The 117734-nt window shown below is 34.1% G+C and overlaps 2 protein-coding genes and 1 long non-coding RNA gene across 5 annotated transcripts; 1 reads left to right on the top strand and 2 right to left on the bottom strand.

Annotated features, from left to right (window-relative positions):
• Window positions 1–21155: 21155 nt before the first annotated feature.
• On the bottom strand, window positions 21156–24262 carry LOC136024800 (uncharacterized). The gene is made up of 2 exons (XR_010616922.1): window positions 24146–24262; window positions 21156–21312 (listed from the first exon to the last, which is right to left on the bottom strand). It is a non-coding gene; the product is annotated as an uncharacterized LOC136024800 (long non-coding RNA).
• Window positions 24263–70899: 46637 nt separating this feature from the next.
• Window positions 70900–113973, bottom strand: LOC136024776 (lachesin-like). Its single transcript, XM_065700234.1, has 7 exons — window positions 113887–113973; window positions 104573–104814; window positions 99974–100230; window positions 97361–97624; window positions 89045–89184; window positions 86255–86386; window positions 70900–75113 (listed from the first exon to the last, which is right to left on the bottom strand). Exons 1-6 carry the CDS (start codon window positions 113924–113926, stop codon window positions 86262–86264), a joined length of 1068 nt encoding a protein of 355 aa, XP_065556306.1. The 5' UTR covers window positions 113927–113973; the 3' UTR covers window positions 70900–75113; window positions 86255–86261.
• Window positions 113942–117227, top strand: LOC136024784 (uncharacterized). Of its 3 annotated transcripts, none has more exons than XM_065700245.1 (2): window positions 113942–113971; window positions 116404–117227. In XM_065700245.1, the coding sequence occupies exon 2, from the start codon at window positions 116406–116408 to the stop codon at window positions 117174–117176; it is 771 nt and encodes a 256-aa protein (XP_065556317.1). In that variant the 5' UTR covers window positions 113942–113971; window positions 116404–116405; the 3' UTR covers window positions 117177–117227. The 3 variants fall into 3 exon arrangements, with proteins under 3 accessions (XP_065556317.1, XP_065556326.1, XP_065556334.1); XM_065700254.1 differs by having other exon boundaries at window positions 113950–114010; XM_065700262.1 differs by lacking the exon at window positions 113942–113971 and adding an exon at window positions 114113–114131.
• Window positions 117228–117734: the final 507 nt, after the last annotated feature.

The following is a 117734-nucleotide window of genomic DNA, read 5'->3' as shown; positions in this document are numbered from 1 at the left end:
CTTCCATTTTAACTTAAAAATGCCCTGAAAAATTCCCCATGGCCATTTTACACGTGAATTTTTGTCTTAGCGCACTTTCATTTGAAAAAGACTTTCATTAAAAAAAAATGTTTTAAAATAATGTCGGAAATTTTCACCTCTGTGGAAAAGTTTTCCTGCAAATAACCTACCCCCTAGTAGAAAGTTGCTCCCACAGAAAATCCTCTTTGGAAAATTTATCCAGTGGAAAACTCTCCCATGGCAAATTTCTCCAGTGAAAAATCCTCCCTAATTCCAAAACATACTCTAAAAGCCTCCAACCCGGTAAATTTTTTCCCCGTGACAATTCTTCTTAACATCTTCTAATGTAAAACTGAGTCGGCAAAGCAAAAGTATGATTACAAAAAAGAAAAGGAACTATAAGAAATTTTTTCAAAACCCCCTGGGCAAATTGTTTTCAGTTATAGGACTCACCCAAGGTTTACGCATAGTATTTGTTATTGTTATGTGCATACATCTTTCTTTCTTTCTTTTTTTTTTGGGGGGGGGGGGTTACGGTGAATTTTTTGATGGGGGATTTCCCACATTGAAATTTTTTATGGGGAGGAAAGTTTTCCTGGGGCAGGGGTAGACCCAGGATTTTCTTTAGGGGGAGCGCATAATAGGAAACGCCTCCTAAGAGCCAAGGAATCTCAATAAAAATAACATAATGAGTTTCAGCGTGTTGGAAAACCCTCTTGATAAAGTTTTAAGCTCTCAAACGAAGTTGATGGGAGGGATTGTTGCCAGCCCAAAAGTTTTGACATTTAAAATTGCACAAGAACTTTTAATTAGCTTTCGAGTGAGCCTGGGAGTCCCATCCGAATTATGTACGGCCACGTCTTCCATATGAAGTACCTCTGGGAAAAAATAGATAAACAAATATTATTACATCGGCTCTTTGCTATAGGCATATAGGATGCTATAGGATTTAAGGAGGTGAGTAAAACATTCAATTTCCCTTCTAATGAACATTTCGCATTATCCAAGAAGATTATGTAGGTAGGAATCATCCGAAAGGAATATTCCACAGGAAAGAGGGCATTTTCCATGGGATATGTGGTACTTGCTATTAAAATAGAAAACACCCAAGATGCGGAAGTTAGGTTAATCCTAATGATATAAATGTTATGATACTCATAATACCCAAAATATTATGATAATATGGTACTTTAGAAACAAAAATATGGAAACTAAAATAAAGAAAAATGGAAAACTGACCGCCCAGAAAAAATTATATTAAATACCTAACCTTATTTAACATAACCCCTAACCATCCCTAAATATTAAATATTTAATTAAAATATACTTACATCGTTGTTTTTCACTCTCAAAATAAGCAAATCACCACCAATTCCAAAGAGCCAAACCGGTTTTTTTCAAATAGTTCTTTCAATTCTTTAATGTGCTCTGTTTAACAGAAAAGACCCAAATATATTCCACAGGGGTATTTTCCAAAGGCGAAGGGGGGGGGGGGAGTTAAACGTCGACTCTAGGAAAACTCCCTGTTCAAGAAATTCAGTCAATACAAGCTTATGATAATAACAAAGGTTTATGGAAATTTCTCTAATTGTCTTACTTTTAATTATTTCTTTGCTAAAACTTGTTTATTTAGGTAAAAACTTGATGATAAAATTATGATCTTGATTGTAAAATACACTGCTTTAAAAAAATTGTTATTCCAAATGACATCAGCTGTTATAGTTCATTCAGCAAGTCACTATTTGAATAAATCATACATATAAATACCTCACGACAGTCTAGTGGATGCGTTTCTGGCGTTGTTTCAAAAGCAATCAGGTTCGATCCCTGATGTCGTGAGGAACTCATTAAAGTGTTTGTGTTACCTAATTTTTTGTTTTTATTTTGCAACAAGTTTTCTTAAATTTAGAAAGAGCAATTTAAAGTAATAATTATCAGAAATTGTTCGAAACATACTCGTGCAAGAATTGAGCGATTTGTTATTTGAAAATTTATAAAATTGAAGCCAAATATTTTTTTCCCCATAAGGTAAGAAATAACCGAAAACCTTTTTACTGCTGATGATGAACACTGTATATGTGTTCGATATATCCAGTTAAATAATTTTATATCTATTCACTGTTAATAAAAAGGTATCATCCCTGTTTTGAACTGTTTTACTTTCGTCATGGAAAGGCAGTGTGGTCTTCGAAGTTATCTAAGAAACTAGAACTTTCGATTCCTTATCAAATGAGCCATCTGTCGATCTTCTAGAATCAAAGGCTTGATACGATCACCCCTGAAAAAACAACAACAAATAAACGAAAAAAAAAACAACAAAAAACAAACAAACAAATAGACACGCATTTTTGATCTTGCTTGTGGGAAAACAAAATATGCAAAATTCCACATTTTCGTGTTTAAGAGCTTGAAACCTCTACAATAGAGTTCTCAGATATGCTGAATCTAATGGTGTGATTTTCACTAAGGTCACGTGATATTTTGCGGGTGTTTCCCACATTTTAAGAATTGAGAAAATTTCGCAGGCTTGTAACTTTTGATGGTAACATTAAACTTGAACTTTTTATATTTTGAATAAGCATTAAAATTAGATTATTTGGTTTATCCGTTGTTATCAAGACTCAGTTTCTTGGGGTTTTGGTTATTATTGAGCCGCATCGCTTCTTCACATCGTACATTACAGTTTGTTCCCACGAAATGTTTGATATATATATATATATATACATATATATATATATATATATATATATATATATATATATATATATATATATATATATATATATATATATATATATACTAGCTGTTGGGGTGGCGCTTCGCGCCACCCCAACACCTAGTTGGTGGGGGCGCTTCGCGCCCCCCCAATCCCCCCGCGCGCGTAAGTCGTTACGCGCCATAATAGTTACGCGCCATTGTAGTTGTGTGGGAAAACAAAAATATGCAAAATTCCACATTTTCGTGTTTAAGAGCTTGAAACCTCTACAATAGAGCTCTCAGATATGCTGAATCTAATGGTGTGATTTTCACTAAGGTCACGTGATATTTTGCAGGTGTTTCCCACATTTTTAAGAATTGAGAAAATTTCGCAGGCTTGTAACTTTTGATGGGTAACATTAAACTTGAACTTTTTATATTTTGAATAAGCATTAAAATTAGATTATTTGGTTTATCCGTTGTTATCAAGACTCAGTTTCTTGGGGTTTTGGTTATTATTGAGCCGCATCGCTTCTTCACATCGTACATTACAGTTTGTTCCCACGAAATGTTTGATATATATATATATACATATATATATATATATATATATATATATATATATATATATATATATATATATATATATATATATATATATATATATATATATATATATATATATATACTAGCTGTTGGGGTGGCGCTTCGTGCCACCCCAACACCTAGTTGGTGAGGGCGCTTCGCGCCCCCCAATCCCCCCCGCGCGCGTAAGTCGTTACGCGCCATAATAGTTACGCGCCATTGTAGTTGTGTCCCTATGTCCCACCTGTGAATATATATATATATATATATATATATATATATATATATATATATATACATATATATATATATATATTATATATATATATATATATATATATATATATATATATATATATATATATATATATATATATATATATATATATATATATATATATATATATATATATATATATATATATATATATATATGGTTTTAACTACGTAAAACTTGCGAATATACAAACATTCTTTGCTGTCCCATTGTCTTTGCATATAAATAGATTGTCAGGTTTACCGACTCTTGAACATGCAACATATAATGGTCCATGGGAAAACAATCTGTATTCAGATCTATACCTCATGATTCTAATGATTGCCCTTGAGCTTTGTTGATGGTGATTGCTAATCGACCATTCCCTGTCCCGGTCGTCATTTACATCCCCCTGTTTCCCTCGGTGTCCCCGTTGTAGTTGTGTCCCTGTGTCCCGGTCGTCATTTATATTCCCTGTGTCCCGGTCGTCATTTGTATCCCGGTGTCCCGGTCTGTATATACATTCGTTTTTTAGTTTTTTTTTTCTCCTTTATTTTTTTCCTTTTTTTTCTTTTTTAGCTTATTTAGATTTTTAGATTTTTTAGTTTTTTTATTAGTTTTTAGTTTTTTTTTCTTTTTAGTTTTTTTGTCCCGGTCGTCATTTATATCCCCCTGTTTCCCCCGGTGTCCCCGTTGTAGTTGTGTCCCTGTGTCCCGGTCGTCATTTATATTCCCTGTGTCCCGGTCGTCATTTGTATCCCGGTGTACCGGTCTGTATATACATTCGTTTTTTAGTTTTGTTTTTCTCCTTTATTTTTTTCCTTTTTTTTTCTTTTTAGTTTATTTAGATTTTTAGATTTTTAGTTTTTTTATTAGTTTTTAGTTTTTTTTTTCTTTTTAGTTTTTTTGTAGTTTTAACTTCTTTTTAGTTTTGTTAATTTTTTTTTTTTACTTATGTCCTGGTCGTCATTTATACTCCCTGTGTCCCGGTGCTTTGTTGATTGCTAATCGAACATTCCTTTTGTCCTGGTCGCTTTCTCTTTGAGTGTCGTCATTTATTTTTTTCTTTTTTAGTTCTTTTAGTTTTTACCTTTTTTAGTTTTTTTTAGTTTTTTAGATGAAAATTTTTTTTAGTTTTTTCCTTTTTTTCTTTTTAGTTTTTTATTGGTTTTTACCTTTATGTTAGCTTATTTTTCAGTTTTTTCCTTTTTTTTTATTTTTTTTTTATTTTTTATTTTTTTTAGTTTTTTACCTTTTTTTAGTTTTTTTAGTTTTTTTAGTTTTTTTAGTTTTTTAGCTTTTTTACTTTTTTTATTAGTTTTTAGTTTTTTTGTAGTTTTTGCCTTTTTTCAGTTTTTTCAGTTTTTTTTTTAGTTTTTTATTGGTTTTTACCTTTATTTTAGCTTATTTTTTAGTTTTTTCCTTTTTTTTAGTTTTTTTTAGTTTTTAGTTTTTTTAGTTTTTTACCTTTTTTTAGTTTTTTTAGTTTTTTTAGTTTTTTAGCTTTTTTATTTTTTTTATTAGTTTTTAGTTTTTTTTGTAGTTTTTGCCTTTTTTTATTTTTTTTAGTTTTTTAGCTTTTTTATTAGTTTTTAGTTTTTTTTGTAGTTTTTGCCTTTTTTTAGTTTTTTTAGTTTTTTAGTTTTTTTATTTTTTTTATTAGTTTTTAGTTTTTTTTGTAGTTTTTGCCTTTTTTTAGTTTTTTTCAGTTTTGACGTCACCTGATCCAGTTTTTTCAGGTGACGTCACCTGATCCACGATCCACAGATCCACAGACAACTTATTTTTATATATATAGATAGTTTGTTTTTTTTTACTTATGTCCTGGTCGTCATTTATACTCCCTGTGTCCCGGTGCTTTGTTGATTGCTAATCGAACATTCCTTTTGTCCTGGTCGCTTTCTCTTTGAGTTTCGTCATTTATTTTTTTCTTTTTTAGTTCTTTTAGTTTTTACCTTTTTTAGTTTTTTTTAGTTTTTTAGATGAAAATTTTTTTTAGTTTTTTCCTTTCTTTCTTTTTAGTTTTTTATTGGTTTTTACCTTTATTTTAGCTTATTTTTCAGGTTTTTCCTTTTTTTTATTTTTTTTTTATTTTTTATTTTTTTTAGTTTTTTACCTTTTTTTAGTTTTTTTAGTTTTTTTAGTTTTTTAGCTTTTTTACTTTTTTTATTAGTTTTTAGTTTTTTTTTGTAGTTTTTGCCTTTTTGTAGTTTTTTCAGTTTTTTTTTTAGTTTTTTATTGGTTTTTACCTTTATTTTAGCTTATTTTTCAGTTTTTTCCTTTTTTTTTAGTTTTTTTAAGTTTTTAGTTTTTTTCGTTTTTTACCTTTTTTTTAGTTTTTTTTAGTTTTTTTAGTTTTTTAGCTTTTTTATTTTTTTTATTAGTTTTTAGTTTTTTTTTGTAGTTTTTGCCTTTTTTTAGTTTTTTTAGTTTTTAGCTTTTTTATTAGTTTTTAGTTTTTTTTGTAGTTTTTGCCTTTTTTTAGTTTTTTTAGTTTTTTAGCTTTTTTATTTTTTTTATTAGTTTTTAGTTTTTTTTGTAGTTTTTGCCTTTTTTAGTTTTTTCAGTTTTGACGTCACCTGATCCAGTTTTTTCAGGTGACGTCACCTGATCCATCCACAGACAGACAGACAACTTATTTTTATATATATAGATATATATATATATATATATATATATATATATATATATATATACTAGCTGTTGGGGTGGCGCTTCGCGCCACCCAACACCTAGTTGGTGGGGGCGCTTCGCGCCCCCCCCAAGCCCCCCCGCGCGCGTAAGTCGTTACGCGCCATAATAGTTACGCGCCATTGTAGTTGTGTCCCTATGTCCCACCTGTGAATATAGATATATATATATATATATATGGTTTTAACTACGTAAAACTTGCGAATATACAACATTCTTTGCTGTCCCATTGTCTTTGCATATAAATAGATTGTCAGGTTATCCCCCTGTTTCCCCCGGTGTCCCCGTTGTAGTTGTGTCCCTGTGTCCCGGTCGTCATTTATATTCCCTGTGTCCCGGGTCCCGGTCATCATTTGTATCCCGGTGTCCCGGTCTGTATATACATTCGTTTTTTAGTTTTGTTTTTCTCCTTTATTTTTTTCCTTTTTTTTTCTTTTTTAGCTTATTTAGATTTTTAGATTTTTTAGTTTTTTTTATTAGTTTTTAGTTTTTATTTCTTTTTAGTTTTTTTGTCCCGGTCGTCATTTATATCCCCCTGTTTCCCCCGGTGTCCCCGTTGTAGTTGTGTCCCTGTGTCCCGGTCGTTATTTATATTCCCTGTGTCCCGGTCGTCATTTGTATCCCGGTGTACCGGTCTGTATATACATTCGTTTTTTAGTTTTGTTTTTCTCCTTTATTTTTTTCCTTTTTTTTTCTTTTTTAGTTTATTTAGATTTTTAGATTTTTTAGTTTTTTTATTAGTTTTTAGTTTTTTTTTCTTTTTAGTTTTTTTGTAGTTTTTACCTTCTTTTTAGTTTTGTTAATTTTTTTTTTTACTTGTGTCCTGGTCGTCATTTATACTCCCTGTGTCCCGGTGCTTTGTTGATTGCTAATCGAACATTCCTTTTGTCCTGGTCGCTTTCTCTTTGAGTGTCGTCATTTATTTTTTTCTTTTTTAGTTCTTTTAGTTTTTACCTTTTTTAGTTTTTTTTTAGTTTTTAGTTTTTTTAGTTTTTTACCTTTTTTTAGTTTTTTTAGTTTTTTAGCTTTTTTATTTTTTTTATTAGTTTTTAGTTTTTTTGTAGTTTTTGCCTTTTTTTTTAGTTTTTTGTCCTGGTCGCTTTCTCTTTGAGTGTCGTCATTTATTAGTTTTTTCCTTTTTTTTTTTAGTTTTTTATTGGTTTTTACCTTTATTTTAGCTTATTTTTCAGTTTTTTCCTTTTTTTTAGTTTTTTTTTATTTTTTATTTTTTTAGTTTTTTACCTTTTTTTAGTTTTTTTAGTTTTTTTAGTTTTTTAGCTTTTTTACTTTTTTTATTAGTTTTTAGTTTTTTTTTGTAGTTTTTGCCTTTTTTTAGTTTTTTCAGTTTTTTTTTTAGTTTTTTATTGGTTTTTACCTTTATAGTTTTTTTAGTTTTTTAGCTTTTTTATTTTTTTTATTAGTTTTTAGTTTTTTTTGTAGTTTTTGCCTTTTTTTAGTTTTTTCAGTTTTGACGTCACCTAATCCAGTTTTTTCAGGTGACGTCACCTGACACATCCATCCACACATCCATCCACACATCCATCCACAGACAACTTATTTTTATATATATAGAAGATATATATATATATATATCTATATATATATATATATATATATATATATATATATATATATATATATATATATATATATATACTAGCTGTTGGGGTGGCGCTTCGCGCCACCCCAACACCTAGTTGGTGGGGGCGCTTCGCGCCCCCCCCAAGCCCCCCCGCGCGCGTAAGTCGTTACGCGCCATAATAGTTACGCGCCATTGTAGTTGTGTCCCTATGTCCCACCTGTGAATATAGATAGATATATATATATGGTTTTAACTACGTAAAACTTGCGAATATACAACATTCTTTGCTGTCCCATTGTCTTTGCATATAAATAGATTGTCAGGTTTACCGACTCTTGAACATGCAACATATAATGGTCCATGGGAAAACAATCTGTATTCAGATCTATACCTCATGATTCTAATGATTGCCCTTGAGCTTTGTTGATGGTGATTGCTAATCGACCATTCCCTGTCCCGGTGTCCCGGTCGTCATTTACATCCCCCTGTTTCCCCCGGTGTCCCCGTTGTAGTTGTGTCCCCGTGTCCCGGTCGTCATTTATATTCCCTGTGTCCCGGGTCCCGGTCGTCATTTGTATCCCGGTGTCCCGGTCGTCATTTATATTCCCTGTGTCCCGCGTCCCGGTCGTCATTTGTATCCCGGTGTCCCGGTCTGTATATACATTCGTTTTTTAGTTTTGTTTTTCTCCTTTATTTTTTTCCTTTTTTTTTCTTTTTTAGCTTATTTAGATTTTTAGATTTTTTAGTTTTTTTATTAGTTTTTAGTTTTTTTTTCTTTTTAGTTTTTTTGTCCCGGTCGTCATTTATATCCCCCTGTTTCCCCCGGGTCGTCATTTATACTCCCTGTGTCCCGGTGCTTTGTTGATTGCTAATCGAACATTCCTTTTGTCCTGGTCGCTTTCTCTTTGAGTGTCGTCATTTATTTTTTTCTTTTTTAGTTCTTTTAGTTTTTACCTTTTTTAGTTTTTTTTAGTTTTTAGTTTTTTTAGTTTTTTACCTTTTTTTAGTTTTTTTAGTTTTTTTTAGTTTTTTATTTTTTTTATTAGTTTTTAGTTTTTTTGTAGTTTTTGCCTTTTTTTTAGTTTTTTGTCCTGGTCGCTTTCTCTTTGAGTGTCGTCATTTATTAGTTTTTTCCTTTTTTTTTTAGTTTTTATTGGTTTTTACCTTTATTTTAGCTTATTTTTCAGTTTTTTCCTTTTTTTTAGTTTTTTTTTATTTTTTATTTTTTTTAGTTTTTTACCTTTTTTTAGTTTTTTTAGTTTTTTTAGTTTTTTAGCTTTTTTACTTTTTTTATTAGTTTTTAGTTTTTTTTTGTAGTTTTTGCCTTTTTTTAGTTTTTTCAGTTTTTTTTTTAGTTTTTTATTGGTTTTTACCTTTATAGTTTTTTTAGTTTTTTAGCTTTTTTATTTTTTTTATTAGTTTTTAGTTTTTTTTGTAGTTTTTGCCTTTTTTTAGTTTTTTCAGTTTTGACGTCACCTAATCCAGTTTTTTCAGGTGACGTCACCTGACACATCCATCCACACATCCATCCATCCATCCATCCACAGACAACTTATTTTTATATATATAGATATATATATATATGTATGTATGTATGTATATACAAATTTATCGTATTAGGATCAGTGCAAATTGTGCTCTTTCCTACAGTGAATTAAATAAAAAAAAACTAATTTTTTTAGCTGAAAGTAAGGAGCGACATTAAAACTTAAGATCAAAATTATGAGAAAGCCATTAAGCCAAAAAAAAATGTGCAAATTTCGTTTTGATTATTCCTCTGCGGAGAGCCAAAATCAAAACATGCATTGATTCAAAAACGTTCAGAAATTAAATAAAAAAAAACAAGTTTTTTTAACTGAAAGTAAGGAGCGACATTAAAAGTTAAAACGCACAGAAATTACTTCGTATATGAAAGAGGCTGCTTCCTCATCAACGCCCCGCTCTTTACGCTAAAGTTTTTTACTGTTTAAAAAGAAGAATTGAGAGAAAGAGTCAAACTTTAGCGTAAAGAGCGGGGCGTTGATGAGGAAGCAGCCTCTTTCATATACGAAGTAATTTCTGTGCGTTTTAAGTTTTAATGTCGCTCCTTACTTTCAGTTAAAAAAACTTGTTTTTTTTATTTAATTATTGAAATGAAGTGATGCGTTCAACAATCAAGATTTTTTTGACCTAAGTAAAAGCAATAAGGATGTAAGCTCCATGTCAAGGAGGAAGTTTGTTTTGATGTAAACCCCAGGCAGGGACGCTGCATCAGAGGTGCAGACGTAAAATTGAATAGAGACACAAAGGCACAGCTGAAGACAAAAGTAGTGTACTCCTAAGATAGACAGTTAGCAGCTCCTCAGCTTTACAAGAATTTACAAAGAGGGTTCAAATAACTTCGACAAAGGGAGGATGTAACACAAGAAAGATTTTGTCATAGCATACAGATACACAAATATCTATGTATGTGGACGGTAGCTCCTTAATGAGGCCTACTTTATGAGAAACAGCCATATAATTTCATTTTTTTTTTATATTTCTAGTTGACTTACATTTCTAACGGAATTTTGATACTATAAGATACATCAAAAGAATTGAATTTTCATGCTGATTTTAAATATATAAGTTTCATCAAATTTAGTCTTTGTCTTCAAATTTACGAGCCTGAGAAAATTTTTGCTTTATTTTGGAAAACAGGGGAAATAGGAAACAAGGGGAAAATAGGGGAAAACACCCCCTAAAAGTCATAGAATCATAACGAAAATCACACCATCCTATTCGGCATATCAGAGAACTCAATAGCAAATATTTCAAGCTCCTATCTACAAAAATGTGGAATTTCGTAATTTTTGCCAGAAGACAGATCATGGGTGCGTGTTCATTTTTTTTTTTTTTTTTTTTTTCTTTCCTTTCCCCAGGGGTCATCGTATCGACCAAGTGGTACTAGAATGTCGCAAGAGGGCCCATTCTTACGGAAATGAAAAGTTCCAGTTGACTTTTTAAGTGACCAAAAACATGGAGGGCACCTAGGCCCCCTCCCACGCTCATTTTTTCCCAAAGTCAACGAATCAAAATTTCGAGATAGCCATTTTGTTCCACATAGTCAAAAACCATAAAAACTATGTTTTTGAGGATGATTTACTCCCCCACAGTCCCTGGGGGAGGGGCTGCAAGTTCCGAACTTTGACCAGTGTTTACATACAGTGATGGTTATTGGGAAGTGTATAGACGCTTTCAGGGAGAATTTTTTTGGTTTGGGAGTGCGGTTGAGGGGAAGGGACCATGTGGGAGGATCTTTCCTTGGAGGAATATGTCTTGGGGGAAGAGAAATCTAATGAAAAGGGCGCAGGATTTTTTAGCATTACTATAAAAAAAATGAAAAAATAAACATGAAAAAGTTTTTTCAATTGAAAGTAAGGAGTAGCATTAAAACTTAAAACGAACAGAAATTGTTTCGCATACGAGGGGTTCTAAAAATACTTTAGCATAAAGAGCAATGTATTTAGGAGGAGATAAATACTTCGCTCTTTATGCTAAAGTATTTTTAGTAATTTCAACTATTTGTTCTATGGCCTTTCTGATTCAGGGGTCATTCTTAAAGAATTGGGATAAAACTTACGATTTAGTGTAAAGAGCGAGGTATTAACGAGGGTACAAACCCCCTCATATACATAATAAAAATATTAGAAAATAAAAGTTTAATACGTACGTTAATTCTTAAGTTACGTATATATTTTACTAATAAAAACGTTCGTTAAAAATTAAAAGTTCTAGTTGCCTTTTTAAGTAACCGAAAAATTGGAGCGCAACTAGGGCTCCTTTCCCACCCCTTATTTCTCAAAATCTTCTGATCAAAACTAAGAAAAAACCATTTAATCAAGAGAAGAATTAATATGCAAATTTCATTTTAGTAATTTATGTGCGGAGAGTCAAAATCAAACATGCATTAATTCAAAAACGTTCAGAAATTAAATTAAAAAAAAACAGGTTTTCTAACTGAAAGTAAGGAGCGATGTTAAAACTTAAAACGAACAGAGATTACTCCGTATATTAAATGGGTTGTCCCCTCCGAAATCCCTCGCTCTTTACGCTAAAGCTTGACTCTTTGCCACAATTCTACTTTTTAAAACAATTAAAAACTTTAGCGTAAAGAGCGAGGCGTTGCGGAGGGGACAACCCATTTCATATACGATGTAATTTCTGTTCGTTTTAAGTTTTAATGTCGCTCCTTACTTTCAGTTAAAAAAACTTGTTTTTTTTATTTAATTATAAAGAAAGAATCATCTATTTTTGTCGTCAAACAGCTCCATAATCATGGTTTGGTGCCAAATATACATACATTCACACACACACACACACACACACATATATATATATATATATATATATATATATATATATATATATATATATATATATATATATATATATATATATATATATATATATATATATATATATATATATATATATATATATATATATATATATATATATATATATATATATATATATATATATATATATATATATATATATATATATATATATATATATATATATTTTCCATCCGAAATGCAGCCTCGAAATTACATGCGTCAGTTTGAGGAGGGCCCCAATTTCCTTATTGTTGTTTTTTTTTTTTGCACCAAGATTTCTTGAAATCCGTTGTTGGGCAATTTTAACGAGAAAATTGAAAACCAATCCTTGCCATCCCCCAAGATTTTCGTAAAATGACGTCCCTGGAATGTGCCATGTACCTGACGCATTTGACTGGAAAAAAATTGTCTACCCCCCTAGATTTTGAGAAATATATTATTTTGTTTCATTAGGAACAAATTAAAAAAAAGCTTGTCTTCCCCCTACATTATCGTGAATTAGTGTCCCTAGCAGAGACCTAGTGACCTAGAGACCTACCATTGACAAAGTGGGATGACTTCAAAACTGAAATATAGGTATGTCAAAAAATTACCCGATTACATTTAAGAAATATTTTTCTGTGCATTAGATTTCTTGGAAAAACGGTAGTAACATGTTAAAAAACGAGGGAAAATATCTCGGATAACCTCTACTAGAAAGGAAAATTGATATATATATATATATATATATATATATATATATATATATATATATATATATATATATATATATATCAAACATTTCGTGGGAACAAACTGTAATGTACGATGTGAAGAAGCGATGCGGCTCAATAATAACCGAAACCCCAAGAAACTGAGTCTTAATAACAATGGATAAACCAAATAATCGAATTTTAATGCTTATTCATAATATAAAAAGTTCAAGTTTAATGTTACCCATCAAAAGTTACTAGCCTGCGAAATTTTCTCAATTTTTTAAAAATGTGGGAAACACCCGCAAAATATCACGTGACCTTAGTGAAAATAACACCATTAGATTCAGCATATCTGAGAGCTCTATTGTAGAGGTTTCAAGCTCTTAAACACGAAAATGTGGAATTTTGCATATTTTTGTTTTCCCACAAGCAAGATCACAAATGCGTGTTTATTTGTTTGTTTGTTTTTTGTTTTTGTTTTTTTGTTGTTGTTTTTTCAGGGGTGATCGTATCAAGCCTTTGATTCTAGAAGAGTGACAGATGGCTCATTTGATAAGGAATCGAAAGTTCTAGTGCCTTAGATAACTTCGAAGACCACGCTGCCTTTCCATGACGAAAGTAAAACAGTTCAAAACAGGGATGATACCTTTTTATTAACAGTGAATAGATACAAAATTATTTAACTGGATGTTTCGAACACATATACAGTGTTCATCATCAGCAGTAAAAAGGTTTTCGGTTATTTCTTACCTTATGGGGAAAAAATATTTGGCTTCAATTTTATAAATTTTCAAAGAACAAATCGCTCAATTCTTGCACGAGTATGTTCCGAACAATTTCTGATAATTATTACTTTAAATTGCTCTTTCTAAATTTAAGAAAACTTGTTGCAAATTAAAAACAAAAAATTAGTTAAGAAACATTTTAAATGAATTCCACACGACATCTGGGATCGAACCTAATCGCTTTTGGAACAGCGCCAGAGACGCATCCACTAGACTGTCGTGAGGTATTAATATGTATGATTTATTCAAATACTGACTTGCTGAATGAACTATAACAGCTGATGTCATTTGGAATAACAATTTTTTTAAAGCAGTGTATTTTACAATCAAGATCATAATTTTATCATCAAGTTTTTACCTAAATAAACAAGTTTTAGCAAAGAAATAATTAAAAGTAAGACAATTAGAGAAATTTCCATAAACCTTTGTTATTATCATAAGCTTGTATTGACTGAAGTTCTTGAACAGGGAGTTTTCCTAGAGTCGACGTTTAACTCCCCCCCCCCTTCGCCTTTGGAAAATACCCCTGTGGAATATATTTGGGTCTTTTCTGTTAAACAGAGCACATTAAAGAATTGAAAGAACTATTTGAAAAAAACCGGTTTGGCTCTGTGGAATTGGTGGTGATTTGCTTATTTTGAGAGTGAAAAACAACGATGTAAGTATATTTTAATTAAATATTTAATATTTAGGGATGGTTAGGGGTTATGTTAAATAAGGTTAGGTATTTAATATAATTTTTTCTGGGCGGTCAGTTTTCCATTTTTCTTTGTTGTAGTTTCCATATTTTTGTTTCTAAAGTACCATATTATCATAATATTTTGGGTATTATGATTATCATAACATTTATATCATTAGGATTAACCTAACTTCCGCATCTTGGGTGTTTTCTATTTTAATAGAAAGTACCACATATCCCATGGAAAATGCCCTCTTTCCTGTGGAATATTCCTTTCGGATGATTCCTACCCACATAATCTCCTTGGATAATGCGAAATGTTCATTAGAAGGGAAATTGAATGTTTTACTCACCTCCTTAAATCCTATAGCATCCTATATGCCTATAGCAAAGAGCCGATGTAATAATATTTGTTTATCTATTTTTTCCCAGAGGTACTTCATATGGAAGACGTGGCCGTACATACTTCGGATGGGACTCCCAGGCTCACTCGAAGGCTAATTAAAAGTTCTTGTGCAATTTTAAATGTCAAAACTTTTGGGCTGGCAACAACCCCTCCCATCAACTTCGTTGAGAGCTTACAACTTTTACAAGAGGGTTTTCCAACACGCTGAAACTCATTATGTTATTTTTATTGAGATTTCTTGGCTCTTAGGAGGCGTTTCCTATTATGCGCTCCCCCTAAAGAAAATCCTGGGTCTACCCCTGCCCCAGGAAAACTTTCCTCCCCATAAAAAATTTCAATGTGGGAAATCCCCCATCAAAAAATTCACCGTAACCCCCCCCCCCCCCAAAAAAAAAGAAAGAAAGAAAGATGTATGCACATAACAATAACAAATACTATGCGTAAACCTTGGGTGAGTCCTATAACTGAAAACAATTTGCCCAGGGGGTTTTGAAAAAATTTCTTATAGTTCCTTTTCTTTTTTGTAATCATACTTTTGCTTTGCCGACTCAGTTTTACATTTGAAGATGTTAAGAAGAATTGTCACGGGGAAAAAATTTACCGGGTTGGAGGCTTTTAGAGTATGTTTTGGAATTAAGGAGGATTTTTCACTGGAGAAATTTGCCATGGGAGAGTTTTCCACTGGATAAATTTTCCAAAGAGAATTTTCTGTGGGAGCAACTTTCTACTAGGGGGTGGGTTATTTGCAAGAAAACTTTTCCACAGAGGTGACAATTTCCGACATTATTTTAAAACATTTTTTTTAATGAAAGTCTTTTTCAAATGAAAGTGCGCTAAGACAAAAATTCACGTGTAAAATGGCCATGGGGAATTTTTCAGGGCATTTTTAAGTTAAAATGGAAGTGTCTGAGAGGTATTTTCCTGGTGACAGGGGGAGGGTATTATACGAGAGAACTAATTATCATGGAGGGATTGTCAGGGGGAGAAGGAATTTTTCATTGATGGGAGTCGGACCTCCTGACTCTATTTAAAAACGATCAGAAATTAAATTAAAAAAAAAAAATTCAACTAAAAGAAGGAGCAACATCAAAACTTATAAAGAACAGAAATTATTACACATATAAGAGGGCCACCCTCTTCTCAATACCCCGTTATTTACTTTAAAGTTTTATTTTTGTCCCAATTTCTTATGAACGACTCTTGAAACGCTTGGGCCGTTTAATTAGAATAATTAATCGGCCTTTTTGAATGTTCTAAGAATACTTTAGCGTAAAGAGAGAGGTATTTAGGCAAGAGCTGTCCTTTTATATAATTAAATATAAGAAAAAACAAATTTTTTTAACAGAAAATAAGGAGCGACATTAAAACTTAAAACGAACAGAAATTGCTTCGTTTATGAAAGGGGTTGCTTCTCATCAACGCCCCACTCTTTAAGCTAAGTTTGACTCTTTCTCTTAACTCTACTTTTTAAAACGTAAAAACTTTAGCGTAAACAGCGGGGCGTTGATGAGAAGCAGCCCCTTTCATAAACGAAGTAATTTCTGTTCGCTTATATGAGTATATTCACGATTATATGACTTTTAGGGATTGTATTCCCCTATTTTCTAAAATAAGGCAAATTTTCTCAGGATCGTAACTTTTGATGGGTAAGACTAAACTTGATTAAACTTATATATTAAAATCAGCATTAAAATACGATTCTTTCGACGTAGCTATTGATATCAAAATTCCATTTTTTAGAGTTTTGGTTACTATTGGCCCGGGTCGCTCCTTACTACAGTTCATTACCACGAACTATTTGATAAATTTGTATATATATATATATATATATATATATATATATATATATATATATATATATATATATATATATATATATATATATATATATATATATATATATATATATATATATATATATATATATATATATATATATATATATATATATGTATATATATATATATCAAACATTTCGTGGGAACAAACTGTAAGGTACGATGTGAAGAAGCGATGCGGCTCAATAATAACCGAAACCCCAAGAAACTGAGTCTTGATAACAATGTATAAACCACATAATCGTATTTTGATGCTTATTCAAAATATAAAAAGTTCGTCAAGTTTAATGTTACCCATCAAAAGTTACAAGCCTGAGAACTTTTCTCAATTTTTGAAAAATATGGGAAACACCCGCAAAACATCACGTGACCTTAGTGAAAATCACACCATTAGATTCAGCATATCTGAGAACTCTATTGTAGAGGTTTCAAGCTCCTATCCACGAAAATGTGGAATTTTGCATGTTTTTGTTTTCCCACAAGCAAGATCACAAATGCGTGTTTATTTGTTTGTTTGTTGTTTGTTTTTTGTTTTTTTTTTTTTTTGTTTATTTGTTTTCAGGGGTGATCGTATCAAGCCTGTGATTCTAGAAGGTCGAGAGATGGCTTATTTGATAAGGAATCAAAATTTCTAGTTCCTTTTTATGGGGGTTAAGTTCTGGCCCCCTCCCACTCCCCTTTTTTTCCAAAGTTGTCCAATAAAAATTTTGAGATAGCCATTGAGTACAGCAAAGTAAAAAAAATCTAATAAGTATGTCTCTGAAGATGAATTGACCCCCCTCCACCAATGGAAAAGCTGTAAGTTACCAACTCTGCCCATTGTTTACATATAGTATTGAGCATTGGGAAGTATACTGGTATTTTTCGGGGGGTGGGTACTTGGGAGGGGGTGGGTACTTGGGAGGACCTTTCCATGGAGGAATTTCCCGTGGGGGAAGGGACTTCTCCATGGATGGGAAGCTGGATTTCCCGGCATTATATAAAACAATCACAAATTAAGTAAAAAACAAGTTTTTCAACTGAAGGTAAGGAATTAAAACTTAAAACGATTAACTATTTCCTCAATGCATTACTATTTACGCTAAAGTTTTTTTTAGAACTTTTAAAAAGGCTTATTATTCTAATTCAACGATCCTTGTGTTTCAGAAAGTTAAATAATTTTGTTCTTAAATAAATGGAGCAAAAAGTCAAACTTTAGCGTATAGCTCCATGGCTATAGTGCTGCATTGATTGCAACCATGACAAGAAAAATAATAAAATAAATAAGTAGTATGAGGATATCTATTGGGAGTGACCAAATGATTGTTAATAATAGTGATATGCATTTATAATCTTAATAAAAATAATGGTGGTACTTAGCGGTAATTATGGTTGGATTCAGCACTTCCCAAAAAGAAAGAAAACGCGAAGGTCATAGTATCTGTTAGAAATAATTCTAAAACATGCTCTACCACAACCTCCATCATTTTAGAAAGGATTCAAAAGATTAACTCAAAAGACATAATGTTAAAACTACATTTGCTCCTCTGTCTTAGTTTTCGTAATTGTTTGTCTTAATTGGCAAATATTAGTCATAAGGATCTTTTATCTTTTGGTAGTCACGTTGATAAGACGAACAACCGTAATAAGCCTTCCTTACTGGTATTATCTCGAATAACATTAAAAAATATAATGAATTAAAAATTACAGAAATGACTGATGAAAATATTCCCATAAATAAAATTTCCTATTAACAGACAAAATTCAGCGTATTGATTCAATAGTGCATCATTTCGATCATGAAAAAGAGTTTACCGTTCCAATCAAGGGCATAATATGCTATGGGACAGGGAGGGGCCAACTGCCCCCGGGACACCAGCTTTCCCTATACCGCAGTTCCACCAAAGCTGAAATTTAGTTTCTTCAAAAATCTTGCCAAAACTAATATACTACTACTATTACTACTAACAACTCACTCCAGCAGCATGCCGCCTGAGGCTAACACAACTACGCACGCTCCTCTTCCATCCAAATCTATTTAAAGCCTACCTCTAAAAAACCCTCCCAGAAAGTTCCTATTTTCCTTAAATCGTTCTATATGACATCCTCCAACCCAGACCATGGACGACCTGCTTTACGTTCAGCCCTTGACAGCTGGCCAAAAAGGACAATCTTGGGAAATCTGTCATCCTTTATCCGCAGAATGTGGCCAAGTCACCTCAACCTTTCTCTCATTGTAGCCCTTGAAAGCGGGACAAAACAGCATTTTTCATATAGCCTACTGTTTGAAATACGGTCAGTCAGCCGTGTAATCAGGACCAGAACATGGGTACTCAAAACATAATTCAAGCATCCACAGAAACGGGTTAATTTTCGTTAGTTTATCTTTGTCTTTATGGTACTATATGGCTCATTTTTCATTTTTTTTTAATGTCATTTCATTTGATTTGGCAATATTGGCTCCAACTTGGCTCCCTCCAAGGATTTGGACGAAATTACGCCACTGGTTTCAGTCTCCTCAAATGGCAAACGGAGAAGGTCAATATACTTCAAAATAATCTGGAAATATTAGGCCTATTTCTGTCTAAATAATCTAATAACATAATCTTTGAAATAATCTAACAACATAATCTTTGACAAAAAAAAATCACTCTTCTTTTTCTAGATTGAGATAATTTTTTTTCTAAACTCTCTAGTCTCTCTCTAGACTATCACAGTTTCCGTTCAAACCAATTCATTCCCATGTCGCAACAGTGAAAACAAGAACGAAGAAAAAACTGACACTTGCCTTCAGTTAGACCTTACTCCAATGAAGGTAACTAAAAAAACTAAATCTCAGAAGACTATAATTTGGCCTTGTTTCCGGACTGCGCAAGTAACCTGATCTAGGAATTATTGAAATGAAGTGATGCGTTCAACAATCAAGATTTTTTTGACCTAAGTAAAAGCAATAAAAACATTGCAGAGGGTTTGTTCGAAAAACGTAATATTTTCAACAAATTTAAACAAGTAATTTTTCTCAAGTAATAGTAAAGCTTTGGAAGTAATATTTCAAAAATTTTCTAAGATTTCAAAAAAAAATAGGAACTTTTCCAGATTCCAGAGTATTTCCAGATTCCAGAGTATTGTCTGCTTCAAGTTCAAGCTCGTTTATTAACAATATATGTACAACAACAATCAACAGGGAAATAAAAATACCCCCCCACCCATTGCCCTCCTTAGCCCGAAAACCGGGTAAAATATGAGAACAATAAATCAAATAATAACAAAGAAAGTGTTTACAACTAAAACTGGTACCAGTCAATCAAAAATTCCACAACGATCCAACTTACTATGAAATTTGATCAAAATTTCAATATTTGTTATTAATCATACTTTACTCTTTTCTGCTTGGCTATAACTTCTTAAGTAGCTATTTAAAATTTTCCTCGAATCTGAAGGATGTAAGCTCCATGTCAAGGAGGAAGTTAGTTTGATGTAAACCCCAGGCAGGGACGCTTTATCAGAGGTGCAGACGTAAAATTGAATAGAGACACAAAGGCACAGCTGAAGACAAAAGCAGTGTACTCCTGAGATAGACAGTTAGCAGCTCCTCAGCTTCACAAGAATTTACAAAGAGGGTTCAAATAACTTCGATAAAGGGAGGATGTAACACAAGAAAGATTTTGTCATAGCATACAGATACACAAATATCTATGTATTTGGACGGTAGCTCCTTAATGAGGCCTACTTTATGAGCAACAGCCATATAATTTCATTTTTTGTTTATATTTCTAGTTGACTTACATTTCTATCAATGGAATATTTGCTTGTGGTAGGGGATATAGTATCTTATTGTCTTGTCCGATACGTACAACATTGAGTCACAATACCAGTCCTTTGCTTTTTCATTGATACCGTTGGCGTGTCGTTGTTTCGTTTCCATAGTTTTTTCCCTTGGGGAATCGTTCAAGCTTTTTTTCTTTATATGCTTTGTTCAGCTGGGTTTTTTTGTTTATAAAGGCTTCCAGGCATGAAGCTGAAGTATTTGGACTTTTATTATTAGTGATAAAAAGGAGGATTTTTTGCCGTTTACCAACTGTCTTCCTGAAATATTATACCCGTTTTTCTATAGTTTTGCTTCGTTTTAACTGTAAATGGAAAAGCAGTGTTTTCTAGAAAAATATTTTCAAATAATTTGTTGAATCGGATATGATAAAGGATTAGACCAGAAAAATGGATTAGACCAATCGACGTCACATAATGGCTCTAAAAAGGAGTGCTATTTATCTCAGTCTCAAAGAACGTCACATACCACTTGTTTCATTACCCCGCATTAAATTGAAATTAAAATATGATATTAGTGGAAAATTTAGTTAAGACAGTAAGTGTTGAAAATTTCTTTTATACATGTACTAATATAAGTCTAGATATTCAGGCTTAACATTCGGAAGTCCTTATCAACGAAAAAGAAAGAGAGAAATAAAAGCCAGGTTAAAAAGCTAACAAACGTTTCGCCACAAGGCGAGTTTTCGGCAAGCCGTGATTAGACAGACTTTTGTTTGTCAATTCAAATTGAAATGCGGCTACTCATCTCTAAGTCTCAGTGAAATGCTGCTAAGTATATTATAACGGTATTTTAATTATGTTCAAAATCCTATAAAACAAAAAGACACTTATCGTTTCTTCCAGGTGAACTTGCGCCTAGCTCCCTCCTGGCCTTGCTTCTTTCGTTCTCTGAGCCTTGGATCAATTGCTAGCAAACCATCTGTGAATAAGCTATAAAAACAAGATTTCAGGTAGAAGAGGGCAAACACATGAACAAAGGTTATACTGCAATAAACGATCACAAGCTTAAATACTGCACAAAATCAAACACTGTCTGCACATACCCGGTACGAGCCCCCTCCCCCTCAAGGATATCATACAAACTTATCTGAAAGGTATAATTTATTATTCCAGTGGTTTTGTGCGTGAGAATGGCGCACAGATTACAAAGGTTACTGCCTTTGCAACAGGAATGCGCCATGGCTATCTTCCTTGATAGGCAGAATATAGACGATACTCTGTGATTTCGATACTAAGCAACACGATACTAACAATGGCCTAGTACAGATTCAGGCCAAGGTGCTTCAAAACTTGAGATCCATACTATTAGTTTTCAATTACATCGTTTTTTTTTTAAAAAGCCTCCCAATTTTGCAATACTAACCTCCTTCTTATTAGCTCGGAACGAACATCTCATTTTAAGAGACAAAACAATCCTTACATTAAACAGTGAAACGTAACGTAAACGTAACCTACAAAATACCTTAAGTAACCTGAGTAAAGTAACAAAGCACAAGACTTTGAAGATACAAAAGAGCTGATCAGTGTAGCTCCTGTAAATGAGACTATGAATAGATTGAAATCAAGTCTCCTTTCAACACTTTCAAATTACTGACCTAATGACATAGGAAATATTGAATGTTATTTGTAAAATCCTATCAAATGTTCTGACAAACACATTTCCTCCAAGACAAATGTATTGCCCAAGAAGTTCTAAGAAACGTATTGCCCACGATGTTTTAGCAGTCATGAAAATCTGCTTCAAAACGAAGAACAAGCAGAAATACGGCACTGTCGGCCTATTTACAAGAGGACACGCCCTAAACTAAGTATTGTAAGAACAGCTTTGTATGTTGGTCCAGAGTTGATGCTAATGTCGAGAAAAAGACCATCTAGTGTTTAGGGACAATTGGCATTTTTTCAACCTTTGCAATCGTTTTTTGGTCAGGAACTGAAATCAGACATAGTCAATGTTACATCGAAAAGTTGTATTTAGCATTTTCAAACTTCTCAAATAAATGCTTAAAATCGTTTTCCAAGATGGTTTCAAAGGGAGGATAAGGAGGGCGATGTATGTTTCACCACACTTCCCAATATAATATAATTTTATAGTCAAAAACGTCAGATTAGGTAGCAAAGACGCCATACTTTCCTTTTCAAAATTATGATTATTGTAAAATGGTGTTGAATAAAGCACTATTAAGCGACAAAATTACAATAATTAGAGCACTTTTTTCAAGAGGAGGCATTCCATTTGAATGAGGAAAAAAAATTAAAAATATAATTAGTTTAGATTTTTTTTTATTTTAAGAAGATTCACTTATTCTGAAGAAGGGGTTGCTTTTCCAAGAATTTATAAACAAATCGTATAGTAGATTGGAGTAAAGAATCTTATTTCGGTTAATAAATTTGAAAGGGTGTAAGGTACTTTCGAATATGAAAAGAAAGACAAGAAAAAATATAGAAGATACAGAATCACGGGAAAAAAAATACTTAAAAGACGAGAAAAAAAAATTCAAAATCAGAGAATTTCTTTGGGGAAAAGAAGAAAGAATATTTGACACCTTGCAAAAACTTTTGAACTGTGGAGCTCTTTGAAAACTATTCCTGCTGTGATGAGCTTCGACACAGATAAGAAAGAAAAAAAAAAGCAAAGAATTATTTTAACACACGTTGTGGTAAAATATCATTCAAAAACAATAAAAAAAAAACTACATTAGATTATCAATAAAGTTTAGCTGCAAATAGTTGATCTTAAATTGACAGAGATAGCAACAGAAAAACAGAATGACAAAATAATTAGCCGCAATAATAGAAAAAAATTAACACTGATAAAAGAGCAATAATTGGTACAACCGTTGGAAAACTGACAAATCGTTATTTTACAGAAATCCTATTGTAATTTTAACATGCATGATCTCGAAAATTTTATTTCATTGGAACATTTGTAAATTGAAAAATGTTAATATAGGACCTATTACACACAAAATGCTAGTTTAGGCACTGAGGATTTATTTTCATTAAATATAGGTAGTATAGAATAGGTAAATAGAAAGGTAGTGGCACACACACATTACATTACTTTACGGTCATTGTTTCAAGGAAAAAATTTGGAGCTCTACACAGTTAAATAAAAGAATGAATAGTGGTTAGCTACAGTTTTAAACTGTACCTTTCTTTGCTTAATCCCACTAATTCATGCTTGACAGGACCGTTTTACTAAAGAACTAAACGCCCCTCCCCCTAAAAATAATAAGTGTAAAACCTAGATTGAAATGAATTTTTCATGGACTGCATATGTACAGACTATTTTTACCTATATACCATAAAACTAGGAACCCAATTATGAATTCAGAAGATATTAATAGAAAGAAATTTTTGTTCGTCCAAATGTCTGAAGTGTAAATAACTCCTAACGATACGACAATTTTGGGTCATTTTATTAGAATTATTATTAGAAAGATGCAACACTAACGAAAAAAAAAATAGAGTCATATCAGGCTCATAAATGTCACCAAATAGAGTAGAAGAGGCCAAAATCCATCTTTTATTCTTTTTGTCAAATTTGTTCACCTACTATAGTTTGATTCTTTCTTCTTCTTGTTGAATTTCCACTTTTTCTTACTATTGCAAAATTAGCATAATCAGACTCTTAGCTTTGGCATATTAATAGATACAAATAAATAAATAGACAAAACATATCTTTGTTCTTTAATTCTTAAAAAAGAAAATAATAGGCAATTGGCAATCGCCAGGCATTTAGCAATTGTAAAACAATACTTACTTCTTGTGTCGGTCATTTAAACCGTCTAAATCTCCTTTTGAAGATGGTGGCTCCATTTCAGACGAGGATTGAAGATGGTCAAATATGGGTTGCGACTTAAGCTGGATGTCCTTTTCCTGTAATGAAAAAGACTATTAGCTCAGAGGCTACAGATGAATTGGGTCGGGGGGAGGGGAGGGTTACGTGGTAAGATCTTTCCATAGAGAAATATTTCAAGGGGGAAGAAATTTTTCCATAAAAGGGGAGCTGGATTTCCACTATTTGAAAAACGATCAGAAACTAAATAAAAAAAAAATCTTTTTTAACTGAAAGTAAGAAGCAACATTAAAACTTAAAACGAACAAAAATTGTTACATATATGAGGGGGTGCACCTTTTTTTTAGTACTTTCAAAGAGCTATTATTCTAATTAAACAGCAATTGTGATTCAGGGGTCATTCTTAAAGAATCGGAACGAAATTCAAACTTTAGTGTAAAGAGCAAGATATTAACGTAGGGGTGAACCCCCTGATATACGTAATACAAATACAAAAATATATAAGTTCATTGCGTAAGTTTTTTTAAATAACAAAAAAGTGATATGGAGAGAGAAGAGGGGCTTTCTAATTGTGTAGATTAAAAATATTTGTAATTTCTGGTTTATTATAGAATTGAAGCCATTCTGACCCCTATTGTGAGAAGTCCTGATGCCCATTAGACGACACGGGCAAAAGGACCACAGTAGGAGATTGCCTTAAGAAGATCCAATTGTGTATGTCTTTGTTAAACAAGAAAAAAGAATAACTGAATCACATGTTTACAAGGGTTATGGTTACAAATCTATAATTATAAATTTTATAATTATAATTAAACAGCTGTTGGGGTGGCACTTCGCGCCACCCCAACACCTAGTTAGTGGGGGCACTTTGCGCCCCCCAAGCCCCCCGCGCGCGTAAGTCGTTACGCGCCATATTAATTAGGTTCCATTGTAGATGTGTCCCTGTGTCCCACCTGTGAATATAGATAGATATATATATGTTTTTAATTACGTAAAACTTGCGAATATACAACATTCTTCGCTGTCCTATTGTCTGTGCATATAAATAGATTGTCAGGTTTACCGACTCTTGAACATGCAACATATAATTGTCCATGGGAAAAACAATCCGTATTCAGATCTACACCTCATTATTCTAATGATTGCCCTTGAGCTTTGTTGATGGTGATTACTAATCGAACATTCCCCGTGTCCCCGTCGTCATTTATATATCCCCCCTGTGCCCCCCGGCGTCCCCGTTGTAGCTGTGACCCTGTGTCCTGGTCATCATTTATATTCCCTGTGTCCCGGTCGTCATTTGTGTCCCGGTCTGCAATTTCGTCAGTCGACAAACATGACGTGAGGCGACAAACAACTTCATGACGGCATAATGCTCAATCCTTATAATGACGTCAATCGACACATAAATATGACGTCAGTCAACAGACAGACAAAAAACTTATTTTTATATATATATAGATGTTCGTAAAATTATCTAATTTATATTAATTTGTAAATTCTATGATTAATAATTTTATAATTATAAAGTAAAATACAAATAAATAAAATAATAGTTACCAAGATTATAATTATCCATTTATTACATTTGTTACACCCATAAAAGCTTCTACTAGTTTACTCTAATCATTTATTGGGATTTTGCAAGGAGTTAAGAAGGGACAGTCCCAATCGTATACGTGATATTTTCAAGTTATTTGTAAGGTATAATATAAATATTTTAGTCTATTAAAAAAACTCTGTTCATTTGTTGTCAAAATATTAAAACTTCAGCAACAATTTCTGATGCAACGGAAGATCAATAGAAGGTCTATATAAGTTTTATATAAGAAGTTTAATATTAAGCTAAATATAAGTTTTAAATATAAACTAAATATAAGTTTTTAAATTATTAAATATAAGTTTATATTAGCTAAATATTAAGCTAATATAAGCTTTATATTCGGCAAAAATGATTAGAGGGACACCAGCCGCTGAGTTAGGACATGTATTTTGAAATCTGGTTCTTGTGGAACCTCTGTGTACATCTTATCAAGCTTTTGAGGTGCTTATTTTGTTCACAATAGTTTAAAATCTCAATAAATTTGCATCTAATGATAGTGTAGCCATAAGAATCCATGGGGTAGGGACTGTAACTTATGTTAAGTTTCAATCCCTTACAGATATATCTGAAGTGAAAAAAGAGGAGGAGGTTTGATCGTGTGAGCCCAGTGGCGTGAAACTATGGTTTCTTGTCGGATTGCATTAAATCAGATAAATAGCGGTAAATGTGAAGTTTCGTCATAATTATACATTTATAAGTCTCACCTTTTACCATAAAAAAATAACTAAAATAAGCAAATCAAAGCCAAGTGAATGGAGACAGGTTCTGGCCTGTCTCTTGTACTCAAGGCAAAATCTTGATCATACACCACCACCACCCCCTGAGCCAATTCCTGTTGAGGAATTACGTTATTGGTAAAAAAAAGACATTTCGCTTTGGGAAAGAGGGGTAGCTAAGGGCTCAGAATTGAGCCACACAAACTTATTTACTAAACAGTTTGTAGCTTGTGTTCGTAAGTCCTGAAAGAGTAAGTCCTCAAATAAAAACTATTTGAAAGATTGTTACTTTTGAAAATGGGCGCTAGCGGACCAGTTTTTTGCTCTTTACGCAAGTAAACGTCTTTCAAAGATATTTCAAAGATACAAGGTTCAAAGATATCCAATTTCTAATAACGATTTCGACTAAGCTTTTTACTTTTGGTTTTATTTTTTAAGGGTTTGAATTGTTTGAGACACTTGTTAAAATATATACAAATATTTTTGCAATTACCAGTTTTTGTTCTTTACCCAATCTAAGTCTTTTCAGACTGAAGTCTGTTCAAAGATAATAATTATTAAACCTAGTCCGATTTCTAATAACGACAATTACTAGCCTGCAAACTTTTGTTTTTTTTTAAGGTTTTTGAATTCTTGTAATCCATCATTTGTAATAATTGAAAATTTCCTTTTTTGGGCCTTCCTATTGACATTACAAAACTGGTGGTGTTCAAATAGGTGCTCTTTCTTCTGCTGTGTCTTTTCAAAGTTATTTGATTGTTAGAGGAAGTCCAATTTCTAACCAAGATTTCTACCAAGCATCAAACTTCTGGTTTTAAGGTTTTAAAGGTTTTTAAGGCTTTTTAAGGTTTTTGAATTGTCGTAACACTTTATTGAATAAATAAAAACATTTTTGCAATTACCAGCTTTTTCCTCCTTACGCAATTTAATGTCTTTTTATACTACGGTCTATTCAAAAATATTGGATGATCGAAGCTATTCCGACTTCTAACAACAATACGTATTAATCTTGAAACTTTTGGTTTCTTTTCTCAAGGTTCTTGAATTGTTGTAGACCGTCAAAATATCGAATCATCATTTGAATAATTGCAAATCCCGTGAAATGGCAGACGGATGACCCTGGCGACATTCTGTCGAAGAAGGATTTTGTATATCTGTTATCTAAGGTATGGGATTCCTATCTCAGTCCTAGTCTGATCGAGAAGTCGTTCAAAGCAACTGGAGTCATAAATCTGAGCGTTCCAATGAGAGTAAGCCCATCCATAACTGACCATAACTAGTTTGAATCTGTCAAGTTGAGACACTTGGCACAAATGAAAAAGGAACAAAAAGAGAAGACAACATCTAAAGTCACAACCACTGTCAACACTGAACTAGAAAAAATTACCGTTTCTGTTACCCTTAGTCCAAGGAAATTGTTTGGCAACCACTCAAAACTATTGAAGAGATTCTACTTAACTCAATCAAGCTGCCCGACCAACCATCAGTCTCAAGAATAGAAAAACTGAAGAAAATTGCATGAGAGGCAGAAGTGAAAACATTAAAAGGACATCTAGATGTACTTGAGAGGGAAGAAAATCTGAAAGCAAAAGGCAAAGGGAAGAAAAAAGGTTCAGACAGGAAGGGTGTGAAATCGAAAAACAAATTCTTCCCAAGAGGAAAGCAAATAGAGACTCAAGTGATAGCGAATCAGATATCAGCCTTGAACTTGGCTCTGATGAGGGTGATCGGAACGTTCAAGATACTATTCAAGAAAGCGACAGTGATGGCAAGAAGACACCCGGTAACCACAAGATTGTTCCCAAGCTAAATGATTGCTACACAGTTAGATACGATGCCAGGAATGATGAACAAGGTTGGTACATAGGAAGGGTTCTAGACTTTCCTGACGAGAAAAAAGTTAAACTCACAATACATTTACATTTTTATGCAGACAAATCCATTTTTGCAGGACCAGTCAACTTAGTGGGAACCGGACCATTTGAAATACCCCAAATCCGTCAGGCTATTGTGTCGTACAAGGCAGTCACTGGCAATTATCAATAGATCTTTGTTTTATGCCCATACACGTAAGCTACAACAGTTATGAGTCACATTTTGTATCTGAGGTCAAACCATATTTTGTAGGATGTTTTTTCTTTTTAAAATACAAGCAATCAATTACATTTAATGATTTCGTGCACCTCGGCTAAGATACTTGTAAAAGCAAGCTGTTTTCTTCAAATATAGGTTCACTTATACAAAACTAGATTGCATGTGTTTGGGGGAATGATGGCCGTGGAGGAGATCTGGTTGGCCTCCGCTCACTTTCAACTATTAAAAAACAGCATTAGCCCTTTCAATTTCCAACCGAATGAGCCATTTTCGAAATTTCTGCGACAAATCCTTCATTACCAGGGGTCTACAAAAAAAAAAATTATCCAACATCGTTCTTTACTTAGGCAGCATACTTGCGCTGTCTATGGTTATTGAATATTTACCAAAGTTTCTTCCGAAGATATTGAAAAGCCCATTGTCTAGGATTTTACCCTAATTGTTTCCCTAATTAAAGAAAGAATCAATGACAACCAGGCTATCAGGCTATCGTATCTGCATCTTTACGCGGTGATTAATCTAATCCTCCCTGGGTACTTCTAAAGTGACTCCAACTGGTGGGAGGGGCATATGGTCAAAATGTTCTGACGTCAATTCCACGTGTTCTTTAATTGCGTTTTAGCCGCCGTGGTCGTAAGGCTGGGTTGCCAAAGGGACACTTTTAGTGCTTTTTTGACACTTTTTCACTCTGGGTGACACCGTGCCACTATCGGGTGAAAAAAGGCAACTTTTTGAAAAAAAGGACACTTTTTGGCATTTTTTCAAAATCAATACCATATGCATTTATTTTCGGTTTTCTCTTAACTGCAACTACTTCTAATTTGTGCTTTGTGCTTTGCAGGTTCGTTTTCGTCTTAGCGATTTTTTTTATCGTATCCGCACTACTTTCCTTTTCAAAAGCGCGAAAATTCAAACGTGGTGAAACATTTGACTTCAATTCACATAATCCTGAAGTCTGGTGGTGAAGAGCTAGTGTCCTCACCATCTTATTTTTGGAAGCTGTTGTTAGATGTGAAGAATCCTGACGGTACTAATGCGCGTTACCTCACTCAAGTGCTGGTGCCGAAAGACAGTTTTCTCAACTTACAAACATTAAAACTAAGTTGCGAAATCGGTTGGAAGTGAAAACTATGGATTCCCTCATGCATTTAAGCAGATGGTTACTCGTATTCCTGCGTCGGTGGATCGGTGGAGGATTCCGCCAAAATTACTTAACAACTTTTCGAGGTGGTACTGCTGACGACAAGGAGAAGCGAATAGAGAATGAATCTGAACCTGACCTATTTCACTGACTAATCAAAAAACCAAATAATTGAAATCAGATTGCAGTAGCCGAAGTTTTTTTCTCCAAAATGGGTAACCACTAGAAATATATATTTTTTTTCTTTTCAAAAACGAAAGCCGAAGTGAACAGATTTATTGTCCAAGAATTTCGCATTAAAATTTCCCTTCGAACTCTCACATTCTTATAATTTTCTCCTTTCTTTCTTGAAAAACCCGGCCTTTTCTGAACCCAGGGTGTGGCTGGACCTCTGTAAAACGCTTCTGAATTGGAATCCGATTCATTCTGTATCTGCTCACTTTCCGTAAGTCTCCATAACATGGAATGCACCGTATGGGAAATCCAGCACAGTCATTCCCTTATAAAGGTCTCTTCAGGCTGTCTAGGTTTTTTGGTTTGGGCCATCTTGAGCCACGAACACGGAAAAGGCCTAGCCCAAAATATTTTGGATTTGCTTAGACATTTGTTGTGCACCATTCTGCTTTTGGTGAAAAGGATTGTGATTAAATAAGCCTTTCCAGTGTCTTTTACAGACGCCGTCGACCTCTTCTCAGAAACCATAAAATGTATGGTTTCTTTCTTAGATTTCGATTTAGAATTTAGATTATGTTTCTTTCATAAAATTTATGGTTTTCTAGAAACAGAAAACCATAGCTTTTCTTGACCCCAAAAAGCCTTTTTATTTGGTTTTCTGTGCTTTTTTTTATTTCAACATTTGATTGAGCACATTTGGTATTTGTCTTGTCACTATTTGCAAAGAATTTGACATGAATTTGACTTTGTTTTTTGGAGAATAAATTAACTTTGATAACTTCGAAGACCACACTGCCTTTCCATGACGAAAGTAAAACAGTTCAAAATAGGGACACATATACATATAATATTTCGAACACATATACAGTGTTCATCATCAGCAGTAAAACTAAAAGACATGAATAAAAATAAACAAAATTTATACCTAATAAACTAATTACATATAGTTTATTGCTTTTATTTTTTTCAATGCAACATTGCAATTTTCTTACCAAGAGGTTTCTGTGTGCCCTAAATTATATGGACTTCCAAAGATACATAAGCCAAATCTGCCATTACGACCAATTGCTGCGAGTAAAAAGTCACCAACAAGTGCTCTGAGTAAGTGGCTAGTGTCATTGTGTAAACCACTCATGTCTACACAAATTTCTTACATTAAGAATTCTTCAGAACTTGTAAAAAAAGCTAAAAGAAGTTGAGATTTCTTCAAATTCTATAATTTCAAGTTTCGACATAGTGTCAATGTATACGAGTATTGATGTAAAAGCCGCAGAAATTCTTCTTGAGAGAAAGATACTAAGAAATTTGGACTTAATTGGTGGTGAAACAGTTTTTGGAAGTCGGTGTAATTATGAATTTAGTTAGGTTGTGCAACATATTCTCTTATTTTTTTTCAATTCAGAGGGGGTTTTTTCGAACAAGTAAATGGTTTACCCATGGGGGCCCCTTTAAGTCCTTTATCAGCAAATTGTTTTGTAGAAAATATTGAAAGAATAGCGTTAGATTCATATTTTTTAAAACATAAATTTTGGGGGAGATATATGGATGACATAATTTCAGTATGGAATTATGGGGTGGAGGAATTAAAAAGTTTTTTATAACATCTTAATTTTTGGGGAGGGGATTCAAAATTTACAATAGAATTAGAAGAGGATAATAAACTTCCTTTTCTGGACGTCCTTCTTTTAAAAATGAAAATAGTCTGGATTTTAAGATTTACAGAAAACCTACTAACAATAACAGATTTTGGTCGTTTTTCTCCAGTCATGCTCGCCAAGTAAAAAATGGTTTAATCATATCTTTAACTGACCGCATTTTTAGAATTTGTTCTCCAAAATTCATTGAGGAGGAATTATTGTTGTTACAAGGGATTTTAATAAGTAGCCATTATCCGGGTTGGTTAATTGACCAGAATTTTTGGAAAAGAAGGAAAAAATTTCTAGAATGTTCTGACGATATTCTGGAAACAACAGAAAAGAAAGATATTTTTTGTTCTCTACCCTTTGTTCCAGGTTTGAGTGAAAAACTTAAAAGAATTTTACAAAATAATGGTTTAAAGGTAGCTTTAAGAGGTAGTAATACTTTGGCTAGTTTTTTTAAATTCTGGAAAGGATCGAACTTCCTTAGAGCAACAAAGTGGGGTTTATAAAATTCCATGTACTTGTGGAAGCTCTTATGTGGGACGCACTAATCAGAATTTAAAAACGAGATTGCTACAACATCGTAATTCCATTTCATCGTCTTTAAAGTAAAATACCAAACCTGAAGATTTCACGTCCGCCCTCTCGGAGCATATCTTTAATTTTCTAAATCATTTTATTTTGTTTGAAAATGTTTCTTTGATTTCTAGGGACCAAGGTTTAAAGCAAACTTTCAGGGAAACAATCGAAATTAAAAAAATTCTATTCAAGAATAATTCCTTAAACAGAGATACAGATGAATTTGGATTGAACTCAATTTATGATAATTTACTGAGGTCAAATAAAGTAAATATCACTTCACCTAAGAGCTATGACCTCTGTCCACGTAATATGTCAGTTAATTCTAATGAACCGGAACCGAAAAGGTCAAAGAGATTTGCCTCGGCTGTTGCATTGAAAAAAATAAGAGCAATAAACTATATATAATTAGTTTATTAGGTATAAATTTTGTTTATTTTTATTCATGTCTTTTAGTTTTACTGCTGATGATGAACACTGTATATGTGTTCGAAATATCCAGTTAAATAATTTTATATTTCACTGTCAATAAAAAGGCATCATCCCTATTTTGAACTGTTTTACTTTCGTAAATTAGCTTTATACAGAACAAGTGATATTTGTCTTGTCATTATCTCTCTCCTTATCAAGTTTAATCTCTTAGTTAATTGATTTCATGAATACATTAATGTTGGATGAAATAACGCTGTGGTTGTGTATTTTTGCGAGAGCAGCGTTACCAAACGCGTTGGCGAACGCCAGGTGAAAAGGATGTGAAGCACGTTCCGATCCAAGCGCGTTTCAATCGCTTTTTGATATCAGTCTGCGGGAATTGGTCGACAAAATTTTGCAGAAGATCTTATATGCTACTAAAGGAAAAAAGGGAGCGAGGGCAATTAAGCTATGTCGGCAGCGACAGACACCGTGTCTGTGGTCTAACTGGCGCAAATCTTTTAAGCCATGTCTTCATTATGAAGCTTTCCGGCCGAGACGGCTGGGGCTTCTCATAGTGAAGACAGGTTTTATCGCCGTTTTCGTTTTCTCGCCGTACGGAGTAGACATTTTGGCTAAAAACGAAAGAAACTAAACAACACATTTTGTCATTCATCTTAGATGTAGTCCAACTTTTCTTTACGTTCAATTAGCCATAGTCTAATTTCTCTGATTAATTGATCAACCAAAGATTTTGTAAGAATTAACTTAGTAAAGCTAAATTTCATTTTTCAAAGTTTTTTTTTTACAGTTAGCAGAATAAGCTGTAATTTTCTGACAAGGTTAAGAGCTGCTGATAATTAATGCTTAAAATCTGAAACAGTGTGATTATAATACCACACATTTGTTTCTACTATCACTACTACTCCGACAGTAACGAAACGATAAGCACTAAGACAACGCTCAAGTGACCAGAGGGTAAGTATTTGTTTTTTAAGCAGAATTTCAATGATTTTAAATTCCCTTTCCAATAGCTGACCTTTGTCTTCAACAATTTTGATAAATTTAACACATTCAACATTTAGAAATTTTGGCAACTAAAAGAAAACTACATACACATGACCGGCTCCAACAGTAATTGCAACTCTAAAGAATGAAATTGTGACGGCAATAATTATATCTAAAGAATATCCTAGTTACGGTAAATCCAAATAGATAAATATCATTTTTTATCCGACTTTGGCAGGAAATTAGAAGATAGCTAATTGGACTGCGACTTTTGGAAAGGTATATGATCAGCCGAGTGGATTGGTGTGTTGGATTTGCGATCTTTCGTCCGAGAGGGTGAGGGTTCGAATCTCAGAGTACCCAATCATTTGGTTTGGGACAAAGGTCAGTGGCGTGACTCTGAAAGTTTAGCCAGAGTCGACCATGCTCTAAATGGGTACCTGGAGAAATCTGGGGAAGGTAAACAGGAAAGGTGTGCAAAATCACAGAGTGGTTGCCCCCAAACCCCCCATTGCACTTCCTGGCTGAAGGGCCAGGAAACAGAGATCATTTGAAACTCTCAAAGATGTAGTTTTTAGGGCCAGGTTCTCTTGAGCGGTTCTTTCTATGAATATGGATAGAGGTTTTTACTTCTAGTATATTTTCAGCTGGAGGAATATATTTGGATTAGGCATGTGATTAGGCTATAAAACCAAATTTTGCTTCCCAATTATTGTAAAGTATTTTATAGTGAGGTAAAAGATTATATTTATATCATAGTGTAATTGTAGTATAAGAGCATTATAGTATTAGGTGGCTTTTATGTCAATATGTAAATTTTGATCAGATCCTATTTAGTTCCTATTTTTTTGCCCTGGCCCTGTGGGTTCCGGCACTATTTGGGGTTTACCTGGAATAATATCTTTCCAGTGAATAATCCTATAAAAATAAAAACATAACAATCTGAGGCTGAAGAAAAGGCTCTAATTTCAGGTGCTGTCAGTGGATTAGCTACCACAGTCGGTTTGAGTTGTGTGAAGTGGCTTTTGGGTTTTCTCAAAAGGGTAGCCGCTCAATATTTCCTCACGATTTATGATTATACATCAAAGAAAACGAGGCTACTTGATCAGACGATGTCGGGGTAGTGGTGATGCTGAACAGGAAAATGATGACGTTAGTATTTAAGGCCCCCTTTCAAAAAATATTGAAAGGACAATTTTTTCCAGGGACTATTTTCAGTTTCGGGGTATTGTAAATGTAAAAGTTAAACTTTGGGGTAAAAGCTAAGGGTGAATTAAAATGAATATGATTGTAAAAATGAATGGAAATCAAGTATAAAAATAAGTTATGTGATAGTAGAGAACAACTTTTCAACTTAAACAATCAGTAATTAATCTACATGATACTTATTTTGACTAGAGATTACTATATTGTAGTAAAGAAACCAGAATTAGTGAAAAATAATCTTAAGTCCATAGTAGTCGAGCAAATGTAAAAGATTTTAAGGGTAATCCGAAGTTTTCGCATTTGCCATTGAATGGTAGATTTTGCCTTATGATTTATTCTCAGTAATCTCAGAAAATAATTCGGTGCTAGAAATTTTTGGCGGCGCGCCAAGCCTTGACGTCTAAAGGAAGTTGAAATATTTTCAGTGGCACGTCGTCACTTTTTTTTGTGCGGCTTCGGGGACTGTTTTCAATGACGTCTTCCCACCGTATTCTATGACGACTTGCTACTAGTTTGACCCCTAATGGATGGCCCAAAATATGGCTCATAATATCAAAACCTATCATCCCCTTCTATCATTGCAGCCCTTGAAAGTAGGATCGAACCTGGTAATTCATGAAAATTTGTCTATAGAGGGTGTGGGATGGAATATGTTGTTTTTCAATTTGTTTTAATGACAATACAAGAAAAAGGCATTTTCCAACGAAAATGCCCCAGTAATGTATTTTTTAGCAGCTTTGGAAGCACACAAATCTAGAGAGTCACTAAAACTCTCCCAAACGCCACTGGATTAAACGTGTTTTTGAGAAGCTCATTGTTTAATGTACGGTCAGTCAAACGAGTATCTAAAACGATCCTAAATTCTTCTCCTATCCCTTCTTTTTCCCAAACACTTTGAGGTGTAGGAGAATATAACATGGAAAACAACTTCGTCGCAAGAGAAGCACTTAAAAAGAATCGGCTTAGAAAAGAACAGTCGAAGCCTAGAATTGCCTCATCAACAACCAATTCGACTTTAGTTCACCAGACAACACACCCATTGAGTTCGTCTTTAGACAGTGAAAACTTGAATAAGAATCATTCCTTTTGCAAAATACATGACAATCTTCATCATTTGATTCATTAACGTAATTTAAGATGTATTGCTTTATTCTATTGTAATTAACGAGGCACCACTTTTTTTTTTTTTTTTTTTTTTTTTTTTTTTTAATAGGTTGCTTATATGCAAGACACCATCTCAGTTTTAAAGGACAAGGGGGAATGCAAGAACCAGAGATTGTTCCCAAGAAAACAAAGGGTGAAAGAAAACTCATTTTGGGAATAGATTTTCCATTTTAGTTTCTTTCATTGACGATCTTTCTAACCTTGATGTACCCCCATCCCTTTATAATGACATTCTCATTTATGTTGTAAAAAAGGTTCACTGTCTTGTTAATGTGAAATTCCATCTTAACTCAATCAGTTTTTTTTATACTGGAGGCTAATTAAGGGGAAGTACAGTTCTTCTAAACCCCAAGAAACATGCTTTTTATACAAAAATGTTTGGATAAATGTAGGAAATAAAACACTCTAAGACGTTGGGCCAGCGCTGAACCCAAGGGAAGGGTTACGGGGTTTGAGACCACCCCCTCCTCCAAATATTTGTCCAACTCCTAAAAATGCAACAAAATGCATATAAATTGATCTTTTGTATATTTTTCTCATTTTCATTTTTGGATATAGTTTCATGTTTTGCCTGTTTTCGGATTATGCCTCCTAAAATAGGTTTTAGAAAAAATACTACCTTCCTATCAACGGTAGAAGTAAATCAGACTGACTAGGTGAGTTTTGTTCAGCTAATAAAATCTGACAAAACTTCTTTCTAAGGTCGTTGCCTCATACCCATAAAGATTAACAAATAAATTTTCAAATGGGGATAAACTCATTTGTATAGACAGTGAAAAAAAAGCAGGTACAAAAGTCCAGATATTTCGATCACATATACAACGGTCGTCATCAGCAGAATTACCAAACTAATATAATTGAAAGTAGCATACTTATACACACACACAAAATGAATAACTTTTCCGGTCATTCACAAAACGATTACTCACTAGATTATTTTCAGAGACAGTTTACTGAAAAAGTTCATTCAAAGTTTTGATATAAATTTTCTTCTCTTGCCCTAAAGTAAAAAATTCCAATAAGGTGACAGTCTTCCGAAGGTGACAGTAATTAGAAGAGAATACGTGTTCAAATTTCGCATTTGCAAATAATTTTTGAAGAGCTCTTATTTTAGATCTGGTTAACGTTGGGTTTCTATTTGTGGCTCCGATTTTAATGTCATATCACAGCTTAAATAGACACCAGTTGCGCGGAGTCGTATCTTGCCCATAGAAGGATTTCAACACACATCTAGACTAGGCGTTAACCTCCGGCGCTCCCACAGGCAAACAGTGCGGAAAGATCTTGGCTCTATTCCGGGAGTGAAAACAGAAATTTCTGTTGAAGCCATCGTTAATTCTGTCATTAACCCCCCCCCCCCTTATTAGGATTGTATAAAGATGATGTTAGTTCATTTGTTGACAGATATGTCTATGTATTATCCGTCCATGCGTTCTATATAGGCTGTGGAATCCAGTTTCCAACTACGAGTGTCTGGTTTTGACGCAGCGCCAATTAATGGCGCGACGATAGCAATGTGTTGCTTTTGAAAGATGTGTTTATATAGGCTGTGATGCAAAACGAATAGTGAGTTTATAGTTGTTCCCTTGGTTGGTCTCATTCCCCCATATACATGACGTATTTTCGACGTAATCTTCATTGGAAATTTGTTTTACTTTTGTGCAAGAGAAGGAAATTTACATTAAGATTTTGAATCTAGTTTTTCAGTGAACTCTCTCGGAAAATAACCTAATGAATAATCCGAAAGTTCATTATCTTGTAAATGACCCGAAAAGTTTTTTTTTGTCTAAATATGCTATTTTCAATTATATTAGTTTGGTAATTCTGCTGATGACGATCGCTGTTTACGTGATTGAAATATCTGGACTTTAGTATCCGTTTTTTTTTTTGCTGTGTAAATAAATGGCTGTATCCCCATTTGAAAATTTATTTGGGTACTTTTCGGTTATATAATAGACACTATAAAATTTAGACACAAATAACTGGTCAAGTAACTTCTTTATTCTGTCGATCATTTGGATGGCAAAGATCAGATGGGATAATAACCGGTTTTGATTTTTTACCGGTTTGCTATGACTAGTGATAGAGAATAGTGTCACATTAGGGTGCGGGGTGTGGTGGGGGTAAAGCATAGCACATATTAAACACAGTAATGGTTAGTTTACACATTTAATATATACTATGCTTTAGCCCCCCACCCATCCCCAATGTGCAAATATATAGCCCAAATTTGTTTCTAAACTATTATATATTCATCATATTTTGTTTCATTTCATTAGCATTAATCGAACTTCACTATCCGAGTGTCTATTATATAACCGATAAGTACGTTTATTTGTTCGTCATAGAACGACAGTGGGATCTAAGAAAATAATACCTAATTTAAGGTGTTAGGCCATAAACAGTGTTGCCACATTGTCAGCGTAAAAAAACGCCCTGGGATTTTCAAAATAAGCCCGAACAAGCCCCAAAAAATTGTATCGAAATAATCCACTTTTGAGACTTCACTTTATAGTGAGCGTGTCCAAAAGCTTGTTCCACGGAGAATGCTACAACTGGATGCAACATTAATGCTGAATTTTCAGTCCGAAAGCTATTCTCATCGTTTTTTCTTTAAACTTCAGGAAGAGTCGTAATTTTGTTTATCTCACCTCAACATTCGCAGGGAAGAAGGATAAACCAACCCAGCAGACGGGAATACTTGACTTTTTTTTTGCTGCTTTTAAGTTTGAAATGTAAAAGAATTACCTTAAGCTGTGTGGCAGCTTAGTATTTTGAACTCAGGGTTTGTTTTTCTGAAGCTAAGCCTTTGCATTGAAAAACTTATGGTGCGAAAGTGAAACTGTCTACTTTGAAATAAATTCGTCCATGGAAATCTCAAACTCGAGACTTTTGAAATCAAAGAACATGTGCTCAGACGTAGGATCAAAAGTTGGGCGATTTAATTGTAACCGCTGCTATTTTAGATGAAAGTAAAATAAAAAAGACAAAGGGGCCATTTCTCAGCCGAGCCCTCGAGGCAAATCTTAATATGTTAGTGTTCCTTACAGTTTTAGTTTTCCCTCCAAATTTACACCTTTCAACATAGTTGCCGCCTCTCCATACCCTCGTGAAAGCTGTAGCCCTGCACAAATAAAGCCACTTCCCCATGCCCTATCTCCCTAATACTGGATAGATTGTTTTAATTTGTCACTAAATTTTATATTTTCTTTATGTTTATCTCTTTAGAAACCTATTTTAAAGCAACATTATAATCTAAAAATTACCTTAAGCTACGTGGCAGCTAAGTATTTTGAACTTTTTATTGTTATTTAAGACAAGACTTTTCACTGAAAACCTTCTTTTCTTTCTTGTCACTGTTTAATGAACGCGGCTTTCAGCTAATTCTTAGTGCATTGACATCGTAATACAACAAAAAAAAATTCACGAGTAACAGAAAACGCAATGAGATCTCTTCAATAAGCAAAATAATTTTAGTGAGCAAAACAGAATCATGACCAAATTATCAGAACTAGAAATACACATGATTAATAACTTCTTTGGATAGAGTGGTAAAATGCAAAAAAGAAAATAATTGAATCTTGAAATTCTGTATCACAAAGGAAAAAAACTTCAAGAGAATCAACGTAATATTGAAAAGCTCTCAATACTTTTGGTACATTTTCTTAATACCTCAAGCAAGAAAAATTAAAAATAATTTCTAAGAAATGAATTATAATGTACAGCTTTTGACAAAAAAATACTACAACAGCTAAAAAGCTAATTACAATTTAGAAATTCAGTGTCATCACCTTAGGAAAAATATGCATATCAAAAGCCGATTATTTTGTAATACAGCATTTTGGTTTTTAGATGCAGCTTATCAATCGGTTTCTTTTACCTATCAGGCTCCAGTCCGAAGACTCCTAGTTTTGGCTCCACTGAAGGAGCTCATTTTTATATGAATTTCACAGAATCTGAAGAATTCCGACATTTGTTTTCCTTTTTAAAGAAATCGATGGTTTCTTATTCAATTCCTATTCGTACCTTGAGGTGCAAACTGAAAAATTCCTATTAAAAATAATTTCGTATCTTATTTTGAAAATTATTTGCTACAATAATCAGGAAAACGTAGAATATTAAGCTTTTTCGTTGGATTTTCAACTTTTTTTTTGGAAAGTGCTTGGGGGTTATGAAGTCTATCCCCATCTGTTTCAAACACAACTGCAAGGTATTGTTTTGTAGTACTTTGAATGTTACATGCTTGGGGGTTATGTAGTCCATCTCCATCTGTTTCAAAAACAATGTCGTACTTGGCTTCTTACCTTTTGTAGATGATTAAATAAAAAAAAATAGTTTTTTTTAACTAAAAGTAAGGAGCGACATTGAAACTTAAAACGAACAGAAATAACTCCGTATATGCAGTGAGTTGTCCCCTCCGCAATCCCTCGCTTTTTACACTAAAGTTTTTAATTGTTTTAAATAGTAGAATTGTGACAAAGATCCAAACTTTAGCGCAAAGACCGAGGGATTGCGGAGGGGACAACTCATTTCATATACGGAGTAATTTCTGTTCGTTTTAAGTTTCAATGTCACTCCTTACTTTCAGTTAAAAAATTTATGGCTCTCCGCACATAAATTATTAAAATGAAATTCGTATTAATTCTTTTTTTGGCTAAATGGCTTCCTCTTAGTTTTGATCAGACGATTTTGAGAAACAAGAGGTGGGGAAGGAGGCCTAGTTGCCCTCCAATTTTTCGGCTACTTAAAAAGGCAACTAGAACTTTTAATTTTTAACGAACGTTTTGTTAGTAAAAAATATACGTAACTTAAGAATAAACTTATGTAACAAACTTTTATATTTTTATATTTTTATTATGTACATGAGGGGGTGTGTCCCCTCGTCAATACCTCGCTCTTTAACATAATCTTAACTTTTGTCCCAATTCTTTAAGAATGACCCCTGAATCAGAAAGGCCAAAGAATAAATATTTGAAATTACTAAAAATACTTTAGCATAAAGAGCGAGATATTTATCTCCTCCTAAATACCCCGTTCTTTATGCTAAAGTATTTTTTAGAACCCCTCATATGTGTAATAATATCTGTTCGTTTTAAGTTTTAATGCTACTCCTTACTTTCAACTGAAAATCTTTTTCATGTTTATTTTTTCATTGTTTTTTTTTTTATAGTAATGCTAGAAAATCCTGCACCCTTTTCATTGAATTACTCTTCCCCCATGACATATTTCTCCAAGGAAAGATCCTCCCGAATAGCCCCTCCCCTCAAACCCACCCCCCAAACCAATAAAATCCCCCTGAAAACGTATGTACACTTCCCAATAGCCATTACTGTACGTAAACAATGGTCAAAGTTTGTAACTTGTAGCCCCTTCCCCAGGGACTGTGGGGGAGTACGTCATCCCCAAAGACATAGTTTTATGGTTTTCGACTATGCGGAACAAAATGGCTATCTCAAGATTTTGATCCGTTGACTTTGGGGAAAAATGAGCGTTGGAGGGGGCCTTGGGGCCTTGGTGCCCTCCAATTTTTTTGGTCACTTAAAAAGGGCACTAGAACTTTTTATTTCTGTTAGAATAAGCCCTCTTGCGTCATTCTAGGACCACATGGTCGATACGATGACCCCTGGGAAAAAAGCCAAATAAACACGCACCCGTGATCTGTCTTCTGGCAAAAAATACGAAATTCCACATTTTTGTAGATAGGAGCTTGAAATTTTTGCTACAGGGTTCCCTGATACGCTGAATGCGATGGTGTGATTTTCGAGTTTGACTTTTAGGGGTGTTTCCCCCTATTTTCCGAAATAAGGCAAATTTTCCCAGGCTCCTAACTTTTGATGACAAACATTAAATTTGATGAAACTTATATATTTAAAATCAGCATGAAAATTTGATTCTTTTGATGTATCTTTTAGCATTTTTTGATGTATCTGTTTTTTAGAGTTTTGTTTACTATTGAGCCCGGTCGCTCCTTACTACAGTTCGTTACCACAAACTGTTTGAAATGTCTCTATTCAATAGTTGTAACTAGTAATCTGCCGTAATAGATAGTTATTTGTGACTCACTTTACTTATTTTCTTCTTCTTTTTTAGTGAATCGTAGGGCATAGTTAAACTTTTCCTTAAATCTGTTCGCTTTCTTTCCTCGAAAGTTTTGTAAAAGAATGAACATGGACTTGAAAAAAGAAATTCTTAAAAAAAAAAAATATTCTTTTGAGTAGAAAAAGTCCAAAACAAGCCAAATTAAAAAATAATAAGCCCAGTTTCCCGCCGCAAGCCCGCGAAAAAAAACGCCCGCCCCAGCCCAAAGAAATAAGCCACCGGGCTTGAAACAAGCCAATCTGGCAACACAGCCATAAAGATCGCTTTGTACCCCAGTATTGATGTAGTTTGTACAAATCCTGTTTAAACCAGTGATCTATCCTGGCGAATCCAAATTTGATTCATGATGTACCGTTCGTTTTTTATTCTATTGTTTGACCTTGGGGTTATTAGCAGATGAGCCTTATAACCCAGTAATGTGATTAAAACCCAGTCCATTTTTACGTTAAAATTGCACAACTTTACCTTAAATGTAGTTGTCGCTCATGCTCGGGTATTAACGATTCCAGTCTTGCATGAAATCTATGTAGTTCTTTATAAGTATTGCCAACTGTCATTCTTTTGCGTTTTTGTCGTACTTTTTAGATCATTTCATTTGAGTGCAAGGGAAAATTACTCTTTTTCCCAATTGCTAGCTAAAATCACTTTTGCGAAATGATTTTTGAAAAAGTTCTAACAAAATAAACAAACTTTGAATTAAATACATCGAGTCAAAGAATATAGCTAATCGTCGGTGCTTTTCCCCGTAACACGTAGGGGAGACTAGGGTTATCCCGGACATGGGGTTACTCTGGACAGGCCATTTCCTCCCTAACTGATATCTACAAGACTCCATAAAAACCATGAAATAGTGTTTTCTAGCTATATATTGAAGAAGCTCATTAAAAAGACCAATAGTAAACACTTCTGAAAAAATTGGATAAAAGTAATTTTGAAAGTAAGTTTCGTGATATTTCAATCGTTTTATAAGTTCTGTAGCAGCTCACCGAGAGTTGCACTAAAATTCAAACTTCGTCACTTCAAGTTAGGTATTCTTAGTTTGGTATTCAAGTTAGATATTCTTGTTTTTATGGCACTTGGTATTAACCAAGTGACATATAGCAGTCACCAATTCTGTCGGTCTGTCTGTCGGTCTGTCTGTCGGTCCCGGTTTTGCTACTTTAGGCATTTCCAGGTAAGCTAGGACGATGAAATTTGGCAAGCGTATCCCGATTTTCCCGATTTGACCATCTGGGGGGGGGAGTGGGGGCCCAGTTAATTCGCAAAAAATAGAAAAAATGAAGTATTTTTAACTTATCAGCGGGTGATTGGATCTTAATGAAATTTGATGTTTGGAATGATATTGTGTCTCAGAGCTCTTATTTTAAATCCCGACCGGATCTGATGACATTGGGGGGAGTTGGAGGGGGAAAACCTAAAGTCCCGGTTTTGCTACTTTAGGCACTTCCAGGTAAGCTAGGACGATGAAATTTGGCAAGCGTATCAGGGACCGGACCAAATTAAATTAGAAATAGTCGTTTTCCCGATTTGACCATCTGGGGGGGGGGAGTGGGGGCCGGTTAATTCGGAAAAAATAGAAAAAATGAAGTATTTTTAACTTATGAGCGGGTGATTGGATCTTAATGAAATTTGATGTTTGGAATGATATTGTGTCTCAGAGCTCTTATTTTAAATTCCGACTGGGTCTGATGACATTGGGGGGAGTTGGAGGGGGGGAAACCTAAAATCTTGGAAAACACTTAGAGTGGAGGGATCGGGATGAAACTTGATGGGAAAAATAAGCGCAAGTCCCAGATACATGATTGACATAATCGGAACTGATTTGCTCTCTTTGGGGTAGTTCGGGGGGGAGTAATTCTTAAAAATTAGAAAAATGAGGTATTTTCAACTTACGAACGGGTGATCGGATCTCAATGAAATTTAATGTTTAGAAGGATATCGTGTCTTAGAGCTCTTATTTTAAATCCCGACCGGATCTGGTGATGGGGGCGGGGATTTGGGAGGGGGAAACCTAAAACTTGGAAAACACTTAGAGTGGAGGGATCGGGATGAAACATGGTGGGAAAAATAAACACAAGTCCTAGATAGATGATTGACATAAACGGAACGGATCCGCTCTCTTTTGAGTAGTGGGCGGGGTATTTCTGAAAAAAAATGAGGTATTTTTAACTTACGAACGGGTGATAGGATCTCAATGAAATTTGATATTTAGAAGGATATCGTGGCTCAGCGCTCTTATTTTAAACCCGACCGGATCTGGTGACATTGGGGGGGGGAGTTGGGAGGGAGAAACCTAAAAATTGGAAAACACTTAGAGTGGAGGGATCGGGATGAAACTTGGTGGAAAAAAAACACGAGTCCTAGATACATGATTGACATAACCAGAACGGATCCGCTCTCTTTGGGGTAGTTGGGGGGGGGGTTAATTCTGAAAAATTAGAAAAAATGAGGTATTTTTAACTTACGAACGGGTGATTGGATCTCCATGAAATTTGATTTTTAGAAGGATATCGTGTCTCAAAGCTCTTATTTTAAATCCTCACCGGATCTGGTGACATTGGGGGAAGTTTGGGGTGGGGAAACCTAAAATGATGGGAAACGCTTAGATTGGAGGGATTGGGATGAAACTTGGCTGGAAAAATAAGCAGAAGTCTTGCATACGTGATTTACATAATTGGAACGGATCCGCGCAATTGCGGGGGGGGGGGGGGTAATTCTGAAAAATAAGAAAAATGACGTATTTTTAACTTACGAAGGAGTGATCGGATCTTCATGAAACTTCATATTTAGAAGGACCTCGTAACTCCGATATCTTATTTTAAATCTCAACCGGATCAAGCGTAATTGGGGGGGGGGCAGTTGGGGGGACCAGAAATCTTAGAAAATACTTAAAGCGGTGAGATCAGGATGAAACTGGATGGGAAGAATAGAAACCTGTCTAAGATACGTGACTGACATAACTGGACCGGATCTGCTCTCTTTGGTGGAATTGGGGGGGGGGTGATTTTGAAAATTGAGGTATTTGTAACTTACGAAAGGGTGACCAGATCTTAATGAAATTTGATATCTAGAAGGATCTTGTGTTTTAAAGTTCTAATTTCAAATTCCGACCAGATCCTGTGACATTTGGGGGAGTTGGAGGGGGGAACCGGAATTCTTGGAAAACATGAAAATTGGAGTATTTAAATCTTACGAATAGATGATCGGATCGTGATGAAATTTGATTTTTAGAAGGAATTCATGTCCCAGAGCTCTTATTTCAAATCCCGACCAGATCTTTTGACATTGTGGGGATTTGGAGGGGGAAATCTTGGAAAAACACTTGGAGTGTAGGAATCGGGATAAAGCTTGGTGGATAGAATAAACAAATGTCCTTGATACGTGATTGACAGAATCGTACTGGATTCGCTCTCTTTGGGGGAGTTGGGGGGAGGGGTTCAGTGATTTGGCGAGTTCGGTGCTTCTGGACGTGCTAGGGCGATGAAAATTGGTAGGCGTGTCAGGGAGCTGCACAATTTGACTTGATAAAGTCGTTTTCCCAGATTCGACCATCTGGGGGGCAAAAGGGAGAGGAAAAATTAGGAAAAATTAGGTATTTATAACTTACGAGTGGGTGATCGGATTTTAATGAATTTTGATATTTAGAAGGACTTTGTGACTCAGAGCTCTTATTTTAAATCTTGACCGGCATTAAGCCTCTTATTTTCCTTTTTAAATCAATCTATTGATTCATAGAATTTTGTTAGAGCTCATACCATATGATCTCTTGGCTCTTAGCTCTTCTCGCCTCGTCACAAGTGCCATATGAGCTCTTAGCTCTTGTTGTTTTTTCAGAACACAGGCATCTGTTCTTGTTTGTTCAGGACGCATAATCAAACGTTTACTGTCACAATAGGGTTATTTCAGATAACTTCGGACACTTTACTGAAGTGTCAATATCCCCCTTGGGGTCGAAAACGTGTATTTTTGCTTTAAAAGATGATTGACTAGGCTAATTTGCCTAGCAGTCGAGAACTTTAAACCTCTCCAGATAATCATACAGTTCGCGGTCACGAAATGTAGTGAGGAGCGACCCGGCTCAATAGTAACTGAAACTCTAAAAAAAGGAAATTTTGATGCCAATAGTTACATCAAAAGAATTGTATTTTATTGCTGATTTTAAATATATAAGTTTCATCAAGTTTAGTTTTACCCATCAAGAGTTACGAGCCTGAGAAAATTTGCCTTATTTTAGACAATAGGGGGGAACACCCCTTAAAAGTAATAGAATCTTTACGAAAATCACACCCTCAGATTCAGCGTATCAGAGACCCCAGCTGTAGAAGTTTAAAAAATTTAAGTTAGTTATTTAAGTTATTTAAGTTTTCTACAAAAACTTGGAATTTTGTATTTTTTGCCAGAAGGCAGATCATGGATGCGTGTTTATTTGTTGTTTTTTTCCCAGGGGTGATCGTATCGACCCAGTGCTCCTAGAATGCCACGAGAGGGCTCATTCTGACGGAAATTAAATGTTCTAGTGCCCTTTTTAAGTGACAAAAAATTGGAGGGTGCCTAGGCCCCCTCCCATGCTCATTTTCTTCCAAAAGTCACTGGATCAAAATTCTGAGATAGCCATTTTATTCAGCATAGTCGAAAAACCTAATAACTATATCTTTGGGGATGACGTACTGCCCCACAGTCCCTGGGGGAGGGGCTGCAAGTTACAAACTTTGACCAGTGTTTACATATAGTAATGGTTATTGGGAAGTGTACAGATGTTTTCAGGGGAATTTTTTTTTCAGTTGGAGGGGGGGGGGTTGAGCGGAGGCAGTTGTGTGGGGAGAAATTTCCATGGAGGAATTTTTCATGGGGGAAGATAATTGCCATAAAAAGGGTGCAGGATTTTATAGCATTTAAAAAAAATAAAAAAATAAGTATGAAAAAGTTTTTTCAACTGAAAGTAAGGAGCAGCATTAAATCTTAAAACAAACAGAAATTATTGTGCATATGAGGGGTTCACCTCCCCTTTATCGTAGGAGCAATACCTTGCTCTTTACGATAAAGTATTTTTGGTAATTTCAACTATTTTTTCTACGGCCTTTGTGATTCAGGGATTGGGACAAAATATAGGCTTTAGTGTAAAGAGCGAGGTATGGACGAGGGGGCAAACCCCCTCATATATGTAGTAAAAACATACGAATATAGAAGTTCGTTACGTAAGATAATTCGTAAGCTACGTATATTTTTATTAATAAAAAAGTTAGTAAAAAAAATAAAAGTTCTAGTTGCCTTTTTAAGTAACCAAAAATTGGAGGGCAACTAGGCCTCCTCCCCCGCTCCTTTTTTCTCAAAATCGTCCGATCAAAACCATTTAGCCAAAGAAAGCCATATAGCCAAAAAATAATTAATATGCAAATTCCGTTTAAAACAGTTGGACGACTTTGATAACAAATTATGACTTATGTGCGAGTGATGAAAAAGTGGCCATCTACTCGAATATAATCTTCCGTCCTGTAGCAGTCGTTAAAACTTAATCTCAAATTTCTAATTTGGCGTTTGTAATAATTTATTAGCTTGGCTATTAGTATCTTTTTACTTTTATATTAAATTAAATATCCATCTGGATCCATATTTTAATAAATGATAGCTTTACTAAATATGTCCGAATCCACCCCTAGTAATGTCCAAAGTTCCTGAAAATAGCTTCCCAAAAGTAGCTGTCCGAGGTAACCCTGATCTCCCTTACCTTGCCCCAGCCGTTCGGTGACCTTTCCAGTACTTATTCAAGAAGAAGAAGATCAAATTATGAAGAGGAGAATCAGCCGCCTTAGCAACCTTCATAAATGTTAAAGTAGCCATTATTCTTGGAAATGGAAAAGTGAATATGTCACTTTGCTGCAGGAATTTGATGTAAAGACGACCACCAGAGCAAAACTTTTGTTGTATCCAGAAACATACCCAAGAATCTGTTCAGGATACAACCCGTGCTGTCAAAATGACAGAAAAAAGGTAAATTATGAAAATACGGTTTTAGCCACATTGACGTCTGACAAGTAATATTTTGAAGGCTTATTACGAAGAGAATTTTGTTAGATTAACACAAATAAGTGAATTAATTTGCGGGGGGGGGGGGTACCTTCTCTGTGTAATCACCTAGTAACTGAATATAGCTGAACATGTCCTTTATTTATTGATAGACTATGATGTCTTCTACAGGAGGGAAACTTAAACCTCGTACCAACACCCAGCTTTTGGAACGGCTATCTTTTTAAGAACTGTACGAACTGCTAGACCAACATAAACAATGTTTCACCGAAACGAACTGACATTTTTATGCATGGTTATAGTAGCAATATGTAGCAAATAGCCCCAGGCAGCAGGACGAGCTAAAATAATATTAGAATTTCAGAAGTCGAAAACCCTCAAGTTGTTGCAGACCGCAAGTATGCGATGGATTTCCCTGGAAGTAAACCAATCTTGGAGCAATATAAACCACTGCTCTTATTCTTTACAAACAAAAGAAGAGGTGACTCAGCTGGAGATCAAGGTGTAGAAGGAAATGCTTCTAAAATTTTTGACTTCATGCGTAACCCTTCAACTAGAGTTACTTTGTACTTTCTTTTATTTGACCTGCCCAAAGTCAAAACACCGAAAAAAGAGTTTCAGGCATTTGAAACACGATCTACAGGCTTTTGGAGGGTTCATTGCAGACTTACTTGTCGTTCGTCAACTGTTTTATTAAACAAGAAGGAATAAATTGCACGCGAGTTCGGTTAGCCTCAGCTCATTTCTTGTTGTTTGGTTGTATAAAGTTGAGGCTAAATTCTCTATGCCGCACGAAAAGTCTGCAGAACTGTGACCTATTGAGTAGGCTCATCACATCCCAGTGAGTTGTCCTAATTTTTTCATAGAGATGTTTTCAAGAATGAACAAGCGGGTGGACCACAACGATCCAGCGTTAGGAAATTTTAAATGCTTTAGGAGATATGGAAACCTTTGCGCCTTTGCTTCAACGGTTTCCACATTTGCCAGGTGATAGTGAGGTGGAACGTAACAAAATGCACAATTTAATGGAAAATCAATGGTCCACGCTTCGAAAATGAAAGCAATTATTGCGATGATGATTGAAGAGGAATGTTTAGAGGATCCATCTCTTTTCTGGTTATCAGTAAAAAAAAAGAATCTGAAAAAATCCAGGAATAGTGTTTAAAGAGCTGAAAGAGAAAGATGGGTTTATTAAAATAAATAAACAAAACAAAACAAGCAAACAGACTGAAGCAAAGCTTGTTTGTTCTTACAACCCCAGTACACATTCAAATAAAGACAATACGAAAAAGGAGAGGAAAATAAAAAGAGAAAAGGAAAAGACTTAAAGTAAGTGTTTGGCTTACTTTAAATTTAATTTGAATGCACTGTCGCACTCAAGCACACGTGCCAGATCGAAGCTTAACAACGTGAAAATAAAACTCGGAAGCAGACTGATGACTGAAACAAGACAGGACTTAATATATACCAAACGGTACATTCACCGTATAAGCAGCTACCCGCTTTCTTTTAATGTGCCCAGAAAGCACCATACGCCAAATAAAATTGGAAAGAAATTTTCAATAAAAGAAGAAAAGAAGATAATCTCGTCGAGATAGAGGGCGATATTTTCGAGTCCGACTAAGATTCCATTCCGGGCAGTTCGTCCAAAATTAGCTAAGGCAGGAAATAGAAAGTGCTTTTGGACCTTCAACTACCGTAGGTAACTTGGCTGTCAATTGTTGCTTTGACTGTTGTTTAGTTAATACTCAAAATAAAGGAAACCCTCTTAACTTTTTATTTCAAGTACAATCAAAAAAAAATTTCAAGGTAATGTTTAAACGGCTAATGACCGTAGGGGAAGTTATAGCAATTCCTAATTGAAGTGAAACTAAACAAGAGAGTAAAAGGGGCATTGCGTTCAGGTTTTTTGGCTTCAATGTTTTAAGCGAAAATTATTTTTTTGGGTCTCAAATTTCACTGACTCGAAACGACGGCAGTTAGCAATAATGCAATAATGCAATAATGCCTTATAGGAAAGCAGATTCGACAGGAATTTGTGCCTTTTATAGGCACTGTGAAACGATGGGAAACAGTTCAGGTCAGTTTTTTTTTCAGGTCGCTTTATTTATAAATCAAATATATTTAACTAGAATGTAAGTACCCGCCCTAAGAAAGATAAATATGGAGCATAGAAATTAGAAACATAGAAATTAAAGAGGTAGTTTTTAGAATCCTTCAGATATTGTAAAATATCATGTTTCAGTTTATTTCTGCTATTTTTGTAGATATATTTTCCACAATATAAGGAACAAAAATTTTGTTCGTCTTAAGTTTTAACTTCGCTTTTTTACTTCAGTAAGGAAATTAAAAAAATTAATCATGACTAGACTCATGCCCTTATCTTTAATGTTTATACCGATTAAGTTAAAGCTGAGATTAAAAGAACGCCCATTCCGTATCAATTCAGTTTGCGATGCGATAACCGCATTCCAAATAAATATTTCGTTATCTCTCTTTTGGCACTTGTTTAGCTGGGTGACGAAAGTCAGGGCCCGGTTCAATTGTAAAATTTTAGAAATGTTTAAACTCACAGGATTGAGGATTGAATATGATTGGACACCAAGAACACTGTTAAAAAGTGATGTATATAGCCGAAATAAATGCATTGTTCATTATATTATGTTAACCTCTTATTTCTTACAATTTACATTTAATAAGAGTAATATTTTATAATAAACCACTCTGGAACTTTTCAAGTGGCAGAATGAGGTGTCCTATTTTTTAACATTACTACAGATCCTCTAGCTACGTGTGCCTTCCATGAGCTAAAAAAAACGAGTTTCCTCAAATGAATACAAAGAGCGAAATTAGAACTAAAAAGAGCATGCTTTATTACACATGTATAAACCCATCGTCTCCTCAACTCCCACCCTTTACTCTTTAGTTTGACTTTTTATCCCAATTCTTTATGAAGAACTATTCAAAGGCTGCTGAATTGGAAAGAGGTTTTTTTTAAAGCACTTTAAAAAATTATATTTTTTATGGTCATTAGCTTAATACATTGCTTCAGTAATAAAATAGGGAGCCTGAAGTGGAATCAAAAACTAATAAATTTTTTTCTATTTTCTTAGAAACTTAGCAAAAAATATATCCAGAAAAAATACAAAAAAGAATTTCAGAAGAAAATGAGCAAAAAGTATAGGTATTGAAAGAGTAAAGACGAGCTTCACTCCCCAGAGATTAGGGTCAAACCAACTTCTTAGGTAAACCCTTATGCATCATTTGCACTTCACTGAAAACTATTTGTATTTCGGGTAGTGTTTTGCATTGTATAACATCAACAGCAAAACAGCAAAGGAACGATATCACACGACTAACTAAGATTTGCTAAGAATGGGGCGTGGTTAACCCTCTATTTTAAATCCTTTAAACGAATTTGTCTTAAGTTTTATTAAAAACAGTATGTATTTTCAATTGGGTAGTTATTATTAATCAAAACTCGCACAAGCAAATCACGTCAAAATGACTAAAAAATTAATGAAAGTCGAAATATTTTTTTCATGTACTATTTTGTTAATTACGTATAATCTCAGCATTTCTTTTTTAAAGTGGAAATACTTGAAATTTCCATTTCTACAACAAAACTTCGTTTTCAATTTTTTAGTTTATATTTTGATTCAGAATTTCAGAAATTATCAGTAATAGTAAGTTCTGTTCGAATGGATTTCTGTTTGAATGGGTCATTCATTTTATTTTTGCATGATTTGGAATTTATTTATTCACATAAAACAGGTTCTTTTATCTTTATGTCTGATGGGAGATTTTGTTTTAATTTATGTTTGTTTTGGCTTTTATTGATTCATTGATAGCAATTTATGTGGGTTTTAAGACTCAATTATTATAGGAATTTACATCTGCTTGTCTTAGGTTTCAATATACCTATTTGCTTTTCTTTTAACGAGATATATTATGTAAAATGTTTTTCTTTAAATTAATTCGAATAAAACGGTGGATTAATTTGGTACACATTCAAAGGTGTCTACAAGATAAGAGTCTGGATGTTTCCGGTCAGTTAGAAGACAAAAAACCGTGCAAATTTTTAAACATATAGATTAAATCTCCCCCTCCACTCACCAAAGACATATCCAGGAGAGGGGAGTTTACCTGATTTGACCGCCCACCCTCTGAAAATCCTTGTCCAACCCGTAAAAAAGTAACAAAATGCATATAAAGAAATTTTTTATGCGTTTTGTAAGTTTTTATTGGAAGCCTCTCTGAAAAAAGTACCCCTCCCCTTTTGAAAAAAAATCGTGACTTTTTTCCACTTATCTAAAATATCACTAAATTCTAAATATAAGAAGCATATTTAGAAGCATAAATCCACTTATCTAAAATATTTTATAGTAAAAATATCACTAAAAATCAAACAGTTCGTGGTAACGAACTGTAGTAGGGAGCGACCCGGCTCAATAGTAAACGAAACTCTAAAAAAAGGAATTTTAATGCTAAAAGATACATCAAAAGAATCGGATTTTGATATTTAGACGCTGATTCTAAATACTACTACTACTACTACTAATAACTCACTGCAGCACCAAGCCACCTGAGGCCAACACAGCTACGCACGCTCCTCCTCCAACCTAATCTATTTAAAGCCTCCCTCTTTACACCCTCCCAGGAAGTTCCCATTTCCTTTAAATCCTTATTTATGACATCCTCCCAACCCAGACAAGGACGACCTGCTTTCCGTGTAGCCCCAGACGGTTGGCCAAAAAGGACAATCTTCGGTAATCTGTCATCCTTCATCCGTAGAACGTGGCCTAGCCATCTCAACCTTTCTTTCATTATAGCCCCAGAAAGCGGGATTGAACCACACTTTTCGTACAACCTACTGTTTGAAATACGGTCAGTCAGCCGGGTACCCAGAACAATCCGTAGGCAATTTCTCTGGAAAACATCTAGTAAATTTTCATCTGCTTTTCGGAGTGTCCATGCTTCAGAGCCATATTTGACCACTGTCATCACTGTAGCTTCCAATATTCTAATCTTGGTTTGTAGGCTTATCTTTCTATTCTTCCAAACTTTTTTTAACTGTGAAAAAACACCCTGAGCTTTAGCTATTCTACTTTTAACATCTTCACTGCTCCCACCATCTTTACTAATAATACTACCAAGGTAACTGAAGCTCCCAACCTGATCAATCTTTTCGTTACCTAAGGTCACCTGTTCATCTTCACTTATTCCTAACCTTAGTGACTTAGTCTTCTTAACATTAATTTTCAAGCCTATTTAGCACCCTGAACTCGTAAAACCTCTAAAAATTCATTCATTTTGCTCACACTTTCATCTAATATGCTTAAATCATCAGCATAATCTAAGTCCAGGAGCGTTCTTCCTCCCCATTTGATTCCATGGTCTCCAATTGCCTTTCCTGTGCTCCTTAAGACGAAGTCCATCAAAATGATCCATATAAAGGGGGATAGAACACAACCCTGCTTAACTCCTGATTTAATACAAAACCAGTTGCTAACCTCATTTCCTACCTTAACCGCAGCAGTATTATTCTCGTACATAGCGCAAATCACTTTAATGTATTTTTCTGGTATACCATATAACGATAAGACCTTTGTTAACGCTGTTCTATCAACAGAATCGAAAGCTTGCTCATAATCGATAAAACTAAGGACCAAAGGTGTTTGACAACGAAGGGACTTCTCAATTATTAACCTAAGAGTGAAAACATGGTCGACACATCCTCTACCTTTTCTAAAACCGCATTGTTCTTCCCTTAAAACTTTGTCTACAGCATGTCTCAGTCTAAAAAGTATCATATTACTCAGTAATTTGCTAAATATATAAATATATAAGTTTCAAATTAGTCTTTGTCATCAAAAGTTACAAGCCTGAGAAAATTTGCCTTATTTTGGAAAATAGGGAGAAACATCCCCTAAAAGTCATAAAATCTTAACGAAAATCACACCATCGCATTCGGCGTATCAGAGAACCCATTAGCAAAAATTTCAAGCTCCTATCTAAAAACATGTGGAATTTCGTATTTTTTGCCAGAAGACAAATCACGGGTGCGTGTTTATTTGTTTGTTTGTTTGTTTTTTTTTTCTTTTCACCAGGGGTCATCGTATCGACCAAGTGGTCCTAGAGTGTCGCAAGAGGGCTCATTCTTACGGAAATGAAAAGTTCTAGTGCCCTTTTTAAGTGATCAAAAAAATTGGAGGCCACTTTGGGCCCCTCCCACGCTCATGTTTTTCCAAAAGTCAACGGATTAAAATTTTGAGATGGCCATTTTGTTCCGCATAGTCGAAAACCATAATAATTATGTCTTTGGGAATGACTTACTCCCCCGAAATCCCTGGGGGAGGGGCTGCAAGTTACAAACTTTGACCAGTGTTTACATATAGTAATGGTTATTGGGAAGTGTACAGACGTTTTCAGGGGGAATTTTTTGGTTTGGGGGTGGGGCTGATGGGAGGGGGCTCTGTGGGAGGATCTTTCCTTGGAGGAATATGTCTTGGGGGAAGAAAAATTCAATGAAAAGGGCGCAGGATTTTCTAGCATTACTAGGAAAACACAATGAAAAAATAAACATGAAAACGTTTTTTCAATTGAAAGTAAGGAATAGCATTGAAATTTAAAACGAACAGAGACTATTACGCATATGAGGGGTTCTAAAAATACTTTAGCATAAAGAGCGAGGTATTTAGGAGGAGATAAATACCTCGCTCTTTATGCTAAAGTATTTTTAGTAATTGCAACTATTTATTCTACGGCCTTTTGATTCAGGGGTCATTCTTAAAGAATTGGGACAAAACTTACGATTTAGTGTAAAGAGCGAGGTATTAACGAGGGTACAAACACCCTCGTACACATAATAAAAATATAAGAATATAAAAGTTTGTTACGTAAGTTAATTCTTAAGTTACGCATATTTTTTACTAATAAAAACGTTCGTTAAAAATTAAAAGTTCTAGTAGCCTTTTTAAGTAACCGAAAAATTGGAGGGCAGCTAGGCCTCCTTCCCCACCACTTATCTCTCAAAATCGTCTGATCAAAACTAAGAGCAAGCCATTTAGCCAAAAAAAGTTAATATACAAATTTCATTTCAATAATTTATATGCGGAGAGCCAAAAGCAAACATGCATTAATTCAAAAACGTTCAGAAATTAAATAAAAAAAACTAGTTTTTTTAACTGAAAGTAAGGAGCGATATTAAAACTTAAAACGAACAGAAATTACTCCGTATATAAAATGGGCTGTCCCCTCCGCAATCCCTCGCTCTCTACGCTAAAGTTTGACTCTTTGCCACAATTCTACTTTTCAAAACAATTAAAAGCTTTAGCGTAAAGAGCGAGGGATTGCGGAGGGGACAACCCATTTCATATACGGAGTAATTTCTGTTCGTTTTAAGTTTTAATACCGCTCCTTACTTTCAGTTAAAAAACTAGTTTTTTTTATTTAATTACTACATAAAACGACTGTTATTCACATATTTTTTGCTGAATATTCAAATTTTGCCAGATCTATCTTAAAAAATATATATAGAAAACTCCTAGACTAACCAATAATATAGCTATATCAAACATAACGAGCAGAAATTAATAAAAAAAAAAAACTATTCAAAAAGGGTTTTGAAAGAAAACTAAGCATCCATATTAAAACTTCTAGCAGAAATAATACTTTAAACTTAAAAAAAATAGCGCGAATAAATAATTGAAACCTGAAATGAACCAAAATGAAAATTACTAATCTCGCCATTATTATGAACAACAGATACCGCTATATATGAACAGATGAATCCTTGGCAAAAAAAAGGAATTAACAACCAAGCCTAACTTAAAACGAAACAAAACCTAAGCCAAAATAACAGTATGATTTCATCCCCTAAAGCCTCTAGACAGGAGCAGATCCAGGGATGGTCTTAGGGGTAGATACACCCCTCAGAAGGCCAAAAATTTTCCTAATTACGAAAACGTCAACAGAAGAGCCTAAGTTTCGTTGGTGCCCCACCCAAACAATAATTCTGCATCCGCCTCTGCCTCTAAAGGCAAGAGCTTCTTTCGCAGCCTTACAAACTTGCTCTTTGCGTTTACAAACAGTTTCAAACAGTTTGTGGTAACTGAACTGTAATAAGGAGCGACCCGGCTCAATAGTAAACGAAACTCTAAAAAACGGAATTTTTAAGCTAAGAGATACATCAAAAGAATCGAATTTTCATGCTGATTTTTAAATATATAAATTTCGTCAAATGTCGTCAAAAGTTACGAGCCTGAAAAAATGTGCCTTATTTTGGAAAATAGGGGGAAACACCCCCTAAAAGTCATAGAATCTTAACGAAAATCACACCATCGCATTCAGCGTATTAGAGAACTCTATAGCAAAAATTTCATGCTCCTATCTACAAAAATGTGGAATTTCGTATTTTTTGCCAGAAGACAGATCACGGGTGCGTGTTTATTTGTTTGTTTTGTTTTTTTTTTTTTTTTCCAAAGGGTCATCGTATTGACCAAGTGGTCGTAGAATGTTGCAAGAGGGCTCATTCTAACGGAAATGAAAAGTTCTAGTGCCCTTTTTAAGTGACCAAAAATATTGGAGGGCACCTAGGCCTCCTCCCACGCTCTTTTTTCCCAAAGTCAACGGATCAAAATTTTGAGATGGCCATTTTGTCCCACATAATCGAAAACCATAATAACTATGTATTTGGGGATGAATTACTCCCCCACAGTCCCTGGGGGAGGGGCTGCAAGCTACAAACTTTGACCAGTGTTTACATACAGTAATGGTTATTGGGAAGTCTACAGACGTTTTCAGGGGGATGTTTTTGGTTTGGGGGTGGGTTTGAGGGGAGGTGGATATGTGGGAGGATCTTTCCTTGGAGAAATATGTCATGGGGAAGAGAAATTCAATGAAAAGGGCGTGGGATTTTCTAGCATTACTATAAAAACAAAACAATGAAAAAATAAACATGAAAAAGTTTTTTTTTTAATTGAAAGTAAGGAGTAGCATTAAAATATAAAACGAACAGAGATTATTTCGCATATAAGGGGTTCTAAAAATACTTTAGCATAAAGAGCGAGGTATTTAGGAGGAGATAAATCCCTCGCTCTTTATGCTAAAGTATTTTTAGTAATTTCAACTATTTATTCTATGGCCTTTCTGATTGAGGGATCATTGTTAAAGAATTGGGACAAAACTTAAGATTTAGTGTAAAGAGCGAGGTATTAACGAGGGTACAAACCCCCTCATATACATAATAAAAATATAAGAATATAAAAGTTTATTGCGTAAGTTAACTCTTAAATTACGTATATTTTCTACTAACAAAAACGTTCGTTAAAAATTAAAAATTCTAGTTGCCTTTTTAAGTAACCGAAAAATTGAAGGGCAACTAGGCCTCCTTCGCCACCCCTTATTTCTCAAAATCGTTTGATCAAAATTAAGAGAAAGCCATTTAGCCAAAAAAGAATTAATATGCAAATTTCATTTTAATAATTTATGTGCGGAGAGCCAAAATCAAACATGCATTAATTCAAAACGTCCAGAAATTAAATAAAAAAAAACTAGTTTTTTTTAACTGAAAGTAAGGAGTGACATTAAAATTTAAAACGAACAGAAATTACTCCGTATATGAAATGGGTTGTCCCCTCCGCAATCCCTCACTCTTTATGCCAATGTTTGACTCTTTGCCACAATTCTACTTTTTAAAACAATTAAAAACTTTAGCGTAAAGAGCGAGGCGCTGAGGAGGGGAAAACCCATTTCATATACGGAGTAATTTCTGTTCGTTTTAAGTTTTAATGTCGCTCCTTACTTTTAATTAAAAAAAACAGTTTTTTTTTACTTAATCTCTTTCATAAAAAGAAAATCGAATATATTACATAATATTAAAAACCCGAATATTGATGAGATTTTGAGGAACTAATATTATCATATTTTAAAACAAATGAACTAGTTTTATTAGTCTGATTTGCTCATTTGGTCCACGTTTTTTAAACAACCAATCTAGTTTTATTAATTTCACACGTTTATTGGATTTTCACATTTTGTTCATACTTTCTTCCTCTTAACCTTTCCATTGAATTGAAGATAAATTGTTTAATCATTGATTGCTTCGCTGATTCAAAATATTGCTTTGAAAAACTAAACTAAATAGACTGCTTCAACAATTACTAATGTTCCTTTTAGAGTTAGTAAATATTTTGCAGTTCATATAATTGTCTTACCAATAAAATGAACATGCCATTCAATGCCTTTTTTTATGTTCTTTACGAATATAATAATCGCTTCTACCGCAAATTCAAATTTAAGCACTTTTTGACCTAACCTAACTAACGCAATCTAACTATAAATAATTCTGGCGTTGAGAAAACGTAGTACTATTTTGACGGCAAAATAAAATTTATTTATCCAACTTAATCCTGGAAAATCACTGCTTGCGGATTATATAACATTAAAAAATGAATCTATAATGAAACAGTAAGTTTGAGACCAATGTTTTAAGCCTTTTTTATACCCCATATTTTGGTCATTTTTAAGAGCTCAAAAAGTGCTTAAATTTGAATTTGCGATAGAAGTGATTATTATATTCGTAAAGAACATAAAAGGCATCGAGTGGTATGTTCACTTTGTTAGTAAGCAAATTATATGAACTGCGAAATGTTTACCTTAAAATTTCAAAAAGGAATAAAACTCTAAAATAGAAGCACCAATAAACCATCCTCCATATCATGGTCACGCATTTGGAGGTGATGTTTTTCTGTTAAGTTTTTTTTTTAATAATTCCACTTAAGTAAATAAAGAAATAAATGAATTTTTCATACGTTTGGAAGAAGTAAGGGGGTTTTTCACGACGAGACGAATCTCTTTTATTGCGTTTCTGCCATCAAAAAAAGAAGATGATTCTTATTTTGAAATACGACAAGAAAAGCGGAAATCCTTAAGCGGAAAAGTACGTAGGAGGCGGGGATTCGAACGGGTACGCCTTCCCTGACGTTTTGTTATTAACTATGGCTTTTAAAATGATTTATCTGTTTTTATGTGTTATTTTTTATATTTTAATTTGAGTCCACTGAAATATAGACCCTTCGGAAAATGTTTACCCACCACTGATTAACGGAATTATATATATATATATATATATATATATATATATATAATATATATATATTTATATATATATATATATATATATATATATATATATATATATATATATATATATATATATATATATATATATATATATATATATATATATATATATATATATATATATATATATATATATATATATATATATATATATATATATATATATATATATATATATATATATATATATATATATATATATATATATATATATATATATATATATATATATATATATGTTGTTGAGCCAACAATTAAAAGTCCTTATTTAATGGAATATGAACAATAAATATTAATAAATTACCGAAAACTATTAATGAACTACCGAAAATTAATATTAATTAATTGTCGAAAAATATTCAAAATTATCATAGCCGATTTGGGCTTGTCCCTACTTCCTACTATAGATAAAGATTGTGTCACGTAATTAAAATCAAAGTGTCGAATATTCGTTTTCCAAGGTCATTAACCTAATTCAGTCACTTCCTCGGCTCTGGGAACCGATTAACAAGTTAATTTTAGAATCTTTACAACCTTGTAAAAATAGTTATTAGGGCAGAGAGCGGAAACGTTACATGTTGTTTCTCCTTCCTGATTTCGTTAATTGAAAGGTTTAAGCACAAACACAGAGAAGAGAAAGAACGCTCTGTATAGGGAGGTAAACAGGAGGGAGATGGGGCCAACCTTAAAAATCTTAAAAGCCCCTCCCAATTCCCAAGGCTATACGTGTTTGGCCCAGTGCCCAACCAAATATCTGTATTTAACAATAATTTCGTATTTTACAGTCATCTTCAAATATTTCTTTTTTCTCGCTGATTTGAAAAAAAAAGAAAATAGATGAACTATAGGGAACGCCAGAAACATGGAAACAAGATCTTTAAACTTTTGGAGGGCTGTTGAAGCAGTCTTTTTTATTTGACAGCAAGGGGTTTTGTTCTGAAATTGTTACCCATACCCTTGCGACAAGACAAAAATCAACCATTTTTTATTTTCTAATTTACCAGAGAATCCAGAATTCATCAGATTTCCGCCAAGTGTCTTGAACAAGCGTTTAAAAGTAGGTAAAGGAAAAAAAAAGCAAATGTCTCTGGGCTGACAGTAAAAGTTCAGTTTATTGCTAGTTAATATTTTATTTTCGTTTAAAACAGTACATTTTCTCTAGTCTCTGAAATCTAGAAATCTACCTTCCCTGTTTTTACTTAAGAGCGAGACTATTTGCACTCACAAATCGGCTTACTCACAAAACAAAACTTAATATTGAAAACATAAACTTAAAATTGAAAACAAACAAAACTTAAAAAAGCGGTAATAGGCAAATCTGGTACGTAGATCACGAATATGCACTTTGTTTTTGTTTTGAAAGCCCATTGTAAGCCCCCCCCCCCTCCCGCCTGTAAATCATGCGTCAAAATAGGTCTGAGAGCAACATTACGCGAAGTTGAATTCATAAAGAAAAGACAAGAGCTAAGAGCTCATATGGCACTTGTGACGAGGCAAGAAGAGCTAAGAGCCAAGAGATCATATGGTATGAGCTCTAGCAAAATTCTATGAATCAATAGATTGATTTAAAAGGAAAATAAGAGGCTTAATGCCGGTCAGGATTTAAAATAAGAGCTCTGAGTCACGATATCCTTCTAAATATCAAAATTCATTAAGATCCGATCACCCACTCGTATATTATAAATACCTAATTTTTTCTAAATTTTCCTCTCCCTTCAGCCCCTCAGATGGTCGAATCTGGGAAAACTAATTTATCAAGTCAATTTGTGCAGCTCCCTGACACGCCTACCAATTTTCATCGTCATAGCACGTCCAGAAGCACCAAACTCGCCAAATGACTGAACCCCTCCCCCAAATCCCCCAAAGAGAGCGAATCCAATACGGTTCCGTCAATCACCTATCAAGGACATTTGCTTATTCTATCCACCAAGTTTCATCCCGATTCCTCCACCCCAAGTGTTTTCCAAGATTTCCCCCTCCAACTCTCCCCATGTCAAAAGATCTGGCTGGGATTTGAAACAAGAGCTCTGAGACATGAATTCCTTCTAAATATCAAATTTCATTGAGATCCGGTCACCTATTCGTAAGATAAAAATACCCCAATTTTCACGTTTTCCAAGAAATCCGCTCCCCCCAATGTCACAATGTTCCAAGAGATCTTCCAACTCCCCCCAATGTCACAGGATCTGGTCGGAATTTAAAATTAGAACTTTAAAGCGCAAGATCCTTCTAAATATCAAATTTCATTAAGATCTGGTCACCCTTTCGTAAGTTACAAATACCTCAATTTTCAAAAATACCCCCCCCCCAACTCCACCAAAGAGAGCAGATCCGGTCCGGTTATGTCAGTCACGTTTCTTAGACAGGTTTTTATTCTTCCCATCGAGTTTCATCCTGATCTCACCGCTTTAAGTATTTTCTAAGATTTTCGGTTCCCCCCAACTGTCCTCCCCCCAATTACGCTGGATCCGGTTGAGATTTAAAATAAGAGATCTGAGTCACGAGGTCCTTCTAAATATGAAGTTTCATGAAGATCCGATCACTCCTTCGTAAGTTAAAAATACGTCATTTTTTTCTAATTTTTCAGAATTAACTCCCCCCCCCCAATAGAGCGGATCCATTCCAATTATGTAAATCACGTATCTAAGACTTCTGCTTATTTTTCCCACCAAGTCTCATCCCGATCCCTCCAATCTAAGCGTTTTCCATAATTTTAGGTTCACAGACACCAAACTCCCCCCAATGTCACCAGATCCGGTTGGGACTTAAAATAAGAGCTTTGAGACACGATATCCTTCTAAATGTCAAATTTCATCGAGACCCAATCACCCGTTCGTAAGTTAAAAATACCTCATTTTTTCTAATTTTTCCGAATTACCCCCCCCCCCCCCAACTACCCCAAAGAGAGCGGATCTGTTCCGGCTATGTCAATCATGTATCTAGGACTTGCGCTTATTTTCCCCACGAAGTTTCATCTCGATCCCTCCACTCTAAGTGTTTTCCAAGTTTTAGTTTTCCCCCTCCCAACTCCCCCCCCAATGTCACCAGGTCCGGTCTGGATTTAAAGTAAGAGCTCTGAGACACGATATCCTTCTAAATATCAAATTTCATTGAGATCCGATCACCCGTTCGTAAGTTAAAAATACCTAATTTTTTCTAGTTTTTCAGAATTAACCCCCCCCCCCCAACTACCCCAAAGAGAGCGGATCTGTTCCGGTTATCTCAATCATGTATCTAGGACTTGTACTTATTGTTCTCACCAAGTTTCATCCCGACCCCTCCACTCTAAGTGTTTTCCAAGTTTTAGGTTTCCCTCCTAACTCCCCCCCCCCCCAATGTCACCAGATCTGTTCGGAATTTAAAATAAGAGCTCTGAGACACGATATCCTTCTAAATATCAAATTTCAGTGAGATCCGATCACCCGTTCGTAAGTTAAAAATACCTCATTTTTTTCTAATTTTTCAGAATTACCCCCCCCCCAAAAAAAAAGTAGTTTGCAGGTTTCAGTCCAATCTTCTTAACAATGGCATTGCTGGCTTAAGTTTCACCTGAAGCGGTTGCCTTAGGCTCATTGTGCAGGTAGACCTTGCGGTGCTGAGGAATACAATGATAAAGTAATAACACTAACAAGTCGGATTCGCCACCGATAACTAAAGTGTCTCAAATCTTCGAACACTCAACCGCTGTAAGCACAATAAGCAAGTCAGCAACAGATTTAGCTTGAATGGTTTTCAGAACTTTGCCTCTTAAATGATCAGAAAGTACACTTACGAAAAGGGTTTTATTCTTTTTGCACAAAAGAAGTTCCTTTGTTTTTGTAGTCAGTCTCATTTCTGGGCTAAACAGGTCTTCCCGTCTAGTGACACTGTTCTGCTTAAGATGAGTCATATCTTTTGTCGAATCGGTGATGTTTGTAGCCGTCAAAGACAATAGTGGCATCTGGATATTTGGCCAAAACGTAGTTCCTGTGTCGGTCTAAGATCTTCAAATATATTTCTTTCTTTTCCCAGGGAATCCTGTGAAGTAAAGCACCCCCATCTAAAACGTAGGTGCAAGTCAGCCCAAGTTTTCCCCAATACTATTAATTTCTGAAAATTGCTTGATAGCTTTCGCTAGCTCTGGTTTATTTGGCTTTCGTAATGTGCCAGAATTATCAAAAAGTGACGAAAGATAGAGGCAAAGCTCATATTTATATGGAAATTCTTCGTCTATATTCAGTATATTGGATACAGTTAGAAGGCACTGAAGCAGCAATAAAGAGTCTAAACGGTGGATATCTCCCCCTTTTTTTGCTTCATGGTCATATGGACAGCCTATTCCTTCTGTTTGAACGAATGCTCCTTCAGATATTTACGTACCTTTCCGTCAAGAATCTTCTTCCCGACTTTCACTGCTTTGTTGGCGTACACTTTTTATGCAGCAGTCATGACAGTAGCAGGGCTGCGAAGCAATAGCGGATCACCCTCGAAAGGAGACGACTGCTCGACAAAGTCAATGAATATTTGTGTGTCTTTGCAGTCCCTCTGCTGCCTTGGAATGTGAGACTCTTTGTGTTGATCGCTTGTGTAATTCAAAACATCCGTCAGTTCTTGCATCAGAAGATTAACGTGAGCACAAACTGGACGTCCCATTACCCACTGAAGTATCTGTACTGCCGTTATCCACAACGTCTAATCAATCCGGTTGCCGTTTTCAGATTTCTCATCAGTTCTTATTCTATGACCAAATCTGTAGATAAACAGGCCCGAAATCTGTCTGATCTTCTCACAACGTAAAAAGACTAGAAAATTGTTGGGCTTGTATGTTGTTGATCTGCTGTAGGTACAGCCTCTCCGACTTCTTTTAGTTGCTATGACCAGCTGCAACGAGGTAAATGAGCATGTCAGAAAGTGTTTACAAATGAAGTTTCCATTGACCTGTCCCTTCAGCTCTAAGGAAATTTCGAAGAATGTCAACCATGTTACTGTGTTGCATCCACAATCTAACTGTTCGAGTCTCGTGGCTTTGCTCTGATTTAAGCGCCAACAGAGAAGCTTCGGCTTTCATGAGACTTGAGGACTGGGAAATATGTTTAAGAAAAGCTCGTACATCCAACACTTTCTCGTATAGGTCTTTGATTTCACTAAGTTCAACCGTATTCAATGCAAGTTCTATATTCAATTCAAGCTCTGCACCTGAATCCTCATCTATAACTTTCTTTATTATAATCGAGTCAAGTGCTCCATCTACAATGGTATGGGATCGCAGTGCTCTAGAAATAGCCTTACCACTTAGAAGATGAGGAACTGCATCGGAAGCATACATAAGTTCATAGATTTCTTTCAGTCCAGATTCATTCATCAAAGATCCAATAATACTGACAAAATTCATTAGGGTGTGGAATCTTTCTCGTCTCACCATTGCTTTTGCAACACTACTTCCAGGTCCTTCTACAGTAGGCTAATAATCTTCATAGACTTCCACCAGAACAGCTGGTCAAATGTTACGACGGGAGTAAAGCCGTACCGTTCGCCCTGATGGGCAATGAATGTCAGTGTAAAAAGGATACATTTCTCGTCACTTGAACAAAGATTGATCATAGGAAGAAAGAAAATGTCGGCTTCATCGGGGTGGTCTCCAACCATGACTCATTGCATGGTTCCACTCCAACCTGGCTTAGGTTGCTTGAGATGCCATGACATAAGCCAAAGAACATCTAAGTTTAAAATCTTATCTTCTTTGAATCCTGGATGCAGATGGCCATAATATATTGTAGCACCATGAAAGGTGTTTTTACCGTTGATAGTACATATATTGTGATCGCCCCCCCCCCTCACCCCAAAATAAATTCCTGGATACGGGTCTGAATTCTATAGTAACGAAGGGGAGTTCGGGGATAATATTAGCATTTCTTATCAAAAGAGAGAGAAAAAATGAAAAAGAAGAAAGATAGGACATGAAGAAGAAGAAAAGAATATGAGATAACTTTGAACGTGCTGTCGAAATTCACAAGCTATCTTTCTCCTCTTGTTCTATCTAGGTAGATGTTACTTTAGAAAAATTTGAAGTATCCAAGCTTCTTTCACAATCAGTGTCTTTACTTATGAAATCTAGAAACTGATTCATGAATTAAGATTAATTAAGACTTAAGATTCATGGTCGTAAGCAAAGAATTAAAAAAAAAGCAGAGCGTAACTTTTTCTCGATTCTAGAATGACAAGAGAATTTAGACAAACAAGAGAAAAACTTTCCAGTATTATACAGTTTAAAACACCAATTTTCAAGGTGCAAGAAAAAAAAATAGACCTACCAAAAACAGTTTTTGAAAAACCAAACTAGGATTTTCCTAGAATTTTTCACCAAACGATGCCTGAGCGATTGAAAGCGTCCGGTTCAACAGACCTCCCCTATGTAAAGCCGGGTTTCCCATGCATTAGAAACTGATCGCTTTGGAGTATGAATAACAACAATCTCTTCAGATGCTTTTAACAGCTTCAGAAAACATTGTCATACTGCACGCATAATTATAAAGTTGCGGCTATCCCCCGTACACCTCAATCATTCTAGTAGAGAAAGACATTGATAATAAAATGTATTCTTACTTTTGATGGCTCATAGTAAAACACACGCAATTTACCCAGTAAAACTTACACATACCTTTCATTATTTAGCTATGCTCCGATTTCGGCCTGGTAAAACCAACCTTGAATCTTGAATATAACTAAAAAGTGAAGCAAAATTGAAAAGTGAACTAAAATTGAAAAGTGAAGCAAAATTAAAAAGTGAAGCAAAATTAAAAAATGAAGCAAAACTGAGAAGTGAAGCAAAATTAAAAAGTGAAGCAAAATTGAAGGGTGAAGCAAAATTGAAAAGCGAACTAAAATTGAAAAGTGAAGCAAAATTGAAAAGTGAAGCAAAATTGAAAAGTGAAGCAAAATTGAAGTGAAGTAAAATTAAAAAGTGAAGCAAAATTAAAAAATGAAGCAAAACTGAGAAGTGAAGCAAAATTAGAAAGTGAAGCAAAATTGAAGGGTGAAGCAAAATTGAAAAGCAAACTAAAATTGAAAAGTGAAGCAAAATTGAAAAGTGAACTAAAATTGAAAAGTGAAGCAAAATTAAAAGTTGGAGCAAAATTAAAAAGCGGAGCAAAATTGAAAAATGAAGCAAAATTGAATAGTGAAGCAAAATTGAAAAGTGAACTAAAATTGAAAAGTGAAGCAAAACTGAAAAGTGAACTAAAATTGAAAAGTGAAGCAAAATTAAAAAGAGAAGTAAAATTGAAAAGTGAAGCAAAATTAAAAAGCGAAGCAAAATTGAGAATAGAACCCAAAACTGATGTCTTTCAAACTCGAATGTCGGCAAAGTGGGTCAGCTAATTCTTGCGCATCACGCATCTATTGAATAGTTTCTCAGCAAGAACGTTGAAGAACATTGTAGATGCCGGACAATTTTGAGATGTGTGCAAAACCATTTACTTGACTGGATTTGCGTGGGGGAGGGGACAAAATATGTAAGATACTAGGAGACGACCATTTCCTAGCATTTCGGTATAGGAAGTGTAAGTTTTCTCTGCGTGGATCCAACTTCGTCTAATATACATTGTATATTGATACAGGCTTTATCTCATGTGTGTATGCTTGTGGGTGTGTGTGGGAGGGGTTAAACGACTCAGGTATGGTCAAAGCACAGTACTGACTCCATATTCATGATCTATGTACTAGATTTTCCTGTCATCAACTTTTTAAAAGTGCAAGCTAATTTTTAAAGTCGTTATTTTAGAAGAAGAGACGACACAGTGTGAATTTTCCCTCAAACGATTTCTTGTATGTTGTAGAAATTTTTTTTCCGGTTCGAATGATACCAAAATCAAAACTGTTGCAATTTGTTTGAGGTAACCCCTAAAATTAATTTAGAGTGACTTTACTATTGAGGCACAATGATGCAAAGGTGCCAAAGAAAACCACACAAACACACCAGTTTTTTTGTTTGTCGGCTCAATGTTTCTCTTCAAATTTTAAAACATGAATTTCCCCTGCCTGGTTTTTAATGATCCCATTTAAAATTCTAAGGTTTTTAAGTTCTTTCTTCATAAGAAATTCTTTCTTCAGAGAAACCTCATAAGAAACATGAAGCAGATATGGATTACCCGTATCTGCTCTCTTTCAACGAGTCATTTTTTATTAAAGTACGTTTGAATACCAACTGACTAGTAAGGAAAAACTGTAATTTATTAGTGATGTAGGAATGGCAACTACTGTCCAGCTTAGTTGAAAACAAATTTTTTAAAATCAATTTATGGAAACTTAGAAAAACAGAATGAAACTCCTCAAAAATGGCGTCTATCGGCCTAATTTGAAATCGTTTATGGCGTCTATCGGCCTGATTAAAATCGTTTATCGGCCTAATTTTGATAACACTATTCGGTAATGCTGAACTATTTGATATGCAACTAAACCTTAATTCATGTAACGGCACGAGAGAACGGTGTAAAGAGCGGTATGTTGAAGAACTAAATATCTTTTCGGTTTTTAATCTTTTTTAGGATTGTCCAAAAGGAAATAAATGCTTAATTTGGGCACCAGCTTTGCAACCGTTTCGATGTCCTGACCGACATCGGTGACACATCGATGTTGTGACACATGGATAATAAATACTGATGAAGATCGTTTTGAAGAACACTGCCCTAGATTGATGAAAAAGAGCATTTTCTATGATTCTATTTGAACTCTTCTAAAGTCTTCTCTAATGTTCAGGGCGTTTCAAGCAAGCCTTGTAAGCTAGAGCACTTCGCGCTCTCGAACAGATAACGAATATCAATGCCCATGGAGATGATGGGATTCCTGCCCAGGTATAAAAATCGTTCCCCACTCTCTTATACCAGCCGAAAAACTTACTTTTTTAGGCGTGGACAATAAAGAAATTTCCGAAAGATTGGAAACTATCAACTCAGATACTGCTGCACAGGAAGGGAGTTAAGGCGGTTCGTTCAAATTACCAAGGTACATCACTCGTGGACAAGGCCACAGGATAATCTGTGAAATAGACTTCAACTACTACAAAGACCCCTTAGATAAGCTTAAGATACCAAAACAAGTAGGTTTCAGGTCTGATAGCTGTCAAAAGCATATTTGATCACTTGAGGGGGATTCACATGAGGGGGAGGGAGTGACAGAAGATAGAAGTACAAAAACCTACCTCTTTAATTTTCCCCCTTTAAATTTACAACCAACTTTGCTGGCATTACAAAACGGTAAACAATTGCCACGATGAAAGGGCTGGTCGTTTTGCCCTGGTTTTGTTCAAAGTCAGAAAATAGCACTACATTCCAAGAAATTGTATCTGGAGGCACTACATATAAAAACTTTGAAAAACATATAATAAACAATTAAATATAAATTGTTATATTATTATACATATAAAAATTGATATTTAATGCTTCTTCATTTCCGGAAATGTTTCTGGTCTGTGCTGTTATTATGAAAGTAAAGAGTAGCATTGAACCCAAAAATGAGTAGAATCTATTCCCTATGGGAGAGGGACTGCCCCTTCTCTATCCTAATGGTCGTAGAAACTTCAGAGGATGCTCATTAGATAAAAAACAGACACTACTGGTCCCTTTTTATAAGTGAAAAATGAATGGAGACAAACCAACCACTTTAGGGAAGGGGGTATTTCCTAGGGGGATCTGAAGCCCCCATAACAGGTGTGGACATTCAAATATTTTTTTGACGTGATGAGATACCATTACGAATGGTAGTAAAAAACAGGGATACTACCTACCCAGAATAATTACGGCCAAAATTCACATAAAACTAATTAAGTGAACTGAAACTAACTGAAAAGTAACTATTTAAAACTAATAAACTAAATTACAGAACAAAAAGACGTTTCAATTTAGTAAGAGATAATAGCTACTATGAAAATTTGCTACTGAATAATCTTCCGTCGGAACCTTTCCTCAAAATTAAGGATATGGCTGTCAAGTCATTTAATTATGACTTCCACCTTTCAAAGTTTCATTCGGCTGATAAATAAACCAAACTAACTAAACTAAACTTCGCACGAAAAACTGAAAAGCTATAAAACTAAAAATTCTCTTAAATGTTGGCTTTGTTTTATTCTTTGGTGACAATTACTCGAACATATATGACGGAAGTTGGTTGTCGAAAACTAGCAACGTTTTCATTGGAATCTTTTTCGGCTTTCACAAAAAAAGGACAATTTAAGACAGTCGGTTGCTTCAGTACAGAGTTTTATAAAAGTGCATTACTCCGTGTATTTTGTGCAAAAACGAAGAAAAATCAAAACTGTTGATACACTTTCAGGACAATCACAAATAAACTAATAATACATAAACAAATGAAATAAAAAAATAAAAAAATAAACAATAAATATATAATTATAATAATTGTGTAATGATTATATTATATATATATATATATATATATATATATATATATATATATATTAAATTAAGAGTATTTCACTAAAAATAAGGATTGATGTCAAAAATCTATCGAAAATTAAACAACTGTTTTTTGAGCGAATTCAACTAAGCTCATTCTAAAATCCACTTAGAAGCTAAAAAAAACTAAAATCCACCGTTCTCAAGAACACAAAGCCTTTAGAAAAAAAAATATGAATAATTTCCACCCGATGAAGGAAGAATTACAATAACAACCACCAATGAATTATTATTTTTAATTTTCTCAATTATTTATCTTATGAAGTAGTTGGGTGCTAATCCATTCTGTGTTAATCCAGAATTTCTCTGGAATGCCAGAATATCACAATCCAGGTTATAAATTTGTGCCTCAAGGAATATGGGTGACTTATGAGAATGGGAGCTAACGCTAGCGTCGACAAAAAAAGTCAACACCACGTTTGGCGACAGTTGGTACTTGTTTTCAGAGTACTAAAAAAATAATTAGTGTAATTTACAAAATCATGGGAGTTCTAAGCGTCTAGTTGCTGAAAGAAAAACGATTAGTAAGCTTAAAAAATGCCAAGTATCTCCAGGCGCTAGATGGCACTGAGAGTTTTTTTTGTCGACGCTAGTGCCAGTTTCCACCCTTACAAGTTACCCCTACTCTTTGTATATGTCACTGTAAGTAAAACTGGAACGTGCCTTAAGTCAAGGTTGTGTGCACCTTCAATAACCTAGTGTTCAATGACAAACTCTGACAAGGTAAAGGACACGTGCAAGGTTGGCAATCTATTTTAGTAATTCGAAAAGTCTACGCCCGTCTCTTAGATATATTTATTAATGACAATCAATGCGAACTTAGAGAGATAAATTGATAATTTGACAAGCATGAAAAGCGCTAATTAACAATACGACCTGCCCTACGACAAATGTTCAGGAGAAATGTACAAGCTTTCCATGTGATTTTCTCTCATTTTCGTTTATATTTCATTTTCTAGCATTAAAAAAGTGTTAATCATACGAACTGTCTGCAGAGGCGTAATTTCGTCAAAATGAGGGAGAGGGGGAAGTCGGAGCCGATTCTCTCCAGTCAAGTGAAAATGACACAAAGAGAAAAATGGGCCATATAGGACCATAAAGGCGAAGGTATACTAAAGAAAACTGTCGATGCTTGAATTACGTAGGCGTATCTTAGTTTCGCCGAAATTTTTTAATATACTAAGTTTCATCTCGGGGGAGGGGGGTAAACTGGGGTCTGGGAGACCTGTTGTCCTTCTGCCCCATATTACGTTTTTTTCTAAATGAAATAGGTTTATTGTCACGCAATTTTTAATCTAAAACAAAATATGACACATACATGTTGGACATTATATACAATTCGCTCAAATGGAATGTAAACATTTCATTTTAACAATACAAAAGAAAATGACACAAAAAATAGAAAGCAGAACACGTAAAAAGCTATTACACATGGGAAATAGGGAAAGGGGAAAAGAGACAGAGAGGGGAGAGAGAGAGGGAGAGATCCAGAGGAAGGGGTAGCTAATAAACAGCTTAGAAAGATTCTTCTTGTACTCAACTTCATCAGAAGAGATTCATAACTTCAATCAGATAGCCTTCTAACCGATGAATTCATTCATTCACACTATAATTATATATTATTGAACTCAATATATTATTGATTACAAACTATATTATTGAAAATATTTACATACCAATGATGCAGTTCTAAAATTTGCTATATCTGATGACCTCTCATTAGAAAAGATAGGTAAAATAAACATTAAAAATTTCTTTTTTCATTTGATTAAAATTTAAAGTTTCTTTAAACATATTGTATACTATAGACAGGGTCATATCCATGATTTTCCTTCGGGCGTTGGGAGGATTAGACAAGAAATCTTCTCGTGGACAAATAGTACATGTATTTTTGAAACTTCTGTACGATTTTGACAAAAATCCTGGACACGGACATGACTATAGCTCTGGAGTTTCGATTTATAGGCTAAAAAATTTTCTTATTTCATTAGACACTAATTTTTGTTGTTTTTTTTTCAGTAAAAGTTGTTTTTTAAGTTTTTTTTCAGTTTGTTGGTTTTTTTTCATTAAAAATTCAGAACAATATTTGTTAAAGTTTTAACTATATTTTAACTGATTTGGGAAATGAAATCTAAGATATCCAGTCAAAACAAGTCCCTTTCAATTCATTTAAACTACAAAAGGAGTAGACTAGGAGTAGACTCTCCCAACCAGCGAGAGGGGAGTCGATTACGTTAAATCAAAATGCGTTTTGTCACACAATATATTTTCAAACAGCAAAAAAAAACATATTTTTGTTGTGTTTTACTGTAATTGAGGACCATTACTTTACAATAGAATTTTTGTATGCAACTAAGATTAGGAAAGTCAATTTTAATGTCAAAAGCTCCGTTTTCCAACTACTTAGTAATTAAAGTATTTCAATAATTAGTTTTCCGACTTTAAAATGATTAAAAACATAGATCTGAAACGTGTATACTTCAAAAGATCGAGGATTTTTTTTTAAATATTTTCCAAAAGAATTGTCTAAGGGTAGTATTTGCTTGACTGAACCTGAACCAAACAATAACCTATACGAAAAAATTGGTTCCATCCTACTTTCTAGGGCCATAGTGAAAGAAAGGTTAAGATGGCTAGGACACATTTTGTGGATGAAATATAGCAGGTTACCAACCATCTGGGGCCAAACAGATAGCCCCAGGCCAAGCCAGGCCACCTGGGACGAAACAGATAGCCCCGAACGAGGGGGGAAGAAGCCACAAGGAAGGACTGAAAGGAAATTGAAACTTCTTGGGAGAGGGTCACAGTGGATTTGTGAATAAATCGGGGCGGAGGAGGAGCGGGCGCACAGACGTTGGTATCATGTGGCTTGGTGCTGCAGTGAGTTGTTAGTGGTTTATGTTATTGAAAAAAAATAATATATTCTAGAAACCAGTGTTCTTCTAAACATCTTGAGACAGGCATGCACACAGGATTTTGTTCAACGAAGGAGGGTGGGGGCTAAATAAAAAAAAGAAAAACTAGAAACTGGATACAAACAATTATGGAAAAACTGAGACTTCTTTATATCTTGAGATCTGAATAAAATAGGCGAAATTAATATTTTATTTGGACTAAACGAAATCCATTTATGAATGGACTATGAATGAATTATTTTATTGAGTTAATTACTTAAAAGTTAATAAATATAAATTGATTAATTAAACTGACAAGAGTATACAAATTTATAATAATGGTGCAATATTCTCTTTTAAGTAGCTATAACAATAGCTACGTTTATCCTAGACAGAATTCTTACTTCAATGTTCAAAAAATTTCTAATAGATAAAATTAATTCATAAATATTCATTTTTTAAAGCAAAATTCACTTTTCTGTATACATTTCTAGTATATTTTCAAATATTCCAAGCCAAATAGATCGGCGTCTCCACATGAATATTTTTTCCAAAAAAAAACTCATAATCATGAACTCTTATTTTATATTTTATTTTATCAAGAAAGCCAATAAAATAAAATTAGATAGATAATAGACGACAGGTAAAAAAGATGAAACCAGTAGATAAACTTGTAGAGTTTCAAAGGGTAGGTTGTCCACCCTAATTTTATAAAGGATCTAAGAACATCTTTTCAACCCCAAAGCCAAAATATTCCGTCAGCCCCTACCCAGCAGCAACACTCGCGCAAGTAAGTTTAGCTAAGTTTGTAAAAACCGAAATTGTCTCTGGATGCTGAGAACCCTGAAAATAAAATTGAAGAGAAAAGAAATATGGACAAAAAAGCCGCTAAAAACCCGCACAAGTAAGTAATATACTTAACTTATACAACCCTGCGTTCAAAAGAGCTTATTGTGAATAATTGCAGAAAATTATGGAATAAGCGTAATTATTGTGTTTCATTGAACGCGGTTTGAACTTGTGGTAAAAATTGCAGCCCCATAGAATCTTTGAAACTAACCAAAAATATCCTTAGCTTATCCTGATAACAAACATACCAAGAATACCATATTTTTGAAACAACGTTGCATCAAATAAATCTTTGAAGCATAATAAGAAAAGAATAATCGCAATAGGCTAAGCAAGGCTGTACCCAGGTGGCCACCTGAAATAGTTGTTCAACTCGTAAAAACATATCAAAAATGGATATAAAAAAATTTTCATGCATTTTTAAATTTATTTTTGAGTACCCTCCCCCCCTAAAAAAAATCCTTGACATGACCCAGAGGTTAAGCGATTTGGGACACAATAACTGAAATTGAAACACACTACTGAACAATTTTCAAATTAGAATAAGAAACATTTTGAAACTGGGCTTAAGACAACCATCACGGAAAACAAAAGCCACCACTATGGTAAAAATTACAGGGGAGGGGGGGATTTGCATATCCTCAGGAATCCACTTTACCCTCTAGATTACACTTTTGCCAGACACGTTCATAGGGTAGGAACAATCAGATCCCTGTCTACCCCCCCCCCCCGCCCCTAAATCTGGATTTTTGTTTCTTTAACAAACTGTGACATTTTGCTTGTACATTTCATGCACAGACATACTTGGGAATTATTTCCGAGGGGGGGGGGAGTACAAATTTGAAGAGAAAACTAAATGAAAAATAGACCATCCACTTTGTTGTTTATTATTCTCTCATTTAATAAGAAGTTTCAACAGGTTGTAAATATTAAAGGCAGTATAATGATAAAGTCTTACCATTTGTAAATTCTATTTATAATTTTGTAACTCCATTTTTACGCTAGTTTTTTTTCAAGGAATTTACTTTTGTTAATTTTGGTTTTCGCTTTAATAAAGTTTATTTGTTTTCATGGTGTCTCTTAGTTTTTAATTTCTCAATTTTGCAGTAAAATTATGTTTAACATTTGTCACATATATGATATAATAAAATGATTCATCCTGTTTCTGTTAAGTTCTTTTTTTAATTGGTTTCATTGGATTTTCATTACAATCATTATTATTAATGAAACTTTTATTTCGAATTGAATAATTTACATTTTTACCACCAGGGGGTTAGTATTTACTTGCGACTCTTCAATGAACCCAAACCAATATTTTAGCTCGTTTTATAGTTTGCCTCAAGTTTTTTTATGATTAGTCTCTTGGGGGAGGTGGGGGAGAGAAATTCATTCTACAAATCTGCCCAGTTTTAAGATCTGTTACACAATCCCATAAAGGTTAAAAACACTCATCAGTTCATATTTTCTATTTTTAAGCCCCCCCCCCACACACACAAGAAAAACAGAAATCATAAAACATTGACGTTTTTTTTGTTTAAATGAGATACCCATTATTTTAAAATACAGTATAGAAACAAATATGTATATATAAACATAGTTAATGTCACACAAGGTACGAAAATGGACGGAGTAAGTATAAAGATAAACAAAGAACAATATTACATTTGGAACACAGGCAGTAGGCACTATTCGAAAGCGGGACAAGCAATATTCCTGGATACCGGAGGTTCGGGTAAGGAATTTCTGAAACAAAGAAATGTCAATTATTATTCGATTGAAATTTCAATTAGATTACTGCTGAACAGTGGCATATCAAGAAAATTACTTTGGTAAGTTTTTGAGGTTTCTGACCCCCTCTCTCTAAAAAGTTAAGAACAGTGAATTAATTTTCAAATTATTTCTAAATGAAAAATTGAAAACAACCGAGGAAAGAATTTTACAATAAAACAAAAAACAAGGCAAAAAAATTAATTGAAGTAAAAAAAAAATGCGGAAAGAAAATAGAAAGGGAAATAATAATGAAAATAGAGGAGAGATAAAAAAATAAATAAAAAATAAAAAATATTAATTTATAAATAAATAACATAAATAAAATAAAACAAAAAATAAAATAAAATAGCACTATTAGATTCCTTAGTTTATGTCCTTTTCGAATATCATATTCGCGCTAGCGATAATACAGCCCCCTCCCCTGATGGTCAAAGATATGGTCCTTAGATATAACTGAAAATAATAAGCAATTAGTTTCACAAAAGGGGATATTTGACTAAAGATTAAAAAGACAAATTAAATGAACTAGGAAAAGGAAAAAAGAATACTATACAAAAAAAAAAAACTTAACACACGCTCTATGAGCTAAATTGAATAGTGAAGTTAAACATTAAAAGCACTAAATTGCAAAATGAAATTTATAAACATATTTGTTAAGAAAGACATGCGATGCATCACGAGAGGACAAATAACAAACGAATAAATTATTCTATATAATTAATATATAATAATAATATATTAATAATATATTTTATATTATTAACATAAAACATTAATTATATACTATTATAATAATTATATATAATTATTCTTCGTGAACCTTCAGACAAGCATAAATGGTATACTCTTTCTTTTTTTGCGGGAGGGGGGGAGTGGAAATTAATCTCTAATTTCCCTTGGTCCCACTAAATTTTATATAGCCTCAAATGAGTAAACTTAGTTAAATAAAGCTTTGAAACAAATGCAGGTACCTGTCTCTTATACTGATCACACTCATGAAGAGAAGTTCGGTTAATCCGAATGAAATATATCAAAATATAATGAAAATATAACACTTTAGTAGCAAAATCATGGAAAAGGGCAACGGAGAATTATGAAAAGCAGGCCGCCCAGACCGCATTACATTAAATACCTAACCTAGCCTAAATATATTAAATATTTAATTAAAATATACCAGCATAGTAGTTTATCTCACTGAGACGTAGCTAATTATCTCCAAATGCAGACAGAAACTGGCTTTGCTCAAATCAAGAATTTGAGCATGGTTGCTACAGCAGACAAGTACAACCCAATGTATTGGGTTGTAGGTATATAACCTACAACCCAAATGTATATACTAACGTTTATTTTGCATCAACATCCCACGCATTTGTTAGCAGCGAATACGCCACCTCGCGGCACTCGTATGCAAGTTAGGATAATTTTAAAATGAACGACCGTCTTGGAATTTCGATTCAATGGCTTTCTACCAACCTTTGGCCAGAATTGTTGTTTCGCGCCACAAGCTTACAAATGGCAGCTCGTTATCACAAACTAGTTTTATTCGTTTGTAATGGTTATTTTGTTTTTGTTAATGAGACATTTGTTTATTGCTATTATCAACACCCACTTTTTGACTGGTTTAATAGTTGGCTACTGTTGAGATTCCACCCCTATTTCCTTTCTTTTTCAGATAAATGACCCCTGGACTAGAGTTTGGCCCTTTTGATTGTTCGATCACGTTACCATGCCCTGAAACAGGATATCTGTAATAGGGTATTACCATACCCCATATTTAGATTAGGGGAGTGGTGGTGGCCACGCAGCTTTCCACTCCAATTAGCGGTGGAAGCGGCTTTCCACACCAATAGCCACTAAAAATTATATGATTTTTTTATACTAGGTTTCACAACACCTTGCAAATATGCTAATGACTTGCATCTTTTTAGCCAGCCAATAAGGTCTATGAAAAAGTTTCACAATTTAAGAAAGGTATTTTTATTAACAACTCTATTAAAACATAATGCCACGTTGGAACGCTTTCAAAAGAGAGTAGATAACGAAAATTCCTTATCTTTCATAGCAATTTTAAAATCAAAACCGGGGACTTTTCACTCTCATCCAACTGGTATGCGTACATCTTAGAGTGGCACTTGTTCAGACAAGGTTGGTAAACTCTCACCATGTTGTACCTCTTCGCACAACACATGATACCCTTCATGCCATGCGTGCAAACTTTGATCAGTGGTTTACACCACCTAGTGTACCCAATCTTTGAAATTAGGCGACCCCTTGATCAAAACACATGGCGTGGAATGTGCTTTTATTTTGAACGGCCATAGTTCTGTGTAATTTGTCACGTAGAAATACTTTTTGGCGGAAAAGACTGGCTCGTGGCAGAGACCCAGTTTTTGAACTTCGTAATAAATTATGTTCTAAATAAATACGGTTAATTGAGACTAATCTCTCTTTGATAGGATTATTAAGTAAAAATTTAACTAATTCCAGGCGAACAATGTGACCAAATGCTTATCAAGACCGTGTAAGAAATAGAAAACGGAGAGGAAATATTGACACGGAAACACACTTTTCAAAGCTTCAGATACACTCCCCCCCTTCACAAACATCCACCGGCCCTCCTTCATAATTGCTGATACGCAATTATGCACCACATCGATGAAGGGTTTTTCAAAAATTATAAAATTACATTTTTCTTGTGTTTTATTTTCTTCACATAGTTCTTTGTAACGAACTGTAGTAAGGAGCGATCCGACTCAATAGTAGCCGAAACTTTAAAAAATGGAATTTTGATACTAATAGTTACATCAGAAGAATCGCATTTTTATGTTTATTCTAAATATATAAGTTTCATCAAGTTTAATCTTACCCGTCAAAAGTTAGGAGTTGTCCCCTTCTCAACGCCTCGTTCTTTACACTAAAGTTTTTTATTGTTTTAAAAAGTAGAGTTGTTAGAAAGAGTCAAACCTTAGCGTAAAGAGCGGGGCGTTGAGGAGGGGACAACCACTTTCATACACGGAATAATTTCCGTTTGTTTTAAGTTTTAATGTCGATCCTTACTTGCAGTAAAATTTTTTTTTATTTATTTAATAGCGTCCTTGAGATGATGGGGATACAAAATAACACACAACACAATCACATTCGACACGTGACGGTTGAAATGAAGCATTTTCTATATTGAAGTACACTTTTAAATTTTGCTCACCAGGGCCGTATCCAAGATTTTTGTTTCAAAGGGGGGGGGGGATAATATAAAAAACGTTAAAAAAGTACCAACAGTTTGTTTATATGGATTTTGTAACCTTTTTAAGAGTCGGACAGACATTTCAACGAATTAAAACCCCATACCCCCCTCGAGATACGGCCTTGTTTTTCAATTTACGATGAGGTAAAATTTAGAAAATTTCGGAATCATCACTTTTTAAACGCTGTTTGGATGCCAAGTTGAGCAGGAAGGTGGTAGCCCTCCTCGTAGTTAGGTAAACTTTGGATATTATATTAAAATGAACCAAACGAAAGTGAAAAGCGGTATTGAAAAAAAAAAAAAAACACAGAAAATATTCCGTATATTAGGGGGCTACTCCTCCAAAACTTCAAGCATTTCATGCTGAAGTTTTATAGTACTTTACAGTATTATTCCTTATCCCAATCTCATTACTCGCGTCTTTGAACAGTTGTCCTTCAAGAATGGAGCGAAAAGTCAAGCTTTAGCGTTTATAAACAAATACATAATTTGTCTTCAAATGGTATAAAGATCTATCATCTAATTCTAGTAACCTAACAATAGATACCATAATCTCCATGTGTCTTTTCTTTGTGTGCAAAGTACACCTTGGCCTTACAAGAGAGAAGAACAATAGAATGCCAAATATTCCATGGGAAATATAATTATAATTCTGAAAAGCCTTATGCTCACGAGAAATTTAAATCGTGCTGGGTTTTCTAATGAAATTGTAACTATAGTTGGTGTTAAGTAACAAAAGATCTTTGGCTGTACGTGCGTTGAATTGTATGATCACCTTGCCTATGCATTAAAAAATATCCAAATACTCAACTTGACTTGTGTCCCCAAATGTTGACAATGAGCTACAAAAACTCTTTCGTTCCCTATTTTGTTTCGCATTTTAATAATTGATTTAACTTTGTAACTATGTTTATCCCTTAATATTTATTTTATCATTGTAATTATAATTACTTTTTAACTTTTTTTGGCTGTACGTGCGTTGAATTGTATGATCACCTTGCCTATGCATTAAAAAATATCCAAATACTCAACTTGACTTGTGTCCCCAAATGTTGACAATGAGGTACAAAAACTCTTTCGTTCCCTATTTTGTTTCGCATTTTAATAATTGATTTAACTTTGTAACTATGTTTATCCCTTAACATTTATTTTATCATTGTAATTATAATTACTTTTTAACTTTTTTTGGCTGTACGTGCGTTGAATTGTATGATCACCTTGCCTATGCATTAAAAAGTGAAATACGTCTTAATGAAAAAGGTGTTTAAGCTCAACTTAGCGAAAGAAAGTCAGTATTTACGATATGATTTACAAGAAATAATTTCGACAAGGTTTGTGCCTCGTCATTCTCAGCTATGAGAGTGGCGTCATTTAGCTTTGAAAATGCGCCCCAAAGAGATGAACCAAAACGAATTACTGGACTCTATGGTAAATTTACATTTAGATGTCTGAGGTAATTGAAGTTCCTCTTAGGCTGAGTGCTTTCCAGGATTCATTGTCCAGTTCTTTTTACAAGAGTCTTTCTGCTGTTCTTCTCCCATAAAGTGTTTTCTGTCCACAAAAAAAAAAAAAAAAAAAAAAAAAAAAAAAAAAAAAAAAAAAAAAAAAAAAAAAAAAAAAAAAAAAAAAAAAAAAACGCAAAAAGATCGCATAAAATAGCTTTTTTGGGATCTGTAGCATTCTAGCAGGGCCGTATGCAGGATTTTTTCGGGGAGGGGGGGGGGGGTACACAAAAAAACACATAACAAATCTCTATATCAATTTTTGTTACGTTTTTACGAGTCAAACAAACATTTCGGGGGGGGGGGTGAAACCACTAACTCCCCCTGGATATGGCCTTGCATTCTAGTACCTTTGGTCAAAATCTAAAGTAAGGTGATCATGAAATTCAGCACGCGTACAGGCAAAGCTGTATTCTTACTACACTCCAACTTTGTTTACAGTCTTATTCAGGTTTTCTCGAAAATGTTACCTCTATACTAAACAGATTTCTGCGTGAAACAGACATGTCTGTTGTCAGGCTTATGTAAATTCGATTTGCGCTAAAACTAATATGTCGATCATTATTATTTTGCAGGATATATCCTACAAGAACATGGTGAGTGAAATCGATGCAATATTTTTCTTACCATCCAAGATAAAAACAAAGTATTTGCAACAAAAAAAGTTTTATCTTGGCAAGATCTAGGCTGATTGACTTGTTTCTGTTAGGGATAAGCTCCTTGAAGTATGTGGCTTCAAAGTTTACGTTTTTGGGGACAGTTTCGGATAGAGGACAACCCCATGATGTACGGATTATGGGTTACACCTGTTTAGTAAGTTCATGCAAACAAATCTAAGGACCTTTACTACAAAAACTACTGATACAGCTCACATTCAGAAGATGAGCTAGTATTGTTGCTCAAAATTTTAATCAAAAGACCCTGTTATTGAACTTATAATGAAGTTTGAAAGAAATAAAAATCTTCCCTATTTTTAAAGATTAAATTATGTCATTTTCACTTGTTGATAGACAGTCTATAGATACGTTGACGGATACTCTTTTTGCCCTTGTCCACTAAATCATGACCATTATTGTAACGTCTTTTTGTCAAACAACTCACATGTCTCGTGTTCCCTAAGATACTAAACGAAAGATCAGAGAATCCATAGAGATTGCCAAAAAACACTATGGCCCAAATAGAGGCCATGGTGAACTAAAAATAAGTGAGATATGGGATCCTCTAATTGTAAGAAAAGCTAGTACCACCTTGCAAACCTCTAGTAATAGAACCTGCTCCTGCTTCATTGCAAAAGGGGGCTCTAATTACACCTTTTAAGTTTTCTACCCTGTAAGATTTATGCTAGCTATATCATAGTCATGGCCATTGCCAGGACTTTTTTTGGGGGGAGGGGGAGAGGGAAGGTACAAACAACTTTTAAAAAGGCATTAACAATCTGTTTATATGCATTATGTTACATTTTAACGAGTCACCCCCCCCCTAAAATAACTTGGAGGGGGAGTCAAAACCCGTACCTCCCCCTGGATACCCTCTTGTCTATAGCTATATTTCCGTAGTGGTTTAAGGCATTTGATTCCATCAACTCTAACTCCAAACACTAATTTGTTATGACTATGACACAATATTCATTTGCCACAAATTAGCAGTCACAAGGACACCGAAGCCTAGGACTTCTAATAGTCCTCGAATGATATAAAATACAAAATGTGAAAACATTGTTTTTATTGTTGGAGATATTGTGTTTCTCTTACCTTGTGCAGTGGATTTGGGGATAAATCTTTCCCTTAATATCTTAAGACACTCATAGGATAAACATCCTTCAAAAGTATTTAGAAAGTTCGAAAAAATTCAAACAGAGGAGGGGGGGGGGGGGTCAAAGCACGAGTCTATCAAGGGCCAGAAAAATAGCGTATACTCAGGATAGTGACGTACGCTGGGAAGGGGGCCTCGAAACAGCCCACCTCAAAATCCAAAATTTCCTGAAGGTACTTGTAAGATATAGCAACCAAACTTAGTTCTTGATCTGTAAAGAAACCAGTTTCCTGTGTCCGCTCGGAGATAATCAGTTTAGCCTGAGGAAAATAAACTACGATTCTGGTATATTTTAATTAAATATTTAATATATAGAAGTGGTTAGGTTAGGTACTAAAATAATGCGCTCTTGGCGGCCTGCTTTCCATAATTTTCTCCCGTCGTTTCCATAATTTTGTCACTAAAGCACTGTATTTTCATCAGATTTTGCCACTTTTCATTATTATTAACCCAACTTCACTTCTTGGTGTGATCGCTATAATACATAAGTATCTTCCTGAATTTCTCGGTACTTCTATTCCAGTTATCAAATATATTTTTTTTTCTAGTATTAGCACCCCGAAAAAAATACTCACGTGCCTGGCACTGTGAACCAGGCCAGAAAAAGGGGTTCAAGAGGGAGAGGAGGAGGGTGAAAAATAAGTAAGATTTATTCGTGACTTTAACAGGAGCGTGAATTGAATTCATGATGAGAGTCTGGGGAGGTTAAGGTAGAACAAATTCCCATATAACACATGCATTTAAAATGCATATAATAGAGTAATTTTATGATCAGGTGATGCTGATGAATAAACGCCTGATGCTGCTGCAAGATCCAGATCAAGTTTACTGGCGGATCCAGAGGCCCCCCCAAGATTTTTTCTAGCACCCTTTCCCCGTTTTTTCACTCTTTATTGGAATAAATATGCCAATTTGGTCAATTATTGGCCCCTTTGTCACATTGCCCTCCTTCACCCTAAGATTTTGTTCAATGGCGCCCTTGTCACATTGGGCTTCCCTTAAGATTTTTCTCCAGACAAAGAAGACTTAAAGGTATTATTTATCTCTCAGTTATTCTTCTACAAAAATTCACATGTTAGTCATTTAAAACCTGTCCTTTTTCATTTGATCAGATGACACATACTAGTTATTTGTCTTCCTTGCTGGAAGACCTGTTTAATTGCGCATTAAAATTCAAAAAGTATCAGAAAAGGAATGCATCAACAGCAAAAAACTGACAAAAGCATTGAGTCAGGTAGACCATATTTTCTAATTAATGGCGTCTACTTTTTATGGATTCATTTATCATAATTGCCTCTAATTAGTATTATGGTGTTTTCTAACATTTCAAAAACAAACAAGGACACTTGACAATTCCTTTGTTTAGTTCGATAGGCAGTAATACCTAATGGTATCCAGTAGCGGTCGATCAGTTATACTGAACATTTAATTTTCAGTAAATTAATTAAAAACAAAAAGTATCCCTTCTACTAGTCTATTTATTAAGTATGTTAGTGAGTATTCTTTTTGTAATAAGTTGAAACTGGATTTTGTAAAGTACCAAGAGTATTATGCTTGAGTATCTTATACCAAGAGTATTCATGTATTATGCTTTTATGTTATGTATTATGCTATTATGTTATGCATTATGCTTATGTATTATGTTAACTGTATTATGCAACTGTATATGTTTTAAAAATTAAAGAAATCGGGAATTAAATTTTGAATGAAAAAGACCTCTATATGCAATTATACAGTTTTTGGCAGTAACGGGAGCCAAATTCAAAGAAAAAGAAATGCGGGGGGGGGACAGCAAAAAACAGCAAAACGATTATGGACAAAGCAGCTTAAGAAGGTGTAGCTTTCTTACGAAGGTCAAGAATTGTGAAGGTATAGAAATATTAAGGTATAGAATCATGAAGGCATAGAAATTATGAAGGTATAGAATTATGGAGGTATAGAATTATGAAGGTATAGAAGCATGTAGGTATAGAATTATGAAGGTATAGAAGTATGGAGAATTATGAAGGTAAGAATGAAGGTAGAAGGAGTAAGAGGTACGTATGAAGGTATAGAATTCTTTGTGAGTTAACACATTGTTAATGTTTGAGTTTTTACGGACGAAATGCGCTATTATATATTAAACTACCTCTGCTTATTATATTTAAGATCCAACTTGGCAGCGCTGACGAAAATCTGATATTTTTTAAAAACTTCATGATTTTGAAACAACCGAAAGAGAATCTCTAAATGCCATTTTCAGGTATGAATATGGCAGGTATGATGGGCCCATGGGACAAAAATGTTAATGTTTTGATGTCCTTAGTATTTTAACCATAATTGGCTCATGATTTTTCAAAAATTTTAAAAAAGGGACAAAGGGACTGATGTTGCCCATAAGAGAAAAGAAAATGAACAGACGCCAGATTCCTGCAATTTATCCTATTCGTCCCTTTTAAGGTAGAGTGAATCTAGAAAAGCATAGATTTGGGCTAACAGTGAGCTCTGAACAGGAAGTTTTTTAGAATTCAGTTTCTATTTTTTTCTGTTTCTTTGGTAGACTCAGACACGTACACAGGAATTATTTCAGAGGATGGGGCAAAATATTGATAACCTGAATAAGGAAAATTGGAATTTTCGGGGGAGGGCTGCACACGTCTAGAATAAGCTGCACCCCACCACACAACAAATGTATCGACGGAAGAAGCATATTATCTACAAACACTATATTGAACAATCAAAGTGGTTTAAATTAGCCGAAAAGCTGTGTTTGACCAGTCTTAACAAGTTATGATCTATCAGGATCAAAACCAATAATTACAGAGTAGAGTGGGTGGAGGTCAACTATATAGACGTTTCTGTTGTCTTTTTATTTTATTAAATTACCAAAAAACGAATAGTTTATGTTAACATTTTCATTTCCCTCCCCTATTTCATTTAATCAACTTAGATTAGTAGAGACAACTACCTTTCTGCATGAACAACAACAAATTACTAAGAAATCTTCTGCAGTTTCGTCAACACTGACATTCCTTCAGTGTTGCCACAACAACAATGAAAAAAACATAACTTGTGACAACGCTTTTCGCCCATAATATTTAAACATAAACAATCTGTTGATTCCCAAAGACAACTAAACCTTTATAAGCTGCTCAGTGCCACATATTTTTAGCTGATTTTTCATCCAATTTTTTCTTTTTTTAATTTGGCACCCGCAATCACAAAAACTGCATTACTGCAGATGGAAGTCTTTTTTATTAAGAATTTAATTCTGATTTTTTCTAATTTTAATAAATATACAATTGCGTAAGTTTCCAGCTATGCAAATAATGATTTAATTTTCACTGTCTTTAGTAATAGAGTGAAAAAAGAAGATGTAAATGAACTGGACGAGAATGTTACCACATAAGATTGAATTTAGTTAACAAAGATCCAACGCATAATGTTTCTTCATATGAAATAAAGTTGGTAACTAACATTACGAAATATATTTAAAATATACTTTGACTCAAGGGATAAATCAAGGGACTCAACTCGCCCATGCAATCACAGGTCTGTTGTTTGTGGACAAGTTTTCTTTTGAATAATTTTTCGTTTCAAATTTTTAAAGATTGTTAATAGGGTTACACAAAATTCAAAAATATAATCGAATTTTATCCAATATTGACAATTTTCATGTAACAGTTTACAAAACCATAATTAAATAAAATTATTTGCTGAATAACTAAAATATACGATAAAATCAGAAATTTTCGAGTGCAATTTAAAAAAAATTAGTTTAACAAGATTCTAAAAATTTTGACTCTTCAAAAAGACAGAGCTTAGTTATTTAGAAGTTTTTCTTTTAAATTGAATTCTTTATATTAAGAAGGGAAACATAATCATATCTTCTTTTCCAGCGTCTCTAGCGCTTCAACGTCTCTAGTTAATGAATTCTGTATTATTTGGGTATCACCTTCAAGAAAAGAAAGAAAAAAAAAAGGATAAAAAGAAAAACATTCCTAAGCGAGAAGCCTTTTAATTTTAATTTTATTAAATCTGAAAAATTCTGAACGTTGGTTAGAATACACCGTAAAGTTTCACAAATTAGATGGAATTAATATGATATATATATATATATATATATATATATATATATATATATATATATATATATATATATATATATATATATATATATATATATATATATATATATATATATATATATATATATAATGCAATTTCATACACATTAATATAATAACATTTAGTTTCAGGTATCCACCGATTTTACGCCACTATAATAAATATTTTTAAAAAACCAATCCTGAGCACAGAAGAGAGAGATCGTTCTAGATCTCGTCTAGGGTAAAGGGCTCCCTAAAACTGGCCTTGGCTTTAATTATGACCAAGATTAAACAACTGAAGATGATTTGCAACAAAAATCAAAACATGCAGAAGCCAAAAATAAACAATTCACACTAAATACAACAAAAAAACGACAAACACAATTTGTTTATAAATATTATTATAAAAGGAAGACACTTTTCAAGAGAAAATGAGCAAAAGAAGGTAAACAAAAAGAAAAGAAAACTTACTCATGCACTATCTTCTGACCACATTAATCATAATCAAAACTAATCCAATGAGGAAGGCCATATCATTCGAGCTGGCTCCACTAGAATAGTTGACTTGGCCACATGCTGGCGGGCAAATAGGGATAGAGGTCTCTAGAATACACAAAAAACAAATTGAAAGCCATGCATCTTAGGTTAATACTGGGGTCAGGGTTCGATCCCAGCCGCAGCAGAGTTGGACAATAAGCTTGCTATATTGTCCCTATAAAAAAGGCCCAGTAACTAAAAAGTTGATTTGACACCCTATGTGCGAGCAATGGCTCTGAAGAATCCTTTTTTTTATGGAAATTCAAGAGGAATGAGGGGGGGGGGGGGGAGATTCAGACCGGTAGTTTATTCCCTAAGAAAACCACCAATGTGCAAACTTTATATTAGAAAAAATACTGGAAATTTTTTGGAAATCAAACACAGACCTTTTTAAAATTTCCATCCCTCACCTAGGAAATGTTACCAGGCTCCAGAGAAATTTCTGCAAATACCTATGAACAAGGAAGAGAAACAAGTCCTAAAAAAATTTGTAGAATTCGTTGATAGACAACTGCGATACAACCGTTTGCCTGAGCCAAAGCCTCGAATAATCAGGCCCCTGAATTTCAAGGTCACTGAAAAGTCTAACTTTCATATAATTCCAAAAATTCACCTAAAACTTACTAAATAAAATACATTCTGAAAAAAAGCTAAATGCTGGTTTACACTTTCTTTAATTTTTCTTTTTATACTTAAATGGCAGAACTTAGATATTACACACATTTGACCCTTTGATTTCTTGTACGTCAGGTGTTATTATTATTTTATTTATAACCCACTAATAACATATATCTACATAGCGGGATAAATCATAGAAGAAAGAAAGAAGATAAGCACTAACTATGAAAAATATTATTTCAAGACAATAGAAAGGAAGAAGCTTATTTTTTCTAATATCCGAAAGCCAACTACTTAGCACGGCAGCTTTACTAAAGACATCAATCATCCCGTATTATACAGGCTTAGGTGTGTGGTTATGTTTTATGCCGGAACCAACAGGACCTTGAGTCTGGTATTCGACATAGGTAAAAAAGCTAAGGCCATCCTATATCTCCTCAAATTGGAAATTTATATTACTAAATTTTTACATACAGAACTCGCCTTTTTTTTAGATAATTACCAACGTATGTTACAAAAAAGGTGAAATAAAAAATAAAATAAAATAAAAACTGTTACATGTGACTCCATCAATAATTTTTCAATAAGGGCAAAGTCAGACATGATAAACCTCTTGGGGCTAATATTGATAGAAAGTAAAAACGACAAAGCAGTATCTTAAAAATTCAATCTAACATATAAAAATCAAAATACAAAATATAATATAATCATAGTAAATCTGATCTATAGCCAGCAGGAAAAGGGTTAAAGGCATAAAAAAAACCTAACATACTCTTTTGGGAGGATCACAGAAAAACTGTTTTGCCCCCATGTCAGAACTTGTCGAAGATTTCGTAGGAAATGTTACAGATATCACGAGGGAGAGGGTGTATTTTAAGCCCTAAGAAACAAAAACTGATTTTGCGAAAAAAAGAGCTGATAGTTGAAAATATAGGAAAGATAACGAAAAGACAAAGAAAAGAAATTTTATAACACAAAAAGCCACAAAGGAAAGCAATAAATTCTTTGTCTGGATTAATTAGAAGATTTAATATTAAGTTGAAAATTTAACTTAACTATTACCGTACAGTTACTTTTTTAAAGGCTTAACTATTACCGTATATATAGAGTTGTTGAATGAAAAATTAACTTAACTAGTACCTTACATAGAACCATTAATTTGGAGATTTAACTTGTATATTACCGTACATAGAATTACTCACTTGAGGAATTAATTCAATTGTTACCGTACAAAGACTTTAGAAGGTGAGCTTGTGTCAAGCCAAACTACTAAGCGATATATGAGAACTACGAAACAACATTAACAAATTATTCACTTTTTTTTGTTAAGAACCAATTTTTTTGTACAAATAAAAAAAAAAAACTTGTATAAAATCTAAAGTAATGGATTAGGATTCTTCTTAAGGTTAAAATGTTGGCCGTATCCACAGGTCGTGGATACGACCTGATCAAGGTCGTATCCAGGGGAGGGATTAGAGGTTTGAACCCCCTCCCCCCTTGGAATGTTTGTCCGACTCATAAAAATGAATACAAACAAATTTTTGATACATTTTTCAAAATATTTTTTTGTAAACCCCACAAACACACAATATGTGTGTAAAGCAGCATAAAACCACGGTGAATGCGATTTCTTTCGAGACAAAGGTTCAATCACATTCATTGAATTGAAGTAAAAAAAAAAACAGAACAATTCACCATCCAAAAATGCAACTAAAAAACTCCAGCTTAAAATCTGCCGTATATAAAAAAGAAAAATTAACTACGGTTACTGATCCGCTGCTCCCAGAAAATATTTCTTCAATTTATTTGTAAGAACCAAGTTTTTTTCAATAATTTGCAATATTTCTTCAATAAATTTTTAAATTGCTGCTGATGTTTGGCTGCCTTAATACTCACCTGAAGCGCATTCAGACACTCAGTCCCAAATGGCGAATAGCAAACCCTGCCTAAGTACTCAGCCTATGCTGAACCATTGCTACAACTATTATTTTTACGAAAAAAACATCTGGACATACATCATTCCAACATTGGTATAAAAAATTGCAGCCTGATGATCCCTGAGCTGCTAAGAATGATGGTTTTTAAGAAAACCACCGTGATCCTTACCGAACAGTTCTACCTCCGCCTCTGCAATTCCAAGCTTATTAGCAGCTCTGCATTGATACATCCCAAATTGACGTTTTTCGACCGAAAGGATTCGAAGCGTTGTGTCAGTATATTCGTCCGCAGTAGCAAATTGGGAAATTCTAAAATGATACATGAATTAACACTTATTGAATACTAGAACAAGTCAAATACAAAAAAGTAGACGGCCACGCTAAAACAGTGGGTTAATGCTTCCCCTAAGGATTCCTCAGAATTCACCATGAAAATTTTGAGAAAAATAAGAAATTAAAGTGAAATTTCGGTGAAAAAAGAAGCGAAAGTAACATGAATATTAGGTCAGAAGAAAAATTCAAAAATAGCATGAATATTAGGTCAGAAAACAAATTCGAGTTTGGGCATTAGAATCATCTCCTTTAAAAATATATTTTACTCCTAAAAAATTGGCTGTGTACAACCGTTTTAACAGATCTGGTTGTGTGGCGAGACAATAATTTTTCTACCCCAAACTATTCCTTTAAAGTTAAGAAGATGAGAATGAGGAAAAAAGCATCTGCCTTATTTACAATAGGTGGTTCCCGATGAAATTATAAACACAGACTGAATGCCTCTTCGAATTATCAAGATTGGGATATGAAAATATTTTTATCTGCTTGCTAGGACACACGAGTATGTGTCCTCTACTATTCAGAAGTCTGCTGAACTTATACCTTAACTTATACCTTATATACTTAACTTATACCTAAAACTTATACCTTATACCTTAAACTTAAACCTCTACTATTCAGAAGTCTGCTGAACTTATCAATTTCGAATCAAGAATTCCAGATAGAATTGAGTCTCTCAGAAACAACTTAATTACATTACAGCAATATTTTCATGGAAGTATCATAGTAAACACCTGTAAGTTTAAATCCTAATCCAAATTCAACGGCTAAAATCAAATCAAAATTTCTTAAAATAAAAAATTATCCTTTTTATGGAACCTCATTACTCTTTATCCTTTTTTTGTCCCATTATTTCATTACCTTTTACATTTGAGTTTCGTCCAGTCTTCGAGTCTTTCAACCACAAGAAGAATGAACCCTGCATTATTGATTATTCTTGAAATTTCATTTCGTAACTTAAAAAAAAATAAATAAATAAACAAGAAATCCAAGGCGATTGTTCAGAGTAACACTGTCTAGCTAAAGATGGCGGAGGTTAAAGTACTTGACATAACTGTAACTTCAACTGTAGTTAACTACAGTTGAAGATCTAAATACTCATTGACCGGCGATCAAACCAAATGACGGGATTTGGGCTTAAAATCTGACAAGATAGATTTAAACATAAAGGCATGCGTTTCGTAAGTGGATCTACTTGGCTTGTTAGCGAACTCTCTTCCTCTTAACATAGGTTTTTATTCTATTGAATTTGAGCTTCATAAAAAAACAGGTCCTCCGATACCTCCCCAAAATTCCACCTCCGTCAATACACGAACGTCAACACAGAGTAAAAATCGTTAATTTAAGACAACGTTAAAAATTACCTTGAATCAAGTTTTTTTAAATAGATGATTCGATTGATTTACAGCCCCCCCCCCAAAAAAAAACAACAAAAACAAAACAGGTTTTCCGTTATTACTCCAAAAATTCAAGCCCACAAATATACAAATGTTAACTAGAAATACGAATTGTTGATTTTTTTTTAAGGTTAATTTTTGGGGTGATCTTAAAGAATCCATTTTTCTTTCTGAAATAGTGGAAGCACTGATGATGCGATTTAAAAGGCACATTAATCGCAGATTTGATTCCGTCTGCTCCCTCTCATTATGTTCTCAAGATGAAAGTTCCCCTATTGTTTCTTACAATTCGTGCAATTTACTTCTTGCTTCTGGCCCAGCCAGAGTACTATTTACTGTCATTCACAAAACCCTACAGTAGAGGTTTCATGCTATCTCCAAAATTTGAAATTTCATCTTTTTTTTTTGTCAGAAGAAAGATCACGGATGCGTGTTTTTTTTTTATTCTTCAGGAGTTCTAATGCTCTTTTTAACTGACCAAAAAGATTAGTGCAGTCTTTTCCTGTCATTATCATTATTACATAAAAAAAAACAAGTTTTTTTTAACTGAAAGTAAGGAGCGATATTAAAACTTAAAACGAACAGAAATTACTCCGTATATAAAAAGGGCTGTTCCCTCCTCAATGCCCCGCTCTTTACGCTAAAGTGTGACTCTTTCTCTCAACCCTACTTTTTAAAACAGTAAAAAACGTTAGCGTAAAGAGCGGGGCGTTGAGGAGGGAACAGCCCTTTTATATATGGAGTAATTTCTGTTCGTTTTAAGTTTTAATATCGCTCCTTACTTTCAGTTAAAAAAATTGTTTTTTTGTGTTGCGAGAGCAACACTTTGGTTTTGTCCCGGTTTTTTTTGTTGTTTTTTTTTCCTATGCCGCCGATCTCAGGTTATTCCTGGAAACTGGTAAGGGTCTAACCTGTGCGGTTTTTACGGAAAGTGTGGACCTCAGGCCGGATTGATGAATATGACATTACATTTTGGAAAGCTCCGTAGAACTCTTGCCTGGGGCCAAAAAGAATGGTTTTTGCTTGTCCTCGAGCCAGAGCCTATGGTGTGCGAATTGAAGTGGAGTTATATAGCCTATGTCAGAGAGGAGTATCTGAAGTTGTGCAGCCAAGCTTTCGTTTCATCAAACCATGTTTCTGCTTTCGAGTGGAAAGCTCCGTTCTAGCAGGCAAGCAGGCAGGCACCAGTTTCAAATTGAAGATGGACTAAAATCTATAAGTGTTAAATATATGCGGTAGTTCCCCGGCCCCACAGCCAATATATCTTCTTTGAGTGATAAATAGAAAAATTTACAGAAACAAAAAAGTGCGATTTTCCCACGGGTCCGAAAGTGCTGCCATCTATTGTTTCTAGCCATTTCTGTTCGTGATTTCAGCTGACTTTACCATTCTTTTTTTTCAACTTGGGATTGCAATAGAGAAATGGTATCAGATATACCTCTTAAACTTTAAAAGTTCTCTCATTGCTAAAGAAATTAGAGCTTATCCTTTGCTCCTTTCTAAGTGGTGGTGTTAGAAAGTTGGCCTCCGGCAAAAAAGTCAACTTTTGAACTAAGACAGATAGAATTTTTTTTTCAATGACAATCGATAGACCTTGATGAGCTGATCAAAGTATGTGTCATCCATTTTTTGTTACAAAAATTCCTTCATGACATACACCAGTTTGAAAGTTTCAAGGGGTTGACAACTTCAGTGGTAAGGTACACACTTGAACCAAAAATAGGCCGATACCAATTGTGAGATATGTAGGGGACTTCCAAGCAACAGTCGATTATTAGCTTATAATCATCTTTGGCAATGAGGGGTTTGCAACTTTTGCTGATTGGTGTACCTATTATCTGTTTCTGGTGTAATTGATGGTAAGAACAACTTGGTTCCCGATTGTAAGACATGTAGGGGAGTTGTAAGTAATAATCGGCTGTTAGGCTACAAAGACTTCAGCGACAAGGGGTTTGGAACTTTTGCTAGTTGGTGTACCCATTATTTGTTTCCGGTGAACTTGGATGTATATCCCGGGAGAGGGACTTGTAAGTAAGAATCGGTTGCTAGAGGAGGCTCACGAGGGGCTACAAATTTGTGCAAATTGGTACACATCTATGGAATCAGGGACCCATAAATTTCCTGTAATGACTCGCCATCCAATAATAAGCGATCCTGGATGGCGAGTCATTACAGGAAATTTATGGGTCCCTGATGGTATTTTGATCCTGAAAAGTTACAGATAGCTTTATAATACCAACTAGATTACATAAGATAATGTTCCAAGTTTCCATCCGTCACGATGTCTACGATTGAAAAGGATAAAGTTCAACCGGCTGCAAAGTGACATTTAGGGGCCTAGTAAGTAATAATCGGCTGTTAGTGTGGACCTCGGGCCGGATTGATGAATATGACATTATATTTTGGAAAGCTCCGTACGACTCTTGCCTGGGGCCAAAAAGGATGGTTTTTGCTTGTCCTCGAGCCAGAGCCTATGGTGTGCAAAGGATAAAGTTCAACTGGCTGCAAAGTCAATTTAGTCCCTTCTTCCAATATTTTTTTTTTTTTTCAACCCTGAGGAATAGCCTTTGATCATCTGATTACTGATTGTGTTATTCTTTGTCTCTCACGGAAGAGGGACTTGTAAGCAAGAATGGGTTGCTAGAGGAGGTTCATGAGGGGCTACAAATTTGTGCAAATTGGTGCACATCTATGGTATTTGATCCTGAAAAGTTACGGATAGCTTTATAATACCAACTTGATTATATAAGATAATTTTCCAAGTTTCCATCCGTCACGATGTCTACGATTGAAAAGGATAAAGTTCAACTGGCTGCAAACTCAATTTAGTCCCTTTTTCCGATATTCTTTTGCTGTTGTTTTTTCAACGCTGAAGAATTTGATCATGTGATTACTGATTGTGTTCTTCTTTGAATATGCCGTTTTGAAAGCTTTGATAATTTTGACAACTTCAGCATTTAACCGATAGCGAAGAAACAAAACCAAAGTGTTGCTCTCGCAACACTTTAATCGGCAAAGCCGAACAAAGGTTGCCACAACACTTCACGTTGCCCAGGCAACGTAGGTCTAGTTTTATTTAATTTCTGAACGTTTTTAAATTAAGGCATGTTTTGATTTTGGCTCTCGGCACATGAATAATTAAGACGAAATTTGCATATTAATTTATTTTTATGGCTAAATGGCATTCTCATAGTTTTGATCGGACGATTTTGAGAAAAAAAGAGCGGGGGAGTAGGCATAGTTACCCTCCAATTTTTTGGTTATTTAAAAAAGCAACTAGAACTTTTAATTTTTCCGAACGTTTTTATTAGTAAAAATATACGTAACTTACGAATTAGCTTACGCAACGAACTTCTAGATTCGTCTGTTTTAATATGTATATGAGGGGGTTCACCACCTCGTCAATACCTCGCTTGAATTTTGTCCCAATTCCTTAAGAATGACCCCTGAATCACAAAGGCCGTAGAATAAATAGTTGAAATTAATAAAGTTACTCTAGCGTAAAGAGCGAGGTATTAAGAGGAGGTAAACCCCTCATATGCGCAATAATTTCTGTTCGAGTTAAGTTTTAATGCTGCTCCTTACTCTCAGTTGAAAAAACTTTTTCATATTTATTTTTTCATTGTTCTTTAAAAAAATGCTAAACAATCCTGCACCCCCTCCATGGAAATTTTCTTCCTCCATAACAAATTCCTCCATGGAAAGATCCCATCGCATAACCCCCTCCCCCCAACCAAAAAATCCCCTGAAAGCGTCTGTACACTTCCCAGTAACCATTACTATGTGTAAACACTGGTCAAAGTTTGTAACTTGCAGCCCCTCCCACGGAGACTGTGGAGGAGCAAGTCGTCCCCAAAGACATAGTTATTAGGTTTTGCGACTATGCTGAATAAATGGCTATCTCAAAATTTTGATCCAGTGACTTTGGGAAAAAATGAGCGTAAAAGGGGGCCTAGGTGCCGTCCAATTTTTTTGGTCACTTAAAAAAGGACACTAGAACTTTTCATTTCCGTTAGAATGAGCCCTCACACGACATTCTAGGATCAATGGGTCAATACGATCATCCCTGGGAAAAAAGGACAAAAAACAAACAAAACAAACAAATAAACACGCATTCGTGATCTATCTTGTGGCAAAAAATGCAAAATTCCACATTTTTGTAGATAGATGCTTGAAACTTCTACTGTATGGTTCTCTAATACGCTGAATCTGATGGTGTGACTTTCGTTAAGATGCAATGACTTCTAAGGAATATTTCCCCCTATTTTCTAACATAAGGCAAATTTTCTCAGGCTCGTAACTTTTGATGGGTAAGTCTAAACTTAACAAAACTTATGTATTTAAAATCAGCATCAAAATGCAATTCTTTTGATGTAACTTTTGTTATAAAAATTCCGTTTTTTAGAGTTTCGGTTACTATTGAGCCGGGTCGCTCCTTACTACAGTTTGTTACCACGAACTGTTTGATCAGTATCATATCAGGTGGTTCAATGATCCCAGCAGCATCTAGTACATCAACGTCCACAAGCAATTCAAAATTTGTCGAATTTGAAGATTACGTCATGGTGTTAAGAATCCGATATTCCTACCCCACATGATATACCTTAGGAAGACGATATAATGATATATGACGATGATAATGAAGACAAAGGCGAAGAACCGCTAGCAATAACTGCTTCTGAAGGCGTTCTCCATCTACTTTACCTTCTATTTCTCATTGAAGAAAAGAGACGGGTCAATTAATTGAAGAAATAATCGAGTTCTTCAATTACATTATTTTCAATTATATTATTATTATTTTCAATTATATTGTTATTATTTTCAATTTATTCTTCAATTATATTAGTAAGGGGGTAATGTCTATATTAGTTGGGGGTAATGTCTATATTAGTCGGGGATAATGTCTATATTAGTCGTGGGTAATGTCTATATTAGTCGGGGGTAATGTATATATTAGTCAGGGTAATGTCTATAGTAGTCGGAGGTAATGTCTATATTAGTGGGGGGCTATGTCCATTTTAGTCCAGGGTAATGTCTATATTAGTCGGGGGTAATGTCTATATTAGTCGGGGGTGATATCTATATTAGTCGGGGGTAATGTCTAGAGTAACTAGAAGCTTCACAAATTACAGAACTAGGATTATAGAACCATCAAAATAATTGAAAAATAATAAGGCTTACGAAAAGACTGCACTTAAATACAATTCCGAAATGAAACGAAACACTAAACAATAACACAATATTTTTCGAAAAATGCAAATACTGCACTTTTGCATTTAGCTCGTATATACATTTATATACGTGTTCATATATGGGGTTGATTGGTTTAATATGCTTTATAAGGATTACCTAAGGACTGGGGAAATTGGTCAAGGTCCCTTAAAATTCTGCTAAAGGGCAGGTTGAACTGTATATTATTTATTAGTTCTATTTATATTATTGATAAATTTGTTAACCACTGAAAGAGACCACCTCCACACAATAGCGGAAATGGAAAGATGAAGGTGCATTGACAATATAAAGCATCGCTGATTTATAATTTCACCTCTAATTCTTGAAAGGATTAAAAAAAATAAATTATTCTCTTTAGTGTAATTTCTGTATTTAAATGTACACTTCTACACTTCTAATCGTTACACTTCTACTGATATAAAAAGAAAAAGAAAAGACCAGCATATGTAAAACTGTAATGCAGTTCCTATAGGAAACTATGTGACATATTCAGTGGCGTCAATCTGGAAGGGAGGAGAGGATAAATTATAAGTTTTATTTCAAGTTTTAGGTAAACTAGTGTTCAACGTCTGTGCTTTTTTTTCTTTTTTGTAAAAACGTGACATAAGAAAAAAAAAAAAAGAAGAAATATTAAACCAACCAACACAAGAAATTCTGCTGCTGAAGTTCAACGGAAGGAAGCTGCGAAATGTATAAAAAAAGGAAAAACGAACAAGCTAATATTGATCTTAAATAAATGAGAGTTAGAACATAAGATAGATTAATTTCAAGACGACAACTTGTTAACATACCATATCAATAAGCGTGTCACCATAGTATGACATACTAATTCATCACATGGGAAAATGTATAGTCGGAGATAACTATAGAGCTGTAACTCTTTGAAGGAAGAAAGAGAATAAAGGCGAATAAGCTATTAAATAGACGGATTTTAAAACAACCATACTTAGAACATAAGGAAGATGAACATCAGTAGCCAATTTTAATCTTTTGAAAAAATAGCCACGTCAAGCACAAAACAAAATGGCAAACAGCCATCTAAATTGTTGCATAGTGAAACCATAGGTGGCACTAAACTGCACGATGCATACTATGCAAAACATGAAAAAAAAAGACAAACTTGTAAAGAGAATCTATGTCTCTGAAGTCAAATAATGTTTCTAAAAGGGCACTTTATATTCGAAAAAAGGAGATACACCTACAGAAAGACTCTCTAAGTCTGTGTAAACCAATTGAAGTCTCTAAAAAGAGACTATATGCATAAAAGAAACAAGCTTACAGACAGACTATGTAAGTCTCTAAAAGGATTTTTAAAGCAAAAAAGAGACTTTCTAAGTCTCTAAAGCCTCTTAAAGCCCCTAAAAAGATATTTTAAATGCAAGAAATACATGCTTACACAGAGACTCTCTAAGTATCTAAAAGAGACTTTACATGCAAGAGACAGCTTTACAATTTTATAGAGTGACTCTCAAAGTTTGTAAAGTATTTGTAAACAGACTTTACATGCGAGAAGAGAGACTTACGCGTAATGTTGGTTATTTGACAGTTGCTGTTCGTCCTTGTACCAGGTAATTGCAGGGGGTGGATATGCTTCTACATGACACTCTAAATCCATATCATACTGCAGCGCTTGTCCAAGCCGTGGTTTTGGTACAGTAATAACAGGCGAAAACTCAATTTCAACAGCAATGTTGCGCCGCTTGCCTTTCCCTACGTTGTTCTCAGCAATACAGTAATATGTCCCACGATCTTCTTTCTTTACAGAGGCAATTGACAGTATGTTACCCCTAAAACGAATAAATTATCAAAATTTGGCAACATAATCGCTCCTCAAACAATACTTTATTTAATACTGAATAACCACTCCAAGATTCACAAATTCCTCTGTACTATAGCCTCTGATATCCACTATAATGGAACACTTCAAACATTTTTAACAAATCAAACACAGTTTATTTAACAGGTCTTAGCTAACGATTTTAGTGCCTATCTCAGAATATGCCTTGCCCAATGTCTGATACACATTGAACGAACATCAATCCTGGCAAGTTTGAGTTGCAATATTTCTAAAAGTGAGTTTCCTTCTTATGAATCGTAGCTTTCAGGTTTTCTACTATCAGAAGACTCAAAATTTCAAACATCTACCGCCCCTCTCACTGGATAAATTAACTTTATTCTAATTTTATATTGACTAGAATTTTCTTCAATAATATTCGTAGTCTAAATAATGTTGTATCAATCTCCGACAATACATGACTATTATATTTACTGTTTGACTGACCTCCAAAGTTTGGTTTAATGGTCAGTCTTGCGCCCACTTAATATATGTCTTATATCATTGGTAATTCAACATCATTTCTGGGAATAAAGCTAAATGGTTATATGAAAAATAAAATAATAAAAAATTAAAAATTAGAAGCAAGCTTAATATGCATATTAAAATTTCCAAAAGCTAGCAGATCCTAAGGATGTATTCAAGGGAGGGGATTCAGTTTTTGAAGTTGGACCCCCTCCCTCCCTCAATATCCACCAAACTTGTAAAAATAGATTAAAATGCATGTAAAAGACATTGCATAATGCATATAAATAAATTGTACACATAGGTATCATCTCAATAGATCAATACTATCCAAATACATTAATATTGTTGATCCACAAACATTACCGTCATTAATCTTCGAGTTTTTCAAGGGGAGAGGGGGGAAGGATTTCCGAACAATTTCAAAAGGAGGGAGAGTTTTCCCTCTCATCTGTGTAGGCAAACAAGCGTAGATTTCCTTCCAAAATCAGAGAATTATCTAAATTATCCAAGCAAGATGACATATTGAAGCCTTGAGAGTTACACCAAGTAAAGCATTGAACAACCAGAAACCAAAATACTCGACAAAGCCTTTTTTTACACATAGTATTTGTTACAGGGAAGCATATCGACATTTAACAGGGGAGGGATTTTCTGAGGATGGATTTCCTAAGAGGGAGAATTTTTCATTGGGAGGGAAGTTTCCAGGGATGAACTTTTCAGGAGAAATATTACAAGGTGGAATTTGAAAGAATTCATGTACAAAAATCGTTCTATTGGTTATTCGAAAAACTAGTTAATCGAAAAATCGTGTATCATAAAGTGAATGCAGCAAAATAGGAGAGGCGGAGGAGAGGGGCTCCCAGTCCGACCTCGAAAATCAATCAAAGCGTTGATCTCTTCCCTAGATTTGTTTCCTACCCCCTTCATTTGAAAAAACAGTCCTTTTTGGTGGTGTTTTCATTGAAAAACAGTATAACTACCTTCAATAGATTTTGAAAAATACATCTTGACCTCCCTCCCCCAAGTGTTTACTGCATTGACGCCACTGAATAATCGTATTTTTGTTTTAAGCTGCCCACTGAACGACTCTTGATTGTCAATTCAAACATACTGACTAACAAGTTTCCTCCGGAAGCATAAGAATTGTAAACTAAGTTTTTTAAGTTTTCTAATATATTAAGTTGTTTCTAATATTTTCCATAAAATATGCTTTTTTCTTTAAGTTTCTCACTTTTTCCTAGAATCGCACAACATTTGCAAAGCATGTTGCAAATTAGAGCAATTTAGCTACGAATTGGCCAGCTCTTTCATTTATCATCCGCATAAGATGATTTTGTCTTACAAATAAAACAGATAAGAGTTATATTTGCAAAAAATTGCTTTGTGGTCTTTTTTCAGTAAACAGAAAGTAAAATAGGATTTTGAGAAACCAATTTAAAACCGCTTCTCGATATAAAAATAACAATCCCAAAGTCCATCCCAAAATATATCGTTTACTTACAGTGGATAAAGGACCAAATCATCTCCTTGTTATCAAAAGGTTGTATCTTACTTTTGGCAAAACATATACATTCTTCATTTTTTTTTCTTTCTTCTTTCTTTTTTCAAGCACACCACATGCAAGCAGAAAGCTCATCAACTCACACACCACCCACCAACCTGAAATCCTATACTACCTTAGTTACATTATAGCACCTCTATTTTAAATCATGGGACAAAATGTACATATGACTATAATAATAACAATAATGATAATAAAAACAAAAATGCGTGGTGGTAAATTAAGATAAAATTAAGCCCACAACAACTTACCATTTAAGAAATCAAATCTTACCGGTAGAGGGATCCACCAGTTGGTAGGAGGGCATTGTTTTCTCTTCTCCATGACACTCTTGGAGGGGGATATCCACCAGCATAGCATTCTAATTTTATAGATTGGCCTTCACTAACAACAACTGATCTAGTCGAATTATCGAAAATAATAGGAGGAATTCGAACTGACACCATGACATCTGCTTTAATTTTCTCAGCTATAGTCAATATCACCTGACATTGGTATTTCCCTGCGTCATTTTCTTGAATGTCTTTTATCTAGAAAAAATCACCAACTGAATATTGTATCAAAATTCAGACCTTCATTCCTGAGAAAAAATAAGGGAGATATTTCACGGTACATAGCACAAGGGGTAGAGATCCCTAAGATCAGCCAAAATGCCACCCCTGGAAAATTTTTTAAAGGTAGTGGTCTCAATGAGCTACTTTATCACTTTGACTCTTCCCCCTCCCCGTTCCAATGGCTCCAACCAGTATTCTAGAATGGTTACACAAAATAGTAGAAAATAAAAAAAAGTGAAGTAACATAAGTTGAAAAATTTGATCAGTAGAAGAAATAAATGAAACAACTGTTCACTAATATTGATATATATATATATATATATATATATATATATATATATATATATATATATATATATATATATATATATATATATATAAACAAAAAAACGCGTATTTGCGTGTGGGTCCGTCCATTCTTGAATAACTGCCCAGCATCTAGAAAAATGGCCAAACACTTTTCAATTAAGATGGCTTTTGCATATATTGTTTTGCGAAATAACGGTATCCTATCACCCCTTTGCCATTCTTTCCCAAACAACTGTCTAAAGACCATTGATTACTGGTTCATTCATCGAGATTTTATTTATTGTATTCAGGCCCGGATTGACAAAGTGCTGGGCCAAATTGGATCTTAATTTTTGCGGATCCCCCTTTTATATTAAATATGTAAATAAAATTTACTTGCATAGTAGTTTAGGCACGTAAAGCAGTTCTGATAAACGTTTGTTTTAAAGGTTTCTGAAAATTATCTGAAAGTTATAAAGAAATATTAGAAATAGAAGATATAAAATATACTTAATAATAAAAGCAGATAATAAAATAAACATAAAAAATAATAGAACTATAAACACAAATGATATGAATGCAATCAGATAAAAATTTTGGGTACGGTACTTGTCTGTTAAACACAACATTCTAAAGAATTACGCCAATTTTTTTTCTTTCTACCAATCCTTTTTCTTTGATAAGTTAGTTAAGGTGAATTTCGTTTTCCTTTTGTTTGATTTGCAGCGCTTCAGGATTCTACTAGGTCTGTGCGGTGTTTTTTAATATCGTATAGATATATACATATTTGTATTCAAACAAAAACATTTAAAATTGAACAATTTTTTTTAAAGAACTCCTCATTTTTTTCAAAACAAATTGAAGTGTTTTATTTGAAATATTTTTTTCTTTTTTGCTAGGACTGAAGATATCAAGGGGAGAATTAGGGCAAGAAATTACCGTTTAGCAATACAGCTTCCCCTATTACGACAGTCTTTTTATGTAGCCTAAAATACTAAATTCGCTGGTCTACCTGCACAGACAAGAAAAAGACAAGACGGGCATTTTAATGGTAATTTTTCTCTTAGTTTATTAATGCACAATATTTCGAAGTATTTAAACATATTTATACCATGCAATTAAGCGGATTTAATGTTTTATGGTTTGCTTTTCCTATTTAGCTTTATTTTTGGATGTCAACAACTTCATGATTTTTTTTTTGGAATATATAAAAAAATATTTGAAAAACACAGGATATTCTAAATTTTTCTTGCTATTACCTTAGATTTCAATCTGAAGTCAAATAAAAGAGAAGGTTTTCAAAAAGAGAAAAAATTTCCAGAAATCTATGATTACTTAATATCGAGGCTTCTAGCAGAAAATGTAGGAGACAAAATTATTTAGTACAATTTATTACATCAAGAATTCCTTGTGACAGGCGTGATTGAACAGGAGAAGCTTTGATCAACAACCAATGCCTCATCAACTGCATCGTCACAATTTATAACTTAAACCGATTTTCGCTTCGGTTGCTGTCTCTACGAATCACTTTGAAATATCGAACACTTTTCTTGGCAGCAAAGACTATGAGTACGTGTTGGTACCCAACTTATGCATTGTAGGAAATAAGTTAGTAGATACCCTCTGCACACAGATGAGATATGTATGTGGTGACAACTTATATCTGAAATTAAACCTTCTTGCCTTGACGCTTGACAAAGACGACAAATGAATAAAAAATATAATAATTAGCACAAATGTGAAATCCCTTGCTTCTGAAGATGAAATCCTTAACTACAGGTGACACTCAGCGAAAATATGGCGGGGAAGGGGATTTAGAAGAGGCCACGGGCTGATTTTGTGTACCAATCACACAGATCAAAAAGTCCACTGTGATTCAACTTCCAACAAGATGCAACGTACCTATTTTTCTGCTAAGAATTTGTATGTTTTAGAGAGGTCCTGAGCCCCGATTGCTCTTCAAATCATTTGCGTCGGTAATTTTTGCACGTTTCATTTGAACAAGCTGCAAAATAACTAGCCTAACTTACTGCCTAACTAGAGTCAAAATAAATGTTTTGCTAGGCATACGGAATCCGTTCCTGAAAGAGAATAATAGCCTAGTAGTCTTTTGTGCTGGACCCTGTGTCTAAGAGTTTGAAAGTTTATTATCATTTCATAAATTAGATGGCAGTACAAGAAAGTGGTTTGCATGTATAGCACAGGTCAAACTTGCTACAGTCCTTTCCGTAAGTTCACGTTGGGATTGGTTGTTTGGTCCAAATGAGGCCCAATTTTTGTTTCTATGTCCTATTTGGTAGTTTGTATCAGAGCTTTAGATAATGATCGCCGAATACTTTGTCTTTCCCGCCAAAATCTTCTGTTTTAGCCTGTCCCAACGTGAACTTACGGAAAATTTCGTTTTTGCGTATGTTTCGGGTGTATATTTCAATCATAAAAAGGCAAATTAAATATCAAAATACAATTCGGTAAACAGATAAAGCAAAATGTCACAATCAAAAACATTGACGGTAGGTAAATTAAAGTTAAATGGAGTAAAAAAAAAAAAAAAAAAAAAAAAAAAAAAAAAAAAAAAAAAAAAAAAAAGACAAGTTTTTGGTAGCATTGCTCTGAAAAAAAATAATTGGTCTAAAATCTATTATTTCACTTTTAGTTTTATTTTTCTTTTCACCCGTTTCTATAAAAAACCATCTAGCAAAAATAGTTGTTTTCTACCGAAATAATGGTACATTGCACCATTGAAACTTACTATACAGAGTAGGAGTTTTCAAATTTTACAGTCATGCACCCTTTTGATTTGCACTGTTTGATCCAGTCGTAATCCTCTTTTTTGTCATGGAACGATACCAAGTTTTCTACTGTGTTGGCATAATCCATGTTTTCCCCAAAAATAGGTGCTCCTTCCCAAAAAATAAATCTCATTTATCACGCTTTCGCCTTTTCCGCAATGTTCCCTTGTTGTATCACTTTGAAATTACAATAATATATGCTTTTATTTGCAAAAAAGGTAATACAAAAGAAATTTGCAAATAACAATTTTCTGAGAATTTTCCTTTGTTTGTTTCAGAATTTAACAAACTACATTTTGTCAGTGTTGCCAAGTCAAACATGGCAACAATGCGCTGATTCCCAAGACAACTAAACATTCATAGGGAAGCTAAATCTTCTTACACTGTTTGAAACCAGATGTTTTAGCTTATGTTTTGCCAATTTTTTTTTATCCTCGTTCCTTTTCTTCTTTTTTTTTAATTTGCCTACATATATATATATATATATATATATATATATATATATATATATATATATATATATATATATATATATATAAGCAGGCAATAACTGTGTATTTGTAAGTTTTTTCTCAAAAACGGCTCTATAATTTCTTTGTGGAAATTGGCCCACCATCATTTTCGGGAGTGAAAAAGCAATCTAGACAAGGAACGACTTTGAGAAAATTCATTTCCCTCCTCCCAACCCTCATATAATTTTTCGTAAATCGTCTGCTGACTAAATTTAGACTCCTGAAAGTTGATAGCCTTGAGCATAAGTAGGAGTTCCAAAACGTAATTTGTTCGTCGACACATTTTGTATAAAGGGAGAAAAATATACATATATACAATTATTATTCCCAGAATGAAAAAAAAAACAAACAAACAAAAAAACAACCTAGATAGGTCCGAGTTTTCGGAAAATTCGCTAGGGTCTTGATTTTGAAAAAAAAACTCACATGAATGACGTAAAAACTACCCAGACGTCCAATACCCTGACGATTTTACTTTCTACAGCGAATAAAATGAAATTAGTTATATTGCAAAAGATAATACAAAACTATCTTTCTTTTCACCAATCAAAGCTTAATCCTCTGGCAAGCCTACTGAATATTAATTTGTGCTATCTTGTATTGTGCTATCTTGTAATTAGCTGAGCTAATTTGTATTTGAAACAAAAATATAAACACTAACTTTTGTATTTTATTTGATCTTTTTTTAAGACAAAGCAATTTATAAAGCTGTCTGAATGAAATATATACCTGTAAAGTGTACGTAGAGCTCGCTTGATCATAACGAAGAGAAAAGCGTGAATCTTTAACAATAAGAGTTGATCCTGTAGAAATTGACGTTGTCCTGGATTGGTCTACTGAGTCGACTTTCACCCAAAGAACTGGAAAATCCCTGACATATTGGACTGAGCACTCTAATTCGACAACGCCACCTATGTCTTGAATCTTTTCTTGGGAGATGTACGAAATCGTTGGAAAACGCTGAGCTTGGCCTAGAATGATAGATCATTTATTACTTTTTTGTAAATTTTTTTTTTTAGTGTATTTCTTTTAAATATTTGTTGTTTCTTGTGATGAGATTCCTGAAGGTGTTAAGGCAGTGTCTTTGAAAATTTTCTCAGTCAATTTCTTTTGACTTATTTCTCTCTCTTTGGCCAGGGAGCCTTATGGGAACGACTACGTTTAAGTGTTTTTGTTGTAAACTTCTGGTTGAACAAACTCTGGAGTTGCTTCATATGCATTGATAAAAAAGGCAAAGAATGATCAAACTTTACAGTGCTGATTTTCGATTCTGTGCCTCTTCAGCCATAAATTGGAAGAGAAGAGTACCACCCTGTGCTTTTTAACACTCCGGCCACCTGCCACGCCGGCCACCCTGTGCTTTTGAACACTCTTTTTGTATACATTCTCCTGATTATTTCAGGTACCCATTTGGAGCTGGGTCCTCTTAACCTGACCGAAAAAATCAATCTCATTCATTTTAGTTTCAAATAAAATTTGAAACAAACATTAACAGCTGATGCACTGTTCTGTTTTCGTAAATAAATTTCCAGACAATAAATGAGGCACAACTATTTAAGATTAAATTGTACATACATTTATGTTAAAAAAAAAAAAACAGGCAAATAATATCAAAGTTTGGCCATCTATAATTCAAACATCATATGAAGTGAATAATGTAAGCAACAACTATTTTGGAATAACAATTTTTTTCTTTAACATTTGAAAAAAAAATGTCATTTTAATAGCAAACGAGGACTATAAAATAGAGACAGAAGAGAAGAGAGGAGAGAGAGAGAGACAGAGAGAGAGAGAAAAAGAGTATAGGGGGATATTAATTCTTCCCATTTTCATCTGGCTGCTCAGTTACTAAGAAATTGGAAACTAAGATTTGTTTGTAGAATCTCTGATATTGCTGCAAAACTTACAGAGGCTCCCCACAATGATTGAAAGTATTTTCTTGCCCATACTATGTTACATATTACTCTTTTTACTGTCTTTTTTTCTTATTATTCTGCTTTCATTTAGCATAGCAAATAAAAATTCAAATCTTTTATAATTAGCCAGTTTGAATCTGTCATGTAATATTGTCAATTTCCTGAAAAGAACAGAAGCAAGGCCCACACATAGAGAACTACATTTAACCTCTCCATTACCTAAGAAAATTCCAAAAGAACAACAAAATTTATGTTACTATTGCCTTTGCAAAATATGTCAAAATTACACCTCACATGCAGCTCTTATACAAGAAAATCCTTCAGAAGCAACACCAAAAAACTAGACCCGAAGGTAGTGCTGAAGTAAAATTCCGCAGTGACGGACACAATTAGGCACTGCAGGCAGTTGCTGCAGGCAAATAACCCCCCTCCATTAGCAAGTTAAGTGATACTGTTCTGGTTCAGTAAATACTGACTGAAGTTACACCCAAGCAAGCTAGTGATTATAGAAGGCACAGAACAACTGAGTGATACGAACGCATATGCTCTATTGGTCAAACCCCAAAGAACAACAACAACAATTACGCACGGCGTCGGCGATTTTTTTTTTTTGGCAGGGCGGAGCCGAAAAATTATCGGCAGCGTGCCGTAAATCAATCGGAGTTTCAACTATTTTTATAAAATTTTTGGCTACTTTTGTAAAGTTTTGAAAGCTTAATTGGGAATAAAAAACAATTTGTTTTTCTACTGAAAGTAAGGAGCAACATTGAAACTTAAAACAAAATAAACTATTCCCCGCTCTTTACACTAAAGTTCAGCATTTTGTCCCAATCCTTTAATAATGACTCATGAAACGCAAAGGTCGTTTAATTAGAATCACAACCTTTTTCAAAAGCGCTGATTAACTTAGCGAGAAGCGAAGGGCATTGAAGAGGGGGCGACCCCCTTCATATACAGAATAATTACCGTTTGTTGATATATTCTTTTTTTCTATCTGATTTCCACCAAAAGGTACTTTACTAGTTCCTTTTGGTCAGCCATCTAAGGAAACAGTAACTTCATCTGAAGTGGGAGAATATCCTATAGGGAGTATATGGTCCTAGATTCTCAATATTCTCTTGTGTTGCTCCTTAGGAATTCTAACAAAGGGGAAGCATGAAGAAAGATGAATATTACAAGCTAATTGAAGACTTACAGAAATGATTGACACCAATTCCATTTTTGGCCCTACACCAAAAGGTATCATGTGAAGTGGGCTAAAAGTGGGGATTTTGAATAGATTGGGGTGGAGGACAAGCTTGCGCAGCTCTAACGGTTTGGTGCTTCAGCAAATTGTCAGTAGTAGGGATAGGAGCAGCATTGGTAAAATCCTAGATTATAGGAAAAGCAGCTGAGTCAGGCAAATGAGTAGGATTATAAGCCGTAATATGATTTTTTCTCTTCAAATCTGGGACAGATTTGAAGGGCTGTTTTATATCAAAATCTTTAAAATCAATTTAGCAAAGTAAATATGCTCAAACACGATCCATGTGCCTCAATTGTACAGTGTATTAGTGGATTCAATTGTAAAGTGGATTATACAGTGGATTCAAATTTGGATTCTGGAACGCTCAAACAATGTCCCAGTTGTCCAAGACAGAACGAGTTTTGAAAGAAATGAGCCAGCACGATCTAGACATCCTTGCTCTGTCCGAGGTACAATGGCCTGGTTCAGGCCTTGAAACGTTGCCAAGTGGACACAGCATGATATTCAGTGGACCAGAGTCAAGGATAGAACACTGAGTTGCCCTGAGATGAAGAGAAAAACCAGTCTATTCCTTTTAAAATGGCAGCCAGTTTCATCCAAAATTCTTACCACTAGGTTTTCCAGCCAGCATGCAAGACTGTCTGTGGTGGTCTGTTACGCACCCAAAAATGAAGCAAGCGATGATTTAATGGAAGAATTTTACAGAACCCTGCAGTCAGTTGCCAATGATATACCTAGACATGACATAGATTGTTTTGTTGGTGATTTCAATTCAAAAATTGGTGACGACCGCGAATATTACCCCCAGTCTATGGGTTGCAATGGTCTCGGTAATCGGAACAAAAATGGTGAGCTTCTAATCGATTTTGCACTCTCGACTTAGTTATTGGTGGGAGTTTGTTCCAACACCATGATATCCACGAACATTCCTGGACCTCCCCAGATTGCATCACCAGAAATCAGATCGACCACTGCCTAGTTAGTCGCAAATGGTGCACTAGCCTCATGGACATATGTTCACATAGGAGCTGATGTAGGATCAGATCACAACCTGATGATTGCCAAATTTAAAGTCAAACTGAAGAAAAATGTTAAAAAAGCATCCTATCCAAACCCACCTTTTGACTCGGATAAACTACTTCATAGCACAGTAAAAAGAAACTTCGGGATCGAACTTTTTAGCAGATTCAAATCACTTTCCGTGCCAGAAAATCCAGACCAAGAAGAACTGTGGGAAGCCGCAAAAACTCCTTTCATACAGCAGCGACAGAAATACTGGGGTACAAGAAACGCCCTAAAGACCAATGGCTCTCTGAACACCAGGTCGTTTAATCTTGAAAGACGCATGCTACCGCAAAGCAGACAAAGCCATAAAGAAGAGCACAATGAATGACCACTGAACCGTGATCGAACAAAGCCAAATTTGCTGAGGAAGTAGCAAAGAGAGGAGAATCTAGAGCCCTATATCACATCACAAATGACATCGTTGGAAAGAAGCATACTGTCAATGGCCCAGTCCAAGACCCATCTGGTGTACTCGTGACCAGACCAGCACCAGTGAATGAGTTATAGGCATCCAACTTTGAAAGACTCTCAATAGGCCACGACCAGATGAGCCACTCAACATTTCCGCTATGCCATCCTTCTCCCTAAATATTAGTGTGGAGCTCCCAAGTGCTATGGAGATTCAAGCAGCTGCCCAGAGTGGTATTGAAGAGTGGTAAATCGCCAGGAGAAGACCGTAGCCTATATCAGCAGAGGTGATAAAGGTCTCAGTTGCAGCACTGATAAAATTCTAGACTGCCTTCTTTGCTACAATATCAGAAAAGGAAAAGGTACAAGTTGATTGGAAGCGCGGTATACTAATGTGCCTGTTCAAAAAGGGTGATGCCAGTGTCCCATGAAACTGGTAAGGAATAAGCTTGATTTCGATCCCCGGTAAACTACTGTATCATGTCATTCTGAACAGGATACAAAATGATCTTGAAAAGCACCTAAGGGATGAACAATACGGGTTCCTTCAACCATCACATTTGGGTTTCTGACAGTGCAAGTAAGGAGTTTTTAACTGCAAGTAAGGAGTGGCATTAAAACTTAAAACAAACAGAAATTAACTTGTTTTGGAAATTAAGCTGAACATAATGGATATCTCAAAATTTCACAAATTTTAACAAAATTTTAATTTAAAATTTTAAATTAAAATTTTACATATTATTCTTTTTACTGGCTTTTTGTTCTTACTCTGCTTTTGTTTAGCATAGCAAATAAAAATAAAAATCTTTCACAATTAGCCAGTTTGAATCTGTTATGTAATAATTGTCAATTTCCTGAAAAAAAAAAAACAGAAGCAAGGCCCACACATAGAGAACTACATTTAACCTTTCCATTACCTAAGAAAAGTCCAAAAGAACAAAAAAAATTTTACAAAATATTTTATGTTCATTTTAAGTTTTAATGCTGCTCATTACTTCCAGGTGAAAAAATTATTTATTTTCTCATTGTTTTTTTTTTTAATAATGCTGGAAAATCCTGCATCCCCTTCATGGAAATTCTCTTCCCTCATGATAAATTCCTCCAAGGAGATCCTCCTACGTAACCCCCATGGGTTACATGGGTGTTACAATATACATGGGTTACAATAAGAGCAACACATGGCAAAATGCATGGAAATCTACAATTTTAGGCTGCACATATGCACATTAAGGGGGAGGGGTGAAGTGTAGTGGAAGCAAAATTGATACACATTCACTAGAATTTTTCTGCATATTATGAATAATGAATTCTTATTATGTTTCCTTCTCAATAGTCTCAATTTGAGGCATATACCCTTTTTAGAATTTTTCCTATTGTAAATACCAAAATAATAATACTAATATATTTATGCCCTCTTTACATACAAAAGATGTACACAGAGGAGTATGGAAAGAAAACTGAAAAATATAAAAATTACACTTCTAATGAAAATCAGTAAATCATAGCTTTTTTTGCACATAACTCAAAAAAACCACTCACAAAACATGACCTATAAATAATATCATAACTCATAAACATAACTTATAAAATAGCACCCATAAACATAGTGCATAAATATCTTTTTTATTATGGAAATAAAAACAAAACTGTTTTTCCATTAAATGAGACAATTAAGGGGAAAATTTATTCTATTTTCTCTAGACTATATAAGAAATTATTATTTTGCTATATTCCAATTATTTTGCTATATCTATTGGCATTAATATTCCATTTTTAGAGTTTTGGTTACTATTGAGCTGGACTGCTCTTGACTGTATTTTGGACCCTGAGAACTTGCTTAGAAGGAATTCCAAAAAGATCTAATACCAATTTAGTTTTTGAAAAAAAAAAGAAGCAAAAGATCCTAAAAATAGAACAATCACCAGTCAATTGACAGTACAATTTCAATTAGTTTTTGGCAGTGTTTCACTGATTTTTTTTTTTGTGCCACTGCTGAGCAAAATTGTGTTGGTTGTAGACAAATTTTATTTCAGCATTTTCCATTTTCTCCACAAGTGCTACAAACCCTAAAAACAGCATTGCTTAAGCAAACTTGTGCTTCAAATTGAACTAAAAAAGAACAGAATAAAAAAGAAAAGGTCTATGTAGTCTTTAGAATACATTGTATATTGGAAAACTAGATGTAAATAAGAACACTACATCTAAAAAACAGTACATTACCCTAAATTTAGAAGGAGAAATAACAACTACAACATATGTAGTATCTATTGTAACTATAATATTTGTAATATATAATAACTTAAGACATGTTTAATACAAAGAAATTAGAGCCCCTAAACTCCCCTAATTAGGCTAATATCATTCTTATATGAAGGGGAGGTGATATATACACCAATATCCAATACAGGCCTGACTATAGCCTTAGAAAGACATTAGAAAAGCAGCTAGTTATAGTACATTTAAGGAGATCAAGGCTTGAATTTGCTCTTGGTCAATGGCTTGTTGCCAGTGACCATTGCACTTTAGCTGTTGATCTATCAGTACTCATAGATCTCTTTCAATTTGTCTTAAAATTGGAAAAAATAATTGAAATTAAATTAATTCAATTATTAATTAATTAATATTAGTTAATTAATTAATTAATATAATATCAATATAATTAATTAATTTAATATTATTTATTAAATTAAAATTTTAAAAATTAAATTAAAATTGGAAAAAATTCCTTTCAATTTGTCTTAGGCACTGAGTTTTACATTGAGTTGGGATCATACACAATATAATGTATGATTTCAATTGACCTGTTGGCCATATATTAACTTAGATTATCTAAATCTAACTTCTAAATCTCTGACTTTCTTTTGTAAATTTCTTTCAAATAATTATAGTATTTGGTAGCATTCTGGTTTAGCTACTTTTTTCTATAATGGAAAGGGGTTGAGTTAAGATAATGAAACTTTTAAGGATGGGTCTACAAACTGAAGAATGTCATGGAACAGTATTACAAAGTAACCACTTCTACTCCTTCATCCTCAATAGGACAGTGGCTCTTTACACTTTAAAATCCTTGTTTTATAAACTGATCCTCTCAGTTTATAAATAACTGAAAAATAACCTTTTATAAATAGATCCTCTGCTTAAATGAGGTAGCCTACAACAAAACCGTGTTCAGCTTCACAACTTTACTCAATCCTAATTTGTGAGGTTTCAAAGATCTGCAAATACATTTCTAAACTTTAGAGAAAAAACTATTAATATTGCATAAAATCCTACTCAAATAACAGGAATTGCCTTTTCAGAAGTAAAGCTGGAGAAAAAGAAATCTAAGGTAAAATGTTGTTTTGTCAAAATTTCAATAGCCTGGGTCAAGTAGGCAAATGTCTGGGACTTAGAAATCAGAAGAGGGTTAAAAAAGAAGCTTGGCAATACTTTCCTAGAGTATGATTTTGGCCCTGGATTCATTACTGAAAGTCAAAATTATAGCACTTCATATAACTGGCTCACCAATAAAGTGAACATATCACTTGATGACTTTTTTTTTGCTCTTTATGAATATAATAATTGCTCCAACCTTGAATTCAAATTTAAGCACTTTTAAAACTAACCTATCCTAAACTGACCTTACTATAAGTAATTGTAGCACTGAGAAAATGTAGCATTATTTTGACAGAAATGACAGATAACGTGTACTTAATTGAAAATTTGTTATTTTTAAAAAGTACATAATTTTGAATTTGTAGTAGAAGCAATTATTATATTTGTAAAGAACACAAAAAAGGCATCAAGTGGTATGTTCACTTTATTGGTAAGTCAATTATATCAGTTGTCATAATTTTTTAAAAATTCATCATTTTTTGAGAAAAAGTGCTTAAATCTCAATTTGGTAAAATTGGTGCAAACAGTATTACTGGCTTTCATATAAAGTGAATATAGCCTACCACTTGATGCCTTTTTAATGCTGTTTACAAATATAATAAATGCTTCTCTAAGCTATTACAGATTTGTAATGACCACATATATAGGTCATTTTTAAGAGGTCAAAAAGTGCTTAAATCTGAATTTGCAGTAGAATCAATTATTATATTTGTAAACAGCATTACAAAGGCATCAAGTGGTATATTCACTTTATATGAAAGCCAGTAATACTGTTTGCACCAATTTTACCCTCAATTTAAGGTAGAAGCAATTGTTATATTCATAAAGAGCATAAAAAAGGCATCAAGTGGTATATTCACTTTATAGGAAAGCTAGTTATATGAACTGCTATAATTTTACCATTATTTTTCCTAACCTAACCCATTTCCAATACAGCAAAAAGTAGCTAAACTAGAATTTTACCTCATTTTCAAATGGATGCAGGTTTATAATTATTTAGGTTTACAAATTTGCCTATTAACTTGTAATTATTGACAAAGAGTTGAAAACCCATCAAAATGAGATCAAATGTCCATTGATTGATTGACAGAATGTTCATTCAGGATTGGAAATATGTTAAAATAAGTAAATTTCAATATAACCTAGCCTACTGTAAATGAGTAGGCCTAAGCAGCTTTTAGCCTAGCCAACATTTGGAAAGGGTGTTATTTGGGAAATTTAATGGTATTCAACTGATTTTTTCTTGGTAAAATTCTAGTTAATTGACTTCTTGCTATCTCAGAAAGGGTTTAGGTTAGGAAAATGAAACTTTCAGGGATAAATCAACAGGCTAAAGTATATCCTGGGAAAGTATTTTGAAGCAAATACCTCCACTCCTTCTCCCTCTAGAGGGCCTTAACCTTTGATGACCTTTAAAAATATGTGTGTTATAAAAGTGAAACAGTTGCAAAATAGATCTTCTGCTTAATTGAAGCATAACAAATCTGTTTTCAGCATCATAACTTTGCTCAATTCCATTTTATAAGGTTTAAAAGATATGCAAATACATTTCCTAAATTCTGAAAAAAACATTGATATGGCTCAAAATTCTACTCAGATAACAGGAATTGCATTTTCAGAACTAAAGGCAGAGAAAAAGAAACTGGTAACTGAAAATTAAGGCAAAATGTTGTTTTGTCAAAATTTCAATAGGTATAGACCTGTCATTTAGACAAATTTCAGGGCCCTCTAGAGGGAGGAGTGGAGTTGAAATACCTTCCCAGGACATACTTTAGCCTGTGGATTTATCCCTGAAAGTTTCATTTTCCTAACCTAAACCCTTTCTGAGATAGCAAGAAGTCAATTAACTGGAATTTTACCTTTTTCTTTACCATACTTCTTTTATTAAAACTCATACACATTAATATTACCCCAGGGTCATCAAGTTAAGGATTTTAGAGAAACCAAGAAATCCAAGTTTTACTGCAAATGGATTTCATCTGGCAAAGCTCGACCCAACAATGAAAAGGCTTTACAATACAGGAGTTTCTTACCTAGCCCAATAAACAAGGAAAGTATCAAAGCTGTAATCATTTTTAAATTTCAATATTCCCCTTCTTCCGAAATAATGATAGTGAAGTAATTTTTTATATATCTAATAATACTAGGGATCTATTGGTAACTTTAGTTATACGCAATATAGGGCACCGTTTAGCTTACTTCTAAAGTTCTGTTCGACATATTTAATTTTTCATATAATCTCCAACACGAGGAATTCATTGAAAACACATTTTATTCTGTATGAGATTGTTGGTTTCTTTATATAGATGGCATGTTTCTTGAACTCATAATAGTCAAAAATTTCATTGCCAGCTAGCCTAGCGTCTGAAGGACGAAGCGGGAATACATATCTAACGTTAATAATATTAAATTGGTAATGTTAAATTTATAAAAATGAGTATAGCCATCACAAGAGTCATTAACACATAATAACTTTGTTTAAGTCTACGCTATTGAGTAGAAATAAAATAAAAAAATAACACCATCTGATTTCTTATTCAATGTTATTTCAAATATACTAATCAGTAACTTTGTGCTCGCGTCACAGCTACCTCCCCCCCCCCCAAAAAAAAAGACCTGATTATAATCCTAGGCTATGTGCAAATGTTTGCTGATTTTGTTGGTTGGTTTTAAAGTAGGCTTTATTTGGCAAAAAACAAAACAATGCAAAGCCGTAGTCAATAAACGTGTGTTTATAGCCTAGGGCAATATCAAGCACCTTTGGGAGTGAGGGGCTAGGAATAAAATGTACAAGCGGTGTTAGTATATTTGGAAAAATCATTCGATGGAAAGATAATAGAATGGTTCTCTTCTTATCTGATTCCTATCATGTCATGTAGTAAATCTACTTTAACTTTTGGGAACTCACGATTTCCAAACTCACAAAGGAAAACTCAGTTTTCAATTGTTCATTAATTATTTGGAGAGACGCGTAAGATAGTGTAATCATAATCATTAGAGTTCCAATAATATATTGGAATATGATATATTTATATTCAATAATTTGTTGGATTTAATATATTTCCTTTGTTCAAATAAAATATAACGAGTTAATAAAATTTGAGAATCTATTCTTTTCTTGTTATGTTCATTTCGAAAGGTTATATTTTTTTTTTTTATAAGCACTGAGGACGACTTGGCAGAGGTCCTTGTCGAAATATATCCTTATTCTTCGTCTTCATATTTTGCCACTGGCTGACAAAATCCTCGTTTTCTCACCTATTTGATTTTATTTTTCATTTTTTATATCCTTTCCTCTCTCGGTTTCATACGTATGTAACAAGTTAGCTTAAGAGCACAGGAGGGGTGTGATATTTTTTTTGAGTAAGATCATGATGTCCTTTTTATGGCTTGGTAACTTGAATTGCCAGGGGTTTGTCTAATCAATAGACTTCAGACTGCATTTTTTTTTTCAGCCTCAATCTTCTGTTACAACAATAGATCAAAAGCTTGATCGTTTTTAACATTTTTTAACATAACGTTTCTTAACATAATATAATGTTTTAACGTAACATAACATAATCGTTTTCAACATAACGTTTTTAACATCCTTTGGTTTGAAGTGCACGATAAGCTTTCTATCTCCTCCAGTACACACTTAATCTACTGGAGTGTCACAGAGAGTCTTTTAATGTCTTTTGAATGAAAACCAAATAAGTTGGAAAGAAGAACAAATAGCCGCTGTCTTCGCGGCTAATAAAGTAACATAATTTGCATTTCAGTGAAAAAATACAAATAAATGTGCAGTGCCAGTTTAATATACATATGCTGATATTTAGTATTATATTTATTATCAATAAAGTAAGGAACTACATTAAGACTAAAAAACGAACTGAAGTTGTTCCGCAAAAGAAAAAGGAAACCTCTACATATTGCCTCGCTGTTCACGCTAAGAGGTGAAACCAAGACCAAAGGAGTTTTTTAGATTTTTCATAGGCCAAAGTTTGTTTTTCTTAATGGCATTCTAATAGCATGGAAAAGGATGAATATTGAATGCCTAGTTGTTTATGCTAAATGGTGAAACCAAGACCAGAGGAGTTTTTGAGATTTTTCACTGGTCAGATTTTTATTTTTCTTAATTATTTTTACTATTGCAGTGAAAGAGAATACCATGGGTCGCGAAGTGTGAAGGCTGAATTCATTTTGATCTCTATTAAATGGCATCTGGAATGCCTACAATCTAATCATTACATAGACCAGCCCTATTCCAGTAAAAAAAAGACAAAAAAAACAACAAAGAAACGCCTACTGACAGTATCCTATTTTCTTTCCCTATATTTTATTGAATACAAACCTCAAAGCTCGTATCAATGCATCGTCTTACCTCTCCTAATTTCTATTAAATATTGTTTGTCCTCCGTCAGCTAATTTTTCTTGTAACTTCGTACCCCTGAAAGTGGACCAAAATTTTCTCCCTCCTCACATAAAAGAATATTAAATCCTGCATTTTGCCTCGATTCTCATTTTCTATGACATCTTGCAACTAGTCTATAAAATCATCTATTTTTCAGATATGCAGAGTCTTAGATTCAGAAGTCTAGAGGATACAATCAACGAAGAGATAAAGACTAGACCTCTCACGGGAAGAACCCACGTCGACAGTTTCTTACACCAGGTAGTGATTCCGGGTCACATTACAGAGGTATATGGAGAGGCCGGAGCCGGCAAAAGCCAACTCTGCATCCACCTATCTGCTCTTTCCTGCATAAATAACAACAAAGTGTATTTTATTGACACAGAGGGCAAGTTTCGCATAGATAGACTATTAGAAATCATGATGAAGATTGTTCAACCAGACCTAGATGATATAAAAAAGCACCTTCATCACTTTCATTATTTTCGTGCAAAAACGCCTTTGATGTTAGAAGAAATTCTTAAGAACATACTGAAGCAACAGATAAGGTCAGAAGATATAGTAATTATTGACAGCATTGCCGGTGCATCTCGATTTTATTTTGATGCTTTCCAAGAGCTAAAACTTCACCTTCTTAAAGTTAGATCTCGGTTACAGACTTTGGCAGGTTTATGTTTAGTGCCTGTAGTTGCCACCAATCAAATTGCCGCTGATATAACAAGTTCTGCTGAACAAGCAGCTTTATTTTCTGCCTGGGGCAAGGATTCAAATTTAAGTTTTCGAATGACAACGAACAGAGACAGTAGTGACGGAAGCGTTCATAAAATGATAATGGAAAAGATGAATATTCCCTATCGTCAAGCTGAAGTGTCTAATCTAGATTATTATATTACCAGTGCAGGAATTTCGCATGCGAACTGTAATTGTTAAAAGTCCAAGACTTTAGCTTTTTTTCAAATACACGCATTCCTGCTTATCAAATGCATACATTCCTAACCAAACACTTGGAACGAATTAATAAATAAACGACTCGGCTTAAAAATAACGAAAACTTAAAAAAAAATGGTATGATAAAAATATATATATATTCAAGAGTTTGATTTTTGTGGTGGTTAATATATAACATTCATCAAGTTTAAAGTTACCCATGTTAGACCTTTCAATAAGTCATTTTGTTCAAAATTGTCCGAAAGTTAAGCAGCTATAACAGTTGTTTACGAATCCCCCCGAGCCCCTATGGCAAGGGCTGTAACTTATGCAAGTTGCTCATTGATAACTTATAAGGTTTTTGTGGAAGGGGTGGCCCTATTAACTTTGGAGGGGGCTCATTCAATTGGATGTCGAAGGTTCAATTCCTTTTTTAAGAGTCAAAAGTGATTAAAAGGTAACTAGCCACTGGAGATTGAAAGTTCTAGTTGCTTTTTTAAGAGCCAAAAGTGATAAAAGACCAACTAGCCCCATCTTTTAGTCTTTTTTATTTTTTACACG

Source organism: Artemia franciscana, chromosome 1, assembly GCF_032884065.1.
Source record: "Artemia franciscana chromosome 1, ASM3288406v1, whole genome shotgun sequence".
In the NCBI taxonomy this organism is placed as follows: domain Eukaryota; kingdom Metazoa; phylum Arthropoda; class Branchiopoda; order Anostraca; family Artemiidae; genus Artemia; species Artemia franciscana.
Note: the sequence above shows the minus strand (reverse complement) of the source record. Positions and strands in the feature narration are given on the sequence as shown.

What these genes read in the sequence shown, in the direction of transcription:
- LOC136024776 (XM_065700234.1), bottom strand. Translation starts at nt 113,926, where the DNA reads ATGATTACAGCTTTGATACTTTCCTTGTTTATTGGGCTAG. An exon ending in ACTGGTGGATCCCTCTACCG is followed by an intron (nt 97,625 to 99,973) that starts GTAAGATTTGAT and finishes TATTCGTTTTAG; the next exon opens with GGGTAACATACTGTCAATTG. An exon ending in TCAAATAACCAACATTACGC is followed by an intron (nt 89,185 to 97,360) that starts GTAAGTCTCTCT and finishes GTATCATTTTAG; the next exon opens with AATTTCCCAATTTGCTACTG.
- LOC136024784 (XM_065700245.1), top strand. Translation starts at nt 116,406, where the DNA reads ATGCAGAGTCTTAGATTCAGAAGTCTAGAGGATACAATCAACGAAGAG.